At 39.3% G+C, this 140,981-nt stretch overlaps 2 protein-coding genes and 2 long non-coding RNA genes across 5 annotated transcripts; 2 read left to right on the forward strand and 2 right to left on the reverse strand.

Annotated features, from left to right (window-relative positions):
- The first annotated feature begins 23,921 nt into the window (after positions 1-23,921).
- sostdc1 (sclerostin domain containing 1) lies at positions 23,922-28,745 on the forward strand. Its single transcript, XM_003222011.4, has 2 exons — positions 23,922-24,396; positions 27,499-28,745. Exons 1-2 carry the CDS (start codon positions 24,186-24,188, stop codon positions 27,912-27,914), a joined length of 627 nt encoding a protein of 208 aa, XP_003222059.1. The 5' UTR covers positions 23,922-24,185; the 3' UTR covers positions 27,915-28,745.
- LOC134299869 (uncharacterized) lies at positions 28,740-32,871 on the reverse strand. The gene is made up of 2 exons (XR_010007113.1): positions 31,638-32,871; positions 28,740-28,945 (listed from the first exon to the last, which is right to left on the reverse strand). It is a non-coding gene; the product is annotated as an uncharacterized LOC134299869 (long non-coding RNA).
- Positions 32,872-38,022: 5,151 nt separating this feature from the next.
- On the reverse strand, positions 38,023-45,554 carry LOC134299868 (uncharacterized). Its single transcript, XR_010007112.1, has 2 exons — positions 45,415-45,554; positions 38,023-42,199 (listed from the first exon to the last, which is right to left on the reverse strand). It is a non-coding gene; the product is annotated as an uncharacterized LOC134299868 (long non-coding RNA).
- crppa (CDP-L-ribitol pyrophosphorylase A) lies at positions 45,281-107,843 on the forward strand. Of its 2 annotated transcripts, XM_062983841.1 has the most exons (11): positions 45,281-45,653; positions 53,071-53,350; positions 65,843-65,992; positions 77,111-77,215; positions 79,075-79,120; positions 85,780-85,880; positions 86,929-87,021; positions 90,079-90,171; positions 90,894-91,016; positions 105,206-105,277; positions 107,084-107,843. In XM_062983841.1, exons 1-11 carry the CDS (start codon positions 45,454-45,456, stop codon positions 107,186-107,188), a joined length of 1,368 nt encoding a protein of 455 aa, XP_062839911.1. In that variant the 5' UTR covers positions 45,281-45,453; the 3' UTR covers positions 107,189-107,843. The 2 variants fall into 2 exon arrangements, with proteins under 2 accessions (XP_062839911.1, XP_008110822.1); XM_008112615.3 differs by lacking the exon at positions 105,206-105,277 and having other exon boundaries at positions 45,283-45,653.
- The last annotated feature ends 33,138 nt before the right edge of the window (positions 107,844-140,981 follow it).

The following is a 140,981-nucleotide window of genomic DNA, read 5'->3' on the forward strand; positions in this document are numbered from 1 at the left end:
TATTGAACTACGTTTTCTGTCAAATTTGTTGTATAACATGATGTTTTGGTGCTTAATTTTTAAAATCATAACCTATTTTGATGTTTAATAGGTTTTTTCTTAATCTCTCCTTATTATCCAACATATTCGCTTATCCAACATTCTGCCAGCCCGTTTATGTTGGATAAGTGAGACTCTACTGTACTTCTAATATTTGTGATTATAGAGAAACTATAATATATGTTCTAAACATATATAGCTGAAATTATCATAGAGAAGCCAAAACATAGAATCAAGACAAAAGCATATATGCTATAGCATTGCATGCATATGAAACAATACTGATGAAGAAACAAGTCACAGTTCAGTTTTTAGATGGCAACTTGTCTTATCAAGAGTTCTACCACTGCATTTCTTGGATACTCTTTCATACTTATGCAAGTTTGTAAACTATTTAACTATTTTGAAATAAATGGAGTGGTATACATGAAACACATTTCAGTACTGTAGTTGCCTTCATGGGAAAAGGTTGTTTGAAAAGTGCATGCTTGGAGAAAATCTAGAGATTTATTGAGTGTAACTTTGTTTCCAACACATAGTCAGGAGAAATAAATGATTTATCTTGAGCCAAATTGGAAATCTGGAGAAAGGGCAAAGGCTTGCATTAAATTATATTTTTGTTGATGTTAATCAACACCAAACATCACAAAGTCATGGAGCAAAAAAAAAAAATCCCTCCTTACTTGTTCAAGAGAATATGAAAATGTCACATAAGATCACAGAAGAAACAAATAGAAAGAAGCAACATAAGAGACAAAGAAATAGAAAGAAAGAAGTTCTCCCTTTTAATTTACTTCCCTTCCACATTTCTCTTTGAGGGAACCTGATGTCATAGTACACCCAGAAGAATCACATAACTTCTGTCAAGATAAATTCTGACAAAATTTGGGAAATATTCCATTTAGCTCCTTAGGTAAATGAAGAAAAACTAGCAAACCCAACTTAGGCCTGTTCAGATCCTGCCCAGATGTTTCAGCAGGTTACTCAAAACCCATATTTTTGTGCTAATTCCAGAAGCATATCTCATTCCCTAGTTTAGATGGCTAATTTTCTGGATGGATGCTTAATCACTGAGTACAAGGCAATATGAGTCATTCCAAAAGGACAGAAAGTTTAGTATGAGGCAATCTGAGTCACTTCAAAAGGAGTGAAAATTCATTTTGAAAAGATCATTGTCAAAAAGTCAAAAGTCCATTGATCTCTCAGTCCTGCCCAGTCTTAACTTGTGGGATCTTAAGTTCACCATAAATATACTTATGCATGTTTTCCCTTCGGTGTTAAATAAAATATTTGATAGGACAACAGGACTTCTAGCTGACAGCAATCCAACACGGCAGCATTCAAATTTTGGAACAAGCAAATTACCCAGGTAATGTGGGTTGGCATTTCCATAGATTATTTTATTGTGTAGAATGTGAGTATCATCATGCTGCAAGTGAGAAGCCAGCATAAGCAGATCAAATTTTGTAGGAATGAAAGACTTCTTCCTGTTGTTGTTGCATGCCTTCAGAAAATTGTTGACTTGCACCCTCATCAGATGGGATAAAAAATGGCGACATATGCTGTTTCCTCTTCCCTTTTGCAACAGAGCCCATCAGCTCCCATCGCATGACGTACATCTACTTCTGGTGGAATTCTGTTGTGTTGCATTGGAATCAACAGGGGGAAGCCAGGCTTCCCACTGAAATGGGCCCTGGGGTAAATTGGCTGGTGCAGGACATGAGGCGACAGGTTCTCCCCGCCGGGCCCTGTGGCGATTCTGGCAGCACATATGATGAGGTCCTTAAAGCAGCTTTAAGGTGAAATCATGGGGTTTTCTTGTCAAGACTTGCTTTGAAGAGGCTTGCCATTGTATTCCTCTGAGGCTGAGAGTGTGCCACCCAGTAGGTTTTCTTGGCTAAGAGATGTTTTTAATCCTGGCCTCTCAAAGTCCTAAGACAGATCATTAAAGATTTCCTTGTCTGTCAGATGTTCAGTTTAAGGGAATGGAATGTTATTCAGCAGTAGGTTTATGGGAGATTGGACTTGCCACTTTGGCTAGTTGATTGTAGATCAAGGAGGTCAAACTGCATATTGAATCTTCAGTTCAATGGTAGGAGCACATTTCAACCTAACAATGTGTTTTCTCAGCCTATTTGCACTAGAATTCTATAGGTAAAGGTAAAGGTTTCCCCTGACGTTACATCCAGTAGTGTCCAACTCTGGGGATTGGTGCTCATCTCCATTTCTAAGCCGAAGAGCTGGCATTGTCCATAGACACCTCCAAAGTCATGTGGCTGGCATGACTGCATGGAGCGCCGTTACCTTCCCGCCAAAGCAGTACCTACTGATCTACTCACATTTTCATGTTTTTGAACTGCTAGGTTGGCAGGAGCTGGGGCTAACAGCAGTATTTGGACCTGGGACCTTTTGGTCCGCAAGTTCAGCAGCTCAGCGCTTTAACACACAGTGCCACCAGGAGTTCTATAGTCACATCCAATTTCAAAAGTGCCATGAGTCTGTGCTATTGATACAATTACAATATAACATTCTCATCTAGAGAACTCTAGCTTTTTACCACACTGCAAACCCCAGGATACTGTTGATTGCAGCCATTGCAGTTAAAGTAGAATTAAGCATTATAATTGCATAGTGTGAGGAGGCAAGGATGCCCTTCGTCATACTTAGAGAAGACCAAAGACCTCATCATATTGAGGTCCTCAAGCCGGGAGATAGTGAGGGCATCCATGGGGAAATGGGGCTAATCCAGTGGGCTGCGGGGCACCGTCACCCTGCATCACCTGCATTGCCCCCTTCCCCATCACATGGGGGAAAGCGGTGATGCCAGGCTTCCCCCCACACTATCCTTGGCTTACTTAAGGAGAACACAGGTAGCCACCTGTGTTCTCAGGGCTCTGTCCTAGGATGCTTCCAGGACCGAACTCGATGGAGCCCTGCCGGAAATAGCCCTGCATTAAGTAATAGGCTCCAGCGGGCTCTGTCCTGGCTCTGTCCTGAAAGTGTCCTAGGATGGAATCCAAGTCTCATGTGATGAGTTCCCTAGTGAAATCACAGGGATGAATGTTGGTTACATGATTAAACTAAGTGGATCTACTTTAAGTATGACCTTTAGTCTAGATTCCAACCTAATGATCATTCAAAATGTGAGATACTAGGCAGTGATTCTACCACACACAAAGTATATGCTGAAAAAGGATGTTCAGAAAAAGCAGTAAATTATTCTCAACTGAGAACATTTCAACAGCATAGATGAAAGATTCCTGCTAATTTTCTTTTTAAATGCATATATCCAGCAATTCAAATGTGTCTGGCTGTTTCTTATGCATAATCTTGACACTAATTGCACTAATTGAAACATTAAGAAAATTACATTGTAAATACATTTTCATTAACAGTAAATCTCATTCTTCCTGATGCAATGGCAAAAACGTCTCTTCTATTTAATGATTAAAAGGCACGCCTTCACTTAGATTTTTAATCTTTTTAATCTCTTGTTTGACCTTCAATATTTTTTCCTATCCCTGTGCATATTATGACGTGCATAATAAGAAAAAGGAAGGAAGCACAAATGTTTCTACCTGGGGCATGCTCTACTACAACTTTTTTGTTTACTTCACACACTTCATGTCCGGATGCAAGACCCTTGAAGTTGAAGGGGGTATCTCCACTGACGTCAATGGGTGTCTTTTCAGACCCTGAGGTATCAAAATGCCTTAATGAAGCTCCAGTTGAATCCTGTGTCTTTTCCACTAGGAAACCAAATGTCTGTCTTAAATGTTTCAACACTCAATTGTCCAAAATGTACTGAAGAATTTTGCTACGAGGGTTTGCTGACATTTGGAAAGAAAAATGTGTTCTCATCTCTGAACACACCTTTAGATCTTGGCTTGGCATCAGAATGGCATGTTCTTCTCTGGTTGCTCATATCTTTGATACTTGTCTAAGAATGAATATCTTTGCATCTATCGACTTCCTTGCCTTACATAAGATATTTTTATGTTGATTACGAATATGATGGGAAATGTAACGCAGTTAGTGGGGGGGGGGGGGGAGGGCAAATCAGATATGAGGAAACAGAAAAAACTGGAATGAATAATTTCCCAGGAAGATGTGTATGTGTGTGCATTGCTTCTCAGCCTTTCAACTGGCAATTGCCAGGAAAGCTACCACTTTCACCAAAATTCAATGGAAAATATTAAGGAACTCTCTGGTGTAAAAGGTGTATTGTTATAGTCATTTGATATCATTGTAATTGATGGGGATCCTTCCTATAGAATATTTGGATTTGTAGTTTATTGAGGTGCTGCAAATTCTCAATGAGAAAATTTGAATGCTATAGTTGGGTGGGTGGAATTAGGGTTCTTCTCCTAAATACCTTACCAAAATTTTAAATTTCTTAAATTTCTCTAGGAAATAGAAATATGTTTTAATTTGTGTATTTTATAGAAATATCTATTAATATGTGTATTTTATAGAATGTTTGAAATGAGTATGTGTTTTAACTATGTTGTAATCTGCCTCAAGCCATTAGGCAGTTAGGAAATAAAATTATTATTATGATTATTAATAATAATATGTCAACCTGGTATCAATGTACTGTAGCTGTGTAGAGTACGAACACTCAGGAAATAATATTTTGTCAGAATACTCTGTGGTATTGTAATGCAAGGGAATATTGTAGCACCTTTGAGAATAACTGAAAGAAGTTGTAGCATTAAAATGAAGCTCCAAGTTGACTCAAAATTGTGTTGTCAAAGGCTTTCATGGCCAGAATCACTGGGTTTTTGTTTGTTTTCCGGGCTGTATGGCCATGTTCCAGAAATATTATCTCCTGAATACAAAACGTCAGGAGAGAATACTTCTAGAACATGACCATACAGCCCGGAAAACACACAACAATCCCGTGACTCAAAACTGTGACGATGTGTGCTGCAGCACAGATTGAAGGATATACAATGCATTGAAGAAAGTTGCAGGAAAGTTTGAGTGAAGCTCTTTAATGTGATTGCAACAGATCTGAATATGTTCCATGGTTAGTGATTTTCCTGGCCTCAAACGAGTTCCAGACCTGTCAATTTAATCAAGTGTACAGTGTAACCAGCTCCTCCAAAGCCAGTTGCAAGCTCCATTATAGTGTCAGTGTAGATAGATATGTCCTTAGACAACCCTACCACAGGGTTTTCTTGGAAGTTGTCCAGAGGGAATTTGCCTTTGACTCCCTCTGAGGTTGAGAGAGTGGGACTTGCCCAAAGTCACCCAGTGGATTTCTGTGCTCAAGCTGGTCTCCAGAGTCATATTCCAATATTCTAATATTCAGACCACTACACCACATTCTTGTCATAGCTACCATTAAAAAGGAATTCATCACAGGTAATATATGTATGTATGTGGAATGTACGAAGCTGTGAGCTGGCCAAATAACATCAGAGTTGGTCCAGGATCAAGAGACAGATCTGAATGACATGCAAGGATAAATATATATTTGTGCACTATGCAAAAAATTGCCTTGATTGCCCCATAAAGTAAGCTCCCATTATGGCCAAGGAAGGCAAAGAGAAATGTGGTTGGTGAGCATCAAGCAATATTCCCCGACTATTGGTATTACTAATCAAACCAACACTAGCACTGACATATATTTCCATGCTAAATATGAACAAGAAGACATATGATGGAAGGAGCTCTGTTTTCTCATCAGATGGAACCAGCTGGGATGGCATTTTACTACACCTGTTGGCACTGAAAGCTAAATGCAACTGCTCGTAAAGCACTGAGGCAAGTCACAAACTGGCAAGGCCAGCTTTGCTGTTATGCACATGAGACGGTTGCCCCAGGGGTATGATTCAGAGTGTCACAAAAAGACTACAAATAGTTCTTTAATTTAAATTTGATTACATTTTTACTACCATGAAGGAAAGAGGGACTTGTGGGATTTGCTGTCTCTGGTGCCAAAATACCAAACTTGGGTATGACTTGCATGATGTGGAAAGAATTTGTGACTACATCTCAGGCAAAGCATATTCTTCAGCTGAACACTAGAATCATAGAATTGAAAGAGACCACAAGGGCTATGGAGGTGGTAGACTGTCCTCTCAGGGCAGCTGCCAAAAATGATCTCATTGAGGAATCCTTGCTAAACTGCTTAGTTCTTTGGCTTGACAGTGTTCTCCAGAACCTAATTTAACAATCAACAACACCATTTTCATACAGTTTTTCTCATTTTTTGCAGTTTTGACATAGGGTATGGAAATACTTACCCTGAAAATGCTTCCATCTTCTATCATCATCTCCTGTCAACATCTGGTGTAAATAATTCCTTATATAAAAGTAGAGTTCTGATGAGAATTATCTGTTTTAGATTTATGTAAGGATATGATAATCTCCAGAGCACACAGGCTGAGACAATTGGAATGATCACGGCATCTTTTGCTGATGTGAATCTTATAAATCAGAAAGTTTTCAAACAGAAACAGGTTGAATCCATGCTGCTTTCCAAAAGATTTTGGCATTACAATCGACCCTTCCCATTTGCAGGTTTGACATTTGAGAATCTGATTATTCACGAATTTGATTAAAATGTTCTCTCTAGGAATCCCTATGTCCTTCAGTGTGTCTTTGTATTCTACGTCTACAAGATCTTGATCATAGAGTCATGCTACAGGATGTGGTCTAACTAGTGATTCTAAGTTTTAACATCTTGGAACTAACAGTTATACAGTTTTCATTGTGGGTATGTGAGAAATGCCCTCATGTCCCAATACCATTTGCTTCTTCAAACTCTTCTCAAGGAAGTTTTTGTTGAATGCCTTCTTCTGAACTATAAATGCATGGTGGTATCCTTATTGAGCAGCTGATTTGTGAAACATCAGACCATTTTGGGTTGTAGGGTACTTACTTATACAATGGCAGCATTATCTTATGTCAAGAGAGAGGGTCTTTCTGGGTCGCAGTGATATGGAACTACATAGAATATGCACATTTGGATAACTAAGAATATATAGGAGACTGAGTATTTAGACAACATTAGTAGATACCCTAACTGAAGAAAATTATTTCTAGATGGTGCAAGATTTTTGATTGCCAGAATATGATAGCTGGTGCTAATATTCAGCTTTGTAAATGAGCCAAGGAAAGTATAGATGAAATCTTATATCCATAATTAAGTTGTTCATAATTAAGTTTGTAGACCTGGCCATGAAAAAGAGCCAAAGAACTTTAGATGAAATGTTATATAATCAGATAACAGAATATTTATTTGGTGATAATGGCATTTACCATTCTCATATCCCCTTTCCAGACTAATGGAAATTGAGGTCATTCTCAGAAGCTGTGAATCATAAGAGACTGGGAAAAGATGAAAGAAGTCCAGATTCATAGGGTTTAGGGGCCCAGGACCCCCATGGAAGTAAAAAGTAAAAAATACAAATAAAAAAAGAAAAACCTCTCTAGGAATTTCAAGGTATTCCATCATTACTCTATGGTCAATGTCCACTGAAAGCTGGCTATAGGATCACATTGGAGGACCTAGAGATTATTACAGAAGTGCTCTCTCTAGAAATCTCTAGGTCTTCCAAAATGACCAATGCCTATCTTGTACAGCTTTAAAAAGTGGCAATATTAAACCCTTGAACATTTCACAAATGAAAACCATGATAGGTATAGCAAAGTAATATCAGTGTATGAACAAGATAGGCCTCCACATTCTTAATGAGGAAGCACATGGGGGCCTAAACACCCTAAAGCTACCAGATTCCATCTGATACTGGAATCAAAGCAGGGTTAGCCCCAGTTAGTACCTGGATAGGAAACTGCAAACAAATATTTGGTACTGTATGCTATATTTCAGGGGAAGGGACTGGCAAAATCACCAAAGTATTGTTTGATTAAGAAAATCCTATGAAATTGCACAAGTCAAAGAAAAGACAAATATACAGCATGCCAAACTGGGACAATTATAGAGCACGTAGAAGATTTGGCTCTCAGTGGCTAAAACCTATGATGTATTAGCCTCTATATCAGGGGTCCTTAATCTTTTTAAGCAGAGGGTCAGTTCACAGTCCCTCAGATTGTTGGGGGGGTGGACTATAGTTTGAAAAAAAATGAATTAATTCCTATGCACACTGCATATATCTTATTTGTAGTGCAAAAAAACTTGAAAGGATAACACAATATTTAAAACGAACAACCATTTCCATCAACATAAACTTAACAATACTTCAATGGGAAGTATGGGCCTAAATTTGACTGATTTGTCACTATCAGTTCTGACAAGTGATGCAATTTTTCATTTCCTTCACATATTCTTTTCTAGGGATACAAAATGGCTATTACTTCTTTATGATGGGCATTATTTTTGGGGGGAAATCAGAAATTTTGTAAGTTCTTATTAAAATTAGTTAAATCTGTACTACTGAAGTGATATCTGACATGTGGGCATGGCCTAAAACTTAAGAATCAAAACTTACCCAATCCTTTTTCATTTTAATTTTGTAATGTTTGAAAGCCTCCCAAAGTCAGGTTCATATTCATAGCAATCAGCCAAAAAAGGCTCCCATTCCTCTTTAAATTAATGGCCTCTCACCATTAAAAGAGAGGAAGCAGGGAGAAAGCAGAGTTCGCTGGGAAAGAAAGTACAGAACTCTGGGAAATGTAGTTTGGAAAGGTGAGGAGCCCTGTGCCAGAGAATTCAAAAGGCCTTGCCCTAAACTACATTTCCCAGAATTCTGCTCACATCAGAAAGCCCTAATCAGGAGAGGGGAGAGATATTGTTCCAGTGTAGCAGCAGCCTGCCAGAGTTACAAGAAATTGTTGAAGAAAGAGGACAACTGACTGATTCTTTAATACTAGTAAGTAAGTCTGTACTGGCTGGGAAGAGATTCCCTAAATTGATGGCCCTTGGGGGTCCCTTACAATTCAATAGGGGAAGCATATTAATTAATTTAGAGGTTGGACGGCCATTTGTCAGGAGAGTTTTGATGGTGCCCTTCTGCCTAGAAGAAGGGAGTTGGACTAGATGTCTCTTGGGGGTCCCTTCCAGCTCTAGGATTCTATGAAAATGTAGAATTGATCAATATTTGTTTCTATTAGTTAATATGAGAGACATTTAATGAGATCCTGTTGTGGCTTTTTTAAAAAGGCTTTGTCAAAACTTTTTTTTAAAAAATCCCTAAAATCAGTACATATATGAATATTTCTGGAAGTTGGGGGAATGATCCCCTGTTATCTTGTGTCATTGTATAGAAAATTTAAGCAGATAGCTCTTGTCATTTTAAAAAAAACTTGTTAATAATAACTTTGAAAATTCCCCAAAAACCCGTGGATAAGTGAAACATTCTGAAACTTGATGGGCTAACAGTGGTAAGTGTGCTCTACCATTTTAGCAAGTGTCACTCCAATAGCTGTAAAAATGAGAGAGAAAGGAGCCCCTGAAGTTTCCCCAATTATGGTAATTATGTGCAATTATTATAACAAAAAATAATGAAATTTCATTACTCTTGTTATAGTAACAAAATTTTTACTAACCATATGTTAGAAACACTTTAGAAACAAAACATTTTTAATCCATTGCACATGCCTAAATTGAGCATACATATCTATCACATAACTGCTGTTAGGCAGTTAGTAGTAGGGGGCTCTGAGAAGGGCCTATCTCACAATATCCCCATGGCTCTCTTTCCTCCCTTCTCTCCATTGTCTTTCGTTCTTTCTTTCCCTGTTCAAGGGTCCTAGCAGCTGAAAGTGAAGGGGGCAGGAATATGTCTTGGAGGGCTGGAACCGGCCCGTGGGCCTTAGTTTGGGGACCCCTGCTCTATATCAATTGCTAGGGAAGAAAAGATGGAAGATAAGTTTGATACTCATGCCCACTGGAGAGCTTTCTGTAGGTAATGGAATGGATTGACTACTGTTTGAACAGAATGCTGCATTCTGTTTGCTTTAAGCCTGATCCAACATAGCTCTCCAAAGAAACTTGCAGAAACTTGTAATATGTCTGAGGAGTTCACAGTGTTTTTGTTAGTTGAAAATTCAGCCTTGAACCTTTTGGGTTTTCAACACAGGATATAAGTTGCTGTTTTTAAATTGTATGACTAATCACAAAGCATGGGAACATCGGGATTTCAATTCTAGAAATTCCTTAGTGAGGATCATATCACAACACACTGCACTTTGAAGCCACTTTACAGCAATTGAAGACAATGTGGGAAAGTGGGAGGAGAACAGAGAGACTGGGGTGTTTTAATAGCAGCTGAGAAATGGAAGAGCAGAGTAATAATCCCTGCCAAATCAGAGTCACCCACTGTAGTCATGGTCAGAGACCCTGTTTGAAATTAGTGCAGCCAATGTGATGGGAGGGAGTCAGCTCAGAAAAATAAAAATCCCTGAAGATAAACAGTTTGATCATCACTGCATTTTAACAATTAATTACTCTGTTCAGCAGCAATTAATTTTTCAACCATTCTAAAAAAATAATATTTTAATTTCATTTTATCCTGCCTTTGAGTATTTCGGAAGAACTGAAAATATGCATCTAGTTAAAAGAATGTGTTCCCTTAAAACATGTTGCATTTCATACAAGACACCTATTTTCTTTTTCTTTTTTTCCTGAAGAGACCCATTTATTTTAATATGGCTTGTGTGGGAGCTGCACTTTGAGGATTACAACTTGAGCAAGGTAAAGTGTTCCCCTTGGGGGGAAAAGGAAGGCGAAAGGAATGAAATCCCTCCCAGATTCCTTGAAGGCCTGTAGGCCTTGTTTTAAATTATGACTCTTTGCAGGATCAAAGAACAGGTTTGGCAAGCACTTATTTCGAAAATGCTGCAACTTTGCCAGATTTTCTGGATGGATTTGATGTTGAAGACACTTTAAAAAAATGCACTCTTACCGTCATTTCAGAGCACTTAAATAATTAGAAACAAAGTAGTGAATTTAAACACAATTAGCACAATATAATATTAAAAGTTTAATCCGTGTCTTAGAAAGATATCCTCTTATTCCTGTTTTAATTAACTTTCATTTAAGATGCACCATTTGGATGATGTTCCAGGCCTTTAATGAGCAAATGCAATCTCACATTTAGGCAGAAAGTTTTAGGGTTTGAGGGAGATAATATAGATTGAGGTAGATCCCTCATAGTGTAGTGAGTTGAGTGTGTTGGTCTAGGGCCTCTTCCAGACAGCACTTAAACATGCACTGAAGCGGGTTTAAGAAACCTGCTTTGGTGCACATTTAAGTCCCCACACCTCTCTCAAAACCTGCGCATTCCCACAAGGATGACTAGATGCCCTCCAAGTACCTTCCGGGAGCGCACCCAGGCACCCAAATTAATTCGATTTTACTGGAGGTGTTGTTTGGAGACCTCTGGTAAAAGCACATGAGCTCACGCATTTTGGGCCCTGGCTGGATGGGCCCTGGAACTTTGAGAGACTAGAGTTCAAGTCTCCACTCAGCCATGGAAACCAATTGGTTGATCTTGGACAAGACATATTGTCTATATTGGTGTATAAATCGATTTCATGCATAGATCAAGCATATGTTTAAGAATCAAGTCTATGGATTTTGATATAACCTGATATGGATAGGAGCAGGGAACAGAATCTTCCCATTTCCAAACCTTTCCTACCTGAAAATTCATTTTCTCGGCAGATCTGTTTTAGTCTCTAGTGAGACTTTCTTGTTAGATGTATCACCAGAAATAAGAAAAAACAGCTAGGGAGAAGAAGTTTTAAGTGGAAAAGCATAGGTAGATGTACCTCCCTTCAAGCTGTGCCTTAAATATCTTGTCCTCTCTTTCCACTATATAGCGAGTTGGCACAACCCGAGTCTGTTCTGCTGCTCTGAGTAATATGCTTTCTGATTGGATTGCTTCAGCTCCAAAATTTTGTTAAAAGCTTGCTGGACACATGCAGGGAGTTGGATATTCTAAAATAATGACATGAAAACTTTGCAATTTTGTTTTTTCAACTTTGGGACTTAATACTGACAAAAGAAATGGAAACTAGTGAATAAGGATGTACAGCTCTGCAAGAAAAAGAACATGGGAGCAATGCATGGGATTCTATTCAAATTCTGGCCCAATTGTACTGAGTAAATACTTTTGGCTTGAGACCCATCCTTGATTCAAATAGTTGCAGCTGAAGAAGGGTTATGGACAAGTAAATCACGGGGGTGTTTGTCATGCAATAATTTCATTAGTAGCAGTTTATATGAGTAACATATATATTAATATATGTTAATAAAAATACTGTACAGTTGTACTAGAGGACCTAAAAATGCCTAAAAGTGACATAATTTGTTGGACATGGGTAAATGAAACCCTGGATACTGGTCCTGTAGATACATGATTGCATGGCAACTGGGAAACACGTCTGTTAGAAAGAATCTGGAGTGCCATAGAAAATGTAACTAATTGACTCAAGTGAGGTTTACTAAGTAATATGTCCCATTGCAGGACTTAATTTTAATAAGGATGTATAGGGCAGAAGCTCTAACCTAGAGTTCCCAAGTAAGATTAAAGGGGAGGGGAGAGGAAGAGTAAATCCAGTGTTTTATGCAGATGAAAGAGCGGGAGAAAGAGAGAACAGATTGATGTAGACAAATAGACCGTCCATTTGTGCTCATTAGAATATATGCACCTGTTTTTGATTAAATCCCTGAAAAGTTTGGTATCGGTTGAACATGCACAGGAAAACTAAAGTGCCATTTTCTTAAGTTTCCATTTTTTCTGTTTTGCAGTTCTAATGTACTCTTTATGAGGTCTTCAAATTATGTGAACCTCTTGCTCAACAATTTGCTTTTAAGTCCTGAAGAATTTTACATGGATTACGATTTTATATTCCTTTTGGGGCTGCTTCTTTTATCATGGTCCAGACTGCATTTTATTCTGCTTTGAAGTTCATTGCTAGGCTTATTACATAGAAGGGGGAGAAAACCTGAATTCCATTGCTACCACACTGTGTAGAGCAATTAATGTCAATGTCCTTTTTGTTGTTGCTTGTCTTACTTTAAAAAAAAAATAGTATGGTTTCACTTTGAAAACTGGCTAGAGGTGAAATGTTAAAGAACCATGTCTTCTGTTTTTGAAGATCAGAGATGAATCTTGATCCTTTTAGAGACTGAATACCATATGGTCATTAGAGAAAGGTATCAGCAGCCTAACCCCAGGTTTGCAGGAATGCCAACTCTTGACTACTATGGCGTGGAACAAAAAAAGAAAAAACAGCATAGTGGGAACTGAACATGCTAACTTGAACACTGCATAGAGCCTTCAACACAGCAATGTGCCAATGCAGTTTCAACTCGCAATTACATGTGAATATTGGTGGCCTTCACTCCATATATGCCTTTGCTGTTGGTGGGATACATCTGCCCTGCAAATATACAAGTGACTTCAGAATCACCTTTCATCTGTTTGATGTATGCTGGAAGTATGTATTCCAAAAGAAAGCCTCTCTTCTAGCAATTTCTACTTGTCTATACATATCTTCCATTTCCTGGATATGTTTTTTTCCTATTGGTAGACAGGTGTTTGCTTTGAAAAAAACCCACTTTGACCTTTGGGTATTATCTTGAGGCCTAGGGCATATCGGGAACAGACTTTTGACAGATTTATAAATGACCCCTGCCTTATATGGGAAGGGAATTCTTTTCTATGACCTTTGCAGAGCTTATTTGTCACATTACTATGCTCACCTTGGGAAGAAAAGGTGTATATTTCACTATATCCAGAAGTTGCCCAGAGCAAGATTTAGGGGATAAAGAAATACAATCGCTCCTCACTTCAGACATATGCATAGAAGCAGAAACCTGTATCACTATATACTATATTTCCTTTATTCTAAGATAGCATCGATTGTAAGATATACACTAATTTCAGTACCACCAAGAACAAAAAAAAACCATAAGATTCACTCCATTTTTAGAGATGTTTATATGGGAGGGGAGTGTGTCTTAAAATTGAAGAAAGTCAATAATTGTTTAGAAATCTGTAATTATTACTGACACTTTTCTTGAAATCTGTTATTGACCAGAGAAAATGTACCACTGTGATCCAGCACTTCTAAACTCAATGATAAAGGCATATTTACTATGCCAAACTATCATGAGTTTAATTGTATACTTCTGGACTGAAAATATTACAGAGATATACCTTTTTTTAGTATCATGACTAAATATGTATGATATCAGAATTCTGTTATATCCTCTGACCCAGAATAGTTGCTCCACAATTGGTTATATCTAGTTGTGTGGGGAGGTTTTGCTGAAACCATCAATACAGTGTTGCATACTTTGCTATCTGTATTCCAACCCCAATACATTCAGATAGTAATTACATACTTGGTAAGCACAACATTGATCAAAGTTAGATGGTTACCCAATATACTCATATATACATCTTGAAATTTTAGTCACCCCCCCCCCCCAAAATCTGGGGTTGATTTAACCACGAGTCAATGTGAGTCTATAATTTAATTCTTATCTAGTAAAGGTAAAGGTTTTCCCCTGACGTTAAGTCCAGTCATGTCTGACTCTGGGGGTTGGTGCTCATCTCCATTTCTAAGCCGAAGAGCCGGCGTTTTCCGTAGACACCTCCAAGGTCATGTGACCAGCATGACTGCATGGAGCGCCGTTACCTTCCCGCCGGAGCGGTACCTATTGATCTACTCACATTGGCATATTTTCAAACTGCTAGGTTGGCAGGAGCTGGAGCTAACAGCGGCCGCTCACGCCGCTCCTGGAGTTTGAACCTGGGACCTTTCGGTCTCCAGCTCAGTGCTTTAACACACTTTGCCACGAGGGCTCCTTCGCCATACTACATGACAATTTGTCATTTATTGCTATATTCTATACTTCTTTATACCAATCATGCATTTCTTTCCAATGTTTAGCTATTATCAGCCTTGCTGCTGTTAGTAAATTGGAGATTAACTCCTTTATTTTTTGTGATATTTTAATATTATCACATATCAATAGTAAAGCTATTTCTGGTGTGCCCTTTATCTCAAATTTTGTTATCCCCCTTATCTCTTTAAATATCATTTCCAATTTTTTGGCATATATTTCCAAGTCCTTCACATATGTATATATGAGCCTATTTCTTGACAACCTCTCCAACATTGATTTGGGTATTTCTTATCTATCTGGTTTAATCTGACCGATGTTAAGTACCATCTCCAGGCAAACTTATAATAGTTTTCTTTATTCCTTACAGACATATTTTTCAAAATACGCATATCCCATATTTCCTTCCATTATTATACATTTAAACTTTTTTCACAATCTTTTCCCCATGTTTCTCTGAGGTGGTCTTGCATCTGCTTTTCTTCCATCAAAATTTTATAAATATCACTTGTTGTGCCTTTAATTGTTTCATTTCCTGTTTTAGCCTCTCTTTGAATAATCATTAATTCAAACTTTGTATGCTCTCTACCACCCTTATATTTCTTTTGTATGTCTTCTGACCATTTTTCCAATTGTAAGCTCTTAAACTAGGCATGGGCAAACTTCAGCCCTCCAGGTGTTTTGGACTTCAACTCCCAAAAATCCCAGCCAGTTTACCATCTGTTAGGAATTGTGGGAGTTAAAATCCAAAACACCTGGAGGGCCGAAGTTTTCCCATGTCTGTCTTAAACCATGTAGTTTCACTTTTTAAAATTTAATCTTTTAATCTCTCTTTGCTTATCATCTTCATTTCCCAAATTTTTATTTTCATTAATTTCTTTACTTTTAATATTTTTTCTCATTCTCTTTTTAAATGAGTCAGGAATTTTTTCTAAGAAAATAGTTGTAATTTCTGTATAAAAGAGTTGTATTATCTGTTGCTATTTTGTCTTGTCCAGATCAGGGCAATTCGTGGTCCTCCAGATATTCTTAGGATGTTGTTTCTGTCGGTGCTAGCAAATGGCGAGGGATGATGGGAGCAGCAGTCTAAAATATCTGGAAAGCCAAAAGTTGCATACCTCTAGCCTAATCCTTTGAATCCCTTGGCAGAACTTTTCTCCATTATAAATCACATATTTATATTGCATTTTTCATAAGCTTCACATGAATTGCTTCATATAAATTATCAAAGTCACCCTTAGGGCAGTATTATCATCCACACATTACATGAGGCTAAGACTATGAGAGAGTGGGTTGTGTAAGGCCACCCAGTGAGTTACAAGTTGATATCTGAGCTAGGGGTGTTTAGGTCATAGTTGCTCTTCACTGCTTCGCCAGGTCATCCTTATGCAGTTCACTCACTGCCCAGTCACCATCCATTAAATTCAGGACATGTACACAAGGAAGATCCCACTCACTTAAAAAAAGTTTATTTTCTCCACAATCTTCTAAGAAAATGTTGTCAGATCTATTGAAAGCTCAGAAGTAACAAGTTGTAACTAACTACCTAAATGGAACAACTCATTTTCATAGTAATGAATGTATAGTAAATTTACTCTGCAACTGTAACTTAATCAGTGGTAAGTTGTTATTTAATAAGACATAACCAAAACCAAAGCATCTAGAGGGCCAAGGCACCATTGTGTTGCCAACTTGTGCATAGGTCCTGGAAACCATCTACACTGCTGAATTATAGCAGTTTTACTCCACTTTAACAGTCATAGCACCATCCCATGGAATCCTGGGATTAGTAGTTTATTGTTGCACCAAAGCTGTCTGGTCACAAAAGCACAAATCCCAGAATTCCATAGCATTGAGTCAAGGCAGGTAAATTGTGTCAAACTACTATACTCTTGCAGTGTGAATACAGACCTCACAACATTGGGGTTTAAATGGCCCCTTTTGCCTTTTTTGAACAGGGCCTGCCATGTGCCATCAGATGATGCTGGCTTGGCCCCATCCCCATTTCTTCCGAAGCAGAAGGGAAGCATTGCAAGACGCTTCCTCTGTCACCATGGAGAGGAAAGTGTATTTTGGGTAGCTCCAATGAAGCGACTTGCATTTTGTTGCCCTTTCACCCATCTGACAGGGGAAACGTGCGTTGCCACCCTTTCATCCAAGGACAGAGCACCAAAGCACCTTGTCCCATCCCCACCATGTGATAGGGGAAGGAGGGAGGGCGCATGGGGCAACTGCTGGGAAAATAGCACAGCTGTGAAGAGGTCTTAAGTCTCACTGAACTCTTGGAAGTTACTGCTCAGCAAACATGCTTGGGATTCTGCTTCTAGTCAGATCAGATTACTTCTTTCTCTGTTAATATATCCTTACTGCATCACATATGATGTCTGTATGTCTTGCAATAAAATGAGTTCAAACAATCTAAAGTTAGAGGAATAACAATGTAAAACCGCAAATATGAATTTTATTTGACTATTTCAGTCATCAACATATTGATAAAAGAAATTGTTGGGAAGCAAATTATTGAAACTTGCTTTTTTAAATAATATTTTTTAAAAAAATAGTGGTTTAAGCATTGCTCTATGACTCTGGAGACCAGGGTTCACATACTCGGTCAGCCATGGAAACCCATTGGGTAACCTTGGGCAAGTCACACTCTCTTGGCTTCAGAGGAAATCCAAGACTGGCAGCCAGAGGAGTGATTACAGCAAAGGGATGGTACAATCTCCATAACCACAGCTTTTTGTATAAACAGAAGCAGAGAATATATAAACTTAAACAAAAAATTGTATTGGAAGAAATAGGATTTCAATTAGCATCAAGAAATGTATATGTTGCTGCATAATATAAAACTGGATTTCTATAAAAGTACTGCATCAGATGGAGCCCCCGGTGGCACAGTGGGTTAAACCGCTGAGCTCCTGAACTTGCTGACTGAAAGGTCGGAGGTTCGAATTTGGGGAGCGGGGTGAGCTCCTGCTGTTAGTCCCAACTTCTGCCAACCTAGCAGTTTGAAAACATGCAAATGTGAGTAGATCAATAGGGAAGGTAATGGCACTCCATGCAATCATGCCGGCCACATGACCTTGGAGGTGTCTACGGACAAAAGCAGCTCCTCAGCTTAGAAATGGAGATGTGCACCAACCTCCAGAGTTGGACACGACTAGACTTAATGTCAGGGGAAAACCTTCACCTATCGCATCAGACACAAATTAAGAAAGTGAAAAAAGAAGAAGTGGAATTTCCAGTGGCATCAAGAAATGTATATAATCCCTACAGAATGCAAGATTTTGTGACATTAGGCACAAACTGAGAAAATGCTTTATGCATGTTGGATGGTACAAACAGCAAAATGCTGGATGGTACAAACAGCAAAACAGAATCCATTTCTTCATGATGAAATTGTTCATTGGTAATTTCACTCTGTGTCTTGCAAACATGTGCACTTGTCCGAAGTGAGTTTTTATTCACTTAATATACTTTTACAATAAAGTTTGCTCCTTGTTCAGTGTTTGCCAGATGTTCTGTACATTTTATAGCCATTTGCTCCCTGAAATCTTTCTATCTTATTTTGGGCTTCCTCAGGAGGCTTAAAGATAATATGTTCTCTAAGCATTACCAGAACATGGATGATAGTCTCTCACACATCAAATGAAGGTGAGGCTGTTTCAGTATTATTTGAATGTGCCCATCATGGGTGTATTATTCATCCAGACAAGTATGAAATGATTCGAGTGAATTGGTTCACCTTTTTTTTTTGTAAAGACACTTGGCAATCTGGAAGTGTTTTCTTAGTAACCATCTGGCTCCTGGATTCTAAATTACGTTTATTTTCTCTCTGCCTTTGATCAGAAAACTGTCAGCATTTCTGTGATGAGGGCTTTGCCAAAGTTATCGGTTCTTCCGTGATCTCCTGACAATATGACATATTGTCAATAAGTTGATTCTCTCCCAGACTGAACCTATTGCTTCTATAAAACATCGTTCCTTGATTAATTAATGATACTGGCCATAGGAAGAAATGGACTTTTGAAGTCTGTATTGCCTTCCTATTTGTCTCTAGGCAAAGCGTTTCTATTGATCTATAAAGACCTCTCCTCTTGGAATCTTGCCTGACAGATCTGTTCTAATTTTATCATTGTGACAGATGACATTTTCCATTTAAAACACAATTTTTTTGAGATCTGTAGGTGAACTCATCCTCCAAGTCTCATTGGTCTGAAATCATTACAAATTACAAAGCTTGAAAGTTACTTTCTAAAATAGGTCCAAGCTCCATGTAGATGACTTTCATTGTAGTTACATTTTTAGAAAGTGATTCTTGTCTTTCTTCATTCTCAAGAGTAACTAAAATTGTTACCTTTTAAAAGGGAAGTACAGTAGAGTCTTGCTTATCCAACATAAATGGGCCAGCAGAACGTTGGATAAGCAAAAATGTTGGATAATAAGGAAGGATGAAGAAAAAACCTATTAAACATCAAATAATGTTATGATTTTACAACTTAAGCACCAAAACATCATCTTTTACAACAAATCAACAGAAAAAGCAGTCCAACCATGGTAACATTATGTAGTAATTATTGTATTTACAAATTTAGCACCAAAACATCACAATGTATTGAAAACATTGACTACAAAAATATTGACTGCTAAAAAATGGACTACAAATAAAAATAGAATTGCATAAAATGAACTTACATTAACAACGTTGTCAGAAGTTAAATCTATAAAAAGTTCAATCCTGTGAAGATTTTTTAAAAATCTGTGATCCTTGCCTACCTAAAGAAACAGCTGTGGATACAGGCAGAAGGCAGACAACAATGGATAATACAGAACGTTGCATGAGTAAAAGTTGGATAAGTGAGACTCTAATGTATTTGAATGCTACAGGCAACTCAGTGTGGTTCAGATTTTTCTTCCTGTCTGCCTTGTTATAGCTAGCTAACAATTGACAATTATACTGAAAAAAGACATAATTTCTTACTAAGTTGTAAGTGGGATTGTGTAGAAGTAACTCAGTAGTTCATGACGCAACTGGACATAAGCCAAAAGGACATCCAACTGTGGATGTGCGCCAAGGCGAAGCTGCACAACACATATTCTAGGAATGTGAAAAGCATGAATCAGAAGAAGTTAGACATAGTAAAATGACTATGAAGCACATGAACATTGCAATGCTTGAGCCAAAGTGTACAGGAATGGGAGCCAGATAATTATATGGGGTTTATTCGGGTAATCACAAGCTAAGAAAAAATGGGGTGGCACTGATAATGAAGAGAAATGTTACAAAAGCAGGGCTTTCTCTTTTCGTGCCGCCTTCTACCTTACCAGATATTAGGATTCTTTTTTTTCTAGTGAGTCATGTTTTTTCATGATATAAGCAAAGTATCAATTTAGTCATTTTAGTTTCTAGGGAGAGTTCTAGGAAAACTTATGATATATATCTGCTATCAATAATAGCCGTAGGTACAGTGGAATTGTGGGTTAATGCAATAAAATCCTAAGATTCAAATACTGACATCAGGGAACTGTCAATGGGATGATTTGTGAGCTGCCCTGGAAGCTTTTGGCTGAAGGATGGGATGTAAATACTCCCAACAGTACCTAAAAACAAGCAACAGCAGTATATATTGTAAGCAGGGATGACTTGTATTAATGATAGCTAATATATTTCCAATGCAGTTGGCTTCCTCACCAAACATGCCTCTGTAAACTAGTTTTAAGACAAGAAAGCTTTACTTAATAATTGCTTTTTGAAAGGAAAATAGATTTCATCATGTCTGTAAAAAAATTGCAGGTAAAGTTGGATGTATATAAAAGGGGAGATGCGATAGTCTGGCTGTGGTGAGATTCATAACCGCCAAGTCCTGATCAAACTTTTCCACACAAAAGCACAGCTTAATATACCTTGGTCCCACCCTGCCACATTCTTGATATTCCAGAAGAGGGTGTGGCCAGTTTTAATGCAGGCCAGTACGAATCGTGCTTCCCTCATTTAATAGTTGCCAAAGACCTCCGGGTTTTGCTTTTCAACACCCCAGTGATTGCTTTGTCTTTATCACAGTTGCTGTCACCTGAGTAGTGTTTTGGTGCTTGATCTTCCATGGTTGATGAGAATGATTCAGTTTTCATCAAGCATTGGAAACACCACATCCACTTAAGCCATGTAATTTTCATGTAAACCAAATTTAGGCATATTGGACTACATTGGATTATGCCTTGTGTTAGACAACTCAGGCTACACAAAAGTTGACATTATTAACAAGCATTAAGTTGAAATCTTGTTTTTCTTGTCAAAGGTGGAGGTTCTACTTACCCATTCATGCTTGGAAGTTGTAAATGCTATAATTGTATACCCAGAGGGTATGAAATCTATTATGCTAAGTGCCCAATGGGAGATGATGCCATTCGTGCAATTACCGATAACATGAGCACCTTAAAAATTGTAGCTGCAAGGTGGTGATCTTGATGGCAACTCTAGCATGCATGATGCAGAAAGGGGGGTGGAGTTAATTCTGTGCGTATCATGACAATCCTGATCACATATAAACCCTACAAATTTGCAATTTGTATTGATTAAAAGTTGACATTTCCTTCCATGCTAGCCCACCAATGCAAATAATACACATGAAGGGAGGGCAAGGGTTAAAGGGTTCTTTCCTCCCAATCTATTCTCCCAATCCAGGTCAACTCTGCACACCTGCAAATTACTCTTTAATAGCCTTTTGCACAATTCATAATTGCATGGCTTGCATCACATTTCGTCCGGCCTTAAGACCATTGTACTTCTAGGAACATAGGAAAGTTGAGCAGAACTTGCCTTTTCAAGATTACAAATTACAGAATCTCTGAACTAGTAAGGCCAATGGGGATTCTATAACCACTGCAGCTCAAGTCAGCCCTTTGATATTGACTTGGAGCAGCTCTTTGGAAAGTTACGTAGGAGGTCTTTCCTAACAATGCCTGAGGCCAGAGATACCAGGGACTGAACCAGGGATCTGTTGCATGAAAAGTATGTGTTGTATCAGAAGTAAAACACCTCCCTTTTCTGTTCTGGTGGATACCTTCAAAAGGAGTCTTGACAGCTCCAACTGACCTGGAGAAGGATCTAAATCTGGACCTTTCTGCATGCAAAACATGTTCTCTGCCATAGAACAGTGACGTCACCCATTTGTGACACATCCAATCCAATTTTATTTGATTTGGCACAATTCAATATGTGGTTTAAGGCTCTTCCCTGCAAATGTATGCCAATGGGATTTTCTACAGTGGCTCTTCGGATTTTGGAGTGAGGAAGGATTTAGATGGTGGCTTCTCCAAAAAGTTAAATAATAGATAATGAGGGTCTAATTTTATTTAAATGTTGCTCATTTTGTCATTTCTTATTCCTCAAAGATATCTGGGACAAAGTAAGAAATATTAAAGTTTACAAGTACAGTTTTAATTGCCCCCTCCAGAATGAATGTGTTGTCTTCTGACCTCCTAGTGAGATCTTTACACACACTGTTCTTAAAAGATCATTGTCCCTGCAGGTCTGACGATTTCTATACTGGTTTACATGTTGAGCTTACATGTTACAATTACATTCTAATTGTCTTTTTTACTATGATGCCAGACAGGAATTAATTAGCCCCTTATTTCTAGATTTCTCAGGAGACAAGCAAATTTTTATGTCTCTTATTGCTTATCTGGCATAATTTCTTCTGTTACTCGTTGCAGTTTCAAAGTCCTTTTCTGCGGCAATAAGGATAGGAGCTCAGTGACTGCAAGCCTAATTCATTATGTGGTTTCAGCTATATTTGCCCTCTTTGTGTATGCCTTTACATACTTTATTTTTCTGTTTGTCAGTATTGGTGTTTGCTGACAGGACTTGGGCTGGAATCATCAAGATGTGGTTTTGATTGGACTCTGCTTCATTTAGAGATATAAATCTACCTGATGAGTTAGCAGCTATGGCTGTAATTCACATGTTAAGGTGAAACAGTCATGCAGCCTCTAAAACAGAGTTCATAGTCTAAATGTAAGGTACCAACCTAACAGGTAGCTGAGCCACAAATGTTAAAAATCTCTGTTGTGCATCAAGTAGGCTGGCCAGGACCTGGAATGGGCAGTGAGAGCAGCCTTGCCAGAACCTGAACAACAGGTTGCTCAGACTCAAGAGAAGAACAAAACAGAGTAGTAGAGTGAGATCCCTTGAATTTATGAGTTGATAGACACAACACTGCCCCCTGATCTTCAAGGATGAGGACACGTAAATACAATCAATTGCTCCTGAAAAAGAATTCGGAAGCCATGTGCCAAACGGGGTAACACACAAGTGAATAGTTGGGCAGAATCCTACTTCAGGTCATGTTCCTTCTCTTCTTTTCTTGTGCTGCTTTTTGCAAACTGGCAGAACATTTCCTTTGCAGGTCTAACTTTGAGGCATGTGAGAAACTTTCTTCCGTGCAAAAAGTATGCTCCTGAGAGAAATTGCTCCTTTTCAGGAGCATCAGAGATGTACAACCAGAGAATTACAACATTCTGCATATTGAGATGATTCCCCTAACACAAACATTGCTTTAGGAAAGCACCGCTTTGATCAAAGCTGCATTATTAAAACCTTTCTCAGGGCACTCATTAAATTATTCACTGTTTGAGTAGCAATAGTAGCGTTCTCCCCCTTTCTCTTCAAAAAAAGTTGCCTTTCATAGGTTCTCTTTTTTTTGCCTGTACTTTTATGTAGTTTGTGCAATTCTTGAAATAATAACTCTCAGAATCTCCAGCCAAAATCTTTTTGAGCTGTAACCTAAAAGTATTCCCCGCAAAAAAACCTCTACATGAATAACATTTGACATCCTTCACATATCTGTCACATCACCTACATTAGTAGGGGAGGCAAAAACCACATTGTCTCAACGTACCATTAAGATGGACAACTACTGACAACATCCCTTCAGTCACAGATGATGGTGAAGCTGAAGAGTGCAAAAGAAATGGCACTGCACTTTGTCTTGTATGCAGTCTCCGGTTGCATTTGCTCCTTTACAATTCGACAAACCTTTAGCCAGGAATCCTGCCCACAGCCCCTCCTTTCAGCTCCAGCCTTCTATGGGCAAGAATCCACCCTCTTTCCAGGGGATCCCACCCTCTCTGCTCTGTGTTTTCATCTCCCCCACGTTTATACCTGAATGAGTGCCAAGCCTCTCTCTCTCTCTGGGACTATAAAAAGGAAGGCTTTAAGGAAGGATTTCCAGAGCTGCAGGAAAGCGCAACCGGGAAGCAGCAACAGCTGGGATCCTTCACCAGGAGCCAAAGTGTAGCTCTCTAACCAACCATGCTCCCTTCTGCGCTCCACTTCTCTGGCTTTTTGCTAGCTTGTGTGCTGCTGAAAAGCTGCTGGGCTTTTAAGAACGATGCAACAGAGATCCTTTACTCGCATGTTGTCAAATCCATCCCTGCCAGTTCTGGTGGCATTGGGGGCAGCAACAACAGTGCCTTGAATCAAGCCAGGAATGGAGGAAGGCACCCAGGATTTGACCGGAGCAGTAAGTATTCTCAGTTTTTGCCTTTTTCCATAGTTAACTACAGATGTGTTGCATTAGGAATTCCCGCTCGCCCTTTTATTCAAAGACATCCAGGCTATTCCAAAATTAATCTCTCTGTCTGTCACAAGGGATGCCTGTGTGCCTTCAGAAGTTAACTTTGAGAAGTCTGCCTCCAAGAAAGCCCCCTGTCTATTTTGATTGCTCTCTTTAAAAAAAACTTACATTATTTCTTAAGTTCCAAATGTTAGTTGAAAATTCAATTTGTAGTTTTATTTTTCCTCTTCAATGAGATCTTCTCTGGGATAGAGGAAATCTGAACAAAGGCCAAAAAATAAATTATGGAAGCAGAAATGTCTACTGCCTCCCCCCTTTTATTAACCCATTGTGAGCAATTTGGGATTATCTGATTGTCTTCTCTAGTTTCTTTGTTAGGGGTGTTATAATCTAGGAGTAATGTAGGAAAGGTTATGCTTCCTACAGGTCTCTTCCACATTTTATGCTTTTCAACAAAATCATTTTCAGGATCTTCGCAAAGCTGATATTTACCTCCCAGCAGCTCAGTTTTGATTCATTTCCAGCACAGTGTTTGGACTTCCTAACTAAGCACTTACCTGCTTAAACTTCTGTAGTCAGTGTAAACAAACAGGTTCACGAGCTATTTGAAATCTTTGCTCTAACATGCCTTTGAAAATGTCCCTTTCACCTTGTGCCTGACATTTCTGTTTTGACTGGGTCTCAAAAGAAATCCATAAGGAATGGGTGGGGGGGGGGGGCTGGGTCAACTCAGTGCCACTACCCAGTTTCAAAAGGTATGAAAGGCACATTGATTCAGTAGGACCACCTTTATATCTCAAACGAAAAGATGCTGATAGTCCCATCTTTCAAGAACAAAAAGGCTTCATCTGCATTGCTATTCAGCATATGCAGGAAGCATCTTGTCACTGCAAGTTTACTGAAGCAGCCCAATGGGCATTCATTGTCAGTAAAGTCTCACCATGGCTAAAAAAGAAGACAAAATGAAAAGAGAAGCTAAACATGTGTACATGCAGCCATTCAAAAAGACAAAACAATAAAAAGGTAACCACTTCCTTCCCACATGCATTCCTGAGCCAGGTGCAGGATGCAAACAGATATCAGAATTATTCAAGCGAGTGGCAGCATGCAGAGGTCTGCTCATCACAAACGGTGTAGGGTAGTCGTTGAAGCTTCTTCACTTTAGAGAATAAACATTTTTTCTTGCACTAAAAAGGGATCTCACAGCAGAGAAGATTGGTGGATTGAGCCAAGCCATGTTGGCACCAGATTCAGACTCTGAACATTAAGGGACAATTCCTTTATTAATATTTGCTAGTATCAGAGGTATGGCATGGGTGCAAAAATAAATACCCATGGGTTGCTCAAATCAACTTCATTCTTTAAAAAAGACAAATTAGCTTGCCCTCTGGTTCATTGCACAAGCATTCCCATCTAGATCTCAATTATAAGGCAATTGTGAAGATGTATGATATATATTTTATATGTGTGTGTGTGTGTGTGTGACAACATTTGAGAATCTGCTGGGTTTCCAAATAGCAATTGCAAGCCAAAATATTATCAAGAACATGGAGACTCCCATCATTAACTATAATTCATTGCTCTTAAGTAACAGAGCCTGGTAACCATGATAACTTTTTTAAAAGGTAGGGGGAGTATGAGAGGAAAAGATGATATGTTGAAATGCCTGATGTGTATTCATTTCAAAGGAGTAATTATTAAAATAAGGAATAGGGCTTATTTCAGTGAGGATATCTGCAGATGCATGCAGGCACAAACATGCCTGCATTTGCTGCTACTTCAGCAACTTGGTACAATGTCAGTTTAAAAAAAACAAAAAAAACAAATGAAATAACATTGCCTCGGGTTTTGGACCATGACTTCTTTTGAGAAAGGGTACTTACTTGCTGCTGCTTAAAGAAAAGTACATTTAACTAGTGATAGGAGAATAGGCACATAATGCAAATTCCCTCCAAATTAATTTTCCTCTAGCATTGTAACATTGACTTATGGCTGATTTGAATATAACACATTAATATTCCAGACTCCCAAGCCAAGAGACAAACATGTTCATGATAAACTAGTACTTAATATCTCAGAACAAATCCATCCTGGATCAAAAGACAAGATATTTTTTAATGAAATGCAGTCAGATGAAAGCATCTCTGATACCATCAGAAGCTGAGGCAGCACCAATATACAAATGATAGACTACTCATTCTGAAGCACTGAATTTGCTGCTATATAGTTTCCCTGAGAATGGTGCAGTATAAGGTATAGTCAATCAGATTAGGACTACAGTAGCAAGTAAGAGGTGTAGTATATGGAGAAGATTCATGCAGAGGAGTAGTTCCCAATCTTTGGTCCTCCAGGTGTTTAGGACTTCAACATTCAACCTGGCCACCTATCAGGGATCAGAAGACCAAAACACCTGGAAAACGAAAGATTGGGAGCCATTGAGCTAAAACAATGTAAAACTATCGACTGACAGCAGTTGAACCATGAATTTATATTGTGTGTGCTCCAATTCAGACCCAGGTTTTCTAAGACAGAGAAGCAGTCTGATCTGCTTTCCACCTTGTAAATGGTGTAAAATGAGTGGAATGCTTAATGCCTACTCAAAATTATTTCTCTCTCTCAAAAACAAAAGATTACTGCAGCCAGCATATATCATGTAGTAACAGCTAGGCATTGTGGATAATTCAAAAAGACTGCATTGGCCAAGTCTGGAACTGAAGCCACTTCAGTTTTTTTGGTTTTTTTTTTTTGTATATCTCTTTGCCATTTATTAAATTGTGCATGTGAGTGGACCACACACAAGCACTTATTTGTACAGGAAAGCCGACTGAAGCATTCCCCTCCAGCAATAAGGGGGAGGAGCAATCAAACAAATGGGTGTTGACATGGATCTCCTGGCTCATATGTTACCCACCATCTATACATCAGAGCGCCACTCCTCAGCCACATTAAACACCCATATTCTGCCTTTGTAAGCTATTCTGATGGAAAGAACAGGTTTAAGTGATTAGAATCTGACCACTGATTTCTATGCTCTGTGTCTCTTAACAGGTCGTGTTCAAGTTGGCTGTCGGGAACTGCGATCAACCAAATATATTTCAGATGGCCAATGTACCAGCATCAACCCTCTAAAAGAACTGGTCTGTGCTGGAGAGTGCCTCCCTTTACCAGTGCTGCCTAACTGGATTGGGGGAGGTTATGGGTCCAAGTACTGGAGCAGAAGGAGCTCCCAAGAGTGGAGATGTGTCAATGACAAAACTCGCACACAAAGAATTCAGCTTCAATGTCAAGATGGAAGTACAAGAACCTACAAGGTAACTGTGGTTACAGCTTGCAAGTGCAAGAGATACACTAGGCAACACAACGAATCTAGTCACAACTTTGAAGAAACATCTCAGACAAAGCCAGTCCACCATCATAAAGAGAGGAAGAGGAACAGCAAGCCCATGAAGCATCTTCCAAGTTAGAATTGGACAATAGTTTTTATCTGTTGAACATTTTAATAACCATCTGCTTTACAGACCTCACCAACTGATAGAAAGCCTACCATATAATTGTTCCTTCTCAACTGTAGAAGAGCCTACATACATTTGTGGCTTGGACCAAATTCAGAAGGGCATTCTGTGCATACGAACTTATGGGCATGGGCTACATGCCTCTCTTTTTTTCTTACTGGACACAAAAACTATTGCCACAAATGTTCAATGAATTTTGTATTGTAGAGAGCTGCTGTTGTGAGTTCTTATGGGCACACTTTCCTGATCAAGTATTTTATCAGGATCTCACATCTCATTTTAAAAGGAAACAAATGCTTTGCTTTTTACTCTGGTGAAACAAAAAGCATTGTGCATGCCGATCTTTTCCATTCATACAAACATCTGTACTACCAAATTATGTAAAGAAAACAATATATGCATGACAGCAGCTGTAAAATAATTTCGAACAGAGCCTATTTATTTGTCCATGTAATTATTTAATGAGCTTTTATGTATTTTGTTGTTTTTTCTTTAAAAAAAGATCCTCGTTATATGCCTGATCACCATTTTCTACACATCAAAATCTTTTGTTATAATTTGTGGTTAAAGCAGAAATAGACATTTTGTAGATAATGTAAACTAGGTATTTTATCCTTTGTAAGTTTCTCATTTTTCATTTTCAGCTCAAGTAATTAACTTTAGCAAATGTTTTGTACATATGATGTAAAATACATTTGTATTTTTAAAAAGTTGTTCATTGCAAAGGTGGACTTTACTTCATATTGATTTCATCCATTTTAATAAAAAAAATCAACATTATAATTGTTTATGTTTTTATTTGGTATAAAGCTGGGAAAATGCACAAATGGTATGAGAGTGCTTAAGAGAAGGGTTGTAGCTCTGTGGTTGAGCACATGCTTTCCTTGCAAAAGGTTTCAGCCTCAGTTCTTGGCTACAGTTGAGAAAACTTTTAGATAATTACTGCTAGTTAGTACAGACCAGGGTAGGAATCCACACATATCCTGAAAGAAAAAGCAAAAAGGGAAACTTACAGTAATGATATTAGGATGGGGATTTGTTCTCTTTTTAAACCAAACAAACAGTACCCAGATGATTTTTAAAGCCCACCTCCTCAAAATTGCCCATTTGGGAAGTTATTTACAATCAATGAAATCAGTTAATGCAAACTCCTCTCCATATGTTGGTGGGAAAGTAGAACCCAAATCCCAGATCTTCTCCACCCCTAATATAGACACTGCTGACCTAGATGAACCAATGGTCCAATCTCATATAATTTCCTGTGTTCCTTTTTAGATATATGCTTCCAGCTTCTTCCTAAATAGAGAACTTACACATGAAGGGGTGATAGAGGACAAATACATGTTTTGCATTAGCCATTGATGCCACTATTTTGATGCCTTTCTGTATACCACCACCACCTTAATTTATGAAGAGGGGCATTTTTGATGGCATAGTAAAAATTGATTGACTTGGCTAGTAAATTGCACTATATATAACTGTGTAGTACAGTGGTTCTCAACCTGTGGGTCCCCAGGTGTTTTGGCCTACAGCTCCCAGAAATCCCAGCCAGTTTACCAGTTGTTAAGATTTCTGGGAGTTGAAGGCCAAAACATCTGGGGACTCACAGGTTGAGAACCACTGGTGTAGTGTGACACCTGGTGACCCATAACATTTGATCCCGCTATTACAAGAGCAATAGCGATCATCAAAGTGTTCCTAGTGAGCTTTCCCCTTGTCATTAAGAACAAATCCATTCCTGTTCTATTTAAGCTTTCTTTCATTAGATGTGGTCCACAACCTTCTTTCTTTGACAATGCTGAAGGAAGCCGAGCTCTTCCCCAAACTCTTTGATGATGGATGCTATGCCCTGGACACCAGAGCCAATCTCGGAGGGCCTTCGTCATTGCAGGCAACCATGGGTGTGCTGGGAGGCCTGGGATGCCACCCTCTGAGCTGGGGAAAGGAGAAGGCCAGCCACAGAACTGGAGAGAGGAGAAAGCAGGCCTCAGAGCTGGAGAAGGGGGAAAGTCATAGATCTTCTCAAAACTGGAGAAGGGGAAGGTCATAGATCTTTTCAGAGTTGGAGAAGGGAGAAAGTCATAGATCTCAGAGCTGGAGAAAAGAGAAAGTAGACCTCAGAGCTGGAGCAGGGGGAAAGTCACAGATTTCTCAGTCCTGAATTTGGGAGAAAGAAGCCCTTCTCAGAGTTAGGGAAGAGCAAAAATAGCAGGTCTTCTCATATCTGGAGAAGGGAGAAAGTAGACCTCAGAGCTGGAGAAGGGGGAAAGTCATAGATCTTCTCAAAGTTGGAGAAGGGAGAAAGTCATAAATCTCAGAGCTGGAGAAAGGAGAAAGGGCTGGTGAAGGTAGCAAGTCATAGATCTTCTCAGACCTGGATTGGGAGAAATAATGCCTTCTCAGAGTTAGGGAAGAGCAAAAATAGATCTTCTCAGAGCTGGAGAAGGGAGAAAGTCATAGATCTTCTTGGAGAAAGAGAAGGGAGAAAGAAGGCCTCAGAGTTACTAGTAGGGAAGAGCAAAAATAGTAAGTCTTCTCAGAGCTGGAGAAGGGAGAAAGTAGACTTCAGAGCTATGGAAAGGAGAAAGTAGGCCTTTCTTAGAGCTAGAGAAGGGAAAAAGGAATAAATCTTCTTATAGTTGGAGAAAGGGGGCCTTCTCAGAACTGGAGCAGGGGGAAAGGAGGCAGGCAACAGTTCCAACAAAGTCTAGTCCATATCTATCTATGTTTGGCCAATCCCAAGGTTCTAAATGTGTGTTCATCCTTTGGACAAAACTGGACTTGCCTAGAGGATGGTCTTCTAGTGTTGACTCCGTTCTGCTGCTCTGATTGATTTAGTTTCCACTTTTGAACCGTTTCTGGGGTGAAGTGACCCCTCATTTTGTCCTGCAGGTGCCTCTATGCCAGTGACTCAGAGGCCACCTAGTTCTGCAAAAACAATTGGGCCATTGTGTTGACCCTGCAAACCCCTTCTTTCTTGCTGGACAGCGAAGCAGAGGAGGTAGGCAGGTGTCCGCTGGGGAAGTGAACCCATTTTTTCATCTGAATGAAGTGTTTCCTGCAACCTTTCATGGACCACAGCTCCCCAATCCCCTGTTTCAGGAAGCTAAGATGCCAAAGTTGTGCATATCGGGGTTTCATCCACCAGATCCACTTTCACTGTCTATTTGCAGCCTGGAGCCAGAAGATCCCAATCAGTTCTGGCAAGAAAATATGCTCCTTCAACTGCATCCCAGCCACGTAAGTTCTGCTTCTTTCTCCTTTCCCCAGCTCTGAGAAGGGCTACTTTCTCCCTTCTCCAGCTCTAAGAAGGCCTACATTCTCCCTTCTCCCAACAAAGGATTCCTCCCTCAGGCAGGAAGCAGCCAGGATTTGCAGCTGCAAGGCTATTCAGTGCTAACCAAGCTGGCCAATGACAAGAGTTCTTTCTCCCACCCTGGATATTATTCCACAGGGATATATCTAAACCTCACTTACCTAGTTTCCAACAGGCCTCACAACCTCTGAGAATGCCTGCCATACATGTGGGCGAAATGTCAGGAGAGAATGCTGCTGGAACATGACCAGACAGCCCAGAAAACTCATGGCAGCTCAATAAAAAAAAAATCCCTTTGTACGCTTTCATATAGAGAGGAGCAGGATTAGACGGTTATGTATAGTTAATATACCACCCACCGGAAATCGTATTATACTCTGGCTCTGCTGGTTCAGCTTCAGTCAGCTTTGTTGGCTCTGTTGGTTTTTTGGTTACATAATCATTTTAATTACTATTTTTAATTGAAATGTGGTTTCATATAAATTGATGTTTAATGTCCTCAATGTTTTTAGGTTAGATGTTAGGTGATGTTATGTTATGTGATAGGTTATGTTATTATCTAATTTGGGGATTATAAATTGGTCTTCGATGTTGGCTTCTGTTGGCTTCTTTTGGGAACCAGTTGGTTTGCTATTTGAATATGTTTAGAATCATGTATTAAGGCATTTATTGCTTTCCATTGTTTGTTGGAATCTTCCCTAACGTGTATTAGTATTTTGAAACGTATCTCCACCCAATGACAGAAGGCTCACCCTCTGAAAGAGGATTTGAAAGGAAGGGTGGAAAGAGAAGGATGGACAAAGAATGAGGAAAGGCTCACGCTCAGCTCACCACCCTTCCTGCCACCATCCCTCATTGCTCCTTCTGCAGCTAATTTTTACTGTCTTTTTCCCCCGACTCCACTCGTAGGTGATGGCCATGCTGCCCCAAAAGAAGAACTGGCACTGCATGGGCAAGGGCTGGCGCTGTGCACCTTCCTGACCAGCTTCATGCTGCTGCTCTACTCCTACGCCATCTCGCCCTTGCAAGTCAGCATGATCGAGTGAGCGAGCTGGCCCTGAATTGAAACTTTGAAAGAGAAGGAGGGGAGGGCTTTCCCTTTAGAAGGGGAGTTCATGTGTCCTTGCCGGGAAAACTCCATTCTATTCTATTCTATTCTATTCTATTCTATTCTATTCTATTCTATGCTATGCTATGTTATGCTATTCTATTCTATTCTATTCTATTCTATTCTATTCTATTCTATTCATTATTAAGTTTTAAGCTTTGCTTTGCTTATTGTCACTGAAAAATCTTGCCAAGGAAACCCTGTGACAGAGTCACTTTAAGGTCGCCATAAATTCAAAACAAGAACCACATGTAAAATACATTGTGTGCATCTTTTTGTCTCTTCATGAGAATGGCGTGTAAAGGGTGGGGTATGTGCAAAGAGCAAACATTATCTTGATTTTTTCACCCTTTGACCACATAGTATCTACTATGACTTCATCTGTAATCTCTGACTAAGATTATTTATTCCCCGGGGGGGGGGGGGGTCCACTTACATTTGGATCCACAATAGATGCATTCATTGTATTACCTGCTGTAAGTGTGTATGTGCCTTCTATATTATCCATATTTCATATTTTATTTTATCATTGTTTTGTATCTGATTTTGCTGTAAGCCGCCCCGAGTCCCCTTCGGGGGAGATGGAGGCAAGATATAAATATAATAATAATAATAATAATAATAATAATAATAATATTCTTGACTGATGGCAACCTTAGGAATTTTTTGCAGGGTTTTCTTAGGCAAAGAATGCTCATAGGTGGTTCTTCCAGTTACTTCCTCTGAAATGGGTAAAGGTTTTCCAATGTTCTATTAATGTTTTATCTCTTAATGTTATGCTAAATGTTACAAATGCAACTTGACCATGCTGTTGTATGGCAGCTTGAATTACCGTATGTGCTTTGAATAACAATCCTGCTTGGCAGCAGTGAGAAGTTTTTATATACATTGTTTTGCTTGATCTGTGAAGATCTAGAACAAAATGTACATGGCTTCAGTGAGCTTATTTGTATAGTAACTGTTAACCCAATAATCACAATCTGTTGGTTCCACTGTTCACCAAAAACTGGGAAAACATTCAACTTGACCTCCCACTTAACATCAAGAAAACCAAAGTGCTCTTTCAGCAGGACCAGCCAATCTCTCTGCCATGCCAGAAATACAGCATAATGGCATAACATTAGAAAATGTTGACTATTTCTGCTACCTTGGCAGCCACCTCTACACAAAAGTCAATATTGATATTGAAATACAACACCATCTGAGCTCTGCGAGTGCAGCATTTCCCCCTGTATTTGAGGATCGGGACATTTGTAGGCATACCAAGATGCTTGTTTATAAAGCCATTGTTCTCCCTACTCTGTTATATGCCTGCAAAACGTTGACGGTCTACAGCTATCACACTCAACTTCTGGAACGATTCCATCAGTGTTGCCTCTGAAAAATCCTGCAAATCTCTTGGGAAGACAGGCAGAAAAATGCCAGCATTCTGAAAGAAGCAAAGATCACCAGCATTGAAACATTGATCCTCCGCCATCAACTTCACTGGAATGGCCACATTGTCCAAATGCCCCATCACTGTCTCTCAAAGCAGTTACTACTATACTCTCAACTCAAGAATGGAAAACAGAATGTTGGTGGACAGGAAAAGATTCAAAGATGGACTTAATGCTAATCTTAAAAACTGTGGCATAGATACCAAGAACTGGCAAGCCCTGGCCCTCAAGCAAGCTAAGTGGAAGTCAGCTGTTACCAACAGTGCTATGCAAAGAGGCATGAATGGAGGGTGAAAAGGAGAAATGTGTCAAGAGGAAGATGCGTCAAACCAACTCTGACCAAGAGCGCTTTCCACCTGGAAACCAATATCCTCACCACAAAAAGAATATGCGGATCAAGAATAGGTCTCTACAGTCACCTACGGACTCACTGCCAAGATCCTACACTTGGAAAGCAATTAGACATGAGGGATTGCCGATGATGATGATGCGTGGCTGGTGTCTTCCATATTCGTGGGCACTGAATCTGCTCTAGGATATACCTAGCCAATTGCTTAAATAAGTTACTTAAGGCTTTGAATATATATCCTGAATAGATTTAGCACCTTAGAATGTGCCCTCAAAGTTCAGACTAAAACCCAGTGTGGATTTGCTGTAACTAGCTGCACTGTTTCTACTTTTGGAGCTACCTGGGTACCAAATCTGTCTTTTCCACAATCAAGCAGAGCAAACCTATGAATCCTACAGTAAAATGAGCAATTAAAATATTCTTGAAACACATTAATCTCAATGCCTACTGTAAAAATCCTGTTCTTCTGATGCTCCCCCACCAAAAAATGCTCAAAAATGTCCATCAAATCAGTCGCTTCTACAGACTGTAGACAGTTCTACTCTCTTAGATAAGAGCTCTGTATCTGCCATTTGATTTCTCAAATGTGGTGTATGTAGGGTATCATTAACTGTGTTTCAGATCAAGGATTAAAAAAACATTTTTTTTCTTAGTTGATAAAGCTTAGTACTGGAACTACTTAGGAAAGAAAGCTGAAAAAACAATATCTTCCTCATTAGCAAGTTGCTATCTGTTGATGAAAAGTGCCGGGAGCCAAGAAGTAATCAGGGTTATATATAATGACAGGAAATACATTCTCCTATGGTATGTTGGTTGTTTTGATAGCACCATGGAAATACAGAAGAACAACATACTATGGTTGTAAGGAGTGAGATAGAATGACATTCGAATATTCTTCATTTGGGAGAGGAAGTTCATAGCCTGTTTGTAACAAAGATTAGAAGTGGCCCTTTTTAAATTCTGTCCTGCTTTGTTTTTTTTTACTTTTTAAAACATTTACACAAACTACAATTCATTCCTTTTCTGGGTCTTGAAATCCAGAAATGTCAACTCCAAGTTCAGGAGGAGAATGATGCTGATTTTTGAATAACACCCTTGGAAATGCCTGAAAGAGTTCTGCCTCATAAATAACCAGAGTCCTCCTAAACCTGACCTTTACATCCTTCCTGAAGATGTGCCACATTAATCATGTGTATGTTCAACACATTCCACTCTGGGATTCTTGTTGCAGCAATGCTAACTTGGGAGGTTTTCAGAAACTTAAGGATCCATGAGTGCTGGGAAGCATTCTCTTCTCATGATGCATTTCCTTTCCCGCAGGCCAGGCAAGGGGGCTTTGATTTTAATTTCATTGACATACTTGTAAATGTAGCTCCAGGTTAAAACTTAAATTTGTCTGCAGATTTATGAGTCAGGCAGACATTCTGTCACTAGACTTTCTCTTTGTGCTTGAACATCACCCTCACAACAAAACCTGCCTGAGCATCTTTTTGAGAAAAAAAATCCTGTTTTTCAGATCATTTCACATTTTGAACGCATCGATTCTTTCCCTATGCTTTCATACTTTCTCGTAACATTAGGTTGTCACCCCATGTACACTTCACCTAGGAGAAAGCATCATTTGGTATCATGGTGTTTATTTCTCGAAGAATATGCAGTAGGGTTACATTATATGTTTCCCATATCAAATCCACAATACCTTTAATCTCAACACACATATCCCAGTATGAAAATACAGCCATCCCTTCACTTTTGTGGATTTGATTATTTGCAGATTTGATACTATGTTCTCGCTAGGAATGTTTAGGTCATCCAGTGCAAATATATTGTCTACTTCTGTCAGAAGCTGAATATAAAGTCATGTTGGAAGACTTGGAGTTCCAAGAGATAGCATCTTGATGATTTGATTTAAATGTTCTCTCTAGATCAGATTCCTGCAGGAGAGTCATACTGGAGAACACAGAGATTCCTAAATAACTATTCTCTCAGGTCTGAAATTTTTTTATTTACTATTTCACTTTTATGCAAGTCCTATGCCCCTAATCCCAGTGAATGTAGATGGCTGACTGTACATTATGCATTGCCTTCCCTAATACTTGGTGAAAACATTATAGTGGTCATAAATAATTATTTGCAATGATCCAGATTATGAAAATGGCAATGCCTTGCACACGTGGCTAAACTCTCTGCTATGTTATAATACAGTTCTTATACATCTCATTCAGCCTCAGTATCCTATGCTAGGCAAGGTGAACCCTGGTTGGCATTTGGCTGGGAGACTGCCAATGAATACCACATACTCAATTTTAGAAGCAGGAACTGGCAAACAACCACTGAGGATTCCTTGCCTAAGAAAATCCCATGAAATCAATGGGATCACCGTAAGTCGACAGGCAACTTGAAGGCACACACACAATTCTCACCTTCCAGTTCCTGAAATGAGAAGCAAGGATGCCTAGAATCTGGAATGTAACATCTTGAAATGTAGAATGCAATGGGTCAGGGGGCAGGAAACAAATGTGCATCAAGGCCAGTGTGTACCAAGTAAATACAAATTTACACTGTAACTAATAGGACTGTGATGGTGGCTTACTACTGCTACCAAATAACAGGAGTGTCAGTAAATTAATCATCTATATGGTAGGGAAATGTAACCTGATTAGTAGAGCAGCTGGATTACTAAGTGATAAGGATTACATAGTAATATATCCCGACCCCCTAGATGCTCCCTTCCTCACATTTGCAGTTGTTGATTTCCTGAAATGCTGACACACATCCATGTGAATGTGTGCACACACATATCATTTCCTGGTGAATCAAGGGCTCTGACTTTATAGAAGTAAGCACAAGGAAAACAGCCAGACTGGGGATGCCTTCAGGCTACCTCAAAGTTAAAAGCTTCAGATATGTATATGCTTCTGTATGCCTTCTGCACTCTGATGTCAAGAGCAATGCGGAATACCACAGCTCACTCAGCGGGCAAATCCAAACAGGCCACATACTTCCCCTGGTTGCAAATGTTTCAGTGATTTTGGGTGGGGGATGGGGAGAGGAGGCACATCAATGCTTATCTTTCCTCAAAATCAGTTCATCAATTTTAAGTTATTTTTTCAATGATCCCAAATCATTGAAGGTTTAAACAGTACAATTAGATCAATATTTACTTGGAAGATAACCTTGTTTATTCTCATGTTGTCATGCTACTGGAGAAAAATTCCAGCATACTCTCTGTCTGTGTGTATTTCAGATTAAGGATTAAAAAACATTATATATATGTCTAAAATTTATAGTCAAAAAGCTATAGTTGTGTTGTTGACTTGTCCATGAATAAATGGAAGTACTATACTTACCTTAACTTTTATCAAAAAAAGAACCATCCTCTATTCTAAATAGTGGAAAAAGACAAGAGCTTAGTCTGCTCCAAAAGAACACTTTTCCTTTGCAGAAAGACCCTCAACTTATCTATGGGCCACATCAAAATTTTCCCTGACATCAATAAGAATAATTGCTATTTGTTATTATTTGCTGTTGGTTTGACTGATGGCAACCCTATGAAAGAAAGACCTCCAAAAAGCTCTGGTCTTGCTAACCATAGCATGTTCTTTCTCTTTAAAGAAACTTGATAATACCATTGCCATTGATAGGAGTTTCCAGTTAGAACAACTTTTAGTGAGAAGCCATTCTAAATGTCTGCCAGTAGTACTAAGAAGTGACATTGGTGAAGGGTTTCACAGACAACAGATGTGGCACTTTAGCTAACTCTTGATAGTTTTGTAGCGGATAAGAGGATCCATGCCTGGTGAGTGTATGCTAAACCAAATACGTCAGGACAGAGACACCAACTCACTAGGTTGAAGACAAGCCATAGAGGTTTAATACGATTTGGCAAAAACAATGCAAGTACAGCAATTTTCTTCAAAATGTACAAGCATAAACACAGAGAGAAATACAAGACATCTTATAGGAGGGAGAATGGCAGCCAGGGATTGGTCAGAGTGAAGGACCAATCAACTGCAGAGATGTCTCATGGGAGGGTACAGTGCAGGGAAAAGAATTGATAAAGGTATGTTGATGGGCTTTTGATGTTGATGTCCAGTTCCATGCCAAACAAAGGTATGGATCTTAGGAAACAAAGGTGCAAGACTCAAGGTGTTGATTTTGGGTAATCAAGGGCTTGGCTGTCAATAAAAGAGGTTTAACAAATGCACATACTCTAAGAGTCTGTTTCTGCAGGCAGCAATTTCTCAGCTTCAAGTAAACCATATAACTAAACAAACAGGTTTGGGTTTATCTGGGCTGACAGGGAAGTCGCCTATCTTTGCATATACGTACATGGTGATTGCCTGTCTGGGGAACAGCCAGAAGTGTTTACCAAATTTCTTATTTTCAGGAAATTCCTCAGCAGTGTTAGGAAGAGGTGACTGTCTGGGCTTATCTGTTTATATTTTGGTAAGGAAGTTTATACATTTTATATATAAGAAATAGATACAGTACACAGAAAGTTATACAGAAGGTCATGAAAAATAGATACAATGTAGATCTTCTGATGCTTTGAACTTGTGCAAGTCCTGAAAGTTTTGTTTTTAAAGGAAAATAATAATATATTTATTTCTGAGCTCTAGGTGAACTACAAATCTTTGGGGGGGGGGGGGGTATTGTAGCTCCATAACAGTATGGTGCAGAAGAGGGCAATGGGGAAATACTCCAGAATGTTTTTTACCTTAAAAACCTTATGATGAAGATTGCTATGCCATTCTATTAATCTTGATGCAATTGGTTGAGGATGAAAAGGGAAATTAACTGTGCTGTAGGGGAAGTGGGGAAAGCAATTCTTGCTTTGGGGTGGAAAAAGTTACTTTCTCCCTAGAAATACTCCCTAAAGGCAATCCAAAGGTTTGCCTACACTGTAGAATGCATCTTGACACCATTTGGGAGTTGTAGTTTTACAAGGTCGTTAGCCTTTTCTTCCATACAAGGTGTCTCTCTGCTGCTAGCCAGATTCTACTCTAGTCAGTGAGATCTGGTGTAATTATTAATGTACTGATGGCAAATCAAACAAAATGTGCATTGTCTGTTAACCTTTTCTACAATAGAATCTCTTCTCTGACTTTTTGGCAGACCAAGTACATTCCTTTCTTTACTTCCTTCCGCTCCTCCAATCCCAGAACATGAGATGCATGGGCGCTTTGACGGGATTATGAATGCTCTGAGGGCAAGTAAGAGATGCTGTAAATTTAACAAGAAATGCAAGGGAATGAAATAACATATTATTGGCTATAATGGGAATATTACAAATTTCCCTCTGGGCTGTTTTCCATTCAAGGATCTATATGTTTTTTATACATATTCCTTAAATTAGAATTGGTTTCTTAAACTGGGCCAGTGGAATATGTAAGATATGTACCACTAGCCTGTTCCTGTGAAAAGATCACTTAATGCACAGTATTATCCAAGGCTGGGTTAAGATCTGCCTGGCATGGGCTTTGTTGGCACAGTGACCCCCTTATCTCAGAAGAATATTGTTCTACTAGGATGTCTCAGTGTTTAGAATGGGTGCAGGGACCTCATTTTTTAAAAAACTCATATTAGGGTTAACAATAGTTTTTTTGTTTTTATTTTTTGTTTTGCCTGGAGCTCTTGATGGCCTTGACTACATCTTACTCAAGGCCAACTGGGGAAGTTTCTGAACGTGGATTCAAGCCAAGACTTCTAACCCCAACACCCAAACCACTACACAGCACTGTCTCAAGCACTGGGAAGAAATAAGACTGAATTTTCTCTGCTCCTCACTAGACCATTTTAAGAAGTATTGCCTTAGAAAAACGTGTTGTAGAACTTTACCCCACCAGCGTGTTGTCTTGTATCAGGGAGGTATACAAGCATGGAAACTATCACTATCATACTTTTTTACAATCATATTATAGTCATATTTTTAGAACTTTGGGGGGGGGGGGTTCTTACTGTTTATCTTTACACACACACACACACACCAGATTCTTCTGGTCCTAATGTGCTTTCAGTTGAATGCCTTGCTGAATTGAGTTACTTTTCCTCAATTTACTTGTCTTTCCCCCGAGGTCAAATTCACCCCACCTCACTGAGACAGAGAACCAGGATTTAGGAATAATCTAAATCAACTGCAGATATATACCACAGATTACGTTGTTCTAATTGCAAATTCCTACACATATCCATCAGTAGAAATTGATGGGATGCATGCAAGATGCAGGTTCTCAGTGATTCCTACTAAATTTGATGGAATAAAAGCTTTTTTTCACTGCAGACACTAGGATTAGGAGGATAATTATCAACCTCAGTGCTTGCCCATATATGTGTTAGGCACTGACTAGAAAAGACAACCAAGCAATGATTTTCAGGCAGTCATTGTCCTCTTCACCCGTTCCTAAATATACACTTTGCACACACTCACCTCACTAAGAAATCATATATTTATTACCTAGTGAAATATTTTAAAATGTTCACAGAAATACAGTAAAACCCCACAAGTCAGAACAGGTTAAGTCTGAGACTTGGACAAATTGATTGAGTCTACCATAAAAATCTATGACTGAGAACAGCTGAGACAGACTGTATGTTTTAGTTGAATATCCCCTCCTTTTAAAAAAGATTTAAAGTCAAAGGACGAGAGGAAATTAACTTGCTTGAATCCTTGCCAGGTTACATGCACAGTAACCAGAATGGGCTGCATTTGGGAAAGGATACTCCCCCCCCCCCCCCGCCGCGTTCAGAATAGGGTGTCCCTGGTTGCCCTTTAGCTATAAAGATTTGAGGCTAGCAGCATGAGACAATACCACATACAAAATATGCCAGTGGAAGAAATATCTTTTCCCTGCTTCTCAAATGAAACTGAAATATTTTGTCACAGGCCTTGCAAAGCACAATCATGACTCTTGCTTTTGAAGAGATTTCATAGTGACAAACATTTACTAAGCTCTATCAAGGTTACTCATTAACTGAAGTAAACAAACACACATCTACACAATTTTCATAATAGTTTCCAGCATGAAGAGACTTTTTAGTAATCAACCACATGCTGATTATAAATTATACTGTCTGCAGACCTCTAACAAAATCTTAAAGTTTTTGTAAACTGCATGCTAAAGGTTTCTGAAATCCACTTGAACTCAGCCCTGTTTATGGCAAAATAACACCACAGGATTGTATGCTAAGGATAGGACTATATTGTTACTGCTATTTGAAGGTCAATTTACCTGGAAGTGCTCTAAGTTCTGTGAGATTTTTTTATAGCTGTATCATACATAGCTCTCCAAAGTTTCATTTGGTTTGATGTGATATACTTCATATATGTAACTAGTCATGCAGCTAGCTCCTATGGTTGTGTACGAGCTTATATACAAGGTTATCTCGTAGAAGCAGCAGCACTGTATGCCATGACTTAGGCCTCATCTACACTGATAATTTAATACAATTTCAAATTTGAAGAAAGAGGTTTCACTGTGCATATGATTACACGGGAAATTGTGGAGCCAGTTTAAGGCTTGGCTGATGATTATAGAAACTAGAGCACTGATGCATGTTAAGGGTTTTCTTTTTCACTGTTGTGGAAATTTGTTGTCTAACCACCAGTTTTGAAGATGCACCAAAGTGCATTCAAAGCTCAGTGCAGATGTGTGCTCGGATAGTCACTACGGATATATCAAGAAACATGTTCATTAGTGGAGGTCCAACTGGTCCAAGTCAAAAGCTGGATAAGCAATCTGAGAAACCTTTAGTCCAACACAAAATGGGTAATGTTTACAAGAAAACCAGGAAGCTCTGTCAAAGCTGTAATTGTACCTTGGTCTTTCAAAACATCAATAGTTCATAGTGTTGAAGAAAGAATGAATAAACAATTGTGTAAGGAAAAAAATAATGGACTACTTTAAAAGACACCTCTCATTCATTGTTGGATACAAGCACTATTTTCATAAGTCATTTTAAAAAATGAAACAATGATTGTATAGTTAGTTTACCTGGCTGTCCCCGAATATGACACACCGGAGACTACTGAAATAAAGATAAAAGGAGTAAAGTCAAAGGCAGTTTATGTTGACACTATACACTTAATATGCTGACAGGATTAAAAGAATTCCTAGTGTTTCTCAAATATCTTCTTAGACAGTCCAATGTAGATAGCTGCAGAACCACAAACACCTCACCTTTTAAGGTAGTTGTTTCAACTTTCACTTTTGTAACAGCACAATCAATATACACATCATTTATGCTAAATGCGAAATAGTTCTTCCTCCAAACTTGCAGCAATAATATACCTTCATCAGGCCTACAAAAATAGTAATCAAATATTCAGTTGTTTGGGGAACATGTCCCTATTCACATAATTTGCTTACTGTTACTTTGGGATTTTGTTTTATGGCAAGACTGCTTTTACATCCATAACTGATGTATACTAATTCCTGTTGGTTGTCCTGACAATAGGAGAGCAGCCTTATTTATAAACCTGCATTTGAAAACAGACACAGAGATGTACCGTTTCCCCTAAAATAAGACATCCCCAGAAAATAAGACCTAGAAGAGGTTTTGCCGAATTGCTAAATATAAGGCCTCCCCTGAAAGTAAGACCTAGCAAAGTTTGTGTTTGGAAGCATGCCCGCCGAATAGAACACCAGAGCATGCAGGATCGGTAAATGTACGTACCATAAAGTGTTGTACATAGAAATATTGGTACAGTAGAGTCTCACTTATCCAAGCCTCGCTTATCCAAGCCTCTAGATAATCCAAGCCATTTTTGTAGTCAATGTTTTCAATATATCATGATATTTTGGTGCTAAATTCGTAAATATAGTAATTACTACATAGCACTCCTGCATATTGAACTACTTTTTCTGTCAAATGTGTTGTATAACATGATGTTTTGGTGCTTCATTTGTAAAATCATAACCTAATTTGATGTTTAATAGGCTTTTCCTTAATCCTTCCTTATTATCCAACATATTCGCTTATCCAAGCTTCTGCCGGCCTGTTTAGCTTGGATAAGTGAGACTCTACTGTAGTAACAAGAAATTCTTGATAGGATTCACAGTTTGTCTGGTTATGCTGGTTTATGATGACAACTACTGTACATTATATAATAAATGTTCATTTTTTTGTTCAACAATAAATGTGAAAAATAAGACATCCTCTGAAAATAAGACCTAGAGCATCTTTGGGAGCAAAGATGAATATAAGACACTGTCTTATTTTCGGGGAAACACGGTAGTAGAACTCCTCTATCCATTATGGATGTGTTCCAAGACCCTCCATAGATACCTGAAATGGCATCAAATCAAAATATTTTATGCCACCAGGTTTTTACAAACCATGGAGGTTGGGCTCTTAAATGTACCTGCTTGTAATATTTTTCAATATTGTTTAAAAGTCTATATAGTTTTAAAAATATTTTAACAGCTACTGAGGCCACAGAGTGAAGAGGCGGCACCCGGGAAGACACAACTCCATTGCGTCTTATCCACCAGCAGCTGGGATTTAGCCCCGAAACTGATGGAAGAACAAGTGGCTATAGCAGGAATGGGCAAACTCTGACCCTCCAGGTGTTTGGACTTCAATTCTCGCATTTCCTAACAGCCTGGCTGTTAGGAATTGTGAGAGTTAAAGTCCAAAACACCTGGGCTATAGGGTCATAAGGGCTAGAAACCAGAACAACATTGCAGCAAAAAAATAATTTAATTGCTAAAATACCAGTCAAAATATTATCTGAATTTAAGATATTCAAACAGAAATGGAAAAGAATAGCACCGGATCTTATATTTTGAAAAATTGTAGATTTGTGTGTAGCCCAAAAAGTGGATCGAGGACAAATCGGATAAAGGAATTCAAAGGAGCTCCCAATGGCACAGCGGGTTAAACCGCTGAGTTACTGAACTGACTGACCAAAAGATTGGTGGTTCAAATCTGGGGAGCAGGGTGAGCTCCTGCTGTTAGCCCCAGCTTCTGCCAACCTAGCAGTTCAAATCTGAGTAGATCAATAGGTACTGCTTAGGCAAGGTAACAGCGCTCCATGCAGTCATGCTGGCCACATGACCTTGGAGGTGTCTTCAGATTAGGAATGGAGATGAGCCAACTCCCAGAGTCAGACACGACTAGACAACATCAGGGGGAAACCTTTACCTTTATAGACTCTCAGCTAACCAGAATTGAAGCAACCAAAACTCTAAAGCAGGCATGGCTCAAGGCTATGGAATGATGGGAGTTGTAGTTGTACAAGGTCTTTAACTTTCTCTGCCAAACACTGTAGTTTGACCCCTCCCCCCTTTAACTGCCATGGCTCAATGCTATGGAAGGATGGGAATTGTAGTTGTACAAGGTCTTTTACTTTATCTGCCAAACAACCTACGGTACTATAAAATCAGAACAGTAAATAAAGAACACTCTGAAAACAGACTTTTTCCCACCCTGGACCTTCCAGATATATAAACCTCCCTTTATTAGGTTTCCAATGTTCCTCACAACCTCTGAGGATGCCTGCCATAAACGTGGGCGAAACGTCAGGAGAGAATGCTTCTGGAACATGGCCATACAGCCCGGAAAATGAACAACCCAGCCTATTGGCTGTTAGGAATTATGGGAATTGAAGTCCAAAACACCTGGAGGGCCAAAGGTTGCCCATGCTCTAAAGTAACCGGCCTTCTGTGCCTCACTATCACTTCCACAGAATTCAAGTACAGTAGAGTCTCACTTATTCAACACTCGCTTATCCAACGTTCTGGATTATCCAACACTTTTTTGTAGTCAATGTTTTCAATACATCGTGATATTTTGGTGCCAAGTTCATAAAGACAGTAATTTCTACATAGAATTACTGTGTATTCAACTACTTTTTCTGTCAAATTTGTGGTATAACATGATGTTTTGGTGCTTAATTTGTAAAAGCGTAACCTAATTTGATGTTTAATAGGCTTTTCCTTAATCCCTCCTTATTATCCAACATATTCGCTTATCCAACGTTCTGCCGGCCCATTTATGTTGGATAAGTGAGACTTTACTGTATTAATAAAAAAGCACGTGTAGCAACGAGGCAAGACGCATGCTCAGTAAGGTTTCTGTCTGCTGCAGTGATCTCAGCAGGGAAACACGCATGCGCAGTAGAAACCACCCAGCACTCGGGTGGGGGCTCTTAAAGGGCCAGCCAAAGAGAAGGGGACTGGGAAGTGACATGAGGGAAACGGCTCAGGGATAAGCGGCCTTCATTGACGACGACGCCCTACATATGTCTTTCTTTGCCTCAGGACGGTGACATTCCCACAATGGCGTCGCCAGCGACCGGCCTCGGCGAAGGCCTCAATTCCGAAGCGGAGCCCGGGCCGAGGCCAGCGCCTCCGGTGTCAGTGGCGGCCGTGCTGCCTGCCGGAGGGAGCGGGGAGCGGATGGGCGGCGGGACCCCGAAGCAGTTCTGCGACCTGTCGGGGCGGCCGCTCGTCAGCTACACCGTGCAAGCCATGGAGAGGTAAAGGGAGGAAAGGCTGCTTCACATTCCGCGCATGCGCACAGAGGCGAAGGGGGAAGCTGCGCGCGCATACTTTCCTCACAGTTCTGCGGGGAGTATTCAAGAGAATGCTGTGTTCCCTCTGAATGGACTATGTGATATTTTGAAAAGGCCAGGAGGGGAGAATATAGAATATACTCCCGCAGCAGTGGCCTGTGTGCATGTTTACTTGGAAACAACAGCCTTGACAGACTTAGGGAGTACAGTATCTACATTACAGAATGAATGCAGTTTGACAGCACTTGAACTGCCATGGCTCAGGGCTATGGATTCCTGGGAGTTGTAGTTTGGTGAGGGACCAGCACTCGGGGCAGGGCAGGCAGAAGGCCTTATAACTTTGCAACTTGCATGATGCCATGGCAGTTCAAGTAGGGGGGGGGGGGGTCAAACTGCAATATTTGGCAGAGAGTGACCTTGTACAACTACAACTCCCATGATTCTATAGCATCGAGTCATGGCAGTTATGGGGCAGGTGTCAAACTGCAGTGTTTGGCAGAGAAAGTTAAAGACCTTGTAAAACTACAACTCCCTATCATTACATAGCATTGAGCCATGGCAGTTAAAAGGGGGGCGGTGTCAAACTGCAGTGTTTGGCAGAGAAAATTAAAGCCCTTGTACAACTACAACTCCCATGAGTCTATAGCATTGAGTCATGTCAGTTAAGGGATGGGTGTCGAACTGCAGTATTTGGCTGAGAAAGTTAAAAGACCTTGTAAAACTACAACTCCCATCATTCCATAGCATTGCTCCATGACAGTTAAACTGGTGTCAAACCACATTATTTCTACAGCGGGTACTGTATATACCTGGTATCACTTCATTTATGGATATGCAAATACAGGTGTCCCAAAATCTGGGAAAAATATCTGGAATCCGAAACATTTTGATACCAAGCATTTCAGATTAAACTCAACCTGCAATATGTGTCTAATGACACATTAAAGATTGCGCAGAAGAGACTTGTAACATATCAAGATGAAAGAGATTTATTTTATTAGTTGAACAACCTGATGCATTTTGGACAGTGAGGGTGTGCACATTGTCTACTTGTTTGGACATTTTGGGGGTTTTTTTGGGGGGGGGGACACCTCTCTCTACACTGATTGCTGATGGTTCATAGTTTGGCAACAGTCCATGGACCACCACTTTGATTAGTATTGCTCTACAACAGTGATTCTCAACCTGTGGGTCCCCAGATATTTTGGCCTTCAATTCCCAGAAATCCTAACAGCTGGTAAACTGGCTGGGATTTTTGGAAGTTATAGGCCACAACACCTGGGGACCCACAGGTTGAGAACCACTGCTCTATGAGATGATGATGCTCTTGGTTGCAGAACTGTCTTGCTCCTGCCTTTGTGGTTGCTAGATGACCCCTTTTGTTTGTTCCTATCCATAGAATAGTGTCCAGTTCTGGCTGATGGATTTGTTTTGATTTATTTGTTGGGTGACCACTTCCTTGGGCCTCCTTTTATTTACTTTGTGGCCTTTGAAAAGTCTTGCTAAAAAGTGCAGAAATTGGCATGGACATTTCCAGCCATTTCCCCTGTAGCCTGACAAGCTGCAACAGGTCTGCAAGGGTCTTTCAAATATTCCTGGAGAAGATTTCCATGCAGCATATCTGGCTACCGAAAAATAGCTGAATGCACCCCCACCCCCCCACCCCCCACACACTTTTCTGCAGCATAGAAAAGTGTATTGCCTATAAGGTGGGTTGTGGGGGATTTTTGTCATTATGTGATCAGAACATAGTTCCAATATGTGCATTGACAAAAAAGTGAGTTGCATTAGCGTAAATTCAGTTTTTGCTGATGTAATTCAGTAATTCAGCCATCACATTTTTAATTCTTTTCTTTTGCAATTCCTAGATGACCTGTGTGAATAGTCTGATAGGTGCCTAAGTGGTACTCTTGTCCACCTCTGTTAGATCACTTGTGCAGCTTATGATGCTATAAAATTGCTTTGGGATGGGGGTTGTGACCTGGTTGTCATGCAGCCACGCATTCGAGTACAATAAGAAGAAAAGAAAGGACTTAGATATATGAAAAATAGTTGTGTTCACTTTCTTTCAGTATAGCATGTTAAAGTGAGCAATGTGAATGTTCAGTCAGAAGAGATTTCACAAGGATTGTCTTTGGAACCTGTTTAAAATATTATGGTTATGTGTATTAATTAAAGGTGTTTCTGAATACAGGAGTTCTTTTCTGTTCCAATTAAGTTTTGCCTTTGACAGAAAGGAATACTCGTTGGTAAATTCAGATGAAGCCCAGTTGCTACATTTAAAATATGGCATTTAAGAGTGAAAGGAACAAATACGTCTCTCTGAAATGCATATGCATGCATATATTCCCGGTTTTCATCATATGGAAAGCCTGCAAGTCTTCCTTAGAACCTCTAAGGCCCTTCTACACTGCCATATAATCCAAATTATAATTATCTAAGCAGATAATCCACATTATCTTCCTTGAGCTGGATTATGAGTCTACACTGCCATATAATCCAGTTCAAAGCAGATAATCTGGATTTTATATGACCGTGTAGAAGAGGCCTAAGAAGTGGATATTAACCACTGCATTTCCCCACAAAACCAAATAGGAATGACATTGACCATGCTGCATGTAGATGTGACTAACACATTTCATTTTCTTCTGTATGGCACAATATATTCATATGTGTTTATTGGCTTCCCAATTTGTCACCTCAACACCTCAATTTGTCACCCACTTTTTAATCATCTGTTTTTGGCCCCTGTGAATATCTTATTTCCATTCATGTTTTCTCGTTTTCAGGAAACCTTCCTTGACCCCATCCTGGGTGGGTTGTCTTCATTCTTTACAGATTCCAGAGGATTACTGTCCTGCTTTGAGCTTTGGCAGCACTTTATACTGTGTCATGCTAACAATTTAATTGGCCTCAATCTCTGGGTCTCATCATCAGTTTGTAACCATCTCAGCAAACACATGAAAAGAAACCCTCACCAATTGTGGTGTCATTCAAATGTTGTCCCATTGCAGATCTTCAATTCTTTCTCAATATTTTTGTAATGAAATTTTGCCCTAAACAGGAAACACCTGTTCCAACACCATGTTTTTAAAAGTGGCTTTAAGTGGGAAGATAACATATTCACTGCCTTAAAGAGTACTAGGTGACAGCATCTCCTAAAATGAAAGATGCCTGAAAAAAAATTAGCAGACAATTGGGAATTCCCATTACATGTGAAATTTAACATTTTTACCCTTCTATGCACGGAATTTAAAATGAAGTCGATTACCAATCAACTTAGAAATCATCTGGAAAGCCACACTTTAGAAATGTACAATAGTTGAAACCCACAATATGAGCTTGCATTGTATGATGGGCTCTGTCAGTAGCTGTTTTTTAAATGTGTAGAAACACTGATTATATTGCATGTGATGAAGTTCTTAGAAAAATAGACTCTACCAATATTGAAAAAAACAACAACCAGCAACCCTCCTCTACTTTATATAACTTCTTCTTTATTCGGTCAGTTGTTTCCGACTCTTCGTGACCTCATGGACCAGTTTGGGCCAGAGCTCCCTGTCGTCCGTCGCCGCCCCCAGTTCCTTCAAGCTCATGCCAGTAACTTCAAGGATACCGTCCCTCCACCTTGCCCTTGGTCGGCCTCTCTTCCTTTTTCCTTTCATTTTCTCCAGCATCATGATCTTTTCCAAACTTTCCTGTCTTCTCATGATGTGGCCAAAATATTTCAACTTTGCCTCCAATATCCTTCCCTCCAGTGAGCAGCCATTGGGCATTATTTCCTGGAGGATGGACTGGTTGGATCTTCTTGCGGTCCAAGGGACTCTCAGGATTTTCCTTCAGCACCAAAGTTCAAAAGCATCTATCTTCCTTCTCTCAGCCTTCCTTATGGTCCAGCTCTCACATCCATAGGTTACTATGGGGAATACCATTGCTTTGACTATGCGGACCTTCGTTGCCAATGTGATGTCTCTGCTTTTCACTATTTTGTCAATGTTGGCCATTGCTCTCCCAAGAAGTAAAGGTCTTCTAATTTCCTGGCTGCAGTCTGCATCTGCAGTGATCTTCGCGCCTAGAAATATAAAGTCTGTCACTGCCTCCATGCTTTCTCCTTCTATTTGCCAGTTGTCAATAGGTGTGGTTGCCATAATCTTGGTTTTCTTGATATTTAGCTGCAGCCCAGCTTTTGCACTTTCTTCTTTCACCTTGGTGATAAAGCTCCTTAGCTCCTCCTCACTTTCAGCCATCAGAGTGGTATCATCTGCATACCTAAGGTTGTTAATGTTTCTTCCAGCAATTTTAACTCCGGCCTTGGAATCGTCAAGCCCCGCACATCGCATGATGTGTTCTGCGTACAAGTTGAATAGGTAGGGTGAAAGTATACAGCCCTGCCGCACTCCTTTCCCAATCTTGAACCAGTCTGTTGTTCTATGATATGTTCTTACTGTGGCTGCTTGGTCTTTGTACAGATTTCTCAGGAGACAGACAAGGTGACTTGGTATCCCCATACCACCAAGAACTTTCCATAGTTTATTATGATCCACGCAGTCGAAGGCTTTAGAATAGTCAATAAAGCAGAAGTAGATGTTTCTCTGAAATTCCCTGGCTTCCTCCATTATCCAGAGGATTTTGGCGATTTGGTCTCTCGTTCCTCTGCCTTTTCTGAACCCAGCTTGTACATCTGGCAACTCTCGCTCTATTGCTGCAGTCTGCCTTGCAGGATCTTGAGCATTACCTTACTGGCATGGAAAATAAGTGCCACTGTACAGAAGTTTGAGCATTCTTTAGCATTTCCCTTTTTGGGTATGGGGATATAAATTTATTTTTTCCACTCTGATGGCCATTCTTGTGTTTTCCATATTTGCTGGCATATATAACTATATCTGCTATATTGCCTTAATTATAGAATTGCCATGCTATTTTCTGTCTTACTTTATATGAGTGAAGACAAGTGTGATAGACAAATATATTATAGCAGTGCTGCTCAAATTATTTTCCTTCTGCAAACCATTTTAACATAACTGAGAAGATAGCAGACCCCTTAATAATGCACTTTTAAGTCTACAAACTGAAGCACATAATTCATATTTTAATAACCTTGGTTTTGCCTTTCTAGTGTGGTGGATGTGCCATTTTTCTTAGCAAAGTTCTCTGAGGTTGGATGTAATGTTTGTCAGCTTTAGCCTCAGGTCAATTTCAATTTCAATCATTTTTCCCAGTGTAGAAAGCGGGTGGCAGTTGTCAGCCTTTCTGCAGACCACCCATAGTTTATAGATCATGCTTTGAGAAACTCTGTTAAGCAGAATAAGAAATAAATTATAAAATATTGTTTGGAAGAGAGTGGGATGTTCTCTATTTTGACCCTCTTTCCCAAGCTTAATTATCATGTCTTAATAGAAAACAGGAGTTCTCCACTTGGTTTCAATTAGGAAATAGTCTGAAAACATATACAGTTATGTATTAATCTTTTAAGCAAAATTAAAAACCGAGGCAATACTTCATTGTACATATTCCTCAAGTGATTTTTTTCAGTTTGTGTATTAGTAGGAAATTTCTGTATTAGAGATTTAGCTATTATATATGACCAGTCATCATTCATATGAGAACTTAAATATATTTTTTGCTGTCAGAGATTCCTGTTTAGCAGACTTCATTGCAGTCTTGATATATATCCTTTAAATTTCTTCAGTGCCAGAGATTCCTCTAATTGTAACCACTATAGATCAGAGTGAAATTCAACAGGTATAGTATTTCCCATTAAGTTGCATAACAGGAGAAGGGGGTACTAGTAAAATTTATTCTTGTCCCACAGCTTTCCTTATCCCTGTTCTGCACTTTCCCCCTATTCCCTGAAAAAACAAGTGTATCCCAAATCGTCATAACAGGAAACTATGTTCTTCCTCCATATGTAGCCATATTGGAAATTGACTTATCTTTTACTGATGGGTCTATGGACCATAGTAAATCTTGTTCAATCATATTTTATTGATTAGCCCATCGGCCGTATCAAAACATTTAGCACATAGACATTAATACAACATACAACCCGCGGTACAAAAGAAGCTAAAATAAACAAGCTGTTAAAAAGATCCCGTGCAGGATTCTGGCCGGGCTTTTTTTTTTTGGGGGGGGGGGGGGGGAATAAAGCTATAATGAAGTTTATTTGGCAAAAAGAGAAAAAAAAGAAAAAAAAGAAACCCAGAATTAAAGTAAAATACATGATTGATGAAAGACAGAGGGGAGGTCTAGCTACGCCTGATTTAAAACTATACTTTGAGGTGGCAGCACTATTGTGGGCCAAAGATTGGGCAAAACTTGAAAATAGCAAAATTTTTGAATCTGAAGGGAATAGACCTGAGATTATGGTGGCACTGTTATCTCTGGTATAAAAAAGGATAGAAAATAATTTTGTTTTATAAGGTCCTCAATTCTTAAGATATGGGAGAAATATAAAAAAGGTTATATGAAAAAGCACCATTATGGATATCACCATTAGAGGCCCCCCAAAGAAGAATAGGGTGGGAAAATTGGCTCAAATATAAAGATCTATTAATAATAAAAAATGGGAATTGGGCACTAAAAACACAACAGGAAATAAATAAATTAGATAAAAATATTTCCTGGTTTCAATATTATCGCATAAGGAGGGGTAGATTTTTCTAGTTGTAGGTAAGTTTCTAAAGAACATTTTGAATCTACAGCAACACAGATTGTAGTGGTGAATCATATGTGGTTCCAGAACTGGTCATTTCCAGAATTGGTGGTTCCAGAACTTGTTGGCTTGGCAGGAATAGGCCCAGTTTAACCTCTGTCATCCCACTCTCACAGCTGCTTGTAAAATGTTCTTGTTTCCCTTCCATCTTCTTCCTGGCTAAATTCAAGGTGCAAAATTAGTTTGTACTCAGTTAACTCAGCAGGAGGGAAAGAAGAAGAAGGACAGTCTTGTAGGGCTTTCTTAAACTCAGCACATACATTTCAGTGTTCCTGTGTTTAAAATGTTAGTCTTGTGCATTTCCCCCCATTAAAAACTTATTTTCCTTCTTGTTGCCTGGCCACATCTTTTTGACCACAGTGATGTGGCTCAGCCACATGTGTCATTGTTTTTAATCTGTGAAATGTTGGAGGGCATGTAAATGAAGTGTTGTGACTGAAGCCATTCTGTTGCATATAACAACCTATCATCACAATCCTATTTATTTCACTGTAATTCTCTATAGCTACATGGTTACAGGATTTTTGATGTAGCAAAAGTGTAGTTGTAAAATTATTGGAAGATACTTTTAAATGTAAATATATTTAATTACAATGAGAAAATCCTTTACATATTAGCAGAGTCCCAAGATATTTAGCAATATATATCATTGTTCTTGATATATTATAGAGTCAGCTGGATATCTGATATAATCGTGGTGGTATCACAAGAGAATGTTGAAAAAATGAAGTATATTATAAACAAATTTGGCCACAAGAAGACAACAGTGGTTGAAGGTGGAATGACTCGCCACAGATCTATCTTCAATGGATTGGATATATTTGTAAAGAGCAATAATTCTAGTCAACTCCTCAAGAAACCAGAAGTTATAATAATCCATGATGCTGTGAGGCCATTTGTTGAGGAGGACATTCTTTTTAAAGTAGTTATGGCTGCCAAAGAGCATGGGGTAAGTTCTGCAAAATCTAGCATTTGTAATGTTGTGGTAATAAGTGGTATGAGATAGCATTGTTGTAATTAATCTGAAATACGTATATATGAAAAAAAGCTGATAAATAATGTATGCTCAATATACTTAAGAAATTGTATCCACCTAGTTTATGTTCTGTCCTTTTTACTATCTGTGTTACCTTAGTAATACTAGCAATATCAGGTTATATCATCTAGAATATGAGATTTTGTATCTTCCCCATCTCAACCCCCCCCCCCTCCCCTCAAATCTGATCTCTTTTTTTTAATAGAGTTACACGCTGGGTCGTTGCAGAGAACGCCATAGGTGTAGCGTATCTGGATGTCAGTAAGGCCTTCAACAAGGTCCGCCATGGCAAACAAATTAGTCAAATGTGGAATAGGCAAAACTATGGTTAGGTGGATCTGTAATTGGTTAAGTGAACAAACCCAAAGGGTGTTCACCAATGCTGCTTCTTCATCCTGGAAAGAAGTGATGAATGCAGTGCCGCAGGGTTCTGTCCTGGGCCTGGTTCTGTTCAACATCTTTATTAATGACTTATTGATAAAGGTCTAGCAGACATGATCATCAAGTTTGCAGATGACACCAAACTGGGAGAGATAGCGAATACTCCAGAAGACAGGAGCAGATTTCAAAATGATCTTAACAGATCAGAGAGATGGGCCAAAACTAACAAAATGAAATTCAATAGGGATAAATGCAAGATACTCCATTTAGGCAGAAAAAATGAAATGCAAAGATACAGAATGGGGAGACGCCAGGCTCGACAGCAGTACATGTGAAAAAGATCTTTGAGTCCTCATGGACAACAAGTTAAAAACGAGCCAACAATATGATTCTCAAAAAGCCAATGGGATTTCGGCCTGCATAAATAGGAGTCTAGTGTCTAGATCCAGAGAAGTCATACTACCCCTCTATTCTGCCTTGGTCAGACCACACCTGGAATACTGTGTCCAGTTCTGGGCACTGCAATTGAAGGGAGATGTTGACAAGCTGGAATGTGTCCAGAGGAGGGCGACTAAAATTATCAAGGGTCTGGAGAACAAGCCCTATGAGGAGTGGCTTAAAGATCTGGGCTTGTTTTCTGCTGCCCTGGAGACTAGGACGCGGAGCAACGACTTTAAACTACAGGAAAGGAGATTCCTGTAGTTTAAAGCTGTTTAGCAGTGAACTCTCTGCCTCAGAGTGTGATGGAGGCTCCTTCTTTGGAGGCTTTTAAGCAGAGGCTGGATGGCCATCTGTCGGGTGTGCTTTGAATACGATTTTCCTGCTTCTTGGCAGGGGGTTGGACTGGATGGTCCATGAGGTCTCTTCCAACTCCATGATTCTGTGATTCAAACTCAAATACCTTTCAGGAGCATTGTGAATTATACTTCAAATGGTATTTGAAGGTCGGGATTAAGCTTTGACAGTTTTTCAAGAATGGATAAAAATGTAACTCAGTTTTGTAGGTTATTTTTATTTTTAACATTTTCCCCAAGTTATAGAGATTGGGTAAGTTCTGACACTTCATAATGATATGTATGTATATTTTCACCTACACTTAATCACTGGCCCACAAATCATGCATTATTGAAGCATCAAAGTTTATTAACAATAGACTTGGCCACCTCACTCCTAATTCTATGTCATTTATTCAAGGAATTAAATACAAGAGGTCTTAGAGGAAACCCACATCTACAACTTCTGTTATAAGAAATGATCATTTATTTTTAGTTCTCTGCTTCCTGCTTGTTAACCAGTTTTTAATCCATTGTACTATTTCTGTTACTAGTCTTTTATGAACAACCCTGCTGAGTTAACAATTTCCACTGAAATGTAGCAATAGGAAAAATAAAGTAAGAGATACATTTTGTTGAATTCTGCTTGATCTTCCGTAGTTTGTTTAGATCTTTGTCACCAGTATTTCTGAACAATGTATCACTTGGCCTAATATATCAATACTAGGTTTTACCGAGGGAGTGTTCTCTTCCCTTATATTTTATCACTAGCTGTGCCCGGCCACGCGTTGCTGTGGCGAAGTCTGGTGGTATGGGAAATAAAGTATTGAGGAATTGGTGGTAGTTAAGGTAAAGAGTAAACGTTTTCCCCTGACATTAAGTCCAGTCGTGTCCGACTTTGGGGGTTAGTGGTTATCTCTATTTGTAAGCTTGAAGAGCTGGCGTTGTCCGTAGACTCCTCCAAGGTCATGTGGTATGACTGCATGGAGTACCGTAACCTTTCCGCTGGAGTGGTACCTATTCATCTACTCTCATTTGAATGTTTTTGAACTTTAGGGTTGGGAGAAGTTGGGGCTAACAGTGGGGGCTCTGTCTGTTCCTCGAATTCAAACCTGCAACCTTTCGGTCCAGAAGTTTAGCAGCTCAGCGCTTTAACACGCTGCACCATCAGGGGTATTATTTTCGTAAGGTTGTGAATATACAATATTTTTGATTGTTTTTGTCTGTTGGAGGGAAGTATGAATGCTGCAATTAGGAAAAATGATTAGCATGTAATGACCTTGTAGCTTTAAAGCCTGGCTGTTTCCTCCCTGAGTGAATTTTTTGTTGGGAGGTGTTAGCTGGCCGTGATTGTTTCCTCTCTGGAATTTCCTTGTTTTCAGAGTGGTGTTGTGTGTGATATTTTATGTGCTTCTACTGTCTGTGACCCTCAGAAAACAGAGGATTTCCCAGACTTTGGCGATGGGAATACTTTGTTGGGAGGTGTTAGCTGGCCCTGATTGTTTCCTGTCTGGAATTCCCGTTTTCAGAGTGGTGTTGTTTATTTAGTGTTGTGATTGTAGAGATTATATTGTTGTGTATTACTGCACCACAGTAATTATTTCATCTTACAGTAGAATCTCAGTTATCCAACATTTGGTAATGCAATGTTCTGGATTATCCAATGTAGTCTGCGTTTTAGTAGTCAATTTTTGTGTATTCAGTGTTTTAAATTGTGATACTTTTTCTGTCAAATTTGTTGTATAACATGATGTTTTGGTGGTTAATTTGTATAATGATTCCCTAATTTGATGTTTAATTGGGATTTCCTGAATCCGTTCTTATTATCCAACATATTCAGTTATGCAATGTTGTGCTGGGATGTTTATGTTGGATAAGTGAGATTCTACTGTATATTTATAATTTTGCAAGGAAGGCGTTTGCGCCATCCCCCGGGCCCTGGAAAAGGGTAAATAAGAGAAGAGGAGAAGGCGCTCTGTACGTGCTCAGGGGCCAGGCGGGAGGCGTGGCGGGGTGAGGTCTGCCCTTCCCCTTTGCCCCTCAATCCCGGCCCTTCCCCTCCTACCGGAGGTGGCGCCGGTGTGGTGGTGGGTTGTAGGCCAGGCAAGAGCGGGCTCCAGTGGAGGCGCAGGCCTGGGGCGTCGCGGCTTCCTTCCTCCCCGCCTCCGCGCTTCCCGATGCCGGCCTCCATGTTCTTCCCGCGGAGGACAGGAGGAGGCCTGAGCAGCGGCGAGGAGGAGGAGGGGAACCGGGCCAGGAAGGCGGGCAACGTGGTGCTCGTCCGCCGCTGCAGGCCCGAGAGGAAGAGAAAGGGGTGGGAAAGGCTGCCCCTCCACACAGAGGGAGAGAGGCAGGACTCGCTTTCCCAGAAGTGCCTGGCGCGGCAATGACAGTGTTGGCGCCAAAAACCAGGAAGGTCCCGAGGGAGGGACCTTTTTGTTTTTCAGGCGAGAGGTGAGGGCAGGGAAGGGTCGGCTTAGGCCCTCCGGGAGTTTTGGAGTAGAACTCCCGATTCGAGGATGGGGAGCTCAGCCTCGTGAGGCGGAGATGTGCCTTCTCCTGCAGAGTCCCTGGCTTCGGCGGTGGAGGAGGTGCAAGAGAGGGAGGGAGGGGAACGGTTCTGTGTGTGTGTGCGCGCGCGGAAAGAGTTGGGAGGACTGTGTTTCTGCGCGTGCGCAGATTGCCTGTTGTGTTTTTTTGGTGTTGTGATTGTGTTTTTTGTTTGATTATGTTGTATCTTACTGGAGGCGGGGATGATGGATTGCGTTGCCAATTTTAGAGTTTGGGGGAGCTGTAGATTTGTTGTTTTGTCCATCGCCGTGATGCCATCACTCTTTTATATATATAGATTATGTACTAGGCCTGCTTAGTTAGTATTTGGTCACGGAAATTATCCGTAGTGTGAGATTGTGAGTGGTTTTTTAGTCGGAAAGATTCAGACATGTTCCTTTCCCTTATTGCTGTCCACTAATGTGAGAAATTAAATACTTGAACATGGCAGATTACATATACAGATAAAGAGAGGATCCTGATATATGTGTTAATTTTTTTCTGAAATAACTAAGAATTCAGGCTGAATAGCCTGATCTTGGAAATCTAGTTGGATTAGTCCCAGTTAGTACTTGGGTGGGAAACCACCAGTGAATCCCATGTACAGTTGGTTATATGTCAAAAGGAATGAACTGGGAAAAATATTTCTGAATATTCCTTGATTAAGAAAAACCTATAAAATTAATAGTTCACAGGCAATTTGAAGGCAAAGCTCCAGTCTTGTTTTCACCAGTGTTCAAATTTTGACACCAAGCAAAAATCCATAAACAGAAATACTAAAGCCATTTAGAGATGAAGAATGACTTTTTAAAAGTTCACAAACTAAAGCTTAAATTAAGGACATTAGGATATTGGTGACTGATGATGACACTGGGAGTTATTTTAAATGACTGTGGTGTGTATTTTAGAATAATGTTCTATATTCATACATTAGAATTCGCATTATCTATGCGTCATCTTGATTTTGGGTTCATCGAAAACTGACCATAACTTTGCTTATGATTGGTTCTACTAATAGAAAGATGTTATCTGAAAAAGAGCACTCCCACCATCCAACACAAACTGCAAAACAACCCCCCAAAAGCAAAGCAAGTTGGAAAGCTACATAAATGAGATACATTTTCAATGTAAAAATAATTATTTCCTTCTAAATCATGCATTTAGACTTCCTTCCTTTAAGAAAAAATTGGCTGAAACATCACATTAAATGCTATTTTAGCATTCAGGTTCTGCATACCACATAGATAGCATAATTATATGAAGTTTTAATGTTCTTAAAATGGCAATTGATCAAGTAGGATATTGCACTCCTTAATTCTTCTTGTCAGTAGAATAAATTACTTTATTACATTTACTAATCAGTTTGTTATTTGCCTGCAGGATTAGTATGTGCAGTTTATAGAATTACAAAATTATGCCTTAATAAATTAATAAAATGAAACAATCTTCTGATTGTGTTAGAATACAGCTTTGTAACCAATTAATTTCCATTTATGTTTTCAAGCAATTTATAATTAAAACTATGCATTTCTGGAAACCATATATTTTGTTGCCAATACAAGTTGTGGAAAGTAGTGGAAACAGAAAAAGGCAGCGTTCCAAAGCCCCTGGCAACTTTCTGTTGCCAACAATTTGAACAGTACCACAAAGAAAAGTGCTTGCAGCTTATTTCGTTTGAAAACATGAACTTGTCAGACTTGATTGAAAAATAGTATTGAGAAACTGAGTATATTTAATTGTGGCAAGGTTTGAATTGAATGTCTCATTCTCTGTGCAACATTTACTGATGTAAGTGGAACAGCAAAATCTGAAAACCTCCCACATTTTGAAGATTCAGAAAATCAGAATTTTCATGACTGTTCTTCAGAAGTACATCTTATCTTCTTGTTCCATAGTAAATGAAAAAAAGTCAGCATATTAGGATGGTTTTTCAAGCTCCGGACAAACATTTAGGCTGAAAATTTTACTATAATTTTTAAAGAATAAGAATCATTAAACTCAGTGAGACATACCCCTGAGTAGATTCATATGAACTTGCACCTTCAGTTTTTGAAATTCTGCTTATTGAATAAAATACATAGTATGACTGTATTATCACAGTTAGTTATTTTTCTAGGTTTTTCCAGGTTTTTACTTATTTAACCATATAATACAATATCATACCATATACAAGTTGCCTGAATTGCTAACTGTAATTTCTGCATTTTGAAGTTGAGTAAATATGGAAAGTATATTAAACTAAAACATTTTTGTTATTTGTAATACAGGCAGTCCCCAAGTTACGAAGAGGACCTTATCGCATTAATGTCGGGATTTGCCATACATCATGTCCCACATTGCCTGACCTAACTGGATCTCCATCCCATCGGGGGAACTGTCTACTGCCCTACGTCCCCCCATTGTTGCAAATGCAACACGGGAAGCTTCCTGTGTTGATACAGTGGCAACATACTCTGCTTCCTTTCCCCTTTCACTATGGAGCCCTACTGGAAGTAGATGTATGTTGTATAATGGGCTCCATGGCGAAAGGGGAGAGAAACCAATGTACAGCGGGCAAATAAGTTTGTATGATGAGGTTGGAAGATAGCTTCTGTGGGTTTGTTCGTAAAGTGAATTTGTATGTAAGTCGGAACATAATCCCAGCCATAATGCCATATGTTAGCTTTGGATAGTGTAGGGAAGGGTTGACACCCTTGTGGCATTTGTTTTGCTGTCTCTGCTCCTGTTCAGAAGATTTCACCTTGCTTTCTGTCCCTGTGATAATTGGATTTTGAAAAATTTGGCTTGTTGTCGAAACAAGGATCAATGATATACCTTCAATGGAGATACTTTTTCTCCACGATAACTCTTTCAGGGGTAGATTTCTCTCACTTCCCGTTGTCTCACCCCTGTTCTTAACTATAAATCATTCTTAAATCAGATGTTTGTAACTTGGGGTTACAAACTGAGCAAGTTTGAGTAAGTTACTTCCAATTAAAAAATCATTCTAGTCCACCTTTTAGTCCTAAGATAACCAAAGCTCACAAGGTAATTTTGAATTCAGGACTAAATCAAAAATTAATAGAGCAATAATTGCTGTGAAGATTGATATCCTTGCATATAAATCAGAAGCCAGTGCAATTAATAGAAGACTATACAATATGATAATCAAAATACATACTAGAAAGCATTATGGCTACAGCAGTTTACACCAGCTCCAGTTGCTATCCAAGCACAGTAGAGTTTAAAGTACATGGCAGTGATCTTATCTAATTGGGACATGGAGTTTGTTTACACTGGCTTTATACAGTGTGCAGGGAATTCCAATCCTTAACACAGGCTAAATTGGTTTACTCTTGCGTTACTCTTGGCCATCTGTCAGGGGTGCTTTGATTGTGATTTTCCTGCTTCTTGCCAGGGGGTTGGACTGGATGGCCCATCTCTTCCAACTCTATGATTCTATGGGAAGTTGGGGAATGTACTGGACTTTCATTGAAACTTCAGAGCAGCCTCACATTTCAGGCAGAGTATGGACAGCACAGCCATTTTTTTAAAAGAATGCTGACAGTTCCAAGGAGAATCATACATTGATGCTCTTTTGTCTGTATTGAACTACAAAACACAATTGAGTACATGGAAAATGGTTCTTTAGGTGGCTTCTAGAAGAACATACGATATGTGTGGCTGATTATCCTGAGAAGGAAGATTTCTTGTTGTACAATGTATTTCTGAAAAACTGCTTGATGGTTTTTCCCCTCCCCTGGAGCCATGTGTCCTGGTTCCAGGGAACATTTTTCATGAAATTAATGCATGTCATATAATTGAGAATGCAAATCTGTAGCTTCAGTGATAAACAGTCTTAAGTCCTTCACCTTTGTTCTGATTCCCTCTTCGTCTCCAAGTTATTGTTAAATGAGCTGCTGTGCTTGCACATACATGCAAAAGCTAGCTATAGTAAACCTAGCAAAAAAGGAGAGCAAACTATTTTGGTTTCTCTGTTACCTGTAAGTAAAACCCACATAACTTTATGTGATGCTGATAACTTCAACAAGATGTTTGGCATAGCTAGTATTATAGACCTCTTTAAAATCTTTGGGATCTTTTGTTGCCTCTTCAAAGCTCACAATTCTTACACAGCCTGCTTCTTGAATTTGGGCTGTTCATTGTTTGAATTTCAAGTATTCTTTCAGCCTTCTAGTAATGTTTTTTGTATCCCCTTGACTTCCTTTGCCATTGGGAAGGAAGCTAGCAAATGGCAGTCAGAGAAGGTCTGGTATTGCGTTTAGATCCGATCCCTGGCTTACTTCAAATGTTAGATATTTCATTTCAATTGAAATATTGTTCCCCCTAAGGCAGTCTAGAGGACTTATCCAATGGTGAATAACTCATGGGACACCATATACCTTTCAATTCTAAAATTATGACTGTCCAAAATTAGGCTGCTGGAAAACAGGTTATTATGTGGTATTGCTTTTACATTGTTATCAGTCCTGTATATATAAAAAATCTTGTATTTTGTACACCACAAGAACACTAATTCATTGTAAGAATTATCATCCTTTACAAGTTTGAAGTTCCTATATGTTTCTTTTAAAAAGGTAATGAAACCATTCCAAATAGAGTGTATGAACTGGAACCTATTTTTATTTCTCACTTTCACCTTTTAACAAGTTATGAATCATCGGTAGCAGGTAGTATTTACAGAGACTTGTCTTTCCGAAGCTCGTTATAGCAGAAACACCTTCTTTGTGTGATCCAGGATTTGGTTGGTATATAAGATATGAGCAGTAATGTGCTGTAGTAGTTTGAGTGTTGAACTGTGACTCTTTAGAGAAAAGCCACTACAGTATGTGGCCTTGGGCAAATCACATTAGAAAGTCACTATGTGGCCTTGGGCAAGTCACATTATCTCACCCTCAGAGGAAGGAAAATACACACTTTACTATAATATGTAAGGAGCTGTTTTCTTAGCTTAATTTTGGTGCCTCCGATAAGCAGGGGAAGCTAAATAAACCAAAAATGAAAATTCTTGTATTTTCTGTTGAAAACAGCAATCCAGGAGCCCCGATTTGCATGACATATTATTCATTTGATCCCCAGTTAGTATAACTTCCCATTTATAAGAGGAACCATTGGGAGCTAAAGGGTTGCATGAACCTTGTGAATAATAAGTTAGGATTTCTCTGAGTATTGACCTGTCATTTCATATGAACTCACCAAGTGTATGAATTAAGGTTAATATTTACTGATGAAATTGACTTAATATTCAGCATGGTGTTAAGTTACTAATATTGGTTCACATTTGATTTAACTTTCTGATAATATATTCATTTTACATTTAGGGATAAACATATTAAAACTTCCTTCCTGGTGTTTTGCTTCAAACAGGTTGTATAACTATCCTTCTCCAGCTGGGTAAACAACCAATAGGATATGTGGTAACTGACCCTCTTCTGATTTAAAATTATGTTAAATGCCCTTTTCAGTGATTTATGACATCATTTCCCATTTTCAAAGATTAGAAAGGTTCAGTAGTTCATTCCCAGAACTGTAAATTAATGAATCTTAAGCTGCATGTTTTTACTGCCATTAAAAACCACTCCAGTGAATACCCTGAACTGTTCATAGTCTTAATCCAATAATATAGACTATTGGACAACTGCTTTCTATTAGATGAGGCAAAAAAGGAAAATGGGAGCAGTCTTAATACTAAATATTTGGGGATCAAAACAAAGTAAATTCTCTGATTTCATAGAATCATAGAATCATAGAGTTGGAAGAGGCCGCATGGGCCATCCAGTCCAGGGTTGAGAACCACTGTTGTAGTGGACTGTTCACACAGTAGTCCCTGCTAACATTGATCATTAGTATTTCAGAATGTCATCTGTATATAAATGGTGATAAATCTGTTATGCAATATTAGGGGTGAAAAAAAATGAAGCAACTTCTGCTTAAATATGCTCTTTGCCCTTTGGAATCCCATGTGTTTTGGACAGTATGTGATATGTGCCAGATTCTACATACAATGAACATTTGATGACTTATGGGAATGTAAGGAAAGCTTTGACCATGGACTAAATCATACAGGAGATATAAGAGAGGAAAATGTATAAATGTTGGTTCTTCAAATTCTTGCAAAGTAATCTTCAGATTTTCTGGTTGTTAAATTAAAGGAATACCTCTAAACAACGTTTAATTAATAGCTTAATACAACATTGGCTTAATGTTCAAAAATACAAAACCTTTTTAAAAAATTTATTTTAGAAATAGTTGAAATATTTTAATCTCATAATTGCTGGTGGTGGGTTTATCTTTGAAGGTGGTATTCCTTAAACTTAGAGTAAGTATTTTTTTTAAGACAGTTCTGCCAACAGAACTGGTAATTATAGTTTGGCTGAAGCTTTTTGATTACTAGAGATATAATTGGTGGGAATGCAGATGTCTGAATAGTAGTACGTGTTCCTACCTGTTGGACACATAAATACACGGATAATTCTACTTTTAGTTCAGGAAATGTATGTGGTTATGAATAGTGAATAATAGAAGTTCTTTCAGTGGAGCAAAGTAATACATTTTGGTGCAACAATATATGAAAATAAATTGATTAAATATGATGACAAAACATTAGTCATATACCTCTACAGAGCAATATAGCTATACAGTGTTATGCCTGCTGGGCAGGGAGAGGATCTCTTCTAAGAGATTGTCTTTGGAGAGCTGGAAAATAATGGCAAGTTCTTATTTCAGTGTAGCATCACTATTATCCTTTCTACTGGGAAAGCGAGAGGTTAAAAAGTAAGGCGAATGGAGACTAGCAAGAGAATGGCTGAATTGAAATAATGACCCTTTTCAGGATATGACTGTGTCTCCTGTCATCATGTAATTAAATTCCTGAAAAGAAGAATGTGTTAAAAATCTCAGTTGAAGCCAGTGGTTGCCCCCTTTCTGTTTTTCCTTTCTCTTAAAAATGGGATGGGAAAGTAAGATGGGCAATTATTCCAATGTTATGCATATTTTCCAGGGAGTAAATTCAGTTGAACTTAGGGTCCATCAACACAGGCCAAATGAGTAAGTTTGGGCGTGAATGGACTTTGAAATCCACATGATGCACAGGAGTTGTTTGTCTTAATATGGGAAAAATGTTGCGCTACCTTGTCCTCCATTGAAAAAGTTGTGGGATATTCCTGAGTTTCCCTGAAGTTTATCCACATTTTGGGCCACTGTAAATAGTTGTTCTTCTGTCTGCATCATCAACCACTTTCCCTGGGCTTAGGCAGCCTGCGGACAGGGGTTGGCTCTCCCAGTGGAAGGGGCAACAGTGAGGCCTTTGTGGTGTCTACCAGGCACAAAAATGATGGCACTTGGAGCAATAGTAGTTGGAGCAATGAGGCGATAGGAAAAGGGGGGAAAGGATGGAGTGAATTCTCTTTTCCACTCTCCCCTCTTTTGCACTGTTTCATCACTTTGGCTACCATCAATACTGCCACGTCATTATTTCCATACCTGGTGGCCACTGCAAAGCCAAAAACGATAGAGGCAAAGTAAGAGTTGCATTCCAGTGGCACCAAATTAGTTCTAGTGACATTAGGTCATGTTGACGCCATCCAGACACCAGGCCAATTTTGGGTCTTGCAATGCGGACACTTTTCAGCCCTCAAGTAGCCTGATGGCAATCCATATGGACCATGGTAACACTGATCCAAAGTACCCCATTGGGGATCAATGTCATCATTTGTGGCCTGTGTACACGCCCCCTTAAAACAAAAATCTAGAAAAGAAAACTTAACCAAGCAAATTTCCTACAGATACTCTGAGAAAGACCCTCCTTACAAATATGGGTTGAATTTGGCTTGGGAGGATAGCCTCAATGAACTAAGTCATTTGGAAAATATTATCCCAGATAACTACTTTTCACTGTTCTTTTAAATATCATCTCAGCTATGGAGCTAAAGGTTTGAGCTTCAAAGAAAGAGCTTGGTTTAGTGAAGCACTTAGATTAATATTTCCTGTAATATAATCTAGTGTAATTTATTCCCAGTCCATATTTCAAACAAACAAAATAATGTACAATATTCAGTTTTTCCATCTTTCTCACAGGGTAGGGCTTTGCCCTCTCATATTAAAATCCTTATAAAGTGTGATAGACATGTCTTAGCATTTTTTCACAAATATTAAAGGTGCTTGTGTTTATATGAATATTAATTAGGAAAAAACAATGTTCATTTTTACAAATTTTATTACATACTGCATATATCTAATCATTCATGATTTGGATGTAATATTCAGCTTTTACCTGAATACTGGTAATTTGAAATATTTGAAGATTTCATGAGATAGCAGAACTCACTGGACAAGACAATAATGCTGAGAAAGTGTAAGGCAGTACAAAAAAAAAAAGACCACATGATAGATGGAGTAATTCAATCAAGGAATACATAGGGGCAATTTTGGAAGACCTAAGCAGGACCGTTGATGACCAGAGTTCATGGAGGTCTCTCATTCAGAACTTAAAATTGATTTGACAGTAAATAACAACAAACAGCACATTTGGAACAGGATGTGCAGTGTATTACATTGGGAGTTCAATTTTTCTGTCTGGGTCAGACCAACGTTATATGTGAAAGTCAAAAGCTTTAATTTGTTTGGACTTGTTCTTTAAGCAGAGATTAACTAAGGTAAACATGTAAATCTGTGTTTAAATAACTTTTTTGTTATTCCCTAGGCAGCAGGAGCCATCCGTCCTCTTGTCTCCACTGTTATTGCTTCCTCTGCAGACGGATGTTTAGACCATTCACTAGATCGTGCCAAATACAGAGCAAGTGAAATGCCTCAGGCCTTCTTATTTGATATAATTCATCAAGCATATCAACAGGTAAGAATTCCAGAATTTCAACTCTCCCCCCCCCCAAAAAAAAATACCCCACCCTGTTACTGTTTTCCCTTTCAGTGAACTCTGTAAGGCAACTGACTTGTCATGTATTACTTTACTATATAAGTTAGCATATTTCCATTATAACCTTTTTATTCTCACCCATTAGTGTTTTATAGAATTATTTGCTCTTATATGTGCTGCTAAATTATAAAATTTCCAGACAAATAATGTTCAGGATGGAGAGGTTGATCCATTATGTTGTGACTGCGCCTTCGGGGATTATGGTTGATGGTGATGGAATTCGAAGAGGAAGAAAAAACCCTCGTGATGAGGGTTCACTGGAGGAGTTGCACAGGAAGCGACTTAGAGAGCTATATGGGGGATCGTCTGAGGAAGATTCAGATGGGGAGATGGATGCTGAGGAACAGGTGGTGGCTGGGGAAGCGGGCACTGAATGGGCACAGCCACCGGAGATGTCTGGGGATTTGGGGTCTATGGATACTTCTGAACCTGGGGTTTCTTCCGGAGCTGATCCCAATTGGGATGCTTGGAGAAGGGAGGATGGTTCTTTAAGTGTTCATGGGGCTAAGTGTGGGCAGGATGATTGGGACTCCGACGAATTGCTAGGTACTCCAGATCCACGAGCTCTAGCTGTGTGGAGTTCAGACTCTGAGTAGATTTGGGACACCTGGTGTTTGGGTGTGAGTGTTTGGTCACCCAGGAGGAAGGGGAATAAAATGGGAATGTTTGGCCACTGCACTTTGCGTGTGGCAAGGTGTTGCTGAGGCGCCATTGGGATCTTTGTGCTTTCGTGAAGACTGGACTTGGACTGTGATTCGGATCTGCTGATACCATCTTTGTGCCTTTTTGTGGACCTGGTTTGGATGACTGCACCCTCTTCGGACTCTGGATTGGTATTTGACCTGGCTTCTGCCTTCGCCCGCTGACTGACTACTTCTCCCGGCTTCTGACTACTGGTTTGTCTTTCGGAATTTCTGCTGCCTCCTGACCTGACCTTGGATTCTTCTGACGACGGCTATTCATCATCCCTTTGAGGCTCTCGGCTTAGCTGCACCGTGGAAGCAGTTTTACTGCTTTTCTAGTTTGTTTATTTTCCAGCAATTAACTCTATTTGTTTTCCAAAGCTGAATTGAAGCGTTATTTAGTTTTTTATTGAATGCCAGCATGGGAAATTAGCGTGGCTCGTTTTTGAGTTACTATTGTCCAATCTACTCTCGAAACACTGATAAGTGAAGTGTTTCAAGGATATTTCCTGTGTTTATGTTATTTTTTGGCTTATCTTCGGAATAAACTCTGTTTTGTAACTGGCGTCTGACTCTTGACACATTATATATACTGTAGATCTTACATTAGTTTCTCCTAACTTTGGTGGCTTCAGGATCAGTGCTTCTTAAGCTGTCTGATGTGTGAGACCAGCCATTAATTTTTTACAGAAAATGCCAGGGACCATCATGGTATTTGTGCTCATTGGCCACTATTGTTTCTTTCTTTTCTGGAAAAGCTTAGCTACTCACAACCAATGTCTAAGAGAATTACATCAGTCAAAGAACTGATCTAAAAGCTCAGTCAATTGGGGATTGTGCTGGTACTGGATAGGCAAATGCTTGTATTGCTCTACTAGTATTAGTCTAGCCTGAGAATTGTCTAAGTCTTACTTTTTAATGACATAAAAACAATTGCTATTCCAAAATACAGTAGAACCATTGAGTCAAGGTAAGGCAGATTTTGGCCTACCTTGATGTTTATATTGTGTCAGATGCTTATGTCTTCTATTCAAGAAAGCTTTTAACAGTTAAAAACAAGAAATACAGTTTGGCTATAAAACAAAAATAGTATCCTAAAACTGAAAAATAATTAAAATGAAATAACCATAGAAACAGTATCTACCTACACCTCCTTTCACCCCAGAACTTGTATTTCTCCTCCTCCTTTTCTTTTTTCTTTTAGTTGCAGGAGAGACTTTGATACCCAGGCTCCTATTTGTAGATGTTATAGTTTTAATGACTTATTTCATACCTGCAGCTGTGGGGAATACACAAGAATGGTAGAAAAGTGTAATTTCTATTGTCCTTTCTATTGGTCCTCCTTGCTTAACAGCGGCTTCCTTTTTGAGGGGAACAAAATTGAATAGTTGTAGAACCTCATTGGGATAGATAGTTCTGATTGTTCAGTATCGTAATGACAGAATTCAAGAACACAGAAAAAACAAAATAGAACGTTTATGTGGAAAAGCCTTAAAAGAAGTTATTGTACATTCAAATATAATCAACATGCATCTCTTTTAAAAAGAGAAGTTTCTCCAATTATTCTAATCAAGGAAAAGTTTGTCCCCTTCTCTCAGCTTATGAATAACATTTTGCCAAGTTTGCTATGCTTTAAGTGGTCACTTATTTTAACTATGTGGACAACAATTTTGAAATGTCTCATGGCAGGGGTTCACTGCCAGATTTCAAATTATGGGAGAAAATACAAGTCATCCCCCCTCACCCCTTTAGCTTGTTTATCCGCTAAAAAAGCATCCACAATGTGAAAAAAGAACAAATTTATCGTGAAAGAATGAACAAATTTAAGAGAAGTGAATATTGTTTAGCTTGTATGCTTTCAAGTTGTTTCTGACATATGGCAGCAATGAGGTGACCCTATCATAGGTTTTCTTGGTCTAAGTCACGATTCAAACCCTGGTCTCCAAAGTCGTAATCGAACAATCAAACCACTACAACAAATTGGCTCTCATATTTTAAAAATGTTTTTAAGTATCCCCCCCCCCCCCCGCCCCATTTAAGTATGGAATATGCTAGCCTGGCATTGGAAGGGGAAGAAGCAGGTTCAGAAATTGTTTGGACTCTTCAGAGTAATGATAGCTCATCTGTTTCCAATTTTCCATTACTGCATGGCAAACCCCATCCCACAAAGCATAAGCAGGAAGACTAAATCATCTGCCCAGTTCACTGTGTTTCAGCAACACAGAATCTAAACACGTCTTATGTAGTTTTGGTTAATAATTTTGATGGGATTTTACTTCAGTAATGTTTTAATTTGTTCAAAATCTGCAGCAAGATTGGTGGTGTTATGATTGAGCCTCATGGCTCTGTTACTGACAGACGTGGGCGTAAGACTCCTCGAGAGTCAGATACTCTCGAGGAGCGAGAGAGAAAAAGACTGCGAGACATATTTGCAGCACCATCTGACGAGGAGTCTTTCGAAGGGTTTACGGAGAGAATGGAGGAGGGGCTGGTTAGCTCAGAGGAGGATGAGATGGATTGGACTCGGGTAAGGGAGGAAGTGGGTGCCACTGGCCATGATGGGACAGAAGATGAATGGGGACCTTCAGGATTAGACCCATGGTTTAGCTGGAGGGATGGGACGGGATCCACAGCTGGAGATGCTGTTGGGCGTAGTCAGAGGTGTTCCAGCTCTGACGAGGAAAGTGATGAGGAAACGCCCGGGTTAAGGAGGACAGCTGACAGTGATGAAGATTTGTAACTGGCATAAAATGGGGCTTGGGAGCAATTGCAAATTGCGTTGGGCAAGGTAATCTGGGCAAACGCTTGGGATCCGTGTGTGTGTGGGACGCTTCCCTGAAGACTTGTGTGCTTTCCTGTGCTGTGACGTAAGTTGATTGGAATCCAGGGTCAGACGGCGGGAGGGATTGTGTGGGCATTTGTTTGTGCAAACCTGTGCTTACTCTTATTAGCTTGACCTTCCGTCGTCTTCTTGACGGACGCCATCTCCTGCTTTGAGAACTCGGACTGAACTGACCACGGCTTGTCTTCCCCCCCTTCTTGGACTTGGAAAAACTACAAACGTCTGCTTCTGGCTTTGATCTACGGAACGGAACTGGTCTACTCAACTGCTACAATCCTTGGCTGATTTACTCGTGTTGGAGATCCTGTCTGCTGTGTGTGTGGGGGAGCGACGCAAGTTACTCTAAGCACAGTGTTGGCAGCAGAGAGGAATCTGCTGCCAATTAGTTGCATTCTTTGTATCTTTTGTTCCTTGGCTTTCGTTTCGTTTATACCCAGGCTGAAGCAAGCAGTTTGTTTTTACCCGGATTAAACTCCGGTTTAATCCGGTTTATCTTTTGAACATTTTACTTTTGCCCCTTTTTGCTCCTAAAGGCAAAAACTGCCTGGCCCTTGTGTTTTACAGGCATTTTTGAGTTCTGTAATCTAATAAACTCTGTTACTTTGAATCTTGTGGCGTTCTGTCCTTGACAGATTGCCCAACGCCCATAAAAAGTTTATTGCAGCAATAAACCCGTCAGGAAGACGATGGATGAGTTAAGGGCCAAAGTAGACCAATTGCAAACGGCTTTTACCGTTAGCCAAACAGCTCAGGCTGTGAAAGGACATGTTTTGACTCCTGAACGCTTTGACGGAACCAGGTGCAAGTTGCCAACCTTTTTGGCACAAGTGGAGCTTTATTTTTCTCAGCTCAGTGCTCATGCTTTTCCTACGGACACTAGCAAGGTGGCCTTTATTTTGAGTTTGTTGACCGGTCCCGCAGGACAATGGGCCACTAATTTAATTTTGGGAAATGACCCAGTCAAGGACAATTTGAATAATTTCAAAAAGTTGTTAACTGATACTTTTGGGGATCCTCTCCGCACGGAGAACGCTGGGTGGGCTCTGTATCGGTTGAAACAGGGAAAGGGGACTGTTTTGGATTACTTAAATAAGTTTAACCTGTATCGCCACCAGCTGGATTGGGGGGAAAATGCATTCATGCTTTTATTTACTGCCGGGTTAAGTGATATGCTCCAGGATGAATTAGCACGCTTGGAGCCGGCTGAAAGCTGGGACGCCTTAGTAGCTAAGGTGCTGCGTTTAGACGCAAGGTTCGAGGCTCGTAAACACTCAAAAGCAATGTGTGCGCCACCCATGCATGTAACCAGGGCACCTGTGGTGATGGGGGAAGAGCCCATGGAGCTTGGGGTCTTTAAAAAACTGTCTACAGAGGAAAAGAGCCGTAGGAGGCAGCTGGGCTTGTGTTTGTACTGTGGGAATGCTGGGCATTTTGCCAAAAATTGTAATGTGAAACCTTCCCAGCTTTCGGGAAAAGGCCAGCCCTAGTGCGACGTGAGTCCAACGCACTAGGGCTCCTCAAGCAGTCAACTGAGGGGAGGAAGCATGTTTTCGTACCCATTACATTATCTGTTGGGGGAAGGGAACTTGTTTCTACTTTGGCACTGCTGGACTCAGGGGCTACGGTCTCCTATGTAGATATTGAGTTTGCTAAGAAGCATGGCATTCCTAGAGTGCGCAAGGCATGCGACGTGTGGGTGGAAGGAGCAGATGGGAGACTGCTGGAGACTGGGGTGGTTAACCATGAAACCTCAGCAGTAACGTGGGAGGTGCAGGGAGTAACGGGAACGTTTGTGTGGGATATTACGAGCTTGCCTAGATATGATGTGATCCTGGGGATGGATTGGCTAGCTGTAGTAAACCCACAAGTAGATTGGGCAACACGTAAAGTGATCTTAAAGAGGCAGGACTGTTGCACTCTAAATGTTACTCATTCTGATATGGAGGGAGTGCCTGCTGAGTATGGGGAGTTCTCTGATGTATTTTGTAAAAGAGAAGCGGACAAATTACCACCGCACAGGCCATATGATTGCGCCATCAAGTTGGCAGAAGGTGCGAAACTGCCAGCAGGGAGGCTGTATGCCTTGACTGTACCGGAAAGGCAAGCTTTGCGGGAGTTTCTAGATGAAAATTTAGCCAAGGGGTTTATTCGCCCATCTAGTTCTCCAACTGCGGCACCAGTATTCTTTGTAGCCAAAAAGACTGGGGAACTTAGGCTGGTCTGTGACTATCGGATCCTAAACAAATACACCATTCGGGATAGGTACCCGCTCCCTTTAATCTCGGAACTGTTATCAAGGGTGCAAGGGGCTAAGGTCTTTACCAAGCTTGACCTGCGGGGGGCCTATAACTTAATCCGTATACGGGAAGGGGATGAATGGAAGACGGCATTTAACACGTGTTTCGGATGCCACGAGTTCCGAGTCATGCCTTTTGGGCTTTGTAATGCTCCTGCGGTATTCCAGAGGTTCATGAACGATGTGTTCAGGGACCTAATTGACCAATTTTTAGTGATTTATTTGGATGATATCTTGATTTTTTCTAAGGACGAGAAAGAACATCGTCAACATGTCAAGCAGGTTCTGCACCGACTGCGGGCTAATGGGCTTTTCGCCAAGGCTTCCAAGTGCGTCTTTCATGTGCCTGAAGTGGAGTTCCTAGGTCATGTAGTGTCAGGTAGGGAACTTAAAATGGACCCACATAAGGTTGACGCCGTCAACTCATGGCAGGAGCTGAAGACTAAGAAGGATGTACAAAGGTTCTTGGGTTTCGCTAATTACTACCGGGAGTTTATTCCGAATTTTGCAAAGCTCACGGTACCTTTGACGCAGCTTCTGCGCAAGAAACAGCCATTTGTGTGGGGGCGGGAAGCTCACGAGGCGTTTCTACAACTAAAGTCTAGTTTTCAATCGGACAACATACTAACCCATCCTGATGTTGACAAACCGTTCGTGGTAGAAGCGGACGCTTCTAGCTACGCGTTGGGGGCTGTATTGTCTCAGAAGGATTCCTCAGGGACCTTGCGTCCCTGTGGATTTTACTCGCGGCAACTAACACCCTTCGAGCAGAACTATACCATATGGGAGAAGGAGTTGTTGGCGATTAAGGTGGCGTTTGAGGTGTGGCGGCACTGGCTTGAAGGGGCACGGCACCAGATCGTGGTCAGATCTGATCACAAGAACTTAGAGCACTTGCAAACAGCAAAGAGGTTAAACCAGCGTCAAATCCGCTGGGCTTTGTTTTTCTCCAGGTTTAACTTCAAGGTGCAGTTCGTGGAGGGGAAGGCAAACTTGCGGGCCGATGCTTTATCCCGCAAGCCGGAATTTAAGACCAATGAGCAGGTAGTATGTCAGACCATCTTGCCTACTGCCTCTCTGTGTGTTGTAGATAATGAGCTTGGGTTACATGACCAGATCCTTGAGGCTCAGAAGGATGATGTGTGGACTCAGGAGCAACTGATGCTGCTCTCTGCAGGTAACCGTACCATACTGCCGCATCTCCAGGATCAAGACGGGGTATTGGTGCGTAGGGGGCAGGTTTACGTACCAGTGGGGACCCTCAGGTTGGAGGTGATTAGAGCCCACCATGACGAACCCATGGCTGGGCACTTTGGCAGGTTCAAGACCGTACAGCTTATCACCAGGAGCTACTGGTGGCCAAAGATGCGGCAAGACATTCTGCGCTTTTGTGACAGCTGCGCCGTTTGTCAGCAGAGTAAGACGCCTGTTGGGCGCCCTAGAGGGTTGTTATCGTCTTTACCTGTTCCGGAGAGGCCATGGCAAATCATTTCCATGGATTTTATTTCAGATTTGCCTAAGTCTGGGGGTTATACTTGTATTTGGGTGGTGGTGGATTTATTTAGTAAACTGGCTCATTTTATTCCTTGTTCAACCATTCCGGCGGCCCCTACGTTGGCCTTACTATTTACAAAGCACATCTATCGTTTGCACGGAGCACCCGAGGTGATTATTTCAGATAGGGCTCCGCAATTTGTGTCACGCTTTTGGAAACACTTCCATGAGTGTTTGGGGACTAAGTTAAACGTGTCTTCAGCTTTCCATCCGCAAACGGATGGACAGTCGGAACGGGTTAATGGGCTCTTAGAGCAGTATCTGCGTTGTTTTTGTTTAGATCAACCCACGGCTTGGGTAAAGTGGTTACCGGTGGCGGAATTTGCTTACAACAATGCGGTGCACACGTCTAGTCAGCATACGCCATTTGAGCTAACTTATGGTTTTCACCCACGGGGAGGTGTGGCGCCGTCGACCAATGTGGTCTCTTCGGACCCTGTGTACCGCTCTTCGGAAATGGCTGCATTGCATGATGTTGCCCGTCGCTTACTGTTGGAAGCTAAGGCAACGCAGAAGACTCAGGCTGACCGCCACAGGCAGGCAGGGGAGGAGTTGGAAGAAGGGGATTTGGTGTGGTTATCTTCCAAACATATTAAACAGGCTGGGGGAAAGTTTGCGCCTCGGTATTTGGGTCCCTTTCCTATCGTTAAAAAGATTTCTTCTGTTGCGTTTCGTTTGCGTTTACCGTCTAGTTTAAAGGTCCATCCAGTCTTTCATCGTTCGCTGTTGAAACTTGATACCTCTAGTCGTCGTGGTGCTATAGCGGAGGGTATCACTGCCACTTCTCCGCCATCGGGGGAGGAGGCCTTTGTGAGAGGGGATAGTGTTATGATTGAGCCTCATGGCTCTGTTACTGACAGACGTGGGCGTAAGACTCCTCGAGAGTCAGATACTCTCGAGGAGCGAGAGAGAAAAAGACTGCGAGACATATTTGCAGCACCATCTGACGAGGAGTCTTTCGAAGGGTTTACGGAGAGAATGGAGGAGGGGCTGGTTAGCTCAGAGGAGGATGAGATGGATTGGACTCGGGTAAGGGAGGAAGTGGGTGCCACTGGCCATGATGGGACAGAAGATGAATGGGGACCTTCAGGATTAGACCCATGGTTTAGCTGGAGGGATGGGACGGGATCCACAGCTGGAGATGCTGTTGGGCGTAGTCAGAGGTGTTCCAGCTCTGACGAGGAAAGTGATGAGGAAACGCCCGGGTTAAGGAGGACAGCTGACAGTGATGAAGATTTGTAACTGGCATAAAATGGGGCTTGGGAGCAATTGCAAATTGCGTTGGGCAAGGTAATCTGGGCAAACGCTTGGGATCCGTGTGTGTGTGGGACGCTTCCCTGAAGACTTGTGTGCTTTCCTGTGCTGTGACGTAAGTTGATTGGAATCCAGGGTCAGACGGCGGGAGGGATTGTGTGGGCATTTGTTTGTGCAAACCTGTGCTTACTCTTATTAGCTTGACCTTCCGTCGTCTTCTTGACGGACGCCATCTCCTGCTTTGAGAACTCGGACTGAACTGACCACGGCTTGTCTTCCCCCCCTTCTTGGACTTGGAAAAACTACAAACGTCTGCTTCTGGCTTTGATCTACGGAACGGAACTGGTCTACTCAACTGCTACAATCCTTGGCTGATTTACTCGTGTTGGAGATCCTGTCTGCTGTGTGTGTGGGGGAGCGACGCAAGTTACTCTAAGCACAGTGTTGGCAGCAGAGAGGAATCTGCTGCCAATTAGTTGCATTCTTTGTATCTTTTGTTCCTTGGCTTTCGTTTCGTTTATACCCAGGCTGAAGCAAGCAGTTTGTTTTTACCCGGATTAAACTCCGGTTTAATCCGGTTTATCTTTTGAACATTTTACTTTTGCCCCTTTTTGCTCCTAAAGGCAAAAACTGCCTGGCCCTTGTGTTTTACAGGCATTTTTGAGTTCTGTAATCTAATAAACTCTGTTACTTTGAATCTTGTGGCGTTCTGTCCTTGACAGGTGGTCTAACTGAACTTGTCTATTTTGGATTGTTCTGTACTTGATTATATCTTTGGCACTATGTTGGATTCAGGATATGGTATGAACCGTGTATAATTAGAATGTTGTATGGAAAGCTTTAAATAAATTGTTTAAGACATTGGGAAGGACAAAAGGCAGTTATTTTGCTAATGTGATAATAACCTTTATAGGATGCTCCTCATTGTGCAGAGATTCTTAGCTCTCTGACTTCTAGGACCTACAAGCTCTCATCAGGTATCTGTTTTATTAAACTTCATACAGTGCTCTGCATAAAAAGTTCATCTAAAGTACTTTTCCTTAGTAGTTTAAAAAAATTATGTCTCATACAGTGCAAAACCTGTTGAGATCATGTGTGTGGTCATTGGCTATTCAGCTTATGCTATTTTTAATTCTTTCACTGTTTACATTTTCATGTAAAATATTTTTAGTGTTGTCTTCTTCCTCTAAGTCATTTCTAACATGGTGACCCTAAGGTGAACTTATCACAGGATTTTCTGGTACCAATGAGACAATATGTCTCACCCAAGGTCATATAGTAGATTTCCATGGCCAAGTGGAGATTCAAACCTTGGTCTCCAGTCATAGGCCAACACTCCAACCACATTTTCACATTGCAGTCCCAAATATATTACTGAAACTTGTCAAAGTTTTTTAAAAATATGCACAATAGCAAATCACTGCCATTTCTGGTATTGATTTCCCTTTCACATCTCTTATCATGGAAATGAGTGCATTTTATTCTCATGACACCGTGGAGCACTAGAGAGGCAATATCATTTTCTTGGTTTTATTAATGTTGATGGTTTATTATTGTATTCTTTTTAGTCTGCATCTAATAAATTTCAAAAAGCAAGCAATTTCTTCCAGTTCAGATATTCCTACAGAACTGCATGGATCTGTTAATGAGATTGACCACTTTTTAACTCACTATTTAATAATAAATTGGTCTGCTTTAGTGGGGATTAACTAACAGGGACAGCCATGATTTGGTATTTACATTCTTATCTCAACAACTGCTATCATAAGTAATAGATACTACATATGACCCAACAAAGCTGCTGTGTTAAATGCAGTATCTGATATTTAAATAGATTTTTTTGTGTCAGGAGCAACTTGAGAAACTGCAAGTCGCTTCTGGTGTGAAAGAATTGGCCATCTACAAGGATGTTGCCGAGGGGACACACAGATGTTTTGATGTTTTTTACCATCCTTGTGGGAGGCTTCTCTCATGTCCCTGCATAGAGCTGGAGCTGATAGAGGGAGCTCATCCGCCCTCTCCCCGGGTTGGATTTGAACTGGCAACCTTCAGGTCAGCAACCCAACCTTCAAGCCATTGGCCCTGCCGGCACGAGGGTTTAACCCACTGTGTCACTGAGGGCTCCTTATTTAAATAGATGAGAAATATGGTAAGAATTGCTTATTGTGTGGCATCTTAAGATATTTGGATCACCACAGAAAAGATCTGTTGACACAACTGTGTATGCTTCTTGCCAGCAGCAAACTTTAATGGTGTTAGTTCAATCGATTCACAAGTGCTATCTGCAACTGAGATGGGAAGAAATACTGTGTATACATGTTGCTCTGCATATCATCACAATCAAAAAACCCTAAGTTAAAATATATAAATTTATTCAGTAAATTATTCTCTTTTTACATTTTCTACAGTGCAGTGATTATGACTTTGATTATGGAACAGAGTGTTTGCATCTGGCTCTAAAATACAGCAAAACAAATGCTAAGCTTATTGAAGGGCCTCCCGACTTGTGGAAGGTAGGAACAATATTTGGTTTACTTTATTAAAAAAAGAAAACTTTATACATGAAATAGAATTGGTAAGTAGGAGATGGCTACATATTCACATAGCTGAAAGTTACTAGTTAGATATTTAATGTATTTATTTTACTTTTGATGGAATGTGAATAAAGGCTGTATGCAGTGCAAAAAAGAGAAGCATATATTTTAAAGCTATTAAGGACAAATGTAACCAATAGCATAGTTTAAAGAACAAAGCAATGGAAAACCTAACTGCACACCATTACTAGCAAGAAGAAGCATATCCTCATTGAATTATTTTCAGATGCTTCTACTTATATTCTTGTAGATGTGGGCAGCCTTCAGTCATTTAGAAGCAAGTTGTCCTATACATCTGTGGCACTAGACTTTCAGAACCTTTTTCTCCTTAAACTTCAAAGATGCTATTATTAATTAGGGGGTAAGGTTTGACAGAAGCTGTATTTGGAAGACAGTTCTTTAGTAGTTGTTGTCACTGTTGACTTTCAATTCCTTATTGAGAGAAAGTGTGACTTCTTCAGGGTTATTCAGTTAGTTCTTACAATTGAACAGGAATTCAAACACTAGTCTTCTAGAATTTTGTAGCTCAGTGCTCAAACCACTCCACCACACTGACCCCCCCCCACCTTTGGCATTACTTTCCCACATTCCCTACTGAAAAAGCAAAAATAGTGATACCAAAATATGTTTGTGAAATCTAGTTAACAGTAGTATCAATTGTTCCCTAAAAATTAGGAATTACTGCATATACCCTGACATCATAGATCAGAAATCACTATGTAATTGCTCCCTGGCAGAACTATGTACATCTTTCCCCTCCCAGGAGTAATAGTAACAAGCAACTGCTAGAGGTTAATCAATCAATCAAAACTTTGTTTGTATCCCGCCCGCTCTCCCTGTGGGGGCTCAGGGTGGTTAATGGTCCATATTAGACCTGCAACAGACCTCAGAGTGTTGAACTTTTCCCCTTCTTTTTTTAAAATTTCCTCTCCACTTGCCCTGTGGGAGCATGGGAGCATTTTCATTAAAATTTCAACATTTTTAGAAATCTTTGACTCATTTTCTGTTGCCAAGTCTTAAATGATCCAGAGATTTTCAGACTTGCCAAAATTTCACTCCACATTGGAAAAGGTAAGACAGAAAATTACATAAAATAAAAGAATCCAAGATGCCTGGACGTGGTTTGAAACCCATAGGTCACACTTTACCTTTCCTGGTTGTAGGGAAATAACCAGCTCTTTCTGTAATGCCCAATCATCTCCACATAAATGATCCTGGAGTGGGTGGGGTCCTGCAAGAGTAAGTGACTTGGTTGTCCTGTGTTACGGATGTAGTGAATTCCTCCCTCCAAAATGACTTTTCAAATAGGCCAACAATTATATGTAGGCAAGGCTGTAATATGTTGAAGGATAATGTTATCATATTTTAGTTTTGTAATCATGTGAGGTCTAGGGGAGCGTAATTATTTTTTCCTTGAGAACTACTAGAAAAGTTCTATTCTATATATAGGTTGTCTCCTTGTTTCTTCAAAGGCGCTTACACTCACACACAAATACTGTTCCTGGAAGAGGTTCTAATATGGGAAAGCATTCCACAAGATTCTATATCATGAACCATATTAAATGCACTGACAGATGTGCATTGGAGCCCTCAGTAGAAAGACTGTTATTTTCTTTTAATTTACTATTCTTTTATCTTTTGATTTGCTTACTTGCTTGTTAGTCTAATTTTTGAGCAGCAATCATTTTCTTTTTGGTCATTTGCCTCAAGGCAATATCAATTTTGAAAAACAAGTAATGTTTAACTTGTTATAGTCATTATACTTTTCTGTCCTTTAGGTGACCTATAAGAGGGATCTCTATGCAGCTGATTCTTTAATTAAGGGTATGTGTTTGTTCTTGTTTGTCAATTCATATAGTCACCCAACTGAAATCACAGGTTTTATGAAATTGTAGTATTAGCAATTAAAACTAAAAATCATAAAAATGCCAAAAATAATTTTATTTTATTAAAAAATATACACTTACATGAAATACAGTCACCTTTTTCAAAACAGAGAGAATGAATTTAAATATTATTTTCTAGGCATTATGGAAGGTCTCTGATTTTGAGGTTGCCCATTGTGACTTTCTAACCTAATGAAGTGCTGCCGTCCAAGGGGAATCATTCATTAGGAAGTGTTAGCTGGCCCTGATTGAATCACTCCTGTGATGTTTGTTTTTCAGTCTGTGCCCCTTTTCAGAAGATTTTACTTCACTTTCTGTCCCTGTGATAATTATATTTTGAAAAACTTGGTGTGTTGTCGAAACAAGGATTGGTGAGAAAGTGTCAATAGTCCCCATGCTAACTATTTCAGGAGTGAATTTCCCTTCTTAGGGGTAGATTTCGCTCATTTCCTGTTGTCTCACCCCAATTCTTAACTATGTGTCATTTGCAAGTTGGGTGTTTGCAACTTGGGGACTGCCTATACTGTCAAAGAGCTATCACCTGGAACAATTCTGTGCCACAAAATACTTTTTGGGTAGGTTAGACAGAGAGAATGTTTAGACTAGAGCAGTGGTTCTCAACCTGTAGGTCCCCAGATGTTTTGGCCTTTCAGAAATCCTAACAGCAGATAAACTGGCTGTGATTTCTGGGAGTTGTAGGCCAAAACACTTGGGGACCTATAGTTTGAGAACCACTGAACTAGAGTGTCCAGTGAGTTCCAAGCACATGGGGACTTCCACTGTACATCACTGGCTGTTTCATAATAACAGTATGATTTGAATATGTTTTTACCTGATTATTTAAGCAATTTAAAATTCAAATCTTCTGATTTTCAGTAGTCATATTGCCGAAAATAAAAGTCTAATGTTTGTGTGTAGATTTGTATTTGCACCTTACCTTATAAACTGGAAATAACTGAATTCTGACCACTTCACTTGTTTATGTATATGTATATATACTTAGTTCATTTAAAATTCATCAGAAATATGATTTGTAGTCTACTTTAAAATTATCAAAAACAACTGTTCATCTCTAGGGAATTTGAGTATGAAAGACTGACTTACATATAGCAAACAGAGAACTAGCTGCATTAAGCTGAAACCACACTGCATGTCATATATTTACCTAGGAGTATAGGCACATCCTCTTAACAAAGCAACATTGTATTTGTTGTGTGGACTTGTTGCGCCCACCCACAGTTGCTGTACAAGCTCAAACTAACAAGTCATTAAATCAACTAAAAATGCCAAGATTGAAGAAGCTGAATTCAATTTACATAAACACACAAACCAATTTAAAACAGTACTGATTTTTTTCTTTCACTCAATGAACATTCCTTTGCACATGTTCTGCTAGTCACCTTAGTAAAAACTGAAAATCTGCAGACCCTTGTTATGTTTCTTATTTATCACTTTTTTCTTTTTTTTATGTATGATTGCCTGAAACATATGCTATGCTCGAATATTGAAAATGACTTGATAAAATACTTGATTTTTAAAATCATGTAATCTATAAATATAATTTAAACATATATGCATGTTATATGCAACCTATTATCTTCATGATCTCATCCTCCCCAACCTTATGAACTGGCAAGGGCTCTAAGATCAGCTGGGGACGTCCTCCTCTTGGTCCTGCTACCATCTCAAGTGCGGTTGGTGGGGACGATAGAGAGAGCCTTCTTGGTGGTAGCCCCCTGGCTTTGCAACACCTTCCCCAGCGAGATCAGACAAGCTCCCGCACTATCCTCCTTCGTTAGGCACCTGAAGACCTGACTATTCAAACAAGCTTTTGAGAACACCTAGTCCCTAGTTGATCTATGAATTTGCTATGTAGCTTTGCATTTTATCCCGTGCCCTCGTCCCATGGTTACAGCTCTGTACTTATTTCCATTCCCTCGTTCTGTTGTTTACAGCATGGCCATGTTAACGTTTGCTATCACCCCTGATGGATGAGCACTGTTTTATTCTGAGTTTTATGCTTTTGTTACATGTTTATGTGTTTTATTCAATTGTATTTTACATTATGTTTTATTTCATGTCTTGCTTTGTGTAGGCCACCCCAAGTCCCTCAAACCTTTTCAGCCATGGAGCTCTTTGTGAATCAAAAGTTCCTTGTGGAGCTCCAAGTAATGTCTATATATTATATAATTATGATATATAATGTATTTATATATCAGGCATGGCAGTGCAAAATAAAAGTAAAGAAAAAAATTACAATATTCAAAATAAGAACAAATGTAACTAATATAAACTTAAAAGTAATTCACTGGAAGACCCCCAGACCCATCCAGTCCAACCCTCTTCTGCCATGCATGAAATGCACAGCAAAGCAACCCCAACAGATGGCTACCCAGCCTTTGTAATAATAATAATAATAATAATAATAATAATAATAATAATAATAATAATAGCAGAAACCCCAGAAGCCATCCAGTCCAACCTCCTTCTGCCATGCAGGAAAAGCATAATCAACGCACCCCCAACAGATTGCCTTCCAGTCTTTGTAGTAGTACAATAATAGTTGTTATTATTATTATTATTATTATTATTATTATTATTATTATTATTATTATTATTGCCGTGCCAAAAGATCTCAGCCGGCATTTGGAAACAATAGACATTGAGAAAATTACAATCTGCCAACTGCAAAAGGCCACCCTGCTGGGATCTGCACGCATTATCCGAAAATACATCTCACAGTCCTAGACACTTGGGAAGTGTTCGACTTGTGATTTTGTGATACGAAATCCAGCATATCTATCTTGTTTGCTGTGTCATAAAATAATAATAATAATATGTGCAATGTGTACGCTATTTGAATATTTTCATAAAATAATTTCTGAACATATAACATTTGTTTAAGCATTTACAATTTTTTGCCCTACTAGTAGTGCCCCAGTGGCGAAGTGCGTTAAAGCACTGAGCTGGAGACCGAAAGGTCCCAGGTTCAATCCCTGGGAGCGGTGTGAGCGGCCGCTGTTAGCTCCAGCTCCTGCCAACCTAGCAGTTTGAAAACATGCCAATGTGAGTAGATCAATAGGTACCGCTCTGGCAGGAAGGTAATGGCACTCCATGAAGTCATGCCAGCCACATGACCTTGGAGGTGTCTACGGACAACGGCGGCTCTTCGGCTTGGAAATGGAGATGAGCACCAACCCCCAGAGTCAGACATGACTGGACTTAACGTCAGGGGAAACCTTTACCTTTACCTAGTAGTGTTTGTAAAAAAATAGTTCACTAATTTAATAAAAAACTATTCTTAATGCTCTTTAAATAAGACAGGTAAGAACTTGCTAGGTGTACAGACAATGTGGCGCATGTCTGTCTTTTTTTCCTCCTCATGTTATTAGTCTGCAAATAGAGAAACCTCATCCTGCAGTTAAGATGACTCATTTCGAAAGGTAGTTAGAGCCTGGATAGTACAAAAACATCCTGGAAAAAAAGAAGCTCTTTAAGGACTTCTCCCCCGAGGGCAACTATATCTTTCAACCTCTAGTTGAAACACGTCAACTTTAAAGTTTGAGCCTGCCTTTCAGGTATATCTTTAAACGTGTATTCAAAAATAAATGAAGAATTAATTTTTACTTTAAAAAAAATCTCATAACTTGCACAGATACTTAACTGCTGAAATTCTTGTATGTGGCCCCAAACGCCTGCTTAGAAGTAGCAAACTTTTAGCCTTTACAAAAATCAGATGGTAATTCATGTGTTCGTAGTTCAGCAGCCCTCATTTAACAAATGACCTACTGCGCTCTGCTTGGACTTAGCAGTTATTGTGCAGTCGAGTGATTCCCTATTTAAACCAGTGCAGTGTTTTAACCTCATTATTAAATAATGTTTCTCGTTGCTCTCTCTCTTATCTCTAATTTGGAAGAACAAGAATAAAGTAAAGGTTCACATTTCAGTAACTTACGTCAGGGCCAAGTAATCTAATTTGCATGATGCTAAATAGATTGAGTGATATAAGGTCTTTTAATCAGTACTTGTTCATAGAATTCAATACTAGATAACCTTTTTGGTAGGCAGAAAAGAAGATATAAACTGCATGTTTTTTTATGTTACCACTTCTGCAATAGAACAGGCAAACTGTGTGATTGATTTCTCTTGGGTGATTGCCTTCAATGTTACTAGGTTAATGATTTCAACGAAACTGTCTAAAAATTCCTTGGGATATATGCAGTCTTCTTTCATGTACTATGGTAGGTTGTCAATTGCATCAGATAGGTTGGTTCATATGTAAAAATGTTATGTATTAACATAAAGAGTATTCTGACCTTCTAATTCCCTGAGTGTATGTGTAGTACAGGTACCCATGACTTCATTTTGCCATGGCCCATGCCTGCTTTTGCCACCCAAATTCCTTCTTCGCCTTTTCCTTGGATAAGGGAGGGAGAAGTTCAGATCTTTCTTTTTGGTGGGGATTGGTAAGCTCCTTATGCATCCCTCTCCATTCTCACATGTTGGGAGCTCACCTTATCCAAGAGGTGAAGAGTGTGCAAGGCCTTGAGACAGTGCTTGTACATAGGCAGCCCACCTGCCAAAGATAGGTTGCCACCAAAGACAAAGAGTCTCCATGTCCTTGCTGGGCTGAGGGAGGCACAGGCAGCCTGGAAGGAGCATCCATCCCCTTACACCACCCAGATAGCCATGTCACTTCATGCAGCCAGGCTGCCCACACCTCACTTGACCAAGAAAGGGTCCTTCATCCCCTTGTTCTGCCAGGAGAGGTGTGTGGTTCCGCTTGTCTATGCTGGTAGCCTAAAACCACCAAAGAAGTTCATAAAACGTTTTATATTTAAAGTAGAATTGATGTTGAAGCTCCTTGCAATCTGTAACAACTGCCCCCCCCCCCCCCAAACAGGCACCATATCTTCCTATATTCACTCCTCGCACCCTAGATGTCAGACGCATTCACTCTAGAAGACACTTGACATCAATTTAATTAGGTAGTGAAAAGAAGATCTTCCTGTTTTTGCCCAGGGAATGACTTTATGGACTCCATTGACTTAAAGGGGACTGGAAGATGATGTCTGAATAAAACTACTAAGCTGTTACATCATTATTACTGCAAAGAGTTTTCTAGACGTCTGACCAAGCATAGCCACTGTGTACATGGAGAAGTTGGTCAATAAACTTTATCCCTAGCATGTCAAACTGCTGAACGCGCCTGTAAACCTTTGTACTTTTGTAATGAAGCCATTTCTTACCCTTTCTAGTTCAAGCCCATTTACAATCCTAGCTGCTCCTAGACTGCACAGTTTTAAAAGAATCTGATCAATTGACGTTTAAGTAGTGGCCATAGCACGAATTGCTGGCTATAACTACAGAATACTATCTGTGACAGCCCAAGAACATCTAAAGCTATAAAATTCCCTCTCTTGTTCTCAAATTACTGTGGGACATGTGATATGGTTTTTACATATAAAATGTTTTGCTAAATTAAACAAATGGAAAAAGGCAATAACATGGTCTAACAACCCGTTTTTCTTTGGCCAAGATGTTCATCTGTATCTCAACACCACAAAGGCTCTTAAATGAAGCCATGTAGGTGGTAGAGTTTATTTGTAACCTCTTTGAAAGATCTGTGTAGCTGAAAAGAATACTAAGCTTTGCAGAATGTTATTTTGATCATAATCTCATTGTTTTTGCACTGTAGTGATTCAAAACATTTTTGATGCTTTGTGGTTGATAGTCCAATATTTAAAGCAAAACTAAGGGCTAATTTACATGTATGTGTAAATCACACAGTTTTTCTACACTTACTGATATATTTAAATTTAAAGTAATTGTACTGGAGTTGACATGGATCTTAGTGTTCTCATCTAACATCATGATCAATACTGATCATACATGTTGTCCAGAGCCAGCCCTAGGTATTTTTCAGGTGTAGGCAAACAGAATTTTGGTGCCCCCCCCAAACCAATCACTGAAAAATAAAAGCGTTGGATAAGCGAAAATGTTGGATAATAAGGAGGGATTAAGGGAAAGCCAATTAAACATCAAATTACATTAAGATTTTACAAACTAAGCACCGAAACATCATGTTTTACAACAAATCAACAGAAAAAGCAGTCTTGACTGCGCCCCTGCATGTTTTGCGCCACAGGCGACTGCCTAATTCACCTCATTGTTGGACCGCCACTGGTTGTAACTACTCTCTAAAAGTATCACTTGCCTATTTGTATTAGAAAAAAGAACAATGCTAGAATACATAGTTTAAGAAATCCTAATTATTTGTAATGCGTGTTTGACTTGTTTCACTTGAAACTTGGGATATGATATTGGCAAGTGAAGAGCAGGAATAGTGCAATCCACACATGGGATGAAACAAATTTTTGGGTTTCATTCCCTCTTTATAAGTATTAACCAGCCTTGAAGCCTGAATACACCTTATCCTTCCTATAAAAGATGGATAATTTCTATATATAGAAATTTTCCTAACTTGGTATTTCAATAAAATCTTCTAAAATACTTGTATGCTATAAAATTATACAGATTTTTTTTAGCATAATAAGAATAATTCTGTTTCTTTTTTCTATTGCTTCTTTCAACTAGACGCCATTTCACAACAACTTTGTATTATCAATAATAATATCAATGAAGATGCTAGTCAAGTAGGGTTTCTACTTCATGGAACACTGAAAAATCATGTGAAAGTAAGTATTGGGTCCTGATAGAGAAATAAAACCAAGTTTCATCTTGAAAGACAGTTACAAATGGTTTTGTGTCATTGAACTTTATGATAAAGAACTTTGAAGTGGGATGACAGTATATTTGTTTGACCTTATATTGTGTGTTATTCTCACGATGGCATGGAGGAGCAATCCACATGATTGTATTCATCCCTGCCAACCCAACTTGGGAGGAGCCCATGTCCTTTTCAATTACTGTTAGACACATTCCTCTATCATTTATTCCTATTTTTCTTACCAATGTGACATGTTTTGCTCTTCGGTATTTGGGGGATAGGATATTAAAGTGATACTAGACACCATACCTTCCCTTTGGAGCCAGCTAACAGGGCCACTTACCTCATGCTGAGCAATCCCTCTTCATCATTTCGTGCCACATGACTGGCAAAGGATCCAGAGGCGGCGGGGGGGGGGGGGGGCGGTGTCAATTTATGTCATAGGAGGCCATTTAGAGAAGGATTTCCTTCTTTCTCTTTCATTTATGGGGGGAAAGAAAATGATATACATACAGGTTATACATTTCAGAGCAGCAATTGTATAGATATAGATCATAGTTTGGAAAACAGACATCATAGCTTAGGTAAAATGAGGGACAAGGAGGTAGATCTGCCCCTAATAGAGGAACATCACAATATTGACAAAAGGGCAGTGCCAGTTGGAGGAGGATTGCTGTTTTTCATGCATTTATGGTCAAACATAACAATGGATCAGTGGCTGAACCAAATAATGACATCAGGTTTCAAGGAAAATATTAAAGGCAGATATAGAAACAACACAGGAAGTTAACCATCTCTTAGTCAGGAACAATAGAGGAAGTTCCATTTGATCAGTGGTTCACTAGAGCTTACTCTATTTTTTTTTTGTAGGTTTGCCAAAAGATTTGAGCCCTGTTGGCTTATTTTGATCTCTGATATCTCAGTATTTCCATGATGTGCATGAGATTCAGTACAAGATACATTGAATAAAATAGTTTGAGGATGGGTTTATTAATACAATCAATTTCTTCTTTCAGGTCATTAAAAGTACATCAACATCTGTTTCTGAAAATGACAATCACTTGCAAAACATCTTATTAGAACAGTGTTACAACTTTGTCTGCATAAATGTAAGTAATTACGGAAAATCAAAGGCAATCTTCCAAATTACTTTTCGTTCTTTTTTTGACCTTACAGTTTTAGTTATATATATTGTATTTGTGAAAAATGGCCTTCATACAAATGTCATGGTTTTCTATCAAACCAACAGAACTGCAAATGTAAAGAAGATGTTTTGTGTTGACCTGATCCAGAACTGTTATGACTACATGATCATGTAGAAAGGACTGCTGGTATATTTTCCAAGTAGCAATATCTTATGAAATGATTTTGAAATTAGTGCAGCTAAAATTGGCTTTACACAGTTACAAAATTACAAAGAAATGTGGTTTCAGTGTTGGACTTGATCTCTGGGAATCCAGAGTTCAGCTGGAGAAACCCACTGGGTGAGCTTGGGGAAGTCATACTCTCTCAGCCTTAGAGGGAGACAAAAAACACCACAGTAGATTTGCCTTAGGGTCACAATCAATTTGAAAAATAGGAAGGCACATAACAATAACTTTTGATCTCATTTATTCCCACTATATTTACCATTACATGTTCACAAAACTGCAACCTTGGTGTATATGAATGTGTTTGTATTCAAAGGAATCTAACTAACTATAGCAAAAACCTTGACAAAATTCTTACAGCTTCAAATATAATTTTAGTCTTTTTTCCACTTGTCAGATTAGTTACAGTTCTGCTTTTTGTCATAAGAATGCAACTTGTCTTGTTTGAATGAAGTTATTTATTATTGTTATTATCCAAACTGTTTCATGTTTTTTAACAATCTAACATATTACAGTTCAAAAATACTTTATTATTTGCTTTCCAGATATGGTTCTGTGAAACAGATGCTTTGTTGTCATGGAAGAATTTGACACTTTCCGTTCTGTGGTTCTGCAGTCAATATATCTTTGATTACACAGAGACTCTTTTTTCCTTAGTGAAAATAATTTTCATGATTTGTTTGTTTATTTGTTACATTAGATGAAGTTCTCTGGAGAGTTCATAAAAATAGATTTTAAGAGCTATAAAATATAAGAATATAATAAAAATTGAATCAAAATACTTACAAACAGCTACAAAATAAACTAAAACCATTAATTTTGCTTAGATATAAAAACCTCAGTGGGAGAATAAAAAGGTTTTCACATGGCACCAAAGAGTTCACACTAAGAGTGCCATGCAAGAGTTATTGGCACCCCTCATTAAGTTCCTCTACAATTTAATCGGGTGCCAATTGCAGGTTGGGATAATTGCAAAGCATTTTAGGTTTTATGGCAGAGATTTGTCCTTTCTAGAAACCTATGTAGTTTGAAAAGATTCAGTAAAAAACAAAACAAAATAGACAGGTTGTTCGGTTCCTGAATCCAGATCCATGCTGGATCCAGGAACCATAGGAATCCATGTCTATCCCCCACCCCCAACCAGTCCCCCTTAGGCTGAAAGTGCTGCTGTTGAATGTCACGTCAGTAAATGAAAAAACAACTGCCACCCAGGGCTTGATTATGGATGAGCATGCTGATCTAGTTTGTATCACAGAGACCTGGCTAGATGAGCCTGGGGGGAAGGAGAGGGTTATCTCTCTCAGCTCTACCCACCCGGAGTCTCTGTATAGTAGTAGGCGAGGCCTGGGGGGTGGGGAGGTGAAATTGTAGTGTTCTATTGTGATTCCACCCCCCTGACAAGGTTCCCTATTCCACATACAATATCTCTTGAGTGTATGTACCAAAAGGTGGGTAGCTGCAACCGAATAGGGATTCTGTTAGTGTACCGCCCACCCTGCTACTCAACAGTCTCCTTTCCTGAGCAAGTCTGGGTGGTCACGGGTTGGCGTTCTAGTCTCAGCGGTCAATAGTGCTGGGAGACTTCAGCATATATGCTGAGACTTCCCTGTCAGGAGTGGCCCAGGACTTCATAGCCTCCATGACAACCATGGGTCTATCCCAAGTGGTGTCTTGCTCTACCAATGCTGCTGGACACACTTTGGAAGTTTGGACCTTGTTTTCTGAGCAGGGTGGAAGGATGGTGATTGTGGTGTGGAGGAACATGTAATAACTACTTTGTCATGGGCCAATCACTACCCGGTCAGGTTTAGACTCATTAGGACTTCAAACCTCCACAGGATGGGGGACTGATCAAGAAGGTCCGCCCCAGGAGGCTTATTGATATGGATGGATTTCTGTTGGCTTTTGGGGATTTTCCTATCATCAGCCAAAATGGCCCCCCTTGCTTCTGGCAGCAAGCTAAAACCTTTTTATTCAGACAGGATTTTAGAGATGAAGATTTTTGAGATCAATTCAAGGGATTTATAACTTTGAATATGTTTTAATGGTTTTTGATTGGGAATTTTTTAAATACTGTTTATATTTAATCCTGTTTTAATGTTTGCATATTGGTATATTTTAAATTCTATACTAATGCTTTTATGTTAAGCCCCTTTGAGTCTCTTTCGAGAGAGATAAAGCAGAGTTATTATTATTATTATTATTATTATTATTATTATTATTATTATTATTATTTTGCTGGGATAACCAATAAAGTTGCAGCTTGTTTTACTCCCATTTGAGCTGTCTTTGTGTGATTATTGCAAAGCAGACATTATTAGCCACTGGTTTCACATTGAAATTAGGAGCTATCTGCTTCAGCGTTTACGGCCAGCATTCTTGTAGGATACCATTAGGGATCCAAGCAGGTTTATATGCAATGTGTATGATAAACAGTTGTTTAGGTAACCCACTTCCAGACACTTTGTGGTCCTTCTTCTCCTTTACAACCCTTGGAATCCTGAGACTTACACAGAGGAAAGGATAAATTATATTTTTATTTATACTGCAGCTGTAAATAGACACAGCAAAAAGTGGATACTAGGTTTTGCTGAGTGGCTTATAGCCTATAATTCAACAAAGAAGACAAGAAAGGGAAAGGCAGCAACTGATATAAAGCCTTCTTTTAATAACAAGTATTTAGGAATAGTTACAGTAAAGTATGGGGGCATGGGAAAGGTAATCAATGTAATGAAAAATGTAAGCCTACAATATATTTGAAGAGCCTTTTATAATATGAATTTGGCTTTATTTTAGGATGATCCGAATGGCCTTCAAGAGACTCATCAGCTCCTAAAAATACTTGAAAACAGAAATGCATCTGTTCTATATTCTGTTGTTCTCATCTCAGTAAGTTAATTTGATACATTATCCAATTTATACATTATGATTTTTTATACATGGGGTCACATATGAGATTCCTTGCCTACAAAAAAAGTCACATATAAGGGACAATTTAGCAAAGACAAACAAAAATGTGCCATTAGTTGAAAAATTGATAAAATCAGTACCCTCCTGCTGGACAGATTTTATTTTTTTGTTGCTAAATAGGCTATCACATTTTACAAAATCTGGACTTTTGCAGCAATGCATTACATATGTAAGAGATGGGATTAATAGTACTTTCCTGTGGTAGCACTAAATAACTATTCAGTTCAGCACTGTAAATCGTGAAAGTTAGTAAGCTGTAGTGGTTTTTCTAGGACACTGGGATACCAGGATTTGGATCTCCACTCGGCCACTGGGTAACCTTGGACAAGTGATACTCTTTCAGCCTCATAAGAAGACAATGGCAATCTCCCTCTGAACAAATCTTGCCAAAAAAACCCTGTGATTAATTCACTTTAAACTGGTAACAGCTTGAAGGTACACAGCAGCAGCAACAAATATTCAAATGAGCTGATTTCCTAGAAAGTGTTCTTAGTATTTTTAGAAGCATCAACAAATTCCAGGAAAAGTTTATATATTTGAAACCAATATTTAAAATTGTGGCCTGTTGTTTTGGGGTTTTTTTTCCTATGAGAATTGAAGGATCTCTGAAAATTATCAGTTCTTTTTCACTTTCTTTGTAGGTACACTTGGCTATTTTAGAAAATACATTTTTGAGCAGTGCAATGCAGAGCTTAACTAAACTTGCAAAGGAAGTAAAGAAGAAGAATATTTTGCTTTATGGTTTCATTGTAGATTACAGGAAGGTATGTAAATGAATTAATTTTTAAAATGTCTGAATTATTATTTTCTGTGACCGATGTAATTGTTTTTTTAAAGAGGAGGAGAAAGAAAAAAAGGACATATGGAAGTGTGGATCTATGGCAGGCTTTTGTAACGGGCATATATATATATATATATATATATATATATATATATACACACACACACACACACACACACACACACACACACACACACACACACACACTTCTATTGGCCACGCCTCCCTCCTTGTCAAAGACAGAACGCCACCAGATAAAGTTCAACACAGCTTATTAAAGTTACAGAACTAAAAAGTGCCCGTATGAAACAAAGGACTAGGCAAACACTTGCCTTCAGTATAAAAGATACACAAAAAGACTCCGCTGATACTAAAAAGTGGTTCAAAAGATTAACCGGATTAAACAGGAGTTTAATCCGGGTTAAACAGAAAATGCTTACTTCAGCCCAGCAATTTAAACAAACAAAAGTTGATAAACAAGGATTCAAAGAAACATAAATAGCTGGCAGCAGATTCCTCTCTGCTACTCGAAAGCTGCAAATGAGTAACTAAGGTTGTTACTCCTCCGTGCAACAAACGGAATCCGGATCCAGGCACTTCAATCAGGGTAGCGACGGTCAACAGGGTCCCAGTCCGGTCCGAGGTCGAAAGCCAGGTACAGATGTCTTTGGTTCACCAATTCCACCGAAAGCCACAGAAGGGGTAGTCCGAGGTCGTAGTCAGTCAGTCAGTCCAGCGTCAATCCAGAATAGGCAATTAATGTCCGTCAAGAAGACGGAGGTCCAAGCTAATAAGATTAAACACAGGTTGCACAACAAAAGCCCACACAGTTCCTCCCGCCGTCTATGCCCAGTGTCCTTGGTAACTTACGTATTCAGCAAACGAAACACACCCGTCTTCAGGAAATTCCCAACAAGAGCCCAAGCGTTCGTCCAGATTACCTTGCCCAACGCAATTAGCCCTGGATTCTAAACCCCATTTTATGCCAGTTTACAACTCCTCATCGCTGTCAGCTGTTACCCTAATTCCAGGTGTCTCATCATCATCATCATCATCAGAGCTAAAACACCTTTGACTATGCCCCACAGCATCCCCAGCTGTGGATCCCGTTCCATCCCTCCAACTCGTCCACGGGTCCGATCCTGCAACCCGCCAGTCGCCTCCCATGCTATCATTGCCAGTGACACCCAAATCCTTCCTCACACGAGTCCATTCCATGTCATCCTCCTCTGAGCTAACCACCTCTTCCTCCATTCCCTCGGTAAAACCCTCAAAGGAATCTTCGTCAGTTGGTTCTGCAAATAAGTCCCGCAGCCGTTTCCTCTCTCGCTCCTCAAGAGAGTCTGACTCTCGAGGAGTCTTACGACCACGTCTCCCAGTATCGGAGCCATAAGGCTCAACCATAACACTCCTTTCCTTCCTGCCTGCCTGACCAGGAAGGCAGGCAGCAAAGGGCCGACCAGCAAAGGGGAAGCCCTGCCCCTCCCTGCCCATGGGTTGCAGGGAAGTCCTTTTCAGGCAGAATGTTGTGTAGTCCTGATCTATGGTATTCCCTACACTGTACAGTTACATCTTGTTCTGAACCCCACTGCCAGCAGAAAACTGCTGAGACAGCAGTAGGTCTGGAGACGTTTGTCATCACATTGACAATCCCTTGTGGTAGATACATTATTCTCCCATCAAGCTTCCCTCTTTACTGGCAGAGATGCATTTCTAAATCTTTCTGTGTATCCTGAGCCATCCTCCCAGATAGAGCTGGTTGGTCTCCTTAGAGTGGATTGTATCTTCTTCTGAATGGAACAAGTTCTTCCAAGTTGCAGAATGATCTTTGATCTAATGAGGGCCTTTACTGACAAAGTGGAGGATGGAAGGAATTTTGCCAGTTTCCCCTGATGCATATCATCTCATATGTTGGTTCTCACCACCGTTTTGTGGGGGAAGGACTGTGGCGGGATGAAGAATCAGTGAAAATCCCTTTCCAATTTATATTAGTAAAGGACTGCTTGCTCAAAAGTTTTATGTAGGCAGAATGGCATGACTAAATACAGCTTATTGGTTTTATTGTTTTTGTCTAATACTTTTTAATACTGTTGTAGGTGACTCTGAAATCAAATCCTATAGCCTAGAAATTATCTTCTGGCGTCAGTCATTATTGTTTTATAAAAAGATGCCTAACCTTTTCAGTAATTAGTTGAATGTTCATTGAATCATAATATATCTGGTTGATGGGAATGTCAGAACATTTTTTACTAGCATATATTTGATTTCTCATGGCTGAAGAGACACTGTGCATAAATTTCATTCCTTGAAAAAATACAGTAATAATGGAAAGGCTCTAATTTTGGTGTTTAATCTGTGGCAACCGTTTTACACATGAATGCCATTAATTAACACTGTGGTCATTGAGTAATGAATGCCCAAGATAATCAAGCAAAGTTAAGAAAGTAAATCAATGGCATTCTTTAAAATAGCGGAAGACAAAATTTTTGCCGTATTTCTGTAGTCTGCTATATCTTTCCTGCTCCTATTCCATTGTCATGCATTCCCTAAAATAACACACAAAACAGCCCTTTTCCTATTCAAAGCAACACAGCTGAGAATTGCATATTTGGAATCAATTGGGGTAAACTGTGGAGGTGATGCAGATATTTGACCTGAACGGGATCTTGTTAACAGCTTGTTTATTTTAACTTCTTTTTTACTGCGGGTTGTATGTTGCATGTATGTCTATGTGTTAAATGTTTTGATACGACCGATGGGCTAATCAATACAATGTGATTAGTAAAACATGATTGTCATGCATTCCCAAGATATCCAGACTGTATGTGGATATATCCATTGGGGTGAGAAATTCTACAACCAATTAAAATATATTCTAACTTAGTAGATCTAATACAACCTTTCTCTTTCTTTCACTTTCTTCTACCTATATTTCAAACGTTTTCTACATGAACATTGCCACTGTTACAGTGAGGGATACTCTATTCCTACAGAAGTTAATAACAGTTTTCCACGCCCTTAAAATATCCAGAAAACTAGACTATAAAATGGCAAGGGAATAGGTAATGCAGATTCTTCTCATTGATAGTGTCACATAAGTAATCCAGAACAAAGCACTTGCAATGATGGCATTTGGTAGGACCAGCCCATTAACAAAGATTTGTATTTTGAATATCTATCTGTGTTCAAAACAGTATCAATGAAGTTTTATTTCAAATAGGCGTTGGAAATTTTTCATTTCTGTGGGTTGCAGCACCACGTTATTCACATTTCAAGTGTTACTATATTGATATCATATGTTCATAAAGAACCTTCATTCCAAACATAAATAACCAGCCCCAAAATGTTATTCTGGAATAGAGTCAGAGAATCATAGAGTTGGAAGAAGTGTCATGGGCCATTGAATCCAATCCCCTCCTCAATGCAGGATCTCCAGCTAAAGCAGTGGTTCTCAACCTGTGGTCCCCAGGTGTTCTGGCCTACAACTCCCAGAAAACCCAGAAAGTTTACCAGCTGTTAGGATTTCTGAGAGTTGAAGGCCAAAACATCTGGGGAACCACAGGTTGAGAACCACTGAGCTAAAGCATCCCCAGCAGGTAAATCTTCAGCCTATTTTTCTGCAAACTTAGGCTACACATCCACACTCTTCTTTTGTGATTTGTCTTTCCTTACATTCTATATACATACCCCTTTTCCTTTTCACTTCCTCCTTGTGTTTGCTGAGCAACTACATTAGATTTTTTAGGTGTTTACCTTTTGGCTTTTCTATGGGATTGTTTATAGTTGTCCTTCAAGAGCTCCCATCCTTGATTCCTGATCAAGAATTATAGATAAGGAATCCCATAATTAGTCCTTGAAATGAAACAAAACAAAAACCTTGACACAAATGAGTATAGTATTTTTGAACTGGCTAGTTTAAATGTGTCAACATGCAAAGAGAACAGTACAACAGTCTGCTACTAATAGAAACCAGCACATTTGCCAAAAACCAAGCAATAGGATTTATTTAAACTCATAAAAGTATACCCAGGCACAAGTTGTCAAGTTAATAATATAGAGGCATCTGAAATACTGATTAAAACTGACCAATATAATTATGTGTTTTCTGTTATAAAATATAGATTGCTTTGAATACTTTGAATGGAACGTCACTGGGCATGTAAATGTCTTGTTTCTATTCCATGCTCTCAGCAGACAAAGATTCAAGTAGACTTTAAATTACATTTTTGCTTTGCTCACAACTTCATGTATTTAAATATACAGGTACATTTCTTGTCAGGTTAAGCTTTAGAAACATTTCAATTACAGTCTTTAACAGTCTCTTCAAAACTATATTGCTCTGTGTTGCTCTCTTTTATAACAGTCTGCTTCCAAGGAACTCAAGCCTCAACTGACTTCTGACTTCTAACTATGGCTTCTGTATTCAAATGGACTGAAGCCTCAACTGTCATTCCCTTTAAACTGCATTCTAAACCATCACTGAACCAGTCACATGGTCTGCAGCCCCTCCTATTGCCTCAAGTACATAGAGCTAAGAAAACTGCAAACCAAAGAAGACATACACTTCAGGAATTGAACGACACATTATAAACAGATAATACATTAGATAGAGGAGGCTTGAGAAGGTTGCTATCTCCAATAGTGTCAATTCTAGAAATTCGTGGTTTCATTTAGTCATATGAACCAGAGCAGTGGAGCAATTTGAGTATTGGGCTAGGACTTTAGGACACCAGAGTTTGAATCCGTGCTCAGCTATGGATACCCATTCAGTGACTTGGGTAAGTCAAACTATCTCAGCCTTAGATGAAGACAATGACAAACCACCTGCAAAGAGTTCTTGCCAAGAATATTCTGGGATATGTTTACCGTAAGTCAGCTTGAAGGCATATAACAAGTTTAGCATGATTAAAGACCAATGGATTTATGAAGTTATAACCAAGTCTGTATTCACCCACTTATTTGTATTTAAGCAGTAGACTTTGTATTCAACTATAGTTTCTGTTTTCAAAAACATGCAGCATAGAAAATCCTGCAACTTTTCCCCAGATTACTCTAGGAAAATATGGGATATTGTCATAGCTGCTATTCATGACCTTGGTTAAGCTGTGAATTTGGACCGCTTGTTATTAAACACTATTAGTATTGCCACATAATGCAAATCCTATCATGTTTAGTGTGTCTGAACAACACTTGGAGCAAGACTTAATTATAATTTATGTGAAATAGATGTCTAGATTAGAGGGGATGGATTATGGCAATCCAAATACAGAAGCCTAAACATCCATATCCATAATTATGGTCCGCAGTTCAATCTGAATATACAATCTGCATATGTCTAAAGTCAGGTTTCTTTAGATGTCTGCCATAATATTTGTGATTTGAGCAACAAACTACAGCTAACAGAAAGCGGGGATTATTGTGACATGTAAACTCATCTATTGAAATAATACATGGTTCTAGGGTTTGTGTCATGTCCAAATGTTTAAGTTTCTCCAAACTCAGTTTATAAGAAGTATTTCAAAGTTAGTAATAAAAGTAGTTCTTCATGAAACCATTTGAATTTATTCAATAAATCCCATGTTTTACTCTTTTACTTTCACATACTTTTTATAATTATCTTAAAATTGTGCATTCTGTTGTCTATGATATCTTGGCAGAGGAAATGTATGTGTAACTGTCCTAGCTATGTCGCCTGATGGTAGTCCCCAAAGCTTTCTTTCTAAGCAGTGCTGCCTTTCTTCTCATGTAGCCATTTCTTTGTTGTTGAAGACTGAGGGGATGAGTGGGCACACATGAAGTTATTTTCTTGTAGCTGAATATACTGAGACAGGAAGCTGGAGGTCTTTGCAGATGATGTCTTCACAGAATGTCCAGCTACAGGAAAATGGCTGGATGCATGTCTGCTCTCCATCAACATAGAGATGGCTAGAGGAGAAGGAGGACTACACTTCTTAAAAATTAGGGAGGATTTTGGTAATTGGGCGATCACAACAAATTCCAGTCACAGTAATTTTAAAAAAGGGAATTGTGATGGCATAAATCTGAATTACGCCACTGTGATTCACCAACAGGATGCCAGCTGGAATCTTCTTTTCTGGTTCATTTCAATGCATGCTCTGGTTCCTTTTAGAATGAAATAGTAGGTGAGCAATATTATATGCTTTAATATAATAAAGGTTAACTCACTCAAGTAAGTAAGTATTGCTTACTTCTTAAGCCAAAATGACATTCTAAACCTATACTATTAATAAGTGGGTTTTTTTTTAGAACTGAAGATATTTTCTAAAATTTGTAAAATTGTTCTTTGGTTTGAGAGCTACAAATATTTGCTATGTAAATAATGTCACTAATTACAAAAGTGCCAAAACATTTATGTATATATATATGTATATATATTATGTATATGTATATATATATAAGAATTGCTTCACATTCCATGAGAACAAATAATTATAATGTAATTTCCCAAATATATTTTGTACTCAAATTGTCATGCTTGAATTAATGGCAACCTAGGTCAATACGTCAAAGAAAAAGGAACCAAATGCTTTAATTATTGCCTTCTCTAATAGGTAGATAATTACATTCTGGCAGCAGGTGGTTTTTGATGATGTACAAATAAATTTAGTTGGAAAGATGATGATACATCAATAGTTATATTTCCAGTGCTATTACAAATCATACTTTGGGATAATTAGTCTTCAACAGGTATTAATTATATTCAAATATCTATCTGGAAAAAATGCCTGCTGGTCATCATTTCTTTTCTAAGCGGTTCACTTATTTTTCTAATTCTACAGCTATTTGTCTGCTGGGTGGTCATTAACATCTTGGAAATATTATTTTACTAACTGAATGCAGTAGAGCTCTTGGCATACTAAGCAGTCTTGAGGAACATAAACAGCCCTCTACTTATACATGGAGTTCACTTATGCATGAGTATGTATGTTAATGTACATGTCCAAAACATAGTGATCAAATATTGATAGGATTCCAGTTGTTTAAGGATAGGTGCAGCTGAATAGTTTTCGATGCTTCGAACAGGAACTCAAAATTAGTTGAATTCCAATTCCTATGCAAGTTATACCTGTTGACTATCTGCATCTCCTACAAATATTAAAGATACAAGAGCTCTGCGATAGGAAGAAGTGTTCGAAATCATGAACATGAATTATGAATTTTAAGTTGTACACCCTGCATTACATGAAAACAATCTATTAAAATTCAGCCTCAGCTCTTTCCCAACTTGTACCCATTCATGGAGTATCAAGATGGAGACAGTCAACATAACAAGAAAGAAAGGATTGCAGTAGGGATAGAGAAAGCACTGTGGTGATCAGATTATGTTTTTACTCAAAATAAACTAGAAACTTTTATTACACATTAAAATATGCATACACAAAATCATGAAAAGTGAAAATAACTGAGCTTATTTTTTCATTTGTTTACTTCATTTCTCATCAGTACAGTTGTGATAATACATGACAGTGTAACATAGAATGTTACCTATGCCAGAGGCCTTCATATTTTTATGCATGCTTCAGTTTATTAGAATGCTCTTTAAAAAGAACAAGAGAGATCATGATAAAAGTGAGGGAAGAAAACCACAAGAATGATAAGGATACTCATATGAAAGGAATTCCTTATCCTTTCCTCATAACCTCCGTCTCTTCCATTTCTGAAAGGCTTTACTGGGGATGGAGGCAGGAAAAAGCTTGAGAGGTAAGATGAAAGCCTTTCTTTAAAACCCTGAAATTGACAAAATTAATACAGCGACGTGAGTATGAATGACCTTGTATACATAATTATATAGCTGTCTAAACTTCTGTCAATCCCCAAATATGGCACATGCAGATAATCAACACTGATACCTAGGCTCCCTCTGTCTGTTTTCAAGTGGGTGGTAACTGATGTATAAATAACAAAAGGAAGTCTCTAACAACATTGTTTAGATTTTAAAATATATGAGGTAACCTTTGGAAAACATTAAAACGCAGCTAAGACTGTCAGTGCAATGTCATTTCCCATGTGTTCTGGTATTCAGTTACTTTGATGTCTAGCTGATAAAATATATGTTTCCTTGAATAGTAGAGGATCATATGTAAAGTATTTCACTGGAAAAGAGGTGGAGAAGGGGTAGCAGAGCTATTATAGTGGGGTGTTAGTATGGGATAAAGTATTTTAAAAGGACCAATTTTTTGCACAGTTCTCATTTTTCTCTGTCAGTTTTGTTGTATTATAGTGCTTACAGTTGCCCAGTGTGCATAATTCAGCAAAATAAAATAGTGATTTACTGTTGGAAAATTGGGTAGGTCAAAACAGTAGGTGCTCAATATTGACCTAAATCTAATGAGGAATGTTGTTTGGTGAAAGTGCTTCTACTAGCAAAATTGGAAGGGGCAGTCTCTCGTTCTGTATCAGCCCTCTGTACATCATCAGATGGTTTAGAAAGCTTCCACATCCATTGTTTTGTGGTGGCAGCAAAGGTTGCAAGGCAAAAGGAAATTGCTTGGACTGCCATGCTAGTACGAGGTTGGATTTCTGCTATAAACTTTGTGATTTTATATGTTACTCTTAATAAGCATGCACTAATTTAAAAAGGCAGTTGGTGTAGCTCAAAAGATGTAGACCAGGAGGAACTTAACATGTTCTACAATTTATGCAGGGCAGCTAACATAGAGGCTTAACACCAAACACATGAAATAGTCAAGTGCTCAACTTTCAGGAGTCATATAAAAAGGTTTCTAAGGGGCTCAGCAATTGCATCTTTACCAACCATTAACAGATTTCCATTTTGAATGGCTCAGGGGAACTTCCTTGTGGATGCTTGTTTTTAGAATTGTATTTTTAGTTGCATTATTTCTGCAAAGTGAGTTTCAGAACTAACTGCATTATCTATAAATTCTGATTTATGTAAATTTTAGGAGGACAAATTAGCATTGATGTTAGATACCACATTTTTATTGAAATGTGCTGCATTTGGCAGGACAGTGCTTTAGGCAGTGATATAGTAATAAAATTCCCATCTGGAATTAAGATCTTCAGTAAATCCTAATTGTGTTGGATTGTTCCTCCATGCCATCCTGAGAATGAGAAATTTGGCATACCATGACTGTTCATTAGAAGATAGCAGGAGGAACAATCCACACCCATCTAACATCTCATTCTCATGTAAGCTGTATTAAGGATAGTTGTATAGAAAATCAGCATATCAATAATAATTTGCATAGCATTATTTGCATACTAAATTTTATTTGAATAATAACAATAATTTCATTTCTTACCTGCCTCTCCTCGTGGCTCAAGGCAGGTTATAGAATAATTAAAACACATAAACATTGTAAACATTCTATAAATATACATAGGTCTATAAAAGATACATATTAAAACTTATTTCTATAAAATACATATTAAAATATGCAGAACAGAGATTAAACACAAGACACGAGTTCAAAATTCATGCTTAAGAAGAAAGTTGCATAGAGCAGTTAAACCTCAATGATGTCAACAAGAATCTAGCAACCCAATACATACAAGTCATACTGTGCAAGCATTTGTATTTGTGTAATATAATTGTTTTATTATGTCATCATCTTTGTTCCACTGTCTTTTAAACAAGAGATACAATTGGCAATTAAGTGAGCCAAACTAAGGTAAGAGGATCAAAAGGGTTAACTTCCTGGAGTTCAGGAAGAGTAGATATTATTTTTCTGGTAAAATACCTTACCAAACGACATGATTACTCAACACTTTTGACCGTCAATGAGTTTTAATTTTTGATCCCTCGAGCATAAATATCATATATCTCCATCCGTCATCAGTGATTTTATTAATGTAATTACAGTAGCAGGCAATAGATCTTCATTTTGTCCTGATTTATAATTATAAATGTATTGCCAAACTTATAACATTTTATATTGACACAAGACATTCATTTGCCTGCTAGTGCATGCTTGCTCATAATGCACAAGTTCAAAAGCATATTTCTATGGACGAGAATATATTTATACTGTTTAAATAGTGGCCATCCTTATTTTCCAGATATGGAAAAGATCCTGCAGTTTCTTCTATGTCTTCTCTTCATATCTACAGGTCTAAGTTGTAAATTTGATTATTGGCTGATTTGATTAATATGTTCTCTTATGAATCTCTGGGTTCTCCAAGATGCTTCCGGCAGATGTTGGCCATATAGTCACCCTGGAGACCCTAGAGATTGCTACAGAGCTGTTTTCTCAGGTAAAAAAATGTCTTCCCCCATTCAAAGCAAAGGGCCTACAGTATTTCTGGAAAAAAAAGAATATTATAATGTAATGGACTCCACCATCAAAATTCTGGACATAATTGTGTTTTAATATCTAAAGCTTTTTTTGCTTATTTGTTTCTTGAATTTTGTGCTATTTTACTATCCAATGCTTTGAGTCCCATTTTCAAGAATGGTGAGGTACACACCCAATAAAGAAATAACACACTGGATGAGGCTTGCTGAGGCATACGTTTGAGTAAACCATCTGGGTCTCTGTCGTAATCTTCAGTACAACTGTTTCTGCCATGGGCCATTTTGTCATGGACCAAGTTATAAGAAAAACCTTCAACTTGGACAACTGCTGGTAATTATTTTTGAACAAAAGGAAGACAGTTAGTTCAAATAACAAGGATTGTAAATCAGGGATGTAAATAATAGTCATTGTACTTATTTAATGTACTATTCAAAAGGCAGCGCAATCCCAACTCAAAGATGTCCCAGTTATTAAGGGTTTGGAATAAGTATTTGCCTTCATGGCCAGTTGTAATTATACTGTAAATATGTGTAATATATTATTGACTGTTACCTTTGTAGTTTGTAGTGTATTAGTCTATTTCCCCCTTTTTGTAATCAAGCACTTTTGCTGTCTTCGCTGCTTATAGAAAGGGTACTACTTCAGCATATTGTCTGTTTTAATTCTTGGCACAGAGGCATTCATTTTTTTTAATTATATTGAAACAGTTGAACACAATGCACATTCTTTCACAGAACAACTGAGAATCTTCTTTGACTTAACTCTTCGCCACAATAAAAACCACTAATCTCAGTGAAGGAGGCAACATTTTAAACAGCAAAAATGGGAATGAGGGAAAGGCAAGGACAATTGGATTACCTCAGAGTTTGGTTTACAGTCAAGTGTCTCTGTTGTTCTGCTCTTTCCTACAGCTATTTACTTAGAAACGGGTAGTGTAACAAACAAAAACATTTATGAGAGATGTGTGTTCCATATGTCTAGACCAGTGGTTCTCAACCTGTGGGTCCCCAGATATTTTGTCCTCCAACTCCCAGAAATACTAACAGCTGGTTATCTGGCTGGGATTTCTGAGAATTTTAGGCCAAGAAATCTGGGGACCCACAGGTTGTGAACCACTGGTCTAGACCACGTAGGTATAATAGCTTCCTTTCATAAATAGTTTTACAATTATTCTGGAATTTGCAATCATTTCGGAATTTGCATTTCCCCAGTGTGTATATGTGCCTCAAAGTCACCTATCCATTTACAGTGACTCCATGTGTTTCATAGAGTTTTCTTAGACGAGAGATGATATTGCCAGCAATTTCCTCTGAAACATAATCTACAGTGGTGGTGTCAAATTTGTGGCTTTTCAGGTGTTTTGGACTTCAGTTCATAAAACTTCTGACCATTGATAAGCTGGCCAGGGCTTCTGGGAGTTGGAGTCTCAAACACCCGGAGGACAAAAGATTGGGTATCACTGGTCTATAGCCTCCAATATTTGTTAGCAGCTCTCATCCAAGTACAAACCAGGGCTGACCTTGCCTAGCTTCCAAAGCGATACAGAAATCAGTGCCTTTGGTGTTAGAGTTTAGCATGCACTTTATTGTCATTTATTTATTTATTTATTTCTAACAAGCATGTTTATTTTGGAAAGTTACACCTCTGTTGAACAAAGAATTGTTAACTACTCTTTGCCAATAAACCACCATTGCATCTGATCTCCCTTGTTTATTCCCAAGCATAGTCACTTTGAAAAACCACTATGATATTCTGACTTCAATTCCAAATATTATTGTCAAGGGGGCAGATATTAGATGTACGTTTTAAACACCCTGACTTCCCTCACTGAGTTTTGTGTAGCTTGTTCAAATCTCTGAACATAAGCAAAGCTCTGGCAATGCCACGAGGTGATAAATATCAGTAGAAGCCAAAGATGTGGTATGATGTATGTGTGGGAAAGCAGAAATTCACATCCTCCCATATTTTTCTTCTATTGTCTTTATTGAGAACATGGATTGTGCATATTGAATTCTATGGGCTTTGGTTATGAGTAGGAATTGCATTGAGTGGATCTACTCCAAGTATGACTACATTGGGGTGTAACCCATTAATTGGATTCCTAATTAAATAATATCTTACTATAAACCTCATACCCTAAATTCAGCTGCTCACACCACACTGAGTTGCAAGCTGTGTATTTAATTTTTTTTTAAAAAAAAAAATCACTTAGCAAAAGCTGGGGTTCATTAGCAAAATCAAAGCTTGATTTTAATTCCTATTATTTAGTTATTTGACAAACAAGGACCGTGGTAACCTCATTTTGAAAATTAAACTGAAGCAACAGTAGGAAGTTTTATAGTTGTAATGTTCTGATGTATTGTGTGTGAATAAACATTGACAGTAAGAATGAAAAGCATTTTAGCTAGAATTATTTTTTTTGTTTAAGAGAAAATTGGGTGGTATAACTTTGATGAAATGAAATGGGAATTTAAAAACATGTTCAGCTTGGACAACTGCAAAAATTTGGTCTTATTAACTCCCCCAAACTGGGGATGAAAAAACTGGTCCATCACAAAGCAAGTTTAATTTGCTCATTCCTTTGGTCAAAAAAGTGCATGCCCAATCCTTTTCAATGACATTATAATAGTATGATGTAAGAATGTTTAGAAACAGATTGAGAAAGGCCTGACTTTTTCAAATGAGGATTATGAGTAAGTAAAAATGATCTTCTTGTATCAGAAGTGGCTGGTGGGGAGGCTTAAAAAATTGGAACCCGATGAGTAGAATAAAAGCTTTTAGGTTTAAGGTATCTGGAAACAAATATTGTGATGAATTAACCACTAGGTTTTAAAGTTTGAAAGTGGAATTCAGAAGTGAGATATAAAAAAGAGCATTCTGCAGATCATTTGCAGTTTCACACTGACAATATTATGTGTCAAGATGTTTGTTTTCATAGTGGCTAGAATATGTTGCAAGTTGTGCTTAGGCAATTTGTTATCCAGATTTCATTACGTTGCATTTTGTTTTAGGTTTTGTAAATACCAAAGAAAACACATTCAGTGTACCATTACAAATATAAACATTTCAGAAATTCTTATACAGATGTTGAAAAGTCATTTTATATATATTAATGTACAAGTCAGTCTCATATATATGTCAAAGACAAGTTTGAGGATCAGAATTATGGGTTTTGATATGACCAGTGGGTAAGGCAAGAGATATTCTGCAAAGAGAGAAGAAAGGCCCAATACTATACTCAGAGACATGGTGCTGCCAATTTCCTGCCCGTGCATTCACAAAGGCAGTTTTTCACTCAACTCAAAGAAGGAGATGATTCCTTATTTGGTAAAAGTTAAGGCACAGAATTTACAGGTATGGCCAACAAAGGAACCATCCCTATCTTTGACTAGGGTAATGAAAGGCGAGAACTTAGTCCATCCTGAGAGAACCTAAAAGATCCAGTACACTCTTCAGTGTGGAGCCACTTCTGTTCTTTTTGAATGTCTGGGCAGGAAATACTTAGCAGTAACTTTTTGTTGTTTCTCAAAGGAGCACAGAGAGGTTAGAAAGAGTTGGTACAGTAGAGTCTCACTTATCCAAGCCTCGCTTATCCAAGCCTCTGGATAATCCAAGCCATTTTTGTAGTCAATGTTTTCAATATATCATGATATTTTGATGCTAAATTCATAAATACAGTAATTACAACATAACATTACTGCGTATTGAACTACTTTTTCTGTCAAATTAGTTGTATAACATGAAGTTTTGGTGCTTAATTTGTAAAATCATAATGTAATTTGATGTTTAATAGGCTTTTCCTTAATCCCTCCTTATTATCCAAGTTATTCGCTTATCCAAGCTTCTGCCGGCCCGTTTAGCTTGGATAAGTGAGACTCTACTGTACTACTTTTAGGTTTTCCAAGGATGGATTAAACTCTCACCTGTTGCCACTCGACTCAGAGAAGGGGATGATTCAAATATACAGGTACAATATTAGTCATCATCATCGATCCCTCATGTTCAAGTATGATTCCCTTCCAATTGTAAGGTCTTGGCAGTAGGTCTGCAGGTGACAATACTAATTATCATCATCATAGGCCATCACTCGTGCCGAGTATGATTGCCTTCCAAGTGTAAGGCCTTGGAGGTGAGTCCATAGAGACCTATTCTTGATCCGCGTGTTTTTTTGCAGTGAGGACATTGATTTCCAGATGGAAGGTGGTCCTGACACGGGTTGGCTTGATGCACCTTCCTCTTGACACATTTCTCCCTTTTGCCCTCAATTCGCACCTCTTCAGCTATATATAGCTATATCTAAATAAATGTTTGTTTATTCTTTCATGAGAATGCATTTGGACCTGATCTTTTCATCGTGGGTAAAGGAGGGTTATAGTCTCTGTCACCCTATTCAATGCATGTTGCAACATAAAGATTTAAAAAGTTAGGTACCACTAGCAAACTACCAGTAAACAAGTATGAGTTCACTTTCAGATATTATATGAACAAAATCTTCAAGTGTGAAAGCATATAATACCAACATATGGTCTGGTATGCACACATAGGCCTAAATCAGGGGTGTGCAATGTGTGACTCACTATATATGTTGGAATATATTAGAATGGCATTCAGCAAGTCAGTCAGACTTTGACTACTACTGACCTCAATTTAATTCTTTGTGCCAATTAGGACAGATGTGTTGACACTTATGTAAAATCTATTTGTACAATTGAGCTACTGTACATGGGACTAACAACTGTTTGCAAGACATAGTTGAAGCCTTCTTAACTTAGATAGAATAACTGCATATGTGAATCCCTCTGGATACAAGTCATCTTGTAGAATCAAACATTTGCAATATAAGTCTACGAATTGCTTGACTGGCATTGTTCCAGCCTATTCTTTTCCAAATTATATCCATATGGTGTGGTAAAAATTATGGATATTTTGAGGGGGAGGGATAAAAATCTTCTAAATCATTGATTTAAATAACAATAAAATTATAGGCCAGAAAGATTCAACAAGGTTTTAATGAACCTAGATTCAGTGAACTAGACAGAATAGTCTGTTTTGGGACGTGCAAGATGGAAGGAATAATTAGCAAGGTCACTGGCTTTTTGTTGTTCTTGCTGTTCTTGGTTTTGTTAATGAGTAAAATAATTATTTTTACATGATCCATAAGCATGATATAATTAGGGTGCCATAGCTACAAAGGCCCCAGTGGGTGGTCAGTAATGTGAGATAATTGGTATGAGACAATAACAAGATCCCTGCTGTTTATTTTGTTTTCCTATCCCACTGTGTCTGATAGTTTACAACATGTGTAAATGTTTTGTGTGCCCAAATTTGTGAACATCAGAAAGTCATATCTAAAAAATAGAAAAAAGATGCTGGTGAAATAAAGCTGTACAAAGAATTCTGGCCACTGGAGCTGCAATGTCTATTTCAAATAGCAGTGATTGTCTGAGATCACATGAGATGTTCTTTTCGTACCCGAGTCTATAACAATTAGCAGGCAAAGTACATGCTTCATCACAGAGTAAGAATTGTTTGAGTCTACAGACAATGCAGTCGCTGTTGCCCATTTTTGGTCAAAAGATATTTAGCCGCTTGTGCTCCTTCTATTTTTATCAGTTTTATACTAATTTATGCAATGCTTTTGATACAAAAGAATAATAATCACAGAGTTTTGGGTCTGCCCTGCTTCCTACATTTTCTCTTCACTAGGTATTCTTTGAACTGGACTTTGTAGAATTTAATGTAACTCATAATTATTTTTTCTCCTTTCTTTCAGGACAATTTGAAGCTTCAAGAGACCATAGATTTGGCTGGTTCACTTATCACAGCCTTAATAAGGGACAGAAATCCTGTTTTTGCTGGCCAGATTCTAGTAGCATGAAAAAGAATAACCAATATTTCAAGGATGCTTTCTCCAATTTTTCAGATTTTTTTTTTACAAAAACCCTGCTGTCTTCATGTTTTTAAAAATAGGGAAGAAAACCAAACATGTTAGGAACATGTTATCCACAAATAAGCAAATTGTTTCAACATAAACAATATTCTGGCTGAAATAAAATTCAGAAAACTGAGTGCTTCCCAAAACATCTGGTGTGAGAGACCAGCAATTCTTTCCTTCAAGTTCTAGGAGATGATATCTTATTTGTGTTATTAATAGCATCATGATATAAATCTTCAGACTCCCATTCTGAGCAACACTGTATTGAAAATCAGTTTTCATAAAAAGAAAAATTGAGACTTTTTTTTAAAAGCACACCTAGGTACTTTGGATGAAAATATGAATACATAAAAGGGATATTTTATATGAAATATAGTAACTATACAGAAAGTTAAATTGTATGTTGCCTTGAGTGCCTTTGGGCACAGAGAATAATGATGATATATGAAAAGTGTAGGTTTTTGTGTTCTAACAAGGTATAAATGTGGAATGAATTAACGTCTATAGGGGCTGCCAACTTTACTATTCTTAAATTAATCCATGAGGAGATATAAGCATGTATGTAACTTAACTTTTGGAATAAATGAAACTAATTTTATTATTTGGTGCATGTTTACTTAGGAATAAGTTTAGTGGAACTTCTGATCAGTGTGGGGATGACTTCTAGACTTTCTGTAGGAGTTTGGAGGGCAGCACCTTTATTCCACTGCCCCAAATTGGCCTTCACACTTTAAAAGATTTTTGTTTTTTTTTAAAATGCTCAGGTGCTATGGGGTACTGAGATTCCAACAACAGCATAGGGAGCAGAAAGCATGTTCCTGATAATGTTCTTTCCACCCCTGGTTTACACAAGCAGGAGATTCCTTTCAGGTTTGCTTGCATTTTATATAAGACAGGATGAGAACTGCGGAAGGGCCAGGGGCTGCTGTCTAGGAAACCATTTTTACTGCCAATTGTTGTTAATTGTTATTGAGTTAGTATAGACTTATAGTGATCCTATGAATGAGAGATCTTCAATGCAACCTGTTACTCACTCATCAGGTAATGCTTCAGTTGTACTTTTAAGAGCAGTGCATCCATCAAATTTGAGAGCTTTTCTACAGTAACGAAAAATCCTGGACTCACTCTGAATGGAAGTCTGGCAGTCTCCATAATGCACAGCTATGTCCAATGGGTATCCTAGACGGATTTTTAACTTTAAAGGGACTTCATTTCACTTTGAGCAGAGTTGTGTTACTCCAGAGGTTGCTGCAGACTCTTGGGTATTCCATGGCTTCAGAGAGTCTGGAAAGCTCGATTTGATCTGATTCGGCCCAATCTCCATACTAAACACTGGTGCCATCACTCTTTCCCTACACTCATCAGCACAGGGAAAGGAAATGAATAATGGCCACATCGTTTTCATTACTCCTAGTGCCCACAACAGCCAGGAGCCCACACAGAGCTCCATGGCCAGCTAAGCACGACAGTGACATGGATGTGAGATACAGACCATCCCAGGAGAGTGGATGTGCCTCCTGGCCATCTGAACAAAGTCCTGGATTCTGCACGAAAGTGCCAGATCCTGGGCTACTTTGAGGCATATTTACACCAGACTAAATTGCCTGGTGTAGACACACCCTTAGTCTGTCATACAAAGTGTGGAGCTTCCTTAAATGACCAAATGTTGGCCTTCTTCCTTGTAGTTTTATGGCTAGTTGCCCCTCTGAGACTAATTTATATCCTATTAAGTATGAATGAGCTAACACTGGTTGTGTTTATGTTCTTCAAATGAATGTTTTCATACAATATATAAATAAGTATGTAAAGGGAATGAAAACAAATCTGGTTAATGTTTAATAGGCATTACATAATTTTATGTGCTTACATAGTTATTCATGCACAACCTATTTGAGGTTGACTTAAAGTTTATTAGTCATTTCACATATTCTTTTGAACATCTGGAAGGGAATAACAAATGCTTATATCTTGACCCCTTTTGTCATATGCTTGGTTGCAGTTTTGTTTAATGCACTTAGCTCACTAATTATGCCAGAGCTGATTGAACAATCACATCATTTTTGTGCAGTGATTCCAACTTTCAGATCATTGTTGCTGAGAAATTTTTGACTTTGCTCCAAGGAATATAGAGAAACAAAAGCATGTACTGGGAAATAGAGGTTAAAAAGCCACCTTGGGAAGGCTAGTATGTTCCGCATGTTTAATATTGCAGCTCCCCTAATAACTGACCCCTCATCATTGATCATGCTATTAGGGGCAACTGAGAATTACTGTTAAGCTGTCTAGAGAGTAACAGGTTACCTATGTATATGTATAGAGCATTTCACCATATGAACTAACAGAACTATTAAAGCAAACAAATGAGATGTTATGAATAACTGCCTTAGAGAGACTCTGACATGTTATTTTCTAGTTCTGCAAAGACAATAACTAGCTTGCCAATTTTCTTATGCATAGTTGTGAAATTCTAGTTGAGCTGCAACAGTCTCCAAAATGGGACAATCATAGATATTTGGAAGATTTTTCTAAAAGATATGACAAACAATATGAGTACATTTATCCTTACTGAGACATACATCAAAATCTCAACAGGATTAACTGAATCCAAAAAATACCTTGGCTGTGAAATTATAAAGTGATCATTAGGCAAGCCACTCTCAGCTCCTTGTTTGCCACATGGGATTAATATGGGCATATATTTATAGGGTTGCTGAATGGACACCAAGTTTGTATTCAAATTATTGCACATGCCGACTGAGTCTACTGGGAATGATAAGCTCCCTTCCTCCTGCTGAATTGACGAAGTGCAAACTACTTTTCCACTTTGAACTCAGTTTGGTGCAGCTGAAGTAAGATCAGGACAAAGAGAGAAAATGGAAAAGGAGGTTAGAACTGGGATATTTGAAAAGCAGCTGAGTAAGTTAGATAGGAGAGAATTGGCCTGGGCTATCTTTACCGAACCTGGACAGGTATGTAGTTAACGACACCATATAGATAGGTCAAATAGTACTGTGTTCCTGTTAGGTATTTAATTTTATACCAGACTGGGTCCCTGTTTCTAACACAAACCCAAGAGTAGTAGCTGGTTGGTTGTCTTTTCTGGTATACAATCAGTCCTCTGTGTCCACAGATTCTGTATCCACAGATTGAACTATCCATGTCTTGGAAATATTCCCAAAACAAAATCCAAAACCCCTTAATGTTGCCATTTTACTATGCTATTGTATATAATGGGACTTAAGCACCCACAGACTTTTGGTATCTTCAAGGAATCCTGGAACCAAACCCCAGTGGATACCAAGGCCCCACTGTATACACATTTACATAAATTGCTGTTTTAAGCAGAAATGAAGAATAATAAGAAATTCCAGTTTTGTCTTGGGATCTCGTATGAAGACATCAGGCTGCAGCTCTATAGTGAAGAAGAAGCAGCAAGTTTAAAAGTATGTGTCCTTTTTACATGCTCTTGATTCTTAAGCAGCAAAAAGAAAATATAGAACATCTTGTGGATACTCTTATTTTCTCTTATATTCAAATAGACACTGGATGCACTTTAAATGTGGATGTCTGAAAAAAACAACAAGAAACTAACCCTGTTATGAGCAACTCAGGTCAACATTGTACTACACTAAAACAGTGTAAAAATAATAGCAGGCCATTTAGAACTCTTATGTTAGGTTATTGCTACTGTTTAAAACAATTCACCTGTGGAGGGGGAAAGGCAATGGAATGACTTCCTTTCAATCCCAGTGGTTTCTGTATTGATGGATATTTATCCTGATATGAAACACATAGCTTGTGGAAGAAAAGATTTTCTGTAGAGCTTTGAAAGAATGCTATTCAAAAGGTATTTCCTCCTGTTTGTCTCAAGGATCACTTACTTGAACCAGAGCAAACTTTCTTCTCTGAATTTAGCTGGCAGAATGCCAAGACACGCACAAGAAATTGAAGCGCTCCGGTAGAAAGTATTTTCCTTGAATTGTTGGTTTTCGTATTTGGATAACATACAGACCCCATCATTTTTTAAAAAAAGGTTTTCTTGCCATCTTGATCCCCAATCAATGCTATAGCTGGTCATATGAAAGCAAACTTAGATTGTTTTCTTTTGCTTTTCCTTCATTTTTTTACCTTTTCAGTTTGTTACTCGTGAAAAGATGTGTGTGTGTTTGTGTTGTACGTTTATTGATGATTGGGACACAAATACAGATTTAGCTTTTGGAAAATTCAAATAAACTAATTTTAGTAGCTTTTAAAAATCCTTCAGTGGCAGAAGCTGTTTTGGAAAACCTTTCTTACATCAGTTCATCCACATCTATCGACAAAACCTGTCATCTCTTGTGCATATTATTTTAGAAGCACCTAATAGATTGACTTCCACTATTCAACATGTTTCTTAAATTTCAAAAAGCACAAATGGGTCATGTTCTTGAGCAGAGTCTGGAAATGTTGCTTTGTACCCTGCAACATTTCACAAAAACTGGGAGAGCTGTGTTCAAGCAAGGACTAAATGCTATCAAGATGGGAAAAGTTATTAATGAGGAATAACACAAAAGATAGGGGAAACTGCGGCAATTTGCTACTGGGGAGGAAAAGATTTTGACCTCTCCTCGCCTTCTGCTGAGTTAATTGAATATAAACTGCATTTACAATTTTATTTCAGTTTGCAGCAACTAAAGTTAGCTGAAGACAAAGCGGAAAATTGGGAGTAGAAGAGAAAAAGTGAGACACTTGAAAAGCATCTTAAAAAAGGAAATGACAGAGGGTTAGTTGATATTATACCTTCTAAAGCAGGACAGTTGGAAGAAGAATTTTTTTTTGAGAACTCCCAAAACACCCCAGGAATTATGAGCCCTAAATTCTGGGATCCGTTGTCCATAAAGTAATATTTTCAAACTGGGCTCGAGGGCTTGAATAATACTGTAAGTGTAGTTCTTGGTTTCTTTCTTTCTTTTTTTTTTTAAACAGACTTACTACTGAATTTGTTCCCACCTTGCCTCCTAGGTCTCCTGCCAAAGTTTCTCACTCATGGACATATGCAATGAGGTGTGAGGGTTGGGGGGGGGGGGGTTGTCACCTAAAATGAAACCTTTAAAGCAGTGGTTCTCAACCTGTGGGTCCCCAGGTATTTTGGCCTACAACTCCCAGAAATCCCAGCCAGTTTACCAGCTGTTAGGATTTCTGGGAGTTGAAGGGCAAAACATCTGGGAATCCACAGGTTGAGAACCACTGCTTTAAAAGGTATTGAACTAAAAATGGGAGAATATTTAAATATCAGAGAAATGTTCCTGCTACTAACATCATGATTATTTTAATAGAAGATTGGCATTAAGATAAACCGACAAACACAGAAGAAATTTAAAATAATTCTGATCAACTACACCTTCAGATATATATTAGATGAATTTATTTATACAGTTAAACCAATTATATGCCAACAACCCGCAGACCAAATAAGAGGGATTAAATGACCAGTGAATGTTGAAGAGCAGAAGTCTTGGGGTTATTTTATTTGCATCCCCCCCTTTTTATCCCAATATAAGGGAGGGGGGAAGGACAATATTTCCCTCTCCTCTTTTCAGGCTGGAAAGAATTGTGCCCGTGTTTTTCAAGCAACAATGCAAATGCTTTCTTTCACACAGCCATGTTTTGCCCAGGCTCCTCGGTTACGAATGAATGGATCAGGGAAGAAAGTATTGGCTCAGTTGTCTCAGCAATGAAAACATGTTTTCTGTTAAATCACAGCTCTGCATCTTTGTGAGGAATTGTTGTGTCCTTTTGCCAAGGGTGCGTCAAATTACCCAGAGGCACTTTCTTCCTGGTGGGCTTAAAAGAAAAACAGAAAATGCACAGATTTCACTTCCATGCTGATATGAAGTGAGACATTGGAAGTATATATGAGAACAATTGGCACCGTATGCCGTGTGGCTGAAAGGAAAATAAAAGCAATTAAGTGTATGATAAATCAATTAGAAGTGTCCTAATCCTATGCTATAGGAGTCTACGAGAGCAAGTTTATACAGAGCGCACCTGAATCTAGGGAGCCAGTGAGTCAGAGTTAGGTGTGTCTACTTTTCTTGTTGCCAGAAGTCAAGGAGGGAATCCATTCTCCCCAAAGCTTGTATGAATATTGGACTGTACATGCTTACAAACTTCCATGCATTCTTAATAATCTCTAATAGGGATCCATGTTCAATCATAGCTGTACCATATCCTGCAACTGTCCTAATTTGGCAGGGACGGCCCCAATTATTTTCCTGCACTTTTTCAGGTGTTTTTAAAATGCCCGACTTTCTCTCTCGGTCCCTCTGTCCTTAGCTTACTCCCATTGCTGAAAAACGGAGTTCAAAATGCAAAAGAAGTTTACGCTCAATTAGTGTGTGCATTGGTCATGAGGGAGTTAAATCTTGCCCTTCCTAGTAGGCTCAGGCAAAGGGAACTGTTGCAGCCTCTTCTAGCTTGTCTGTCCTCTAATAATTTTTTGCCACCTTGACTGCAGTCTGATGTTGCTTAGCCATGTGTCTTGGTATTAATCTGCGAAATGTTGGTGAATGTGCTGTCCTTGTGGTGCAGGGAAGTTCTACCTCATTTCAGGCAATCTATTCCAAGCCATACAGGTCATTCTTTGGCTCAAATAGTACTGAAGCTTAATCCAGACAAGACAGAGGTCCTCCTGTTCAGTTGTGGGACCAATCAGAATATAGGGTAGCTGCCTGTGCTCGATGGAATTACTCTCCCTGAGGACACAGGACCGCAGTCTGGGAGTCCTTGATGCTCAGGTGTCGGCGGTGACCTGTCTGGATTAAGCTTCAGCGTTATTTGGTCAGCTCCAAAGGATAATGTGCAACATGCAAACATTCAAATCTTCACTGGCTACTTCAATGGCAAATATGTTCAAAATCCTATAGGAGAAGAAAGGTGACTATGAATTTCTCTACACTAGTTAAAGAACCTGTATAAACCCCCAATTTGGTGCTAGTAGTCTTCTGGTAAGGATTCAGTTTTCTGTCCTTAACCTGGCTTTGGTCCACACTAAGCAAATTTGGACAGTTGGATTGGATCTGTTTAAGCCCTGTTGACACGTGCACTACTGCCATTACCCTTTCCCTTCACTGATCAGGACAAGGAAGGGGATGTGTTGCCGCCAATGTGCACTGATATTCATAGAGATCCCTACAAGCTATGGATACATGTTCTGAGATCAGAATAGAGTGCTTAGCTGATCATCCAGAATAAAGGGGTCACATGGGCACCCTGTCATGACCTCAGAAAATGGAGAAAAGGATGGTCCTAATGAGGCAATGCATTCTGGGCATTGCTGGGCCATCTGGACAGCAGTGCAGTGCCTAGAGGCATCCATAGGTATTTTGCCTTAGTAGGCAAAATGAATTTTGGCACACACACCCTCTGCACCGCGGGAGGCATATTTATTTATTTATTTATTTGCAGTATTTATATTCCGCCCTTCTCACCCCGAAGGGGACTCAGGGCGGATCACATTATAACACACATAGGGCAAACATTCAATGCCCATAAACACATCAAACAGAGACTGAGAGACACACGCAGAGGCAAGTTAACCTTCTTCTGAGGGGATGTTCGATTCTGGCCACAGGGGGGAGCAGCTGCTTCATCATCCACACTGACGGCACTTCCTCATTCCAGGTCGTAAATTAGTTAATCTTGCCTCCCCACTTTATAAGTGGTACCTTATCTCCTACTTGATAGATGCAACTATCTTTTGGGTTGCTAGGTCAGCAACGAGCAGGGGCTATTTTTTATTTTTTATTTTTAATTGACGGGTGCTCACCCCGCCACGGGCTGGCCTCGAACTCATGACCTCATGGTCAGAGTGATTTAAGGCAGCTGCTCAACAGCTGCGCCACAGCCTGGCCCCGTGTGATGTGGGAGGCGTGGCCAGACCTGGCCCCGCCTCTCATGCCGCGTGCCCTGACCACACCTCCTGGCGGGGCCAGGGCGCATGGGCCAGGGCGGGAAGGCCCAGCCAACCTGGCTGGGCCTTCCCGCCACAGCCTGGATGGACCTTCTCGCCATGGCCTGGCTCAGCTGGGCCAGGCCACGCAGCACACCCTAGCCCCGCCTCCCGCGCCGTGCGACCTGGCTCCGCTTCCCGTGCCGAACGCCCTGGCCCTGTGGGCCACAGTGGGAAGGCCTAGCCAGCCTGGATGGGCCTTCTCCTTCGGGCCTGGATGGGCCTTCCCTCCGCAGCTGGAAGGCCCGAAGGAGGTGGGGGTGGAGGCGGGGAGTGGCGGCATCCTCCCGGTGGTGCCATCCTCCCGGGATGATGGCGCCACAGGCAAATGCTTCTCTCGCCTGGCGGTTGGACCGCCTCTGGCAATGCCACAGAGAATTTGGCCTGGTGTGTGTGGCCACCATGATAGTCAATCTGGGGCCAGTACAGTGTGCAATATTCTGAACTGGCCTCAGATTAACTGGTCAGTGTTAGGGTTAAAGCTTTGCATGCAATCCTTTCTTAGTTATCTCACCTTTCCCTGAATTTGTTTTCATAGTAATTTGTGATCATCCAGTTTTCTATCACTGCCTGCGTTCCCCATGTCCTACTTTGCCGCATCCCTCTCAATGCCTTTCTCTCTTTCTCTAGTGCGAAGCCCACCCTGCTTGAATTAACGATCCCCTTCTGTGTTCTAACCCAAGGCCATGGTCTGGCACAAGAATCCATTCCTCACTGCCCTGGATCAGGAACTGAGGCTGTTGGTCTTTGGCTCTTCTCAGCTCTGCCTGGTGGGCCCAAAAGCAGATGTAATTTCCTCTGCCAACAGGCTGCAGATGATCAACAGCTGGTGGAAGGGACAGGCAGCCCGTCATGATGGCAAACGCCAGTCACAAAGCTGTATAGCAGTAGTTAACTCAGTAAATCCTATTCCCAAGGAAGCCCCCTTTCATCCTTTGCCTGGAATTTTTTTTAAACTCTTTTCTGCATGCAAGTAACAGATTAATGGGCCAGCTTCAACACACTCCAGACCTCCAACAGGCTTTGCTCTAAAAGTCACCATGAAAACAATATTTAAGCAGTCTTAAGTGTTGGGATTTTTTTTTCTTGGTCGAGAGGGGAATGAAAAGAGAGGAAGGAAACCAACTGTCTGTAAAGGATTTGGGGAGTGTCTGCTTAGCACCCGCTTGAGGAAATCATACTAAGCTGGAAAAAACAAAGGTTTGCTAATGCCTTGAGTGCACGACACAAAAGCCACCTTCTCCTCATTGTTTGAAATCACAACAATTCCTCATTAATCCAGTGTGTGTTGTGTGTACCTTCCTGCAAGCTGCCACCCAGAGACTTGAAGGACATGATTTTTCCTCTCCACAAAGGTTTAAAATACAAAGCCAGAATTCTTGTATTTCCTGCTCTGAATAAACCAAATCTTGTCTGGAAAATGAAGTTCTTAGAGATGGCTTCCTTTTTTCCTTCTTTAATAAAACAATATATTCGAATACAGTTCTAGTAATACAGAACTACAAATTACTGGAAATCTTCTGATTTTGTTGGAATTTAAGTCTATTCCAGGTTTGTGGGGTTGTAATTCAGTTGAGTTTGCTTTCAATGAGCTCAGATCTGATTGTCAATGTGTAAAAGTTTCACAATGACCATGTAAAAAGCGTACAGATCAATGGGCTGAAATTCATAGCAGTTATACATTTTCACTTCCCATATTAAGTTAGACATTGAGTCTGCTGTATTGTTATCCGGATTTTTTTCAATCCTGTTTTATAAATTCTTGTGGCCGTTCATTAGCACTAGCATAGTCTGGTTTTACCTGGAGAATGTATGTAGGTGCAATTTTTCCTGCAAGATTACCTTGGAATTTAGCCTGCAATCCACATATTCTGCATTGACATCCACATCTTGAACCCCCCCCCCCTCCAAGCAAGTCTTGCTTTTGTCATTTAATATAAGTAACACCATTTTACTATGTCATTATATATAACGGGACTTGAATATCAAGGGATTTTGGTATCTGCTGGAGGAGGTCCTGGAACCAAACTTCAGAGGATACCAAGGAGTCACTGGATTTTCTGCAATCTGAATCTCAATATGGCAGTCCTTCTTTACTGCTCCATTTCTAGGAAAGTGAGTGCACACACTGCCTGGGACCTTGTCAGTTGGATGGTTCGTCGGAATGGAGTCATCACATAATCAAGTTCCATTGATTCAATGGATCCAACTTAGTTGAGATTAACAACAGGATTCAGGCCAGTGTTTATAGTCCTTCTCAAGCCCAACATTATTGGAACATCAGTTAAATGAATGAAGGCTGAAGAGTTGAAAATTGTACAGAAATTGCAAGTTGAAAATATTACAGCTGGACTGTTCACTACAGCTAAGTAGTGAACATATTATTAGCCAATCTCACGGATAAATTGAGGACAGGTTTTGGGCCCCAAATTAACAAATTTACTATGATATATGGATAAGTTGAGGATAAAACTTAGGAGCATGTAACACAGGGTGTAAACAAGTTTTGACATTTTAAAAAAGCAGACAACATATAGATTCTAAAAAGGCCATACATTTTCACTATGGTTTTTACTATGTTTTATCCAACAGTGAAGTCATAAAGATTTGGGAGACAAATGTTTCCTTCCTTTCATATTTGGAGCTATTTGTATGAAAATGCCATGCATCAAGGAAGCATCTCTTAGGGTTCAGTGGAAGATCTTTTGCAAGCTTCTTTTGCTCAACTTACTAGAGTTGGGGTTACCAAAATGGATCACAGTCTGTCTTTGCAGAAAGAGCACAACAGAATATTGTAGCATGTTTGCCCAACTAAGGAGCATCTCCATATAAATAGCTAGACATCAACAGTGGCCTCTTTCTTCTTTTGCACAAGCACACATTTGGTATAACTAAAGAGAGAAGAAGAACCTGGTGGAGAGATGCATCTGCCCAATCTTAAATATGGATGGGCACTGCTGCACCATCCCATGGGAAGGCACAATGATATTACTGCATTTTGCCACCGAATATGGTTTTTTAAGCCAAATATGGTTTTTTAAGCCACTGGATAGCCATCTGTTAAGGAGTGCTTTGATTATGTGTACCGGCATATCAGGGCTTGGATTGGATGGCCTTTGTGATGTCTTCCAACCCTATGGACATCATCACATAGTGGTCAAGAAGCCGGGGTAGTAAGGAAATTGTGGGACAGAGTACCGCTTCATCCCCTTACTGTGGTTGATTGTGGGATACCATCCCATGATGTTTCTGTGCTGTCCCCAGCTTCTATGAGGAGCTGGGTAGTCACCTGACTCCTCAGTTCTCTATCTGTGCTGCCAGCATGGAGCCCGACAGAGCTCAGCTAGAAGTAACCATGCATTCTGTTTACAGCTGTCCCTGTTCTGTTTTCGTGGAAATTCCTGAAATCAGGAGGGGTGTGCCGTTTTCGTTCCAGTAAGATTCAGTCCATTGGTGCAAAGCTTGTTTTTTCGTCATTGTTAGGCCTATCAGGGCGAAACTTGCCTCACTTGTAGGCCACATTTACAACTGCAAGTCTGCCAAGTTTCTCAATGTTTAACTCATCCACTGATTTTTGGGAAGTTTTTAAAGATTTTATCATAACATTTTAAAAAAAAAAAACCCACAAGAGGGGGTTCTGGGAACTGAAGTTCCAACCAGCACATGCTACAACATGGGAGGAGAATAGACACAGTCAACCAGGCCTCTGATTGACTGAGAAACATGAAAAACAGAGAGAGAGAAAGAGAAACCCCTCCACTTCCAGACCTAGGGAAGCTTTTCTTGCCTTTTTTCTCTTTCTCTTTCCGGCCTTATTTGCCTCAAGTGGTGAAGAGATGGAGGAGGCTGCCAGAGAAGAAAGAAGAGGAGGAGCCACTGCCACCAGGCATCCACTTTTGCCTGATTTGCAACAGTCCCATCGTCCCCATTAGCCGAAAGATCTGGCTGCTCATGATTCATTCTGGTTAAGGCTTTGGCTGGGTCCTGCCCATTCTGTTTTGGTGATCCAGTTGCCAGATCACCTAATTTTTCCAAATCTCAAATCGCCAAATGGAATTCTGCACAACCCTACAATTTAAATTGATGCTTATGACTGTTAGGGACTTTATTTTCCTTTAAATGACAACTCAGGTCTTATGATCTTTAGGACAGGCCCTTCTCCTGGCCTAGCTCAGAGGTGGGCAGAGAATAGGATCCAGATGTTTGCTAGACTTCAATTCTGAATATTTCTCACCTTTTGCTACGCTGACAAAAGCTTCTGGGAATTGTGTTGCCAACATCTTTTCCTATCTCTGGTCCAACTATTCCCAGATGCAGGTTTCTCAGAAATGTGAAGGAGGGTATTCTTGGTATCTTTTCTCATAATCTGCATGCCAAGGGAAGCTGAGATGATTCTCCTCCCTGCTACATTTTTGCTTTAGTTCCAACTGTTCTTTGGCATCTGAGATTTGTTGTCATAGAGGGTTGCTTTGACAAATTGGGTGGCATCGTTTTCTTATTACTGTTGTTTTGAATTGTGTTTTGCATCTGTTTTTAATATATGCATTTTTATTGGCTCTTACAGCTGTTAGCGGCCTCGAGGGCCATTCGTTGGCAGAGGGGCACCACATAAATTTAAAAAATAAAATGATTTGGTTGGCTTGCTTTTGAGAAAAGCGCTCTGTTTTGAAACTTTTATTTGAGTGACAACTCACACACTTTTCCCTTCCATAATGACAGAATAAAAGTAGCACATGCTGTGGTGTGGCTCTTGTATGTTTCTATGAGTTCTTCACAGATGTTTCTGGTGGATTATCTCCTTGGGTTTCTGTTATTTCGATGCATTTGCCTTTAGCGTCATTTTGAAAATCAGATGTGGTTTGCCCTTCATGGATGTTGTCATTGTGGTTAGAAAGCTTGGAAAAGAAGGAGAACGTAAGGAGCATTATTCAAGCTGTTTAAAATGTCATAGACCATGGATAAATTTTTACAAGCAAAATGTACTTTTAACTGTTCAGTGGTGCTTTCATGCCCCCTGCAGTCAGATTATTTACTGAGACTGCAATTAACTAACCAAATGGGCTCTTCCTTCTAATCGATTTATGAATCATGCCTTCAGTTTCAAGGAGGTAAATTGACTTGCTGGGGTTCTATATCTAACTATGGTATGTACCACATTGCAGTTGCATTACTTACAAGTAATAATCAGTGATGGAGAGCCAATGAATAACTTGCTATGTAAGATATATTCTGTCATTCTCAAAGCACAAAAAGGGGAAAAATAATACTACAGTATAGTGGTGTAGTACAATATAAGTAAAGGTAAAGGTTTCCCCTGACGTTAAGTCCAGTCGTGTCCAACTCTGGGGGTTGGTGTTCATCTCCATTTCTAAGCCGAAGAGCTGGTGTTGTCCGTAGACACCTCCAAGGTCATGTGGCCGGCATGACTGTATGGAATGCCATTACCTTCCCGTCAGAGCAGTACCTATAGTACAATGATACTAATATTGTGCTATGCTAATAATATAATATATTTTGTGTACATATAACTTGTAAGCCGCTCTGAGTCCCCTTTGGGGTGGGAAGGGCGGGATATAAATAAATAAATACAGTAGAGTCTCGCTTAGCCAACATAAACGAGCTGGCAAAACGTTGGATAAGCAAAAATGTTGTATAATAAGGAGGGATCAAGGAAACGCCTATTAAACATCAAATTACATTATGATTTTAAAAATTAAGCACCAAAACATCATGTTTCATAACAAATCAACAGAAAAAAGCAGTGAAATACACTGTAATGTAATGTAGCAATTACTGTATTTATGAATTTAGCACCAAAACATCGCAATGTATTGAAAACATTGATTACAAAAACACTGACTACTAAAAGGCAGACTGCGTTGGATAATACAGAATGTTGGATAAGCAAAGGTTGGATAAGCGAGACTCTACTGTAAATAAATAAATAGCATTATTACTGCAACTAATGAAGAGGAGAAGGTTTTTCCCTACAAGAAGGCTCCCAAGCAAAACAAGATGCCAGGAAAGCCAAGGAATACCTGCTGCTTAGAGAAGCTAAAATACCAAAAGCCAAATATAATTGAATTGTGAGGATGATAAAGCGTTATTAGCCATAGAGAGAACAGTTTTAAAATAATTTCCTTTTTCGACCATGATTTAGACTAAAAGGTTTCTTTTTAGACCATGATTCCCAGAATCTCTCAGCAAGCATGAGGAATTTGAGGATCTGTCATTTTAACAGTAATTCATGCAAAGTTATGAAAATGTATACAGTAAGGGACCCACATCCATGAGAGATACATTCCCAGCCAGATGGTGGTTACGTGAAATTGTGGATGGCAGTTAACTGGTGTCAAACTGCATTAAGTCTACAGTGCAGAGAACCTGTCTCATAGGAATTTCCTTAGTGAGAAATAACAAAAATAAAAGAGGCTGAAACTTTGTGTGCCTTTAAATACTCTGTCATTTTCAGTTACTCCAGGGCTAGAAATTGGGGGAATGAAAAACACATTCCTGGATGGGCAGAATTTTTAGTTTGTAAAACCTCCAACCCTCATTGGGCCTCCTTCCCATCCATAATTTGTGGGTCAAATCTCCAACCCGGAACAGCAGTACTGATCAGATGAGATATATTTTCTTTAATTGTAAAATAAATAAATTGTAAAATAACATCCTTTATGCTCTGGACTGAAAAGAATCCGAAAGATAGCCTAAGTGTGTGTTGTTTTTCTCTTCATCCAGCAGAGGGACCACAGCATTACAAATGATAGCCCCAAACAGCAAGAATGCTATTTCCCTTCTGAAGCTATAGATCAGAGAACTGGCTATTCCATCCACTTTCCTTATTATTTTTGCTGAAGGGATATTGGTATGAGATGTGAGGTTCTGGTAAGGTAAAGGTAAAGGTTTCCCCTGACGTTAAGTCCAGTTGTGTCCGACTCTGGAGGTTGGTGCTCATCTCCATTTCTAAGCTGAAGAGACGGAGTTGTCCATAGACACCTCCAAGGTCATGTGGCTGCCATGACTGCATGGAGTGCCATTACCTTCCTGCCAGAGCGGTACCTATTGATCTACTCACATTTGCATATTTTCGAACTGCTAGGTTGGCAGAAGCTGGGGCTAACAGCGGGTGTTCATTCCACTCCCCGGATTCGAACCTGCGACCTTTTGGTCCACAACTTCAGCAGCTCAGCACTTTAACACACTGTGCCACTGGAAGCCCCTCGACCTTCTGGTTGTTGCTAGAAAAGAGAAGAAAAGGGGGGGGGAAATGTTTTAGACTATGGGCAAAACAATATAAAGGGAAAGTAGAAAGCAAAATACTGGAATCCATTTTTATGTACAGTAGAGTCTCACTTATGCAACGTAAACGGGCCGGCAGAACGTTGGATAAGCGAATATGTTGGATAATAAGGAGAGATTAAGGAAAAGCCTATTAAACATCAAATTAGGTTATGATTTTACAAATTAAGCACCAAAACATCATATTATACAACAAATTTGACAGAAAAAAGTAGTTCAATATGCAGTAATGCTATATAGTAATTTCTGTATTTACGAATTTAGCACCAAAATATCACGATGTATTGAAGACATTGACTACAAAAATGCGTTGGATAATCCAGAACGTTGGATAAGCGAGTGTTGGATAAGTGAGACTCTACTGTATTTGATTTTTATTGATTTTAGTAAAATCTTAACATCTACATTGGAAAATGAATGCAGTTTGATACCACTTTAACTGCCATGGCTCAATGCAATGGAATCATGGGAATTGTGCTTTTCCTGCATGGCAGGGGGTTGGACTGGATAGCTCATGTGGTCTCTTCAAACTTTATTATTCTGTGATTCCAAAGTCTTTAGCCTTCTCTGCTGGTGTCTCACCAAACCACAAATCTCAGGATTCCATAGCTTCGAACCATGGCAATTAAAATGGTGTCAAACTGCATTAATTCTAAAGTGTCAATGCACTCAAAGACAAATGCAAAAAATAATATCTAAACTCTGTTGCCCGAAGCAAAGTAACTCCTCTTGGGATGCAGGATGTCTGTCTTTTGTGAAGCCACAGGAACCTTTCATAGGGCAGAGAATACTGCTACATCTGGAAAAGTCTTTAGGTGATGCACAGGTAAAACTCAGCCAATTAAAATCCCAAAGAAAAAGTTTTACCTTTATAGGAGGTAGAAACCTCACAGAGTTAAGTCCCAGTCTTTCGTTCTCTCTTGTTTAGGATTCCCCTGTTGCGAGAAATAATAAAAAAGAAAGAACTATAACACAAAAGGTTCTCTGGTCCCTCATTCCCTACTGTAATAAAAGAAAACAAAAATGGAGAAAAATGCATTGTACTTTCTACCATTACCGTAAATTCCCTGTGCTTACTAATAAGTATAACCAAATATTGTTACATCCTTTGAATTCTTGTTGCTCAAAAAGGATTAATTGAAATTCTCCCCACCAAGTTAGGACAGTTGGAAGATATGCCGAACTGAGGCATTTGCTTCACTTGACGTAAAAGAAGGATGTGTATAGTAATAATATGCCGCAAAGTGTAACATAGTTAATTGTAGAAGAGGTGTATGACTGCATTTACAACATTATTTCTTTATATATGTGCCAGCACATTTATATCATTTCAAAAATCTTCTATTTTTTCTATAGATTATAGAAAAAATATATCTTGATTTATATCTGTATAAATACCATTTTACACATTAAAATCCTCTGTGCAGAATTTCACGTAGAGTTCCTTTAGGCTGTTCCATTTATCAGCAATGGAACAATTTGTGTTAACAAATAACAGATAACTTATGGCTGTCCAGGTGCTGTTGGATGCCATCTCCCATGAATTTTCCTATTGGTTATGCTGTCTGTGAATGATGGGATCTGCAAGGATTGGAGGACATACAAGGTCTCTCCCGTGTTGATGTAAAGGCATTTGTATTGAAAGTATGCATGTAAATGTGTACCGTATTGAAACAAGTGTCAGATTTTTGATTAGAATAAGTAATTTCTAACTAATTCTAGAGTAACTAGTTTTTAATTAGAAGCTGTATCCACAGTGTACAATCATCGTAATTTAATATCACTTTTACTGCCCAGACTCCATCCTGTGGAATCCCAGGATTTATATTTTGCAATGGATTTGAATTGTTTGTTAGAAGGCTCTAGCCCATTTCCTTAAACTACTGCAGAGAAATCTAAAAATCTCATTAGATTCCCTAGGATTCTATAGCAGCCAGGATTATTAAAATACAGCATGACTCCCACATTCATGGGACCAGTGCCCACTTCCAACAAAATTGGGCCTCTCTAGGCATGTAGTAATGTAGAGGAAATAATTTTGCCTCTTGTGAATATAATATAGATTCCTGATACTAAGAGGACCTTCATTCCAGATCCCATAGCATCTGACCAAAGAGCCGATCTTGGGGTCTTCTGAACTGCGTTCGCTTCATTGCAGCCCAATTTTGAATGTCAAATGTGAGAAACACAAAATGGCAACTGTGCAAAATGGGAGATGAGGAAACTGAGCAGTTTCCAAATGTTCTCACTTTAGCTATCAATTTGAAGTCATGCCTTAGGTGAGCAATCAAAAGCATCACAAAGATGATTCAGTGCTAATTAAAGCGGATGTTGACAGATAAGATGATAAGAAAGCTCAAAGAGGCAAGAGGAAACTTGAAGGCAAAATTTGGATGGCTGTGGAAACTAAGCAATAAATGCAAAGATCAATGCAAGACGCTCAGACCTCAGTGTTTGGATGAAGCATTATAACATTTTTATTCAAGCGTTTTAGTGGATTAATAAAAAATAATAATAAAAAAATAAAATAAAAAAAATAAAAAATCTTTCTTCTTTCTTTATTTCCCTTCCTTCCTTCCTTCCTTCCTTCCTTCCTTCCTTCCTTCCTTCCTTCCTTCCTTCCTTCCTTCCTTCCTTCCTTCCTTCCTTCCTTCCTTGTTCCTTCCTTCCTTTTCCCTTCTTTTTCTCTTCTTCTCTTCCTTCATCTTTCTTCCCTTCTTTTCTCTTCTTTTTTTCTCTTTTTTCCTCCACTTCCTTCATACTTTCCTCATTTCCTTTCTCTTCCTTATTTCATTTTCATACATATAAACATATAAACAACACACATAAAAGCAATGAAACAAATTAAAACGTATCAGATTAAAACATAATGAGGTGCCGAGTCTTGGTTTCCATACTTATTGATTTTCCTAAGGTCATTATTCAAGCTGTCAAGGTCGATTCTGTATTATCCTATTCTCCGAATACCTGTGTACAAATCTAGGTCTTTAGTCTTTTCCTGAAGACCAAGATGAATGAGGCCAACCTGATGTCACTGTGGAGGGAGTTCCATGACTGAGGGGCCACCACTGAGAAGGCCCTATCTCTCATCCCCACTAGTCATACTTGCGAGGGGGGTGGGACCGAGAGCAGGGCCTCCCCAGAAATCTTAAACCTTTAGATGGCTCATAAAGGGAGATACATTCGGACAGGTAAGTTGGACCAGAACCATTTCTTTCCCAGTGACATCACAAAAGATCACACCTAGTAACAGCTTATCCAGTAACATCTCAGAGGGCCACTTCATGTAGCAACAGCCTTTGTGGTGCAAATTAACATACATGTATACATACTCGTACATATACTGCTGCTGCTGCTGCTGCTCAATCGCATAGTCGTTTCCAACTCTTTGTGACCTCATGGACCAGTCCACGCCAGAGCTCCCTGTTGGCCATCGCCGCCCCCAGTTCCTTCAAGGTCGAGCCAGTCATTTCAAGGATACCATCCATCTCGCCCTTGGTCTGCCTCTCTTCCTTTTTCCTTCCATTTTCCCCAGCATCATGATCTTTTCCAAGCTTTCCTGTCTTCTCATGATGGGGCCAAAATATTTCAGTTTTGCCTCTAATATCCTTCCCTCCAGTGAGCAGCCGGGCATTATTTCCTGGAGGATGGACTGGTTGGATCTTCTTGTGGTCCAAGGCACTCTCAGAATTTTCCTCCAGCACCAAGGTTCAAAAGCATCTATCTTCCTTTGCTCAGCCTTCCTTATGGTCCAGCTCTTGCAACCATAAGTTACTATGGGGAATACCATTGCTTTGACTATGCGGACCTTCGTTGCCAGTGTGATGTCTCTGCTCTTCACTATTTTATCAAGATTGGCCATTGCTCTCCTTCCAAGAAGTAAACGTCTTCTGATTTCCTGGCTGCAGTCTGCATCTGCAGTGATCTTCGCACCTAGAAATATAAAGTCTGTCACTGCCCCCACATTTTCTCCTATTTGCCAGTTATCAATAGGTGTAGTTGCCATGAACTTGGTTTTCTTGACGTTTATTTATTTATTATTTATTTTTATTTACAGCATTTATATTCCGCCCTTCTCACCCTGAAGGGGACTCAGGGCGGATCACATTACACATATAGACAAACATTCAATGCCTTTTAACATAGAACAAAGACAAACAAACATAGGCTCCGAGTGGGCCTCGAACTCATGACCTCCTGGTCAGAATGATTCATTGCAGTTAATTGCAGCTGGCTTGCTCTCCCACCTGCACCATAGCCCGGGCCTGCAACCCAGCTTTTGCACTTTCTTCTTACACCTTGGTGATAAGGCTCCTCAGCTCTTCCTCACTTTCGGCCATCAGAGTACATATACACAACAACCCAATGTAGTAGACCCAAGTGAGAGAAAGTGGCCTATGGTTATTTAGTTATCAGGTACAGGAGTCAGTAATGACTTCAATGTTAGTTTGGTGGGATCTCCACTCTGGACTACAGACTGAACTTTTAAGCCTTCATCTTATAGGCCTGAACCCTATCTCCCTAATAGGTTCTAAACCTTAGATCATTTCTTTAAAGTTCAAAGTAAAACCCAAAATGGCCAGGTTACCTCCCCCTCCCTCCAACCATAGATAAGAGTTCAATGCAGAGCATGGAAATATTATAGCTCAATGCAACAGTTGAACCCAAACACCTTACTGGCTCTTGTCAAAAGGCAAGTGTTATTGAATTTGTGCCTCTTGAAAATAAGAAGAGAGAAAATAAGCATGTGAGACAGAGAGAGGGAGAGAATAGGTGAAAGAGGGAAGGAAGGAGCTCTTTCCATTTCCTCCCATTTTTAATGGTCCTCCTTTTCACGCATTCAGGCCACATCAGGATGCCTGCAGCCATCAAACGGAGTCTGCCAAATCTAGGTGTTACCACCAAGCCTCCAGGGAACACAGCCAGATGGTATTTCTGGGGGGAGAGGACACAGTTCATTTCAGAGCAATTGGAAGGAGCAGATTTCTTTTCCTTTTATTACACCGCTGCATTTGGCAGCAATCCACCAGAGGCAGATTCTCCGTTCTCCAAGGAACAGATCTGCCCACTCTGTCCATTTAGCAGGACATTCAGCCTGAAAAGTCAGTCATCAGCCACACATGTTGAGCAGATGTGTGAGCATGTGGAACTAAATAATAATAATAAAAAAATTCAGGCGTCTACAGGAGAAAATATAACATAACAGCAGAGAAACAGTGACACAACGCCTGTGTTGTTGTTTAAGACAATGAATATTGTTAAAAGATTTTTTTCTTACTGATTTGTTTTTGGGAGAAAATAAAGAGGGTGCAATGCATGATTTATGTACCTAGAGATATTAAGTATTTTATGATAAATTGGCTTCTCTTGTTTGTTTCTTTTTCTATGGGGTGGGTGGGTTACTGAATACAAAAACATTTTGTAAAGTAAAGATGTAGTCCAAGCCAGACAGGCTTTTCCAGAAATCAGTGTTGGAAAACTTCCACTGGAAAATATATATACACACACCCATTTTTAAGAGAGGATATCAGACATATACATCCTTTTATCCTTGCCCCACAAAAGTTGCATGTTAAGGGAGAGGGCCAGCTGTTTTTCTCATGGTGAATCAGAGTTACTTGGGGGAAATCTGGCTTCCTGTTTTTACACAGACAGCTATACTGTTGCAAAGCCAGTTAATTTCGGTGAGGTCAATAGAGCAAATTTAATTATTAGAACTTTCCATACTGCTCGTGTGCTGCAAGAAAATGTTTTTAAGGAATCTGAGAGATGTATGCTAGCTGCATTGAAACCATTCGTTTATCACCGATAGATGCCTTTTATGTTTTACTAGGATTGATACATTCCTGCCTGCTACAAGATTTCATCCAATCTGGGATTGTGGCTTCATGGCTCCACACAAATACAGCACTTCAAAATTATAAGGGTTGAATGAAAAGTAATGCCTCCACCTTCGTAACTCCTCAACAGATGGCATTACTGGTATGCAGCAGGTGCTGGCTTGTTCAATAGACTCTCCTCTACAGTTCAATTTGGCAGGAATCCTTAGCACTGAACGGTTGTGTTGTTAAAGTGCGAAGTATGGAACCCTGCCCAGACGGTTGGTCAATGCAACTTAAGCCATGTGCAGTCATTGAATTCTTGACAGCAGAAGTTGTCACCCCAAAGGAGATTCATCAGAGAATGCAAGCTGTTTATGGTGATTGTGTTGATGTGAGTACTGTGCATCGTCGGGCCAGTAAGTTTAAAGATGTTGAGGTGAGAACATCTGACTTGCGTGACAAATGAAGAGTTGGACATCCTGTACAGCAACCTTGTTTTCAGAGTGTTGTTCTTTGTGATATTTTATGTGCTTCTGCTGTTTGTGTAGATGAAGAAGTCCCCATAATGCATTGCTTGAGCACACACACTAAAAAAAAAGGCTGTGGCCCTCAGAAAACAGAGGATTTGCCAGACTTTGGTGATGGGAACACCTTGTTGGGAGGTGTTAGCTGGCTCTGACTGTTTCCTGTCTGGAATTCCCGTTTTCAGAGTGTTGTTCTTTATTTAGTGCTCTGATTTTAGAGATTGTATTGTTCTGTTTTATTATACCACAGTAATTTTTATATATTCTGATTGTAGTGTTTTTTAATACTTGGAGCCAGATTGTGTTCATTTTCACGGTTCACAGCAACACAATAATAATAATAATATTAGTAATGATAGTAATAAGGACTTTGGTAATACACACTGCTTCTCTCCCTTCTCAGCTTCCTTTCTGGAAGAATCCTTTCTTGGAGGTATTAGCTGGCCCTGAGTGTTTCCTTTCTGGAATTCCCAATTTTTGTGCTTTCAATGTGTTGCTCTTTATTTACTGTCCTACTTTAGAGATTATATTGATCTGTATTATTATACCACAGTAATTATTACACATTATATTTATAATCTTATATTATCTGCATAGAACTGGATTATATGAGGCCCCTTCTACACAGCTGTTTAAAATCAACACTGAACTGGATTATATGGCAGTGTCGACTCAAGATAATCCAGTTCTAAGCAGATACTGTGGTTTATCTGCCTTGGCATTCTGGGTAATATAGCTGTGTGAAAGGGCCTTGAGTCTACACTGCCATATAATCCAGTTCAAATCAGATAATCTGTATTTTATAGGCAGTGTGGATCAGGCCTAAGTGCCTGTCCACTGGGTGCCATCTTGGGTGAGGGAGTTGCTAGGATACGAAGGGGGCGGGGCCTAAAGGCAGTGGGGGGGGGGGGTAAAGGCAGCAGAGCCTACCTTTCTCTCTTCTGAGGGGGAAAGGGGCCGAGGAAAGGGAAGCCCCGCCCACCATGGCAATGTTTTGAGGAAGTTGGATTAAGCTCCGCCCACAGGTGCGAGGTCCTCTGCGTAATGTAGTTGTTTCAGTTCAGGGGCAGCTCTGCGCTTGCATGGTAAGCAATGGGGGTTTTATTTTGTCTTCATTTTGTTGTTTGGTCTTTATTTTTTTCTTGTTTTTTATGTCTAAACAAAGCCAGGATGACCATGTCTTTTGTGGCCAAGTTTCGTGGGTTTGGGGTGTTTAGTTTTGCTGTTTACCTTAAAGTAGAAATGGTCAGAACAGATTTAGAATTATGTCCCAGGAAGCTCTCATGTTGGCGCTCCCTACAACCCACAGGATTCTATAATGTAGTGTTGTGGTATTAAGTACACTTTGAGAATCCCTAATCCTAGTCTAAAACAGAATTGAGGAAGCAAGCATCTTAGCACTGTTTTACTTCTTTAAAAAAAAATGTTTAGTTTAACATATACAGTAGAGTCTCACTTATCCAACACTCGCTTATCCAACGTTCTGGATTATCCAACGCATTTTAGTAGTCAATGTTTTCAATACATCATGATATTTTGGTGCTAAATTCGTAAATACAGTAATTACTACATAGCATTACTGTGTATTGAAATACTTTTTCTGTCAAATTTGTTGTATAATAACATGATGTTTTGGTGCTTAATTTGTAAAATCATAACCTCATTTGATGTTTAATAGACTTTTCCTTGATCCCTCCTTATTATCCAACATATTCTCTTATCCAACATTCTGCCAGCCCGTTTATGTTGGATAAGTGAGACTCTACTGTAGTTCATTTTCTATAGATTTGATGCATTGTTATATACTTGGCTCTTCATTTTATTCAGTGCATCAACAGAGAGAAACAATTTTTCTCCCATTTACTCTTTCCACAGCTGTACATGATTACATAATCTCAAATATGACATGCCCTAGCAGCTACTATTATTTTAACTCAAAATAGCTGTTTTAGACACCATGAGATGACAGTTCGAGGAGGGTAGCAGGCATTGTTAAAAGGACTATTTTTTGTTTTATTCATATCCTTGTCCTTAATATATGTTCCAAAGAAAAATATTGAGCAGCACTAATAAAGAGACCAAAAATGGCAAAACCACAGTACTGAAGGAAGCCTACGTGAAAACTCTGGTTGTATCTTCCTGGTTACAGAAAACAAACAGAACTGTCCACTGCGCTTGCCAATGAAGGCCTGCCAAATAAAATATTGGTTTATGAACTCAGGAAAAAACTAATTTTAAAGGGTATTGTAGGTTATTTGTGGTGATGTCTAGTCCACACAAACCATGATGTCACCTCCAAAAATCTTCATCATTTTTCTCTTATTTCTATAAATCTGAGACGGGATCTCAATAACCTCCTAAATCCACAAAATACTCCTCTTATGAAATATTGACTGAAGTCACCCTCACCCAACAAAATGAACGGAAAAGCACAATCTAAATATATAACCTAATATTTGAGTGTCTTGAGGCTAGGGGAAAAAACATTTACTAGTTGGAAACAAGAGGGAATGGTGTGGAAAAAAATAATCCATCCTTACTATTTTGAAAAGTAAGTTTAAACCCCTGGTTTTGGAATTCAATTTGGTTTGTGGGGATTCATTTGGCTTTCTTCATTAGTGCACCTTTCTTCATTCACATAATTGTGCCAGATTCGTGGTCCCACGATCGTATTTCTGCACAACTTCTTAAACCTGACTTCCTGCTCTACTGCTGTTCCTTAATTTTTATTTTTTAGCACAATTGTACAATTCCAGCATTTAAAAACCAAAGAAGGGCAAATATAAATGTAAAAAAAAGGAAAACAGCCAGTATGGGAATAGAAAGGGAGAGGAAAAAGAGGGACAGATGGGGAGAATCGCACCCCTTAATGTCCCTTTACCACCAGCATCCTGGCACAAAAGCAGAATGGGCCCATTGCACCAAAGTAGATGCCGGGAACATTGTGGGATTGGAAGCCATTGATGGTTTTTATGTGTTAATAGCTAGGAACAGGAGAATCATGGGAACGAGACAGAGTGACAGTGGGATGCACATGGTGTCATGTGATAAAGTTCTGTGTCTTGCTGTTTTGTAATGAATAAGATGAAATCCTTTCAACGCAGTGAGGTTCTGCAAGATTTGTGTATAATTATACAGGGCAGCCCAAGACATATTCCTACAGATGTAAGACCCAAAATGGGATGTGTATCTGTTGAAAGGTTGGAAATGTCTTTTGTCCCAAATTTAGTAGTGATCAGTATTATTGCATGACCCCAAAGGCATTGCGTATGCACTTAATGTCTGAGGAGGAAAAAACAAATTTCCCACACCACCACGACACATGAGTCTATGACATTCCACACTATCCATGTCTCCCAGGTGGTTTTTTAATTGCTTTTTTAAATTAAAAAAGTTCAAGTGCTTTCTTCAAAGGGAAGATTCTCCAGCCATTTGGTGGCTTCCTAAGTACCAGAAATAAATAGGAGCAAGACCCTGTGGAGTAATAGTCCATATAGGTTCTAGTGCATCTTTAGTGTTATGGGGAAATCTCAAGCAATCTGCTACCGGACAGCAGCTTTCATTTTAGATTCATTCTTGTGAGGCCAGGGGCCATGTTCTTCTTTCTGGAGGTCAGTAGAAGGCATAAGGGTGAGGGCCATTTGGGGCAATATAAGAGCAATGCAAGTGATGGCTTTTTATATGGCCATCCCTCTGCCAAATAGGACTTGCTTGATAGTATGTCATTTCATTTTCAACATATCCCTTGAAACTACACTTGCCCAGTTTGGCTCTGGTTTAAAATAAATGGACATGGAATCTGATGAAGACTCAATATTTAAGTGCTCCTTAAAGTCCTATGGATTTGTTAAGCGTGGGCCAGAGGCTGCATGTAGATCCCAGCCTATTACTGTGGTCCACCTATCATATAATCATAGAGTTGGAATTGATCATGTGGGTCATCCAGTCTAACCCCCTGCCATACAGAAAAAGCACAATCAAAGGACTTCCAATAGATGGCCATCCAGCCTCTGTTTGAAAACCTTCAAAGAAGGAGCTTCCACCACACACCGAAGCAGAGAGTTTCACTCTTGAACAGCTCTTCCAGTCAGGAAACTCTTCCTAATGTTCAGGTGGAATCTTCTTTCCTGTAATTTGAAATCATTTTTCTGTATCCTAGTCTCCAGGACAGCAGAAAACAAGCCTGCTCACTCTTCCTTATGGCATCCTTTCGTATATTTATACATGGCTACCATGTCTCCTTTCAACCTTCTCTTCTGCAGGCTAAACAGACCCAGCTCTTCAAGCTGCTTCTCATAAGGCATGGTCTCCAGACCTTTGATCATTTTAGTTGCCCTCCTCTAGACACGTTCCATCTTGTCAATATTGTTGTTAAATTGTGGTGCCCAGAATGGACACAGTATTCCAGGTGAGGTTTGACCAAAGCAGAATAGAGGGACACCATGGCTTCCTTTGATTTAGACACTATACCCCTTTTTGATACAGCCCAGAATCTCATTGTTTTCTTATTTGCTGCCTCACATTGTTTGCTTATATTCAACTTACTGTCTACTAAGCTTCCAAGATCTTTTTCACATGTACTGTTGTCAAGCCACATGTCACCCATTCTGTATATCCTCTTGTTGATTAAAAAAGGTGAAAGCTTCCACAAGTAATATCAATGGCAGTTGATGACTTTCCTGCTGGTGTAGTGAGTCCATTCTGGGTTTTATTCTAAAATTCAAAAAGATGGTGAAATCTATCCCCCAAAACAGGTCTAGCACCTTGGGTAGCTCCTTTCAAGCCTGGAATAAAACTGGAAGTAGATTAATTACACCTCTTGATATGGAAGGCATTGAACATCACTGAATGTATGTTGTTCTCAAAACATTAAAAGGAACCATAAGTAGATTTCCACTTTTGCCTGCCTGCCTGCCTGCCTGCCTCCCTCCCTCCCTCCCTCGTTCTTACTTCTTTTGTTTATTTATATCCTGTGTTTACTTCAGTTTGGAACTCAAGGCAGATTACGCAGATTTCTAAATGTTAACAATTCACATAATAAAAAAGTGAAAAGTGGTTAAAATTAAAAAAAATGAAAACCAGTTAAAAACATGAATGATAAAACACCACCACAGCAAAGTAACAGATAGAAAACCTATCATATTATACCAATTGGGCCTAGCATGACCCCATGTAGGATCCTATCAGCAGAATTTTTTCTTCTAAATTTCCTAGCTCTGCTATAAAGTATAAACACAGGATGTCCTCTTTGCATATTCTATCTGAGCATTGTTCCAGAACCAATGGACAATAACCCATTTTTAAAGTTACATGATATCCTGATTAAACCATGTGACAAAAGAAGGCTGAAATATGTCAAAATCCACTTTACTTTGTGATGCACAACAGCAGAATATAAATGGTTCTCTGTATTTTAAGATGCTCATCAAAGCCATGGCTCACAAATATGGCTGGGCTGTGGCGCAGGCTGGTTAGCAGCCAGCTGCAATAAATCACTCTGACCAAGAGGTCATGAGTTCGAGGCCAGCCCGTGTTGGGGTGAGCACTTGACAATTAAAAATAAAATATAGCCCCTGCTCGTTGCTGACCTAAGCAACCCGAAAGATAGTTGAATCTATCAAGTAGGAAATTTAGGTACCACTTATATGTGGGGAGGCTAATTTACGACACCATAAAAATCATCCAGCCGCCATTGGAATGAGGAAGTTGCCATCGCAGTGGATGATGAAGCAGCTGCTCCCTCTGTGGCCAGAATCAAGCATACCCTCAGGAAGCTGGAAGCTGGAGAAGGGTTAAATTACCTCTGAGTCTGTCTCTGTCTCTGTTCTATGTTATATGGCATTGAATGTCTGCCTTATATGTGTACAATGTGATCCACCCTGAGTCCCCTTTGGGGTGAGAAGGGCAGAATATAAATGCTGTAAATAAATAAATAAATAAATAAATATGTATGCCCATGTTACATGTGATAGAAGCTCAAAGGGTCCTTTTAGTGCCACATTGAAAACTCAGTGCCACTGGGTAGCTCTCCATTGACATGTGGCTTGCAATAGAATACAGGCAAGTAAGCAGTCTCTCAATACTCATAAAATAAAAAGAGAAATATGGGACTTAGCAAACAAGTTTATGCAGCACCGGGGCTCTGTAGATGAGGTGAGCATAGCTCTGAATTCAGGCTACATCATAGCAGTCTCTTTGGTCTGCTTAACATTACACCAGATTCAACAGACAGCTTAATGGATGATCCACAGCAGTGCATGGCTTTTTCCTCCCTTTCCCTCTTTTTTCTCCCCTTTTATTGGGACTTACTCTGAATAGTCAGAGTCCAGGGAGCCATGTCTGGTGGCCCAAGGCCAGCTCCCTCCTCCCACTCTTTCCAAGTACTGTATGTTGCCTTTTGCCAATGCAACTGGCTACCCAGTCTGTCGCAGTTGCCTACCTTTTGGGTACAATATTAGGTTTCTTCTATATATTTTTAGAAAGAGCCTCAAAGAGTCTGAGGTAATTCAGCCAAAGTCAAGAGAGTTGTTTCTGGGTCTACTATAAATGAAAAGAAAAGCAGACACAGAGGTTATTTCAAAGGAAAGAATTCTATGCCCTTCTCATCTGGAATGTGGTTTGATATTATCCTGTTAAATTTGGTCTATCCAAGGTCCCACAGTCTGTAGAAACCGATAATCTGGAAGAGAGAAAGAAAGTGGTGATTGATCATCAAAAGATTTTTTTATTAGTTTGTGTTTTTAAACAAGATTCAAAAAGTGGATCTTCCTCTGTTTATTTTTTATATGTGTGCAAATTTTTATATATATATATATATGCCTTCTGCTTTTTGAGATCATCATAAATCATATTCTGGCATTGTTTAGCATGGATAGCTGTTAGACATGAGTCACAAACCCAAGAGACCAAACTGGGAGACAAAAATGAGGGGTGCACAGTAAACATCAGAGGCAGAAAGACTTTATTTCTCAAGCAAAGGTATCAGTCTAAACAGGATGCCTTGAATGAATAGTCCTTCCTGTTCAGAATACAGAATGGTCAACCACAGACGAAAGCATAATTCACTATCAGTAAGCCCCTATAGTTCTGTGAATTTATTATATGTTTCGTTGGCAAACAGAATCAGAGCATTCTTATTCTAGCCCTAGTGTCTCCTGAGATATTAGGAAAATATATTTCCTTTGATTCTTAGAATTCAACACTGTATGAGTGAAATATAATTTGCCAGGGCGAGCTTGTTTGTAATGGGTGAGTTAGGTAGTCCACATAAGAGTAACATTAGTCAAGTGAAGTTAAAATAGAGAAACAAAATCTCATATGGTTTAAGTGTCATATCTTAGTGACAAGGCATTTGGTTAAAAGATCTATACCTCACATTTTGGGGTATGGATGGAAAACCCCAGAGAACTATTGCCAGTCAATAGAAACAATACAAAGTTGCAAGAAGCAATGATCTGTCTCTGTATAGCTTGCAGAAGGATGGGAATTCCATTGACTTTGGGATCCTGGTTGAAGCTTATAAAATTAGCAAACTCCTTAGAGTCCAGATGTTGACCATAGTGTGCTGGAGAACCCAGATGTTCTTAAACATATTAATGAAATCTGCAAATAGAGAACACTCTATGGAAGTTGACCATTGATATATCCTAGGGGAATTAGAGATTCTTAGAAAGGTATTCTCTGAAAAAAACTTTTTAAATTCATGTTTGTTCTACTTCTACACAGGTTGTGTGACCCTAACTCCTGTAAAGGTGCTCGGAGTCTGTGTTTGTTTGTCTTTGTTCTATGTTAAAAGGCATTGAATGTTTGCCTATATGTGTAATGTGATCCGCCCTGAGTCCCCTTCGGGGTGAGAAGGGCGGAATATAAATGCTGTAAATAAATAATAAATAAATAAAGGTGGAGAGCATACTGTACTGTTTGTACATAGTAAAAACATGCTAAAAGTGTCCCACAGTGACATGAGGAAATATTTCCATATAATTTGAAAATGACAACTCTCTGAGAGAGACTCAAAGTGATTATAAATGAAGAAAAAGCTTCTTTGTGAATGTAAAGCAGGCAAGGAAAGGAGGAAGTAGAACAAAAGTGGGAGCAAAAGCATATAACTATTTAAAAGAAACCTTGGCCATTTCCATTGGCTCATAATAAAGGTAACTTTACATTCTTTCAGGTGATTATTTTTAGGAGATTGGTCCTTCTGGGGTGACTAACACATCTATTAGTCCAATTATATTCAGTGATAATTACACTGCAGAGTTTTAACACTTTATTATGACATCTGAGTACTCATTGGGAAAGTCGGCATTTCTAAATCTCTGAGGCTTTGAAAATAAGAGCCTGTAATTTTATGATTTCCAGACTTGCTGTGAGCCTTAGGTCAGGATTAATACCTTTGCTCTGGGCACTACAGAGCCATCTCACTGTTGATTGAAATGAGATGTTCTCAGTGAAATGCCAGGTCTCCTTTGAAAAGGTCTCTGTTACATTTGTAAAAATGTGCTTGTTCCAGGCAGAATGCTGGGAAAATCTCGCAGTCATATGTGGAACTGTGTTTAGTAGCTCTAAAGTAACTGCAGTAAGAGTTTAAATCACTAGTTGGAACAAGTGAGAAAAGAGCTTTGTAGCCCAAACTACATTATTGTAAAGTATTCTTTGTACTAAGCAATTGTTCAGTGCATGCCGACTTATTTTTGTTGTGCACGGATACTTGAAAGATTGGACAAATACCTATGTCTGGACAACATGGTAAAACACAATTCAAGAGAAGTCTAACTTCCCTCAGACAAATCAGAGAAATAATCTGGGATTCCTTTTAGATTTTATTCCTTCCTTCTATCCTTCCTTCCTTCCTTCCTTCCTCTGTATATCATAGTAAGGGGGCTTGCACAATGACTGAAATGCATGCTGAAGAGGGTTTAAAAAACCCGCTTTGGCGCAGGTTTAAGTCCACACACACAGCAAAACCCAGATTTTCCTGAGGGGCTGTGTGTGTGTCTATATGCCATCCCGATAACAATCAGGATGGGATGCAGCCACCCCGAAGCCCCCCAAAATAAGCCCTTAAAAGTTTTTTAAAAACTTACCCGACCACCATTTTTTCCCCTCTCGTACCCTGCTTTGTTCTGAATTAATTCAGTTTTACCTGAGGTGTCATTTGGGCACCTCTGATAAAACCGAGACAGGGTGGCCTAGAAGTCGAATTATTGGTCAGTTCTTATTGTTAAAAAAGCCTCCTCTGAAACTAAAGACCTTATCACACATACCTCAGAAAAAGCATTTTAAGTTGGTAAGCCTCTGTTTAAGAATGCCAAGCGAGAACTGGATAGTAGCTACCTATTCACTCCATCTGACATGCTTCTTTCCTTTCCGTATCTAATAAATCAATCACACCAGACTTATCGCACAATTGTGATATGACTCTTCCCAATCTGTTCCATGTTTTTCCCTACATGTTTTTTTTTGGCAGATCTTGTGCAGCCATGCAAGTTTGTGACCTCTGTTCCAATTGAGAAATGTAAAAAAAATCTTTTTGTTCCTACAGAGCTGTGCATATTTTTAAGAAAAAATAGTTCCATATTTTTAAGAAAAAGGAAACAATAAGGAGAAAGTGGAAATCACTTTACTTGTGGTCTTTCTGTGGCTGCCACCAGAAGTGTACTGCCGGCCATTTTGACAAAGAAGAAACAAGTGAGATGAAAAGGCTGCCTACAAGTGTCCAATGAAACAGACCTTGCATCATGTGATAGAACCTGTAGGCACTAGTAGGCAAAGATCCTCAGAGATGGAGTATAAGAGTGTGATGAGGTATGTTTTTTCCATGTAAGGAGTGACATGGAAAAAAAAAATCACTTCTGGTGCGAGAGAATTGGCAGTCTGCAAGGACATTGCCCACAGGACACTCAAATGTTTGATGTTTTACCATCTTTTTGGAAGGCTTCTCTCATGTCCCTGCATAGGGAGCTGGAGCTGAGAGAGGGAGCTCACCTGCTCTCCCTGGATCCAAACCGCTGACCTGTCAGCACAAGAGTTTAACCATTGCACCACCGGAGACTCCGTGATGAAGTCTTCAAAATAGTCCAGTCAGGATCAAGTATGGCAGAATTGTTACTCATGCAGAGTGGCAGCATCCATCCCCAGGGCTATTTTTATTATTCCCTTCATAATGTACCAAAATGATCTCTAAAGTTTGTGTCTTTAGACCATTTACATTGCATTTCCAGGCCTCCTGTATTCCCAGGAGATGAGATTTATTTCTGTGTACTTTCTGTTGTTAAAAAAAAGCCAAAGAAAGACCCAAGACATGGTGAGGATTTCTCCACTTACTCTATTTCTTATAGGGTGCAGAAATTTGCCCTTTATCTGTGGGAGCAGATGTAGAATGGAGTGTGAACAGGGGCCTAGCCTTCCACTGTTGCCCAACCATAATCTACGCTATATTCTGACAGATTATCTCATAAAATTGCATATTCCATGGTTCCATAGAATGGGGCCAGGATAATTAAAGTGTTATGAAACTGATAAAATAGTTCAGTGCAAATACAGTAGAGTCTCACTAATCCAAGCCTCGCTTATCCAAGCCTCTGGATAATCCAAGCCATTTTTGTAGTCAATGTTTTCAATATATCGTGATATTTTGGTGCTAAATTTGTAAATACAGTAATTACAACATAACATTACTGCGTATTGAACTACTTTTTCTGTCAAATTTGTTGTATAACATGAAGTTTTGGTGCTTAATTTGTAAAATCATAACCTAATTTGATGTTTAAAAGGCTTTTCCTTAATCCCTCCTTGTTATCCAAGATATTCGCTTATCCAAGCTTCTGCCGGCCCATTTAGCTTGGATAAGTGAGACTCTACTGTACACCCATCCTAGCAGTAATTTCGATCCTTCCATGCTTCTTTGGCATAGAAGAGCTCAAAATGTCACATTTTCCAAGGCAGTGCTGCTCCAGCAAGTTTCTAGGATATTCTGACCTCTTTGTTTCTTTTTATCCGTGACTGGCTTGCTTGAATGATCTATTTTATTTTGGGACATTTTATTGTTTTATATTTCTGCAAGCTCCTTTGACTGCAAGCTTTACAGAACAGTGGGATATAGATTACAACAACAAGCAAACAACCACTAAGGGGTTGTTTGTTTTTTCTATTTTAATAAAACCTATGGTTTAATAAAGTGTTATTTTTAATAAAGTCTATATAGAGTTATCATATGAGTTTTAGTGAATAAACACAGGTACTTAAAAGCGGAGAAATACCACATGCTCTTTTTATGTTGTGTGTAGAATCAGTTTCAATCCCCTGTTCTCCAATGAACGCCTATCTTCTTAACTTTTGAAGGTCTAATTATTCACATGGGAATTTATGTTTTCAAGATCAAACCTCACCAAAATTCTGCTCTAACTTTCAGAATGTATAACGCGCACTAACAGATGCAAACAATTGTTGTACTACCTTTTGTTCCCCTCTTTCTAATGCAATTCAGCCCCATCTCTGCTAATGGGAGATAGTTTGTAAAACGTTTATTAAGAGTTGTTCACTTCAAATGCATTTCACAGGCCTCTGAGCTAGTCATTCTCACCTCATGAATTCAAAAGTGTCTATGAATCTGGGGATTGTTGTTGGAGGATGATCTCATCTCTCAGCTTTACAAATTCTCCCGTTTCATTTTCCTCTGCAACTTGTTCTGTATATTTACAGCCAAACTTTGCTGACAAGGGCAAATTAACTGGCCTTTTTATATTTTGGGTTGCGTTCACCACCAAAGGCAATGTGAGACATGGGTTCCCAGTCAGAAAACAACATTCTTTGTGGTGGTTTCAGGAATTTATATGTCTACAGAACTAGGGGTTTACAATACCTCAAGTTGAAAACCTCCACAGCATTCAGCGGTGACATCAGAAAAAGGGCCATTCCAACATGGCATTTGCAGCTGCCAATTAGGTTTTTAACAAGTGATATAGGAAAAGTGGTATCCGCCTCTAGTGGTATATGTGGTATACTATTAAGTCCACCTTGCAAAGTGCACATATGTCTCACCTACTGCACATATCATAGGTACTATGAGAAAGAAACGGTTCCATAAATTAAGAGTA

This window comes from Anolis carolinensis, chromosome 6 (assembly GCF_035594765.1).
Source record: "Anolis carolinensis isolate JA03-04 chromosome 6, rAnoCar3.1.pri, whole genome shotgun sequence".
Taxonomy (NCBI): Eukaryota; Metazoa; Chordata; class Lepidosauria; order Squamata; family Dactyloidae; genus Anolis; species Anolis carolinensis.

Excerpts from the sequence above, each read along its gene's own strand:
- sostdc1 (XM_003222011.4), top strand. The coding sequence starts at position 24,186 with ATGCTCCCTTCTGCGCTCCACTTCTCTGGCTTTTTGCTAGCTTGTGTG. Across the intron at positions 24,397-27,498 it reads CCCAGGATTTGACCGGAGCA|GTCGTGTTCAAGTTGGCTGT; the intron begins GTAAGTATTCTC and ends GTCTCTTAACAG.
- crppa (XM_062983841.1), top strand. The coding sequence starts at position 45,454 with ATGGCGTCGCCAGCGACCGGCCTCGGCGAAGGCCTCAATTCCGAAGCG. Across the intron at positions 65,993-77,110 it reads TTCATCAAGCATATCAACAG|TGCAGTGATTATGACTTTGA; the intron begins GTAAGAATTCCA and ends CATTTTCTACAG. Across the intron at positions 77,216-79,074 it reads GGCCTCCCGACTTGTGGAAG|GTGACCTATAAGAGGGATCT; the intron begins GTAGGAACAATA and ends TCTGTCCTTTAG.